This window comes from Oryctolagus cuniculus, chromosome 2 (assembly GCF_964237555.1).
Source record: "Oryctolagus cuniculus chromosome 2, mOryCun1.1, whole genome shotgun sequence".
Classification (NCBI taxonomy): domain Eukaryota; kingdom Metazoa; phylum Chordata; class Mammalia; order Lagomorpha; family Leporidae; genus Oryctolagus; species Oryctolagus cuniculus.
In genome coordinates, this window is record NC_091433.1 from 68,018,702 (window position 1) to 68,162,880 (window position 144,179).

The window sequence follows — 144,179 nt, forward strand, 5'->3', positions numbered from 1 at the left end:
GTGGCCTTCTGGGGAGTGATGAAAGACCCCCCCTCCTTTCTCTCCCTCTTCCTCTCTGTAACTCTGCCTTTCAAATAAATAAATAAATCTTTAAAAAAAAGGGCAGTACAGAATGTATGACCTTGGGCAGAGTCTGGGAGGGGGATGCAGCTGCCCTAAGTCAGGCTGGAAGAAAACAGCCAGATACATCAACAGATTCTTGAAGACCAAGCGCAAACCACTGAGATAGCTTAGATGCCTGGGGGCCTCAGGCAGAAGGAGAATTTGTATTCACCCACTAGCCACGCTCCAGTTTTCTACTGCGTGCACCTGGAAAGACTGGGACTAGGCAGAAAACCCTCCAGTTGACAGTCTTGGCGTAAGCCATGTTCCTAGAGAGGAGCAGAAGCCAAAGTCGCTTACCCTTGGGGGAGAGGCTGGGAAATAGTCAGGTGCTAGATCCTGCCCTGGGTATGAAACCAAGGGCTGTGAGCATTGAGAGAGGCAGGAGATGCCCTCCTGTCCAAGGCTCTGGGATGCTTCGCAGCCAGGAAAAGCAGGAGCTGAGAGAAAAGACACACACAGATAGGTCCTTGGCTACCAGCTGCCTCGCAACACCTGCAATACCAGAAAACAGGAGAAGAGCTGTGGCTGAGCTGGCCGGACCAGGCCTGCTCATGTAACATGGTTCCCCACACACACCCATGCCTCTCCACACAGAGGGTAGCCCTCCAAACTTCCCTGCAGGAAGTCTCAGACGAGGAGTTGCAAGCTTGTTTTTTTTGTTTTGCTTTTCTGCTCCTACAGTTCAAGCAGACATCCTAACTGTAGTGCTGAGAGTGATTCCGTAAATGGGTTGGGAGAGGAGTTGAAAAGCCAGCCCTAGGGTGGGCGTTTGGTCCAGCAGTTAAGACTCTGCTTCAGCCGGTGCCGCGGCTCACTAGGCTAATCCTCCGCCTTGCAGCGCCAGCACACCGGGTTCTAGTCCCGGTCGGGGCGTCGGATTCTGTCCCGGTTGCCCCTCTTCCAGGCCAGCTCTCTGCTGTGGCCAGGGAGTACAGTGGAGGATGGCCCAAGTGCTTGGGCCCTGCACCCCATGGGAGACCAGGAGAAGCACCTGGCTCCTGCCATCAGATCAGCGCGGTGCACCGGCTATAGTGCGCCGGCCGTGGCGGCCATTGGAGGGTGAACCAACGGCAAAGGAAGACCTTTCTCTCTGTCTCTCTCTCTCACTGTCCACTCTGCCTGTCAAAAAAAAAAAAAAAAAAAAAGACTCTGCTTCAGCTGCCTGCATCACATTTTGGAGTGCCCGGGTTTGAGTTCGGGCTCTGCTTCTGATCTGCTTCCTGCTAATGTGTATCCTGGGAGGCAGCAGGTGACAGCTCAGGTTGTTGGGTCCCTGCTACCCATGTGCCAGACCTGAACTGAATTCCTGGTCCCAAGATTTGCCCAGGGCATTTGGTGAGTGAGCCGGTGGAAGGGAGATACTATGTCTCTCTCCCTCCCCGCCCCAAAACTAAATAATTTTAAAAAGAAAAGCCAGCCTCAAAATACATGAGATACTCTGTCTGTTTTCTTCATGGTGCCAGAGCACATGGGACAAAATAAAATACATGTGATGGTCTTAAAATGTTTATATGTTTAATGTCTCCCCTACTACATTCATGTCTATGTCCCTTTCCTGCCTTGTTCTCTGGGCTTTGTTTGTGGAATTCTTTGGAGTACCCTCTACATAGTTGACACTCAGTAAACATTATTGAATAAATGAACAGACTCCTTGAGAGAGGGATACCAATAAAAACAAAAATAATTGCCCTTCCCATGGAAAACTCCTTAGAGAAGCAGACACAGTGTTTGTGTTCCACTCCATGAGATGCCTAGGAGGAAAGTACAAGAAGGGAACTGAAGTGCTGTGTGCTCTAGTTAATTTGCTTGAAAAGCAGTGATTTTGATCATGGAACTATTAAGATGTATATGAAAGCCACCACCCCTGCCCACCCAACAAAAACGAAGCAAAGAAAGAAAGAAGAAAATACATAAAACATTCCCAGTCTATGTGCAGGTAGGAGACACGTGTGAACAGCAGATCACTACCCTAGAAGTGCAGGCCATCAGCTAGAGCCATGTTTGGAAGTGCCCGACCGCCTGCAGCAACCGCTTTGCTAAGCTCTCTCAAGTCTCTGACGCAAATCCCTGGACCCTGCGCCAGCTCGCTTTCAGACTGATTCATTGGCAACAGAGAGGAAGGGAAAAAATCCAAGGTCTTAGGGTGCATTTCTTTCATTCTCTTTCTACAGCTAAAAGGAGGCTAGAAGCCTGAGAAAGGATTCCAAGTAGCTGAAGAACAGCCAGAAAGGGAGATTAGCAAGGAACATTCTGAGAGCTGAGGGATTTTTCTTGAGTTTAGCATGAGAAGAATTCCGTGCATTGTCTGTGCATTCTGATGGCATTGCTCACCACTTCCCGTTTCCTCTACCATGCAGGGACTGAAGTGGAGCTGAGCACAAACAGGCAGCTCCGGGTGCCAGAGCAGCAGCCAAGTCCCAGCGCCCATCTCCGACTGTTCAGGTGGAACCAAAAGGAGGCCTGTTTGCCCTCCTCTGACTACCCAGGGAGAGCTGCAAATCTCGTTGCCACTGGGACACCTGGGCTTGGCATGGAGACCTGTTCCTTCCAAGTGATTAACTTGTCAGCTTGCCAGGTTTCAAGGGCAAGCAGTTATGAACAACAAACAAATGATAAAATTGTTCTCAGTGTCTTGGTAGCTATCAACGTTCTGCTTTGGTTTTCTCTGTTTAATGAGAATTCTCCCTTATGACCTTCCCTCACTCCATTGTGTAATTTTATCCAGTTAATGACCTTTTGACCTATATGAACTTCGAGGATATTCATGAAGGAAGGGGAGGGTCATGAAAAGAAAGTCCCTTACACTCATCTCCCTTTACCCTGGGGATAGCTCCTTGCGAGCACGCTGGTTTTTGAAATGCATTTTCTGACATGTTTCCATTTCCTATTGGTCTTGGTGCCTGAGCACCCCAGTCATGGAAGTCGTGGGTTTCCGTGCTTCATGGGCAATGCAGTTCAGGACCCCAAATATGGCACACTAGTGTTCTGATACTTAAAGTGAGGGCAGCTGAGGAGGGGCAAATAAAAGGCGATCTTTCCCAGCACTTCTCTTACCTGCCTAAAGACAGGTCCTCCAAAAGCAACTCACTTCTCAGGAATCCCCTCCCCAGGACTCTGATCACTGGGGAAGGTTGAACTCATCACAAGAGAGGACACCCAGACTGGTTTGGTCACAGGCTGTCACCTATGCTTGGGAGGGCACATTATCTTTCCCCCAGATCACTTATTCCCCCCTAAGCTTCCTGTGTCTCCTTCTTCTGTCCCCTCTGAAGAAGATACGCAAGCTTCCACTTTTCATTCCAGGGACACCCCTGTGCCACCTTTACTCCTGGGGACCTACCTCCTGACAGTTTGTTTCAGGGACTATCGTCCTGAATATTCAGAGGTTAGAAGGAAAGTCTCCCCTCCCTCGCTAGGGAAATGGGGCTTCTTGCTTGTAGCTATATGCTTTGACCATCAAATTTGATTTCTCTTACTGTCTATAGCAAGACCAAGACAGGACGACCAAAGGCTAAACTTTGGAGAGAGGAAGAGAATGAGAAAGGACGAGCAAAAGCAAGAGAGAAAGACAGGAAGAAAGAGAAGCGAGTGTCATGGACGTCTCATGCATATAAAGCGCCTGGCCTAGATGTCTGAGAAGGCACCGTTTTTGCCATGAGAGCAGGGAGGAGTGACCCTTTGTCCCTTGAGGGTGTGGTCAGGAGATGCAAGCTGTTGTACATCAGGAGGAGGTGGAAAGGGTGGGCGAGTAACAGAACTGCTGTGTCCGTTCCCTTGGTGTGGGGAGGCTGTGAGCTGGGAAACTGAGCATTAAAGGAAGTGAGCATTTACTAAAGGAAAGATCTAATTTTATTTTATTAAAATTTGTTTTATTTATTCCGAAGTCAGAGAGAGCAGTAGAGACTGAGACAAAGAAACAGACAGAAAGAGATCTCCCATCCACTGGTTCACTCCCCAAATGCTGATAAAAGGTAGGGCTGGGCCAGGCTGAGGCCAGGAGCTGGGAACTCAATCCTGATCCCTCCCACATGTGTGACAGGAACCCGACTACTTGAGCCATCACCTTCTGCCTCCTAGCGTGCACATTAGCAGGCAGCTATTGTCAGGAGCAGAATTGGGGCATGACTCCAGGCACTGAATAAAAGATTTAAAATGAACAGAAGTTGAGATGAGCTAGATCTTGATTCACATTTGCGCCCCACACCCCAACACCAGCAGGTTGACTTGCAGGAGCAAGATGTGTCAATGGTAGGGAAATTGAGGGGCTACCTTTTATTTACACATCTGACTCGTGTGTGAGTGATTTCACTACCCAGTCATAGAGTTAAACAGTGTTGGGGCTGGCACCGCGGCTCACTTGGCTAATCCTCTGCCTGTGGTGCAGGCACCCCGGGTTCTAGTCCCAGTCAGGGCACCGGATTCTGTCCCAGTTGCTCCTCTTCCAGGCCAGCTCTCTGCTGTGGCCTGGGAGTGCAGTGGAGGATTGCCCAGGTCCTTGGGCCCTGCACCCGCATGGGAGACCAGGAGGAAGTGCCTGGCTCCGGGCTTCGGATCGGCGTAGTGGCCACTTGTGGGATGAACCAACGGAAAAAGGAAGACCTTTCTCTCTGTCTCTCTCTCTCTCACTGTCTAACTCTGCCTGTCAAACAAACAAACAAACAAAACTTAGTGTTGATCAGTTCAAACTCAGAAACTAAGAATAGAAAAAAAAGGCAATTTCATTCACAATCTTGGGACTTGCAATTCAGGAGACACAGATTCAGATGGCTCTGAACCAATGTTGCAAAGAAGCAGGGAAGGTGGGAGCTTAATGCATGGTTTTGTTTTATTATTAAACATTAAACATTCTTTTGTGGGCGAACTTCCATTGAAGCTAAGAGCAGAGGCTACATGATAGAGACTGTGTAATGGGCCAAAGAAAAGCATGCATATATTTAGTTAAACTGTCCCTAGGAGTTTGATTGCCTCTTGCCATACATCTTGAATCTCTGAATTCAGTGTGATTGATCATCTGTTCCAGATGACTGCAGTCAAGGGGAAAAGTGTCTAAAGTTCACATTCCAGGCAGCAGCTGGAGTCATGCATACTTTGTGATTCCCTAGTGGTCTCCTGATCCATTTGGAAAATTCCCTCAATGTTCTTTCATAATAACTCTTTCCTTTTATTTGCACATTTCCCCCCTTGTGATCATGATCTTTTTGAAGAGAGTCATCAATGCCCAGTCTTTGCATTGTGTGTGATAGATCTGGTTCTTGGTGTTAGGAGAGCTTAGGCAACATCTGGATATTCTCTATTGGAGGATACTCACTAAGATTGATTAACAGTCTTGGCTCATTGTGTGATCACTCTCTTAGCAGCAAAGTGGTTAAACCATGAGTTATACAACGTGTCAGGACTTTACAGGAAATACAGACAAGGAGAAGAGCAACTGACAATAACAATGTCATTGACAAGAATTCTAACCAGCTGGAACCTAATCCAAGGCAGCTCTCTAATAGGTTTCTTAAACCAGGTGTTAGACTTTTCACCGGCTAATGCTCCACGCAGCTCTGAAGTCTTCATCTTGATCCATTTCTCCTTCAAAGGCCCAATGCTTCCAAAGCACCTGAGGTTTTTCCAAAGTGATCTTCAGTCACATTCCAGAGAGAGATGTAATACCATCCCCCTAAACTGGCTCAAAGCCTGCTGCAAGTGCAACACCTGTGCAGATGGGCCAAGAAGTGTCCAGAGGTCACCCATGCCTTAATTTCCATGCAAAGATCACCTCCCAGAAGGCGTGCCAGCCTCTTTTCTGTAACACGCCATGGATGTGGAGTGTGTTCCCGACCTATGGCTCGAATGAGCTTCTGTCCACCTCTGCATGTAACAACAAAAGTGCCCCTTCTAAGTATTCATTCCTCACCCAAAATGAGACACCTGCTTTCTCTTGCTTGAGGTGTCAGGGCTCTGGCAATGGTTCTCCATGGTCTCCTTATTTACTACAAAGAAAATTTACTTTGTGTGATAACTAACTTCTGGTGGAGGTTTTGATTTCCACTCATCAGGAAGTGACTTCACTTTGGGTAGGTGACAGAGTCACTTAAGCATTAATTTGTTTCTTCATGTGGTCTTCCAATTCTGCTTTGAAAAGCTCTTTCCAGAATGTGTTCACCAAGATTTTTTCTTTTATTTTCACAGCAGCGACTGCCTGTTTTATTGATGAATCTGTTCTGAGGGCGACAAAGGCAGATTGGGAAACGACACGTTGATGACCAAGTCCCTTCTCAAAATGAACCTTTCTGTTTGTTCTTCTTGCCATTGCTGTAAGACACTGTGGTAGGAAACTTTTTAAAAAGAAAAGGCAAAGGATATTGGCAAATCAGTATCTCCCTCACCTATAAGCTCCACAGACTAACAGAACTTTTTATGTTGTGACGTCAGTCAAGTCCAGGTCAGTCCACCTTGTTGAGCTACGTTCAGCCACAATCTGAAATGACTTGCTTGCGAAAAGCACTGTGTCTGCTTCTGGGTTCTCTCTTGAGAGCCCCAGGCTTATGTTAACCAGTAGAAGAATCCCTATTCAATTTGGAACTGACTTCTTTGTTGTAACTTGAAGACTGTTAATAAAGGCTACATAGTATCTAAGGAAGAACAGGGCACTCAAAAGGATATTGACATACTGTGAAGGAAACTGGGCCAACAGTCTAAAACAACAGCTCCTGCACTTGGGAAAGCATATTAACCCATGGAGAAGAAAGCAGGTGAAACTGTCTTCACTTGGACAGGCAAAGAAGATAAAACACCTGTCAGTCTTCTCAAATAAATTTTATTTTCTTAATAAAAAAGCATGTTTATATTAATATTGCTGCGTGAATGCAAAAGTTATTATCCTTCAGTGTACAGATAGATAATTGTGGATACACTATGGACTCCCAGTCTCTTTGCTTGGCCTTAGTGGCACACTCACCTCACTCCCCACCCTTACAGGTAGGGAGACATTTCTAACAATTTTTAAGAATGTTGATTTATGTATTTGAAAGGTAGGGTGGCAGAGAGAGAGAGAGAGAATCTTCCATCTGCTGGTTCCCATCCCAAATGCCCATAGCACTCAGCACTTGACTAGGCCAAAGCCAAGAACCTGGAGCCTTTTTCTCTTGTGGGTTGCAGGGGCCCAAGCACTTGGGCCATCATCTGCTGCTTCCCAGGACGCTCATGAGCAGGAAACTGGATCAGAAGCAGAGGAGCCAGGACTTGAACTGGTACTCCAGTAGGAGATGCAGGCATCGTGAGCAGTGAGTTAACCACTGCCTTACAATACCTACCCTATTTTATGAATTTTTGAAGACATTTTTGGAAAAATATTTCTAGCTATTTTTCCTACCTAAACATCTGTCCATTTATATTATTAAAATTAAGTTGCTATTAAATGCTTTATGAGGTGGAAAAATCCCTTTTATTTTTGCTGTCAGAAACTCTCTGATAAATAACTCTTAATTGCCTATCAAGATCTCAGCCAACCATTCTTATTTTCAATATAAAGAGTAGACCTGCTTTTCTACATATCCAATAGCTATTTTAATAGGTCTGGCACACGTTAGGAGAAACTTTGCTAATGACATTTAATATAGAGAAAATGGGAGACAGGTAGAGATAATCAGTTATGCATTTATAAAAGAGGGATTGACAAGGCAGAGTTGAACAGCGTTCTCAACTCTGTATTTTTACATGCGTCTAAGACACTTGACCCATGGACTATAGGCCACAGAATTAAAGCTGATCTGTTTCTTATGTTTGCTTGATACTTCCTAAGTACTCATGTTTCCAGTTTAGTTTTATTTTTAAAATCTTAGTGCTCACATGCAAATTTCATTTGTGAGCTGAGTTGAATCCAAATCTGTCACTTCAATAAACCCAGAAATACAGCATATGCAAGCCAGAGATAAATGTGGAGAACAAAATACAAAACACCGGCAGTTAAAATCACACAGCAGCAAGCATCCAGAGAGCAGCAGAAAAGATGACATGAACGAATTAACTTGTAAGGGAGGAATTTGAACAAGGGCCCCAAATTCAATTACTAGCAAAGGACAATTAAATAATAAGAATAAATAAATAGGGCAGGGGTGGGAATGGGGAGAACACAGGAAAGGAAATACTGAGAATGGATGGATGGTGAGTAAGGTCATGGAAGCTAGTCACGGCTTCACTTATCAAGTCATTCATTGAACAAATGATTATTCAGAACAAAATTTTGGGAAAAATTGTGTGGGACAAGAAATCCAAGAAACAGAAGGGAAGAAAAGAATAAACTGCTTCCCATCATGAATTACAAACTCTTCAGATTGGGAAAATGACTCTAGAGATAGTCTGATTTGATTTGTTTATTGCACACATGATATTGTCGATAAAAAGCTGTGCTCTTCCAGGCATATGTAGGTAAGAGAGATGAGGTTAAAAAACAGAGGAGACTTGGCAGGAAAGGCTGAGAACCAGCAGATGGAGCTAGGCCTGCACCAGGAACATGCAGGCACACCATGGGGCTTGTCTCAGTGAGGGGCTGGGAGGACTCTCAGGGCACAGGCTCCCAGAAGTCGGAGCCAGCACCCTTCCAGAGCCTAGAAGACAAACAGCTTAACGTTCAGGTGTAACACACTGACGTCACTCCGCTGTGTTTCCATAGACAAAGGAAAAATGCGCCCTGTAGATCTGTTCAACCAGCAGGAAAACCAGCTGCCATTTTTAACCCCTGCAAGAGAGCTCAAATCTCAAGGCCGCTGCAGGACGGAACGAGGAAAAGGGGAGGACACAGGAGCAGTATGGGAAGCCGAAGCCGTAGAGGCAAGCTTCGAGGGTCTAATTGTTTTCATCGCTGATTAACTTAGTCACCTAGTTACGAAACGGAATTTTACTTTGTCAGTACTTAGATTTCGGGACCTGAATTTTTTAAAAAAATTTATCTTGTTGCCCCATCTAGCGTTGCGTCTTGGAATGACAGGCTGCTTGAGCTCTCATAACCCAGAGGCACTGTGGATTACCTAAGTGGAAACAGAATGTGGAACGCGGGACCATTAGGCTCTCCTGTTGCATAACGTGAGAAGAGTTCCAGACAGAAGATTATGCATTCCTGGCACCAAATGAATATGGTATGTGGTTTTCAAGGAGACTGCTAAATCCGGGGCACAGTGGCAATTATGATCCAATTATGACTTGGAAGTTCAGCTATAGGATACAACTCTATCTCCCAGTACAAAGAGCATGAAGTTAGCCAAGAATAGAACCTCAGCAGGGTAGACTTAATGTCAGATTATTTGACGATTGCACCCTAAAATATAGAAGTGTATGTGCAATTCTAGCTGCAAGGAAGGTAGGAGGGAAGGAAAGAAAAAGGGAATGAAAGAAAGGAGAAATGAAGGAAAGAGGAGAGGGGGAAAAAGGAGAGAAAGGAAAGGAGGGAAGAGGAGAAGGAAGTTTCACACCTCTGCAAGCATATCTGGTGAGAATGAATGAATACGTTAAGTGAACTACTCTGTCAAAAGGTGATTTGATTATAGTTGGCATACTAATAAACTATTATACAGGAAAGTAAAATTTTTTTTTCTTTTTTTAATTTTTTTGACAGGCAGAATGGACAGTGAAAGAGAGAGACAGAGAGACAGGTCTTCCTTTTCCGTTGGTTCACCCCCCAAGTGGCCACCGTGGCTGGCGCGCTGTGGCTGGTGCACTGCGCTGATCTGAAGCAAGGAGCCAGGTGCCTCCTCCTGGTCTCCCATGCGGGTTCAGGGCCCAAGGACCTGGGCCATCCTCCACTGCACTCTCAGGCCACAGCAGAGAGCTGGACTGTAAGAGGAGCGACCAGGACAGAATCCGGCACCCCTACTGGGAATAGAACCCAGGATGCTGGCATCACAGGCAGAGGATTAACCTATTGAGCCGCAGCGCCGGCCAGGAAAGTAAAATTATCACTGGAGGTAACTAATAGTAATGATGATAATTAATTGACATTTACTATATGTCAGAAGTATACGTGGGCCGGTGTTGTGGCATAGTGGGCTAAGCTTCCACCTATGATACCAGAATCCCATATGAGTGCCAGTTCATATCCCAGCTGCTCCTCTTCTGATCCAGCTCTCTGCGATGGCCTAGGAAAGCGGTAGAAGATGGCCCAAGTCCTTGGGCCCATGCATCCACGTGGGAGACCAGGAAGAAGCGCCTGGCTCCTGGCTTCAAATCAATCCAGCTCCAGTCATTGTGGCAATTTGTAGAGTGAACCAACAGATGGAAGATATCTCTCTTTCTGTCTCTGTCTCTCCCTCTCTCTGTAACTCTACCTCTCAAATAAATAAATAAATAACTTTTAAAAGTATATGTACATTATTATATTTAGTCCTCACAACAGTTTTTTTTAAAGATTTATTTATTTGAAAGGCAGAGTTACATATAGGCAGAGGCAGAGAGGGAGGTCTTCCATCCAGTGGTTCACTCCCCAACTGGCCACAACAGCTGGAGCTGATCTGAACCAAAGCCAGGATCCAGGAGCTTCCTCTGGGTCTCCCATGCAGGTGCAGGCCATCTTCTGTTTTCCCAGGCCATAGCAAAGAGCTGGATAAGAAGTGGAGCAACCAGGATACAAACTGGCACCCATATGAGATGCCAGCACTGCTGGTGGTGGCGTTTCCTGCTACGCCATAGCGTTGGCCCCCACAATAGTTTTTTAAAATAGATATCACAATGACCATTTTTCAGATATAGAAACTGAGGCTTACAGAGCTTAGTGACCTTGCCCAAGGTTACACATAATCATTAAATAGCATAACTATTATGTGAACCCCAATCTTTCTGATGACAAAACTGTGCTTTCCACTGCTATACTGTAATGCTTTTTTCTAACAAAAATGCTTTAAATTCATGACCAAACATAAACCTAAAAGTTAAGCCCAGTTTTTACTTTTGTGACTCTTTTTCTGTTCCCTATCACTTTCACTAAAATAGTATTACAAGTATATCCAGAAATAACCATTCAGTGTTGAAAAAAGCACAGCACAGCTGAAATAAGTAAGACTTGTAACACTCCCAAACATGAAGCAAAGGAATAGAAATTTAATGTCATACGGCATTTCCAAATGGCATTTCCAAATGCCAAGATGCAGATCTCTCCATCTGAGAGGCTCATGCAATGAGCCATACATTACCAACCAGCTCATCGATCATGTTAGAACCCACAAAGACAGTCTCTTCTGCAGAAATGTTGACTCAGTGATTTAATTAGGCAACAGAAGATTTGCAGTCCTCCAGCACAGAAGAGAAGATTGTCAAGCCAGCTGGTTCCTTGGCTAATAGGTAATAATTTGATTAAGGACTCATGTGTGTTTTATTGACTCAGGTCTAACATTTGTTTGTTGCTCAGTTAAGCTTGATACCAGAACTCAAGATGGAAATGATAAAATTCACATCTGCCTCTTCTCAAACTTTACAAGCTGACTTTCTCCCTTACTTTAAGGATAAAGACCTCAGTAAATTCAAGTCAGCTTGGAAACAGAGGTTTATCTCTTTACTATTCCCAGAATTTTTACAGGGGATAATTGTACAAGGGATAATATCCAGGAATCTGCCTGGATAGAAGTTTGTGTAACCAGGAGGTAAAGGTATAGCCAGAGATATAATACAATGGCCGCCTTTCCAGGGGTGAGCTTGTTGGCCCAATGGTGTTACATGAGGCAAACACTTGGTCATCTGAAGCGGACTTCTTTTTTAAAAAAAATATTTATATAATCGTATAAGAAATCACATATGGAATGAACAATGTAGCCCATAATCAGTAATGTACATGCACAGTGGGCTATTGGAAACCTTGTGAAAATACAACTTCACTTTTGAATGTACTTCCCCATATGGAGTAAGGTGAAAGAGAACTTGTCTATAGCTTTCAGAATAAGGATTTGAGGAAAGGGGCCCATTGCAACTCAAAAACTGCCAATTGGTCTGAACTGGCTGGGAGAGGAGTAAAGAGAATTGAAAACCCAGGAGGTATGGGTGAGCATACTCATGCACATATCAAACTACTTCTTTTTATGCCTGTTGGAAACTGATACACTTCTCCAGAATTCATTCACTTAGCTACACGTAACTATAAATCAAGCAGGTTTTTAAAAATGCTTGTTGTTGTTTATTTAGAAGGCAGAGTGACAGAGAGGGAGATCTTCCATCCATTGATTCATTCCCTAAATGGTTACAAAAGCCAACGTTGGGCCAGGCCTAAACCACGAGCCAAGAACTCCATCTGGATCTCCCACATGGGTGGCAGGGACCCAAGTGCTTGACTCATCATTGGCTGCCTTCCCAGGTGCATCAGCTGGAAGCTAGATCAGAAGCAGAGCAGCCAGGGCTCAAACCAGCACTTCGATAAGGGATGTCAGTGTGGCAAGCAGTGGTTTAACTTTTTCAGAAAAAACACAGTGACTAAAAAGTAATGATATGAAAGTGTTTCCATATATATTTCAAGATCCTAGCAGGTGTTGGCAGTCTCTTTGCTGTAAGATATGGTAAGAATAAGATGTCTTGGTTCATTTTCTACATTTCCTGCCCTAGCCTGGGGATGATCAATTTCTCTCTTTTTATTTTTATTTTTATTTTTTTGACAGGCAGAGTGGACAGTGAGAGAGAGAGACAGAGAGAAAGGTCTTCCTTTGCCGTTGGTTCACCCTCCAATGGCCGCTGCGGCTGGCACGCTGCGGCCGGTGCACTGCGCTGATCAGATGGCAGAAGCCAGGTACTTCTCCTGGTCTCCCATGGGGTGCAGGGCCCAAGCACTTGGGCCATCCTCCACTGCACTCCCTGGCCACAGCAGAGAGCTGGCCTGGAAGAGGGGCAACTGGGACAGAATCCGGCGCCCTGACCGGGACTAGAACCCTGTGTGCCGGCGCCGCAAGGTGGAGGATTAGCCTAGTGAGCCACGGCGCCGGCCAATCAATTTCTCTTAAAAGTTTGATTTCTTTTAATGGAAAATTGTAAGTCAAAACCACAATCTGGGCACTGGCATTGGGGCATAGCAGGTTAAGCCACAACCTGCAACACCTGCATCGCATATGGGCATGGGTTCAAGTCCTGGCTGCTTCACTTCCAATCCAGCTCCCAGTTAATAGCCTGAGAAAGCAGTGGAAGATGGCCCAAGCACTTGTCCCCTTGCACCCATGTGAGAGTCTGTGATGAAGCTCCTGGCTTCTGGCTGTAATCTGGCCCAGCCCCAGCCACTGTGGCTATTTGGGAAGTGAACCAGCTGATGAAAGATCTCTCTCTGTGTCTCTCCTCCCACCCCCTCTCTGTGTAACTCTGCCTTTCAAATAAATAAAATAAACCCTAAAAATGTACAGTCTGATACTAAGAATTTTCATTATTTATGTTCCTAGACAGAATTTACACTAATGTTTCCAATCCAAGATGAGAATTATATATTTTTACTTGATTCTTTCATATTGTGTATATATCTTCTTTATTATGTAGTAAGCAGTTAGTTTTCAAGGATGGTGGAATTACAAAATCCAATAATTATCTAAATCTTGGCTACTGTTTTCCTGCCTTTGATAATTGTCATCTCCTCTTGAATTTGATTATAAGAATAATAAATCAAATCAACAGAATAAAGAACAAAACCATATGATCATCTTAATAGATGCTGAAAAAGTATTTGATAAGAATCAACCTCCCAGTATGATTTTTAAAATGGAAGAGGGGCTGAAAGCCCCCAACTGCATCAGCAGCATTCCCATGTGGATGCTGGTTTGAGTCCGGCTGCCCCACTTCCTATCCAGCTCCGTGCTAATGCACCTGGAAAAGCAGCGGAAGATGGCTGAGGTGCTTGGATCCCTGCACCACATGGGAGACCCAACTCCTGGCTCCTGGCTTCAGCCTGTCCCAGCCCTAGCCTTTGCAGCAGATGAAAGATTCCCCCCCTCCAATTTCTCTCTCTCTCCATAACTCTGCTTTCAAATAAATAAAAAAAAATCTTTAAAAACGAAGAGAGAAAATATTTGCAAGCTACTTATCCAACCAAGGATTGATATCCAGAGTATATCAGGACTCAAAAACTCATCAACAACAAAACCAATCCAGAGAAGAAATCAGCAAAGGACCTGAATAGACCATTCTCAAAAGAAGAAATACAGATGGCCAACAAATATATGATAAAATGCTCAATATTGGCTGGTGCCGCGGTTCAATAGGCTAATCCTCCACCTAGCGGCGCTGACACACCAGGTTCTAGTCCTGGTCAGGGCACCGGATTCTGTCCCAGTTGCCCCTCTTCCAGGCCAGCTCTCTGCTGTGGCCTGGGAAGGCAGTAGAGGATGGCCCAAGTGCTTGGGCCCTGCATCCCATGGGAGACCAGGATAAGCACCTGGCTCCTGCCTTCAGATCAGCGCGGTATGCCGGGCCAGCCGCAGCGGCCATTGGAGGGTGAACCAACGGCAAAGGAAGACCTTTCTCTCTGTCTCTCTCTCTCTTACTGTCCACTCTGCCTGTAAAAAAAAAAAAAAAAAAAAGAAAAGAAAAGAAAAGAAAATGCTCAATATTACCATCCATCAGGGAAATACAAATGAAAATCACAATGAACTATTGCCTCACCCCTGTTAGAACAGCTATTATTGAAAAGACAGGAAGTGAAAATGTGGAGAAAAGGTAACTCATGCACTCTTGGTGGGAATGTTAGTAGAGCCACTATGGAAAACAGTATGGATATTTCTTTAAAAACTAGACATAGAACTATCACATGATCCAGGAATCCCACCACTGGGTTTATATCCAAAAGACATGAGCTCATTGTATCAAAGACGTAGCTGCTCTATCATGTTTATTGCAACACTGTTCACAATAGCCAAGATATGGAATCAACCAAGGTGTCCATTCTTAGATAAAGGGTAAAGAAAATATGGTGCATATATATATATATATATATATATAATGGAATTATTCCATGATTTTAAAAAAATGAAATCCTGTCATCTGCAGCAAAATGGATGGAACTGGAGGACATCATATTAAATTAAATAAGCCAGACACAGAAAGGCATATACCACATGTTCTCCCTCATAAGTGGAAGCTACAAACAGGCTGAACACAGAGTGATGATTAGTAGAGGCTGGAAGGGGTAAAGGATAGAGGGAGTTTACATAACAGGAAACAAACCAGAGTCAGATAGAAGGAATAAGTTCCCAGTGTTACACAGAGAAGTGGAAAGCCTACAGTTCATAGTGGCATAGTATATATTGTATGAACAAATAGAAGAAAGAAGCTATAATCCTCCAATCATAAGGTAATATCAAGAGGGTAATATCATTGATTACCCTCTTCTGATCACTACACATTACATACATGTATTAAAATGTCACCCTGCAGTCCAATAATTTATGAAATTATTATTAATAGAAATTCATACAAAAGGCAAAAATTATAACTCATATTTTTAACATACTTTACAACTCCATTAAGATGCTGTTAGAGATCTTAGGATTTCAGGTCTATTTTCTTGGTTAATATTATACAAATGGGGAAGTTAGTTAATACTATGTAAATAGTCCCTTATAGGGACTGGCCCAGAAGCACTCCTTATATTTTCTACCTAATTTATTCTCATGAATTGTTTTCTATGCTGCTTAGGGCATCTAACATCCTACTCTCTGGAATTCTCCTCTACTTGTTAGGTCACTCAAATACCTTCCAACTCTGCACTCAAACTGATATGGCATCAGAGAGTCAATTGTAATAGTGTTTTGTGGTTCCCTTTAATGCTGTCTTGACTCAATTTTGAGACCCTGGTAAACGGATACTCAGTTCTTCTTACTGAGGAGATGATTAAGTCTACAACTCAACCACTTCCCTTCTAGGGCTATCACACTTCAGGTCACTGTACACTCACCCGAATCACTTGATGACCAGGTATAAAACCAGAAGGGACAGTCACTATGCTCCCAAGGTTTCTGGGATTATTCAAATTATCCAACCCACATGAAGCTCGCAAAATCTATCTAACCCCTCCTCCTCAATTTACCATACCTAAACTGCCCTGTAGCTCCAGTTTGCTCTTACCTTGTGGATCTTGTTACCTTGTCAACCTCATGTGGCCAGGTCAGCTAGCCTTCTCTCATCTGGAGATGTAAGTAACAAATAGTTCTGCCTTTCACCTGCCAGACACTCATTGTATTGTTGTCTGTATCAAAAGAATCTGTAAATCCTATAAAACAGTTGAATGCTTCCAGTAATGAATGTGTATTTACTATTGTCAAAAGTTTTTGCTGCTTTAATCCAGATGATTGTGTGATATTCTCTTTCATCTTGTCAGTGTGGTACATTGCATTGATTGATACGTGTTGAGCTCTCTTATTGCACTCCAAGAAGAAATTCCACTTGATTATGGTGAAGTCATCTTTTAATATGTTACTGAATTTGTTCTGATAATATTTTTACTGAATATATTTACATAAGGTATGTTACCCCTAGTTTTCTTTTTTTGTAATGAGTTTGACTTTGATGTTACAGAGATGCTAGCCTTATCCAGTGATTTGGAAGTATTTCTTCCTCCTCAATATTTTGGAAAACCCTGAGAAGGATTGGTGTTAATTCTTCAATAATTTGGAGGAATTTGTCAATGAATACTTTTGGTCTAAGGATTCTTTTTTTTCATTTTTGGAGTGTCTTTATTACTGATTTAATTTCCTTATTAGTTGTAGGTCTATTCATATTTTCTATTGCTTCATTATTCAGCCTGGGTAGGTTGTGTGTTTATGGCAACTTGACTACTTCATCCAGGTTGTCCAATTTACCGGCATATGATTGTTTATAATCTCATAATCCTTTTCATTTTTATGAACTCAGTAAATAATGTCCCTGTTTCCCTGGTTTTAATAACTTCAGTTATCTCTTTTCTTAGTCGTTCTAGCTAAGGGTCTATCAATTTTGTTGATGTTTTAAAAACAACCTTTGGTTTCACTGATTTTCTCTGTTGTTTTCTTACACTGTTTCATTTATCTTCACTCTAATCTTTAGCGTTTCCTCCTTTTTGCTTCCTTATTCCTTGGGGTTTAGTTTACTCTTCCTTTTTTCAGTCCCAAGGTATAAACCTAGGTTGTTGATTTGAGGTTTATTTCTTCTTCCTTAATATAATTATTTAAAGCTATAGATTCACCTTTGACCTCTGTCATTTAAAAGTATTTTGTTTAATTATCCACATAATTGTGTATTCTTTAGTTTTTCTTCTGTTGCTTATTTATAGTTCTTTTCTATTGTGATTAGGAAAGACACTTTGTATGTTTACAATCTTCTTGAGTTTATTAACACTTGTTTGTGGCTTACCCTACTGTCTAACTCAGAAAACATTCCTGTACACTTGAGAAAAATATATTCTTTTTTATTCTGAGTGTTCTGTATATTAGGTCCAATTGGATCAGAGTACTGTTCAAATCTATTAATTCCTTATTGGTCTTGTAGTTGATTTTTCTATCCATTATACAAAGTGAGTATTAAAATCTCCAATTATTATCATGTAACTGTCTAACTCCTTTCAATCTGTCAACATTTGTTTCACGTGTTTTAGAGCTCTCATGTTTAGTACATGTACTCAACTATTTACAATTGGTGTACTGACACTTTTATCAACATATACTATCCTTCTTTGCCTCTTGTAGTAATTTTTGACTTAAAGTCAATTTAGAATGGTATTAGTATAGCCATCCCAACTTCCTTCTTGTTACCATTTACATGCAATATATATTTTTTATTCTTTCACTGTGTATTTGTTTCTCTAGATCTAAAGTGAATCAGCAATTGGATCATTCTCTGTCACTCATTCTACCAATCTATCCCTTTTCTTTGGGTAATTGGATGCATCTTTATTTAAAGTAAGTACTGATAAGAAATGATATTACTTTTGTCATTGTGCTATTTACTTTCTGTATGTCTTTAAAATTTGTATCCCTCATTTCTTCTATTATTGCACTCTTTTGTGTTTAGTTGTAACACATTTTATCCCTTTCCATTTCCGTTTGTGCATATGTTATAGGTAATTTCTTTGTGACTATCATGGAAATTACATGTAACATTTTGAAGACATATCGATTAAATTTGAATTAGTACAAATTTAACTCTAATTGTATATAAAACTGAACTCCTATGTGTTTAAATTCTTACCACTTTGTATTTTTGATATCCCAAATTACATCTTTGTATGTTGTGTACTCACTAGCATACATTATAATTATTTTAGTGCATTTTTATTTTAAATTTCAGAGAAAAATGTGAAGTTACAAACCAAAAGTACAATAGTACTGGTTTTAATATATATGTGTGTATTTTAAATATTTATTTGTTTATTTTTACGTGAAAAGCAGAGGGGCGGAGATAGATGGAGATCTCTTGGTTCATTCCCCTAATGCCTTCAAAGGCTGGGACTGGGCTGGACCAAAATCAGGAGCCAGGATTTCAATCTGGATCTCCCACGTGGGTAGTAGGGAACCAACTAATTGAGCCATCCATCACCTGCTGCCTCTCAGAGTGTGCATCCACAGGAAGCTGGAATTAGGAGAGGAGCTTGAATTCAGGCACTCTAGTATGGAATGCAGGCACACTGAGCTGTATATTAACTGCTAAGCCAAATGCCCACTCATAGCTTTTATATTTAACCACACATTTATGTTCATTGGAGATCTCTGTAGTGCTCTTTAATTTCAATCTGAAGGACTCCCTTTAGCAATTTTTTCCAGACTAGGTCTAGCCTTCAAGATTTGTGCTGACACCTCCACTAGGCATTTCACTGAGGATGTCTTGGATATATTGAGTCATTTCTCAGTTGCTGCTTTCAAGATTCTTTGTCTTTGCCTTTAATTTTTCTTGCAAAGTTTCACAATATTGGTTTCTTTGTGTTTATTATAGTTGAAATTTATTGCACTTCCTGGATTTGTAGATTTAGTTATTTCATCTAATTTGAGACATTTGAATCAATATTTCTTTAAATAGCCTCTCTCTCTCTCTCTCTCTCTCTCTCTCTCTCCTGGAGTTCCCATAATATATATATTGATCTGCTTGATGGTGTTGTATAAGGTCCTTAGGCTCTGTTCACTTTTCTTTGTTCTTTTCTCTTTGCTTTTCAGCTTTCCAAATTTTATAGTCTTAACTTCACTGTTTCTTTCTTCTGCCCATTTAAATAAGCTGTTAAACTACTCTAGTGAATTTTTCAATTCAACTCTTGTATTTTTCAGCTTCATAATTTCTGTTTGATTGTTTTAAACAAGCTAATATTCCCCTTTTGTTCACTTAGTGTTCTCATGATTTCCTTTAGGTATTTGCGTTTTCCTTTAGGTAACTGAGCATATATAAGGCAAGTATTTTAATTCTTTGTTTACTAAGTCAAATTTATAAACCCTAAATGTCAGTTTCTGTAAATATGCATTATTCCTTTGAATGGGCCATTTTTCCAGTTTCCTTGTATGGTTATGATTTTTTTTAATTGGGCGTTTGAAAAAATGTCTATTGCCCATTGTCCCAGTCTCTGTAAGCAAGGTCTATACTGGAACGGTTCTTCACTTAATTGATGGGGCTTGTTTTGAATCTTTTCACCAGCCTGAGAACAAGGCTTAGGATTCTCTTAGACTTTTCCTAAAAACGTTTCTAGTCTAAATTTGTATGTGGCTTTCTCAGTTTCCCCAGATGCATGGCTGCTTTTGAATATCTTAACTTTCCACAGTATATCATTACAGCTTCTCTCCAGGGTCTTAGATGTTCAAGTGTCCTTACCCATAATCTCTTGCCTCCAATATCTGGGTCTTCAGTCCCCCTGTACCTTTCACAACCTATCGCTGTTGCTCCTCCTATAACCCAGGACCCAAGTTACATGAACCAGAGACCAATCCTTAAGGCAGGCAAGAGAAAGAATAGAACATTGCAAATAAACTCTACTTCTCAACCTCCAGTTCAAAGAATTTAACTAAACCTGGGCTGTTCCTTCTTCCAGACCAAGATCATGTTGAATCAAGGAGGGAATGGGACAGGGACAAACAAAAATGACATGAAATTTTCTATTATTTAAGGTAATTTTTAAGTGATAGCATCTAAAATTTTTATTTGTTTATTTTCACTTTATTTGAAATACAGAGATAGAGATAGAGATAATAGAGATAGATAGAGGTGAAGAGAAAGGGGGGGGCATTATGATACTGCAGGTTAAGTGGCCACTTGGGATGCCAGCATCTCATATCAGAATGTGGATACAAGTGTCATGTGCTCCACTTCTGATCCAGCATCCTGCTAATGTATCTGAGAAGGCAGAGGAAGATGGTCCAAGTACTTGGGCCCCTGCCACTCATGTTGGAAACCAGAATGGAGTTCCTGGTTCCTGACTTCAACTTAGCCCAGACCTGGGGTGTGAACCAATGAATGGAATGTCACTTTCTCTTCCTCTCTCCCCCTTTCTCTCCACCACTCTGTCTTTCAAATAAATGAATATGTAAATAAATCTTAAGAGAGAGGAAGAGACAGAACGAGACAGAGAGACAGACAAAGATCTTCCATCTGCTGATTCACTCCTCAAATGCCTGCAATAGCCAGGGCTGGGCCAGGACAAAGGCAGGATACTGTAAGTTAATCTGGGTCTCCCGTTTGGGTGGCAGGAGCAACCAAATAGTTGAAGAATCATCTGTTGTCTCCTGGTGCACATTAGCAGGAAGCTGGATTAGAAGTGGAAGAGCTGGGACTCAAGCCAGGCACCCTGATATGGATGTGAGCATTTTAAGTAGTGACTATTAAGTATATATATATTGGCACTGTATCCAATGCCAATCCTCAGGTGAATTTTTATTCATTAAATGTTTACTTAGTTATTGGAGAGTCTTTTCCATTCCAATGGTCTGTTTTTATGTAAATATCATACTTGTTTGATTATTTTAGGTTTGTGATATATTTTGAAGTCAGGAAGTGTACCTTGGACTTTATTCTTCTTGCTTAATACTGCTTTGACTATTTGGAATATTCTATGGCTCCATATAGATGGTAAGACTTTATTTAACCTCTGTAAAAAAATACCATTGGAATTTTGATTGGGGTTAGATTGAATCTGAGGATAATTTTGTGTCACATGAATATTTTAAAATATTAATTCTTTCAATCTATGAACCTATCATTTGTTTCAATTTATTTTTACCTGCTTTCATCAGTGTTTTATATTTTTCAATGTACAAGTGTTTCACCTCTTTAGTTAAGTTCATTCTCAAGTATTTTATTCTTTTTGGCACTATTGTCTTTACCATAGCCAAGAAATGGAAGCAACCTACATGTCCATTAATGGTTGTATGGACAAAGCAAATGTGTTATATACACACAATGGAATATTGGTCAACCTTATAATAAAAATAAAGATAATTCCACCATTTGTGACAGCATGGGTGAACCTGAAGGACATTATGCTGAATGAAATAAGCCATCTATGGAAGGACAGATGACACCATTTCTATGATGAATCTAGAGCAGTCAAACTCATGGAAGCAGAGAGTGGAATGGTGGTTATCAGGGACTGAGAGAAGTCCCTAGACTAGAGAAGTATTGTTCAAAGGATGGAAAGTTGGGGTTATAGAAGATGAATACATCCTAAAGGTCTACTCCATGGCATAGTGTCTATAGTTAACAGTATGTATTTTATATTTGAAGATGTGTTAAGAGGGTAGATTTTATGTTAAATGTTACTATAAACAAAAGGAGTAAAGAAGGTGGGAGAAATCTTTTGGAGGTGATGAATAGATGTATGGCATAGGTTGTTGCAATGATTTCATGAGTATATACTTGCCTTCAGGCACTTCAGGTGATAAATGTTAAATCCATATACCTTTTCATAAGTCAATCATATTTTAACAAGGTGGTTTTTAAAAAAGAAAAAAGTCAAGCTCATTTCATGAAAGAAAAAAGATATCACTACTTTTCAATTACTTTGTAAAATTACAAAAACATAATAAAAATTAAAATTCATATCAAATCACAAGCTCTGTGTGGCAAACATTGGCTTCATTTGCAGACAGGGAAGTTCAAGGTCAATCCTGTCCAGTTGGTATGAGTGAGGATAGGGGAAGGACATAGTGTTACTTCCTTTCTTGTTAAAGTTCTTGCTGCCTTCTTGAACTAGCTGAAGTTCTGTGAGTAGAAATAGAAGTGACACTGCCAAGAGGAAATGTATCTTTAGAGAAGGGGTTCAAAAAGAAAATAAATTTTAAACTATATAGAGATCAAGACCATGCCCTTTCTGAATGGTGACTGGGAAGGGGGAACCATGGACACAGTTCACAATGACTGATGTTCTGGGGAAATTTTAGTTGTTGATATAGGTCTTTAATACACTCATCACATTAAATAGACATGAGAATTAAGAGGAAACTTACAATTTGTGGAAAATGTAATTAATGGCTAATTTTGGTGACAAAGTTTTGAAATCGGTGTCAGGTATTGTGGTACAGCAAGTTAAGCCACCACTTGGGACATCTGCATGCCATATCTGAGTGCCTGAGTTCAAGTCCCAGCTACACTGCTTCCGATCCAGTGTCCTATGAATGCATACCCTGGGAGGCAGCAGATGATAGCTCAAATACTAAAGTCCTTGCTATCCACATGGGATAACTGGATGGAGTTTCTGGTTCCTGAGTTTGGCTGGCCCAACCCTAGCTTTTGCAGGCATTTAGAGAACCACCAGTGGATGGAGATGCTGCTCACTTACCCACTCACTGTTGTCTTCACTCCCTATAGCCTTGCCTTTTTTTTAAGATTTAGCAATTAGGGTTACACAGAGAGAGAAGGAGAGGGAGAGGGAGAGGGAGAGGAAGAGAGAGAGAGAGAGAGAGAGAGGTCTTCCATCCGCTGGTTCACTCCCCAGTTGGCCCCAATGGCCGGAGCTGTACAGATCCGAAGCCAGGAGCCAGGAGCTTCTTCTGGGTCTCCCATGTGGGTTCAGGGGCCCAGGAACTTGGGACATCTTCTACTGCTTTCCCAGGCCATAGCAAAGAGCTGGATGGGAAGTGGAGCAGCTGGGACTTGAACCACCACCCATATGAGATGCCAGCACTGCAGGTAGTGGCTTTACCTGCTATGCCACAGTGTCAGCCCCATGCATTGCCTTTTAGATAAACAATTTTTTTATTTGAAATCCATGCGGTGGAAGAATCTCCCAAAACACACTGAAAATGCATATTACAAAAAAAAAACTGTGAAGGAATTTCAAAAAGTTTTTCATCAAAATAATTTTTTATTCCTATCCCCATCCCCCCACCCCCCCGAACTTCTGAAGTACCTTAATGTTAATGATGAAAAGGAATAGCCTCACTTTGCCTTCCTGCTAACACAGAGATATGTGGACTGGTTCAGCCAATCTCCTTGTGTCCATTAATGTTTTACTGCTGAGATTTTTTATGTACCAATTTGAATTAAACCTATACATGATATTGACTCCTTTAAATACCAAGTAGCTCATCAACTATTGAATGGATATTCATAAACTTAATTGCTCCTAAGCAATTAGTTCTGTCTTTATTTGGTCCCCACGAATGGAGGAAAGTGTAAGTGTATTGTTTGAGATTAACCTGCCTTTTCACACAGAAACACTGAGAGGAAAGTGTATGTTTGCTTCACAATTTCTATATACAGGAGTCCTACAAAAGGTTTATGGCACAAATGGAATTAAAAGATAGAGTGACAGAAGCTAAGATATGGAATCAACCCAGTTGTTCATCAACTGATGACCAGATAGAGAAATTATGGTATACACACACACACACACACACACATATGTAATGGAGCATTATTCAGACGTAAAAAAGAATGAAATCCTGTCTTTTGCAACAAAATGGATGCAACTAGAAACCATTATACTTAGTGAAATAAGCCAGTCCACCAAAGACAGATGTCTTCCCTGATCTGTGATAACTAATAGAGCACCAAAAATTATAATGTATAGAGTGAAATTGACATTTTGAGATTAAATGATTGTTTACAGCCCTTGTCTCTATTGTTGAGGAACAGAGATTTTTTTAATCTTACTACTTGTTGAACTTTTTGCTTAGTATAGGGTTAATCTTATGAGTATAAAGTAAATTGAAAATAGACATTTGTAAAAACTAAGGGAATAAGAGAGGAAAGAGGAGGAAGGGTGGGAGCATGGGTGGGAGGGAGGTTAGGGTGGGAAGTATCACTATGTTCCTAAATCCATATATATGAAATTTGTTCACCTAAAATAAAATTTAAAAAATTAAAGACCACATAGAAGAATAAAAAAGTGAGAAAAAGTGTGAATTCTCCATGAATTTTTTGAACTGTCTTTGTACTTATGAAAATGGTAAATTAGTATTTTCATCTGCTTATCACTTAGTCTTTGTAACTTGCTATTTTTTCAAGTCATTCTTCCAGGCTATTTGTATACATTATCTTATTAAATTCTCTTAAAAATGAACCCCCTCCAGTTGAAGGAGGAAAAACAGTAGAGATTGTATAAACTTTATACATTTAAGGGACTTTGGCTTACTGAATTTTATAGATCTGCTTGGAATAATCTGCCCCCCCCCCAAATTTTTATTTTATTTAAAGCAACAATATTTGCTTATTCTTCTAGAACTCTGGCAGGACTTATTGAGGACAGCTCAACTTCTTTCTGCGTAACATCAGCTAGGGTGATCCAACTGGCTCACCAATATGGCTTACTCATGTGGCTGGCAAGTTGATTCTTAGTGCTGAGTTGTAGCTGTTAGCCAGAACTTGAATTCTCTACACAGCCTTTGTACAGGCTTGGTCAGGTCTCTCATAGCACAGCAACTGAGTTCCAAAAAGAAACATCCCAGAAGCCAAGAGAGCAAATCCCAATGTGTAAGTGCTTATAAAACCTTGATGATCATAGCTGGTAATTAAAACTTGCTTCATGCTTGTTAACATTCCATTGGAAAACAACAACAACAAAATCCCATTGGCCAAAGCTAGTCATGTGGCCAACCCCAGAGTCAAGGTGGAGGAAGTACCCTGAAAGGGCTGCATACTAAAGAACTCTGGCTCATCAGAGACCAAAGTCCTATCTACCACAGAAGGTAACTGTAACACTAGTTCCATATTCAAAGATCTCACTTGGATGAAACCTTTTGAATAGTAGCTATATCTCATTGTATATCCCAATGGGTAGCAGACAATCCAGGATAACTGCGTATGGTATTATTTTACAGGTGTCACAACAAAAAAAATCAGAAAAGTCTGACATATGAGCCCAGTGACTATAGGGTGTCAGTGACAGGGCACTGTGCCCCGTGACACAAATTTATTTCTTGCTGTCAGTTTTGCCATCACTTCAGGCTGGTGACATGTGTCAGTTGTGCTGGGCTGTTTAATTACCTGCTTGCATAAAGAAGCATTAGGGTAACTTGTGGTATACTTATAGACAAATACTCTTTTAGGTTTCGTTTTCCTCATTTCTCAAACAAGGAACTTCCTTGTTTGAGATTAGTTTCGTTCTACAGTTCTTAGCAATTTTGGTTTTGCTCTTTAATGATATTGTTATAACATTATGTAACATTACATCAGCAATGAAAAAACCTGAATTTATTTCTTATAAACATATTTCTTTAACTGCTTGGGGTCATCAAAGCTAGCTGAGAACTAAACAGTAGGTTAATCCGAAGCGTCTCCAGGCATTCTTGTTAGTTCCCTAACTGCGGGAAGTTGTTAGGACTCTCATTAGCTTTGCCTACTGCCAGCTCTTTCTCTAGTGTGATCTAGAAGTGAATTTCTGCCTTGCTTATCTTACACAGCTGCAAAGATAAAGCAGTAGAAGAGAAGAGAAAGGCGTCACCAATGACGAGTGTTCTTCAGTCCTTCTGAGCACACAGGGCTCAAAGCTCACCCGTTCTCGGTTAAATGAAGCGTCCCTTTACCTAGAGATCCAGCTCCACCCACACCCTAAATCTTTGACCCTTTCACTGAAATCCAGGGGACTGTGTGGGGGCAGGGTCAGTTTTAGGAAGTGATTTAAAACACCTCATTGAAGTTGTGGTTCCCCGTTCCCCTTTTCTGCTTGGAAGACACCCAACATAAAAGCTTTTTTAAATTTTTTTTTTCAACTTTAGTTTCACTTTCGAGACTGCAGTCAACTTGCCACACAAACTTAACTGATGAAAGCTCCTGGACTGGGACTCATGGAAAAAGGAACAGCCGGCAGTCGTCAAGCAGTGAAGGTACACATTTTAACTTATGGGGCAGAATCTCTCTTGCTTAGTCATATTACTGCATACTTTGGTTTTAGCAGCCTTTTCTCTTTCTGGATATGTGCATGAAATCTAGTCCTAATTACTCAACAAGGAAAATGGAAGAAAAGGGGAATAGTATAGGTGTGGGAAAATGTATCATAACTCAGAATACAGGTAATAATCATATCTAATTAACATGATAAATATTTTATGCAGTAAAGTTAAAGATATTTGACACTGTAGAATTCTGTGAAAGCACATTAGGGAAGGTATGGAAATCATTTTGCACAGTCTTTATGAAAACAAAAATTACATCTTTGCTATAGATTTAAAACCTTGGGATCTTAAAGAATTACATCCCCTTTTCTTAGTTTGGAAAGTTGGAGAGGAGGTAGGAGCTGGCATTTTATGATAATGTGTTTGAAAAGGACAGAAAAGTTCTAGGAGTTCCTAGGAATAAGCAAATAGCTTTCTTTTACCCAATTGAACAAAACAGAGGAAGAGGTGGGAGGATCAGAAATTAGCATCAGTAATTGTGGTATACTCACGTGAACGTGGAGTCAGCTCAATGGTATTCAGCGTTTAGTAATCGAGTTCCCAGCTTTATGATGCGATTACAGGTGATATGTGTCTGCATAGAAGCACCTGTGTATTAACCTAGCAAAAATATAGCAAAGGTTACAGCCAAACTGTTCCAACCACACTGTACCATGGTCCAGCCTCTATATCCTAACAATGATGCCATATGATCTCCCATGTGGAAAAAGAAATGTAATTCTATGTATGCACCCTCCAAAAAATCCTTTCCAAAGTTCCAGCTTCATTTCTTTTTTGCTTTCTTTGCTTCTGTTAGGTATCATTCAACAGTAACTTATTCACTTTGATTTCATTCTTTAATTGTACCTTTATTTATTTATTAAAAAACATCCTAGAATAACTTCATACAGGACATATGGTTATAAATTTACTGAATTTTTGCATATTTTAAAATATGTTTTCCCTTTCAGGGTTGGGGAACCCTTTTTCTGCCAAGGGCCATTTGGATATTTATAATATCATTCATAGGCCATACAAAATGATCAACTTAAAAATTAGCCTGCCAGGCATTCTGGTAGGGCTGAAAAGCCCATGAGAGCATTTGAGACATGGAAGGCCAAGACACTGTGGCTAAAAATGTCCTACAGGAAAGAACTCTGTGGGTGAGACCCCAGTGGAAATAAGGGGCCACCAAAGAAGGAATGTACTTTTCTCTGAAGGGAGGAGAGAACTTCCACTTTGCTTATGGCTTTGTCTAGCTTCCATGGCCTAGGCAGCTCATGTCAAGAGCCTCTGGTGATCACTGATGTCAAACATAAGAATGTTAGTTGTTAAATTAACTACAGGAGTCACTGTGCACTAACTCCCCATGCAGGACCTTGATCCTCAAAGGGTTGTAATATGAGACTAAATAGTAAAACTTGATCTGAAAGAATAACTTCATTTTAGTGTAGTAAGTGGAGGATGTTCTTATGTCTCATAAGAGATAATTAAGTTTAAGTGCTCACAAAAGATGTATCATTCTTGGCTTCTTCTTTATGTTCCTAATGTTGTATTTATGAGATGCATACAAATAAAGTTTAAAAATTAGCCTGCTATAGATTTCTTGAATTTAGAGTCCCACTTACAGTTGCCTTGGCAGGGTCAGACCAAGTAATTCCAAGGATCCTAAATGCCCACCCCTATTTTAGTTGTTCAGCTGGATATGAAATTTTAGTTTCAAAAACAATTTAAGTTTTTAGAAGAAATTTGTTTATGTATTTGAAAAGCAGAGAGCAAGAGAGTGAGAGCAAGAATGAAAGAAATCTCCTATCCATTCATTCACTTCCCAAATGCCTGCAACAGCTGGAATTGGGACAGTTTGAAGCTAGGAGCCAATGGATCTCCCATGTGGGTGGCAGGGAACCAAATACCAGAGCCATCACCTACTACCTCCCTGGGTGCACAACAGCAAGAAGCTGGAATTGGGAGCAGAGCCAGGACTCCAAACTAGGCACTCTGATATGAAATGCAGGCATCCCAAGAGTGATCTTAATCTCCAGGACAAACACCTGCTTTGTCACTAAGAGTTTTGGACGTATATATCTATTGTCTTCTAATGGTTTATAATATTGATGAAAACTTTTGTATCAAACATTACCTTTTCCCTTTGGAAATAATTGATGGCATGTTCCCCTTAGACAGGTTTAAGATGTATTTTATTTTGGTTATGGTGTCTGAAATTTCCTAAGAATCTCTCTATGTATTTTCCTTTTCAATCATCCTGCTAAGCCCTTGGTGAGGCTTTCTCATTGATGAAATATGTCTTCTAGTCATGCAGGGACACACTTCATAAATGGATTAGCCCTATTCAGTCATTCTGATCTCTATCCACAGCCCTTCCACAGAGGCAAATGTCACTTAATCAAATAGAATATTACATTGGAAAGACTGTGCCTATAAGCTGATATGTAGAGGTAGTAAGTCCTTAGGGGACTGGCAAGAACAAATTGAGAGAACTCTAGGTTGACTTTTAAAGATACCTGAAAGTAAAACTAGCTTAATTATCATACCAGAGAGTACCACACTGGAAACACATCTCACCAAAATAAGCATGACTATGCATATGGGGACAAAAGTGGTTTTTCTTAAGCTAATCAAATGCCAACAGAAAACTATTTTTTCAATATTTGTTTATTTATTCAGAACCAATCATATATAAATTATGGAATTATTGTACTGATAAAGAAGAGTACCAATGACATTAAATGTTGCTCTATGCCAGACACTATAAAGCTATACTTGACTGACTCTCTTTGATTCTTGTGGCAGCCTATAGAGCAGCTCATCTATTTTAAAGATGAAGAAGGAAGGCTAAGACATAGACCAAGTTGCCCAGGGCTGGAAAGCAGAGGCAGCTGGATAGGGTGCAGGCAGTGGAATTCCAGGCTCTCTTAACTGTTGAGTTTTTCTACGTCACCCTGATTCTATAGTGACTATTTACTTATATAAGCATAAAATTATAAAATATTTTTATAATGTAAATTTAGAGGTTTTAAAGTGTTTTTAGGCTTTCCAAATTAATCTACATGAAGCACCTCATATTTAATCTTAATTTTGGGACAAGATGCTAACATTTCACATCTTTTTATTTTTATTTTTTTGACAGGCAGAGTGGACAGTGAGAGAAAGAGACAGAGAGAAAGGTCTTCCTTTGCCGTTGGTTCACCCTCCAATGGCCGCCGCGGCCGGCGCGCTGTGGCTGGCGCACTGCGCTGATCCGATGGCAGGAGCCACGTACTTCTCCTGGTCTCCCATGGGGTGCAGGGCGCAAGGACCATCCTCCACTGCCTTCCCGGGCCACAGCAGAGAGCTGGCCTGGAAGAGGGGCAACCGGGACAGAATCTGGCACCCCGACCGGGACTAGAACCTGGTGTGCCGGTGCCACAAGGTGGAGGATTAGCCTAGTAAGCCACAGCGCCGGCCACATTTCACATCTTAACAATACTTTGGTATTGTCATAGCTGGCAGGTTTGAGAAATGTCAGGATGAAGGAAGTGTGGGGAACACACTAGGGCATGTATTTCCTGTGTTGCAAGGCAGGGCATCAAGAGATTTTTGTCTAGAGTTGGCTGATCAAAAGATTGAGTTTTAGGGATTTTTAAAAAAATTTTTATTTAACGCCAGCGCCGCGGCAAAGGAAGACCTTTCTCTCTGTCTCTCTCTCTCTCTCACTGTCCACTCTGCCTGTCCAAAAATTTTTTTTTATTTATGTATTTTTACCTAGAAGCCTTTTATTTAAGATATACAAACTTTATGCATTTCATCAAAATTTAGGAACATAGTGATCATAAATATGACAATATATTAAATAAACCAAATAAAAACAAAAGTTGGCAAGAAAATGAGGGAATGGTATAATTCAGTTCCTTATCTTTGTGGAGAGAAGGAAATGCTTACAGTTAGTAAATGAAGAAGTAGAAAGGCAAACATAGTATTATGTTTATGGAGTTGACCATGAGATTTTAAAATAGAAGCTCTCAAGAGAGGCCACCTTGGCACACTGCACCTGAGGTGGAGGATGAGAAAGTTTTTCATTGTTTATCTTTCCATGCTATTTAAGTTATCTCCATTTGATGTATTATTTGTATATCATATGCTTATATAGCATAAAAGTTATGAGTAAAAAATCATTCATAATCACATTTTAGTTATATATTTTCCAAGGAATTTGTCAGTGTAGAGGAAAGTTTGTGCTATTAATGTTGTCCATTACTTTTTGATGTTTCTTTTAGGAGGCAGAATCATGAGCCAGAGTGTGCCTTATCACATCTCCTCTCTTTGGGGACTGTTGTCCCTTTGGATGCTGTGTACCTCCTCCGGCAATAAATGCACGGTGAGACAGGAAGTAGCCGACTGCAGCCATCTGAAGTTGACTCAAATACCTGATGACCTGCCCACCAACATAACAGTGTTAAATCTTACCCACAACCAGATCAAAAGATTGCCACCTGCCAATTTTACAAGGTATAGCCGGCTTACTGTCTTGGACGGAGGATTTAACACCATCTCAAAGCTGGAGCCAGAATTGTGCCAAAGCCTTCCTTTGCTGAAGGTTTTGAACCTCCAACACAATGAGCTTTCTCAGCTTTCAGATAAAACCTTTGTTTTCTGCATGAATTTGACTGAACTCCATTTAATGTCCAATTCAATCCAGAAAATTCAAAATAATCCCTTTAAAAACCAGAAGGTAAGATGAAAACTTTGTTTCCTTATAAGAAATGAAAAATATGTGATCCAATGTTAAATCTTCAAGTCACCTATTCATTCTTAGACTTAATATTTAATTATCAAGGTAAGTGTAGGAAATCCAGTCTACCCCACTTGGAGCTGGGGACTCACATACAAACAGTACTGTTAAGATTGAAAATACTTTCAAATGCAAATGTTAGTCTTAAGTCAGTTTTAAGCTTAATTTTAAATATGTCTACCTCTCCTACTTTCTCTCATTAGTAACAGAATCTAGACAAGAGGTCAAGTCATGATCAGAGAAGAATCAGAATATCCCATAAGAATTAAAAAAAAATCCTGTTTCTATGTTACTGATTTAGTATGTGAAATAACAGAAAATGTTCACTCCAAATTGTGGCTTAAAGCTAAACAAATACATTCTCTTCCTTGCAGAAATCTCAAAGTACCACTTTCCAAATAACTACCACCTTTCTCCTTTCAACTCTTTGCTTGGAGTTTAAATCTGTGAAAAATGCACATTGTTGTCTCTAAATCTAAGACAATTACTAAGTGCTCTTCTTAGACCAAAGTCATTTTTTTTTTTAATTTATTTGACAGAGTTAGAGAGAGAGACAGAGAGAAAGGTCTTCCTTCCGTTGGTTCACTTCCCTAATGGCTGCTACGGCCAGTGTGCTGCGCTGATCTGAAGCCAGGAACCGGGTGCTTCCTCCTGGTTTCCCATGCGGGTGCAGGGGCCCAAGCACTTGGGTCATCTTCCACTGCCTTCCTGGGCCACAGCAGAGAGCTGGACTGGAAGAGCAACTGGGACTAGAACCCGGCACCCATATGGGATGCCGGCACCACAGGTGGAGGATTAACCAAGTGAGCCACGGCACCGGCCCCAGACCAAAGTCATTTTCTTTTTTTTTTTTTTTTTTAACTTTTATTTAATGAATATAAATTTCCAAAGTATAGCTTATGTATTACAATGGCTCCCCCCCCATAACTTCCCTCCCACCTGCAACACTCCCCTTTCCCACTCCCTCTCCCATTCCATTCATATCAAGATTCATTTTCAATTCTCTTTATATACAGAAGATCAGTTTAGTATATATAAAGTAAAGATTTCAACAGTTTGCACCCACACAGAAACACAAAGTGAAGAATACTGTTTGAGTACTAGTGATAGCATTAAATCACAATGTACAGCACATTAAGGACAGAGATCCTACATGAGGAGTAAGTGCACAGTGACTCCTGTTGTTCACTTAACAAATTGACACTCTTGTTTATGGCATCAGTAATCACCCCAGGTTCTTGTCAGGAGTTGACAAGGCTATGGAAGCCTTTTGAGTTCACTGACTCTGATCATATTTAGAAAATTAATTGTATCGAAATGGAAGTTCTCTCCTCCCTTCAGAGAAAGGTACCTCCTTCTTTGATGACCTGTTCTTTCCACTGGGATCTCACTCATGGAGAACTTTCATTTAGGTTTTTTTTTTTTTTTTTTTTTTTTTTTTCCCCAGAGTGTCTTGGCTTTCCATGCCTGAAATACTCTCATGGGCCTTTCAGCTGGATCCACATGCCTTAAGGGCTGATTCTGAGGCCAGAGTGCTGTTTAGGACATCTGCCATTCTATGAGTCTGCTGTGTATCTCGCTTCCCATATTGGATCGGGCATTTTTTTCATGTGTCTGTTGGCCATGGATAATTGTTCCTACAAAAGTGTCAATTCGTATCCTTTGCCTATTACTTGACTTGATTTTTTGTTTTGTTATTGTTGGGTTTCTTGAGCTCCTTCTACATTCCTAATATTAATCCTTTATTATATTCATAGATTGCAGATATTTTCTCTGGTTCTCTCTGTATTCCCTTTGTTAATTGTTTCCTTTGCTGTACAGAAACTTCTTAGATTGGTCTAATCCCATTTGTCTGTTTTTGCTTTTATTGTCTATGGTTTTGGGCTCTTAAGCAATGTAATGAAGGCATTTTTCTTTGTTATTTTCTCAAAAATCTGCTAAAATGTGGATCTGCATTTTATCCAAAATTCAGTTTTTGTGTTAGGTGTGAGATGGGAATTGGAATAGACAATTTTCTTTTATTATTATAATTATTTTTATGAGCCTACCTAATTGATCATGTTCCATTTGTTGAAAAGATTGTCATTTCCCCAGCTACTTTAGCAGTGACTTTACTAAGTCAAGTGCTTCTATATTTGCTGGTTTATTTCTAGACTCTATTGCATTACATTGATCTATTTGTTTACCCTTGCACCAATAATGCTTTGCTAAATACATTTAATTAGTTATGACATCTCATAATATAAACCCTTTAGCTATGTTTTTTTTTTTAAGATTCTTTACTTTTACTCTTTTGTGGTTTCATAAAAAATTTAGATCTACTTGTTAATATAAAATATAATTTGCTGAGAATTTGATTGAGATTATGTTTTGGGAAAGTCCAATCTATAAATGCATTATATTTCCCATTCATTTCAGTATACTTTAATTTCTCTCAGTAATATTTTATAGTTATCTGTACAGAGGACTTGCATACTTTTCATTAGATTTATTCCTATATCTGACTTTTTATGGTTCTGTAAATGGTATTCTTTAAAATTTCATTTTCTAAATGTCAATTATTAGTATACAAGAAAACAATTCATTTAGGTATATTGATTCACCTTGTATCCAGGGAACTTGCTAAATTCACTTATTAATTCTATTAGATTTTGTGAGTTGTTTTGTAGTTTTTATAACACAACCATGCTTCTATGAATAATTACAGTTTTATTCTACATTTCTGCTGCATATACTTTTACTTTCTATTACTTGATTTGTTGCAATAGATAGGACCTCTAATACAGAATTGCATTAAAGCATATTTTTTGCTCTGTAGGTCTGATATTTGCCTTTTAAAAAGTTATAAATGCTATCAAGTAAATTCCTTTCAGTTCCTGAGTTTCCTGAGTTAGTACTGTTGTTCCACATGCCTTTCTGTGTGGAATTTTGGTTTTATTTTGTGTTTTTTTTTTTTTTTTTAAATCATGAAAAGTAATTGTATCAAATAATTTACAAGTTCTGTTGCAATCATGGAATTTTTTTCCTTAATATGTTAACATGGTAAATTCAGTTAATGTGTTTCAATTGTTAATCCACCTCTGCATTTGTAGAATAAACCCTACTTGGTGTTGATATGTTATTCTTTTCATAAGGAATTGTATTGCATGTGTGAATATTTTCTTTAAGATGTTTCTATCTGCATTCAAAAGGAGGTCATTTTACCCTGTCTTAATGTTTTTTGTCAGGTTTTGGTTGAATAGTTATGATAGTATCATGGAATGGGTTGGAAATTATTCTCTGTTTCTCTTTGGTCGGGTTTGTATATGTGTTGTGTGTGTGTGTGTGTGTGTGTATCTGTCTGTCTAAAAGTGCTTGCCTATAAATTTATTTGAACCAAAAGATTTCTTTGAGTGGAAAGACTTTTAATGAATATTCAGTTTCCTTAAAAGATCTTGAACTATGCAGGTTTCCTATTTCATTTTGTGTCCATTTTGATAATATCTGTTTTTTTATTATTTATTTTTTTATTTAATAAATGAGAATTTACAAAGTGCAACTTTTGTATTGTTGTGCCCCTGCAACCTCCCTCCCTCCCATGGCCCTCCCCTCTCCCACTCTCTCTCCCATCCCACCCTTCATCGAGTTTCATTTTCAATTACCTTCATATACAGAAGATCAACTTAGTATACACTAAGCAAGGATTTCAACAGGCTGCACTCACACAACCGCACAAGGTATAGGGCATTGTTCGACTAGTAGTGTTGTTTTTAAGTTTCATAGTAAAACACATTAAGGACAGAGATACTATGTGGGGAGCCTGTACTCAGTGACTCCCGTTGTTGATTTAACAATTGGCACTCTTATTTATGACATCAGCAATCACCCGAGACTCTTGCTATGAGCTGTCTAGGCTATGGAAGCCCCTTGAGTTCACCGACTCTGAACTTGTTTAGTCAAGGCCATATCACAGTGGGGGTTCCTTCCTCCCTTCAGAGAAAGGCGCCTCCTTCCTTGATGGCCTGTTCCTTCTGCTGGAGTTTTGTTCATCAGGATCTTTCATTTAGATTGTTTTTTTGCCACCGTGTCATGGCTTCCCATGCCTGTGAGACTCTCATGGACCTTTTAGCCAGATCCGAATGTCCCAAGGGTTGATTCTGAGGCAGGAGTGCTGCCATTCTATGAGTCTGCTGTGTGTCCTGCTTCCCCCGCAGGATCATTCTCTCCCTTTTAATTCCATCCTTCATTGTTTGCTTACACTGGTCTTGTTTGTGAAATCTCTTCGACACTTACCCTATCTTTTTGATCGGTTGTGTATTTATATTTATCACTTTACCAAGTGCGCTGGCATTGGTACCTGCCTCCTTGGTAAGATTGAGCTGAAATCCCCTGGCACATTTCTAGTTCCACCATTGGAGGTAAGTCCGAGTGAGCATGTGCCAACCTATATATCTCCTCCCTCTCTTACTCCCACTCCTATGTTTAACAGAGATCACAAAGTCATTTTCAAGTCACTCTTTTTTTCACTTTATGGCCTTATAAAAAGTTGAGCATTGCTCATCCTCAGATGCACACATATGCTGGGAAACATGAAAGTGACTTGTCCAGCAGTTGTTTTAAGTCTCTTCTTGCACCCTCTTAGATTCTGAAATAGATGAAATGTCCTAGCCACAAAGACCTCAAATAAGGTTAAAATGATGATTGGCAAAATGTTGTTTTTCCTTAATATTCTGGGCTAGCCATGATCTAAAATTTATAGAACTATGAAACAATATAAAAACATTTAATATAGAGTAATGGATGGAAAAGTTCTACTCATGGTTTTTAAGGAAATATTTTTATTTTCTATTATTTATTTTCAAGGCTAATGCATGTCACTGGACGTTTGGCAAGCCACATGGACATTCCTTGCATCATGAATAAGTACTTATTTAAAATAAGCATAAATTAGGCCGGCGCCGCGGCTCACTAGGCTAATCCTCTGCCTAGCGGCGCCGGCACACTGGGTTCTAGTCCCGGTCGGGGCACCGGATTCTGTCCTGGTTGCCCGTCTTCCAGGCCAGCTCTCTGCTGTGGCCAGGGAGTGCAGTGGAGGATGGCCCAGGTGCTTGGGCCCTGCACCCCATGGGAGACCAGGAAAAGCACCTGGCTCCTGGCTCCTGCCATCGGATCAGCACGGTGCGCCGGCCGCAGCGCGCTGGCCGCGGCGGCCATTGGAGGGTGAACCAACGGCAAAGGAAGACCTTTCTCTCTGTCTCTCTCTCTCACTGTCCACTCTGCCTGTCAAGAAAAAAAAAAAAGCATAAAATTTTAAAAGTTTCTTTATCAGAAATAAGTGAGCTTAAACCCTTTTATGTAGGTAAGAGAAATAAAGTGACTCTTGAAATAAGAAGCTACATCAACAGTGGTGTTTTTATTCACAACAAAGTTTATTTAATATTCCTAATATCAGTTTTCTGCAGAATAATAGTGAAGTGACGATGTGCTGTTATATATTGTTAAGATTCACTTAGAGGAACTGTATTTGATGACAAGACTCTAACATATATATTGTATATTCCTTTTTCTTCTCAGAATTTAATCAAATTAGATCTGTCTCATAATGGTTTAAAATCTACAAAACTGGGGACTCAGCTCCAGCTGCAAAATCTCCAAGAGCTTCTACTATCAAAAAACAAAATTCAGGCACTGAAAAGTGAAGAGCTTGCTTTCCTCGGCAATTCTTCTCTAAAAAAATTAGAGTTGTCATCAAATCTAATTAAAGAGGTAAGAAGCAAAGTAAAATTATTTTGTATTCTATCTTTCAGCTTGGGTAGTCCCTAAATATGTCATATAGATAAGAATCTAAAGGTTCCTATAGAAGAGAGTAAGCTTTTGTATATCCCAGAAATCCTTCACATTTACTGCCTTGGGGTATTGGTGCCACTCACAAAAAAAGTTTTGGTAACAATTAGGGATGGGACTCTGCTGTCAATCAGCAGTATGTTAAAATTGCTATGATGTAGTAGAACAGGTCTTTGACCTAGGGGAACTTACTTGTTTCAGTTTCTTCATTGAAAAATTGGAAATAGTACCCTCTGTCTCATAAAATCTCTGAAAGAATCAAAATGATATAGTGGTAAGATGACAGATTTTAGAACTGGGTTAGCTGGTTTCCTCTCTGGTCTTAATCTGTGTAACCAGATAAGTTATTCAAGTTCTCTTTGCCCCAGTCTCCATGTTTTCAACCTGGTATAATAATACCACTACTTCATAGAACACTGGGGCAAACAATTTAGCACTGTGTCTGGCATACAACAACTAACTGCTCAATAAATAACTAGCTCAATGCTATTATACAAACTTTCCTGTAATGGGGTATGCCAAATTAACCTGCTTCTCTTGGATCTATGATCTTCAATTTAACCATTTTCATGTCCAAGTATATCTGTCTTCTGCACACATTTTATTCCTTTACAGGCTATAAGAATGTTGGAAAAACTAAACATGGCTTTTTATTTTTATTTAGATATATTCATCCATTCATTCATTCATTTGTTGATTTGAAAGGCAGAGCAAAAGAGAGCAGGAGGGAGAGACACAGAAAGATCTGCCATCCTTTGGTTCATACCCCAAATAGTTGCATTAGCTAGATCTGAGCCAGGCTGAAGCCAGAAGCCAGAAACTCCATCCTGGTATCCCACATGAGTGGCAGGGGCCAAGTACTTGGACTGTCATCCATTACCTTCCCAGGTGCATTTGCAGGGAGCTAGATTGGAAGTGGAGCAGCCAGAAGGTGAGCCAGCACTTCATATAGGATGCCAATGTTGCAAAGGACAGCTTAAACCACAGTGCCAAATGGCTTGCCCTGAAACACAGCTTTTTAAAGATTGATTTAAAAATGGACCAAGTGCAACATTTACCTGAAATAATTATTGTTTTGTGCAAGCTACTTATTTTAGTTTTTTAAACAGCATTTCCCCCAATTAGAATATTTATAGTACTATTATAAGACCTAAAAATATAATGAGAGACAATAAAAATCACTCAAAAGTAATCAGAATGAGTCACTGCTAGCATTTGGGCATATGTATCCATAATTCTTCTGCAAACAATGACAAGAAAAACAACAAAAACTAAAGTCAGGCATTTAACTATGCCAAGCACTGTGACAAATTCTTTCTTTTATGTTTTAGGTAGAGAGCATCTTTGTCAATGTATTGCTATCATTTTACACGAGAGTAAGTTGAGAGGAGGAAGGGTGAAGTAACAGGTGGCCTACTGGTGACAGCTGGGCTGCTGGCAGCCCTGCACCAGAGCCCTTGCTCTCAGCAGCATGCTACATGGCCTTTCCAGGGGGATGGTGTCTCCTGCTTTTTAGAATTAGCATTAACATCATATGAACATCTTCCATGTCACGAAGAATCACTCACTTAATTTTAGTGATTGCAATATAGTACAGCACAAGGTTTATCATAATTTAATGAGTCCCTGCTTTGCATTTTAAAACTAATTTTACTTACAATAAAGCACAATTTCCTCCACATCTGTCTCTCTTGTTTTCCTTTAGCCCTATCATCTCACAGCAACACATTAGAGATCAGCTTTGCTTCCTGGATAGGTTTAACTGCCAGGAGCTGGCTACTCCCTCTCTGGGTTCCTTGTTCCCCACTCCTTTTCTTTTGTCCCAGCACCGAATCCCAGATCAGCCAAGGGCTGGGGACAGAGTGGAAGTGAGTTGGAGACACTAGTGAAATAAAGTCAGGAAAAAACCTAGGTGGAAAGACATAAAGGACAGCAGGAACTCAGTCTCAGAAGGGAAAGTGTGTGCTTCTATTCATTAAAAGCCATCATTCATTCCTTCCACCACATTCACTGAAAATAAGAGGTCAACAAGACAGAACTAGAATCTGCCCCAGTGATGACACCACAAACAATAGTTATGAATTTATGAATCATAATTCTATTCAGTGTGATGATGTAAGAGCACCAGGAGACCTAACCCAGATTGGGAGGTCAGGGAAGGCCCCAGAAGAAGTGGCATCCATGCTGAAATGTGAATGCTGAGTACAAGTGAGTCAGCGGCCAGGAGAGGTTGAGGCTGGAGCAGGAGGCAAGTGTCCCAGGCACAGAAAAGAGAGAAGTGGAGAGAAATACCCTGCCCTGGCACTGTGGTGAAATGGGAAGGAGACTGAATAAAAACCCTGCTTGGGATGCCTGCATCCCATATTGGAGAGCTTGTTCCCAATTCCAACTTCTGGCTAATGGGCATCGTTGGATGCAGCAGGTGACGCCTCAAGAACTTGGGTCCCTGTCACCTACATGAGAGACCCAGATCATACTTCAGGCTCTTGCCTTCAGCCTGGCCCAGCCCTGGCTGCTTTGGGCACTTGAGGAGTGAACCAGCAGCTCTCTCTCTCTGTCTCTAAGCCTTTCAGATAAAATGAAAATAAATAAATAAAATTTAAAAAAAATCATTGTATTTAAGCTTTCCAAAGGTCACACAGAGTCTATATTCTATTTTGGTTATTAACTACTTTCCCCCCCTTACCTTTAGTTTTCTCCAGGGTGTTTCCATGCAATTGGACAATTATTTGGCCTCTTTCTGAACAATGCCCAACTTGGCCCAAGTCTCATAGAGAAGCTTTGTTTGGAGTTATCAAACACTAGCATTCAGAATCTGTCTCTGAGTAACAGCCAGCTGAACAGAATCAGCAATAGGACTTTGCTTGGACTGAAGCACACCAACCTCACCATGCTCGACCTTTCCCACAATAACTTGAATATGATCGATGATGATTCCTTTGTTTGGCTTCCACATCTCAAATATCTCTTCCTGGAGTATAATAACATAGTGCATTTGTCTAATCACTCATTTTATGGACTTTTCAATGTGAGACACCTTAATTTGAAACGATCTTTTCCTAAACAAAGTGTGTCCCTCACTTCACTTCCCAAGATTGATGATTTTTCCTTTCAGTGGCTAAGATGCTTGGAGTACCTTAACATGGAAGATAATGATATTCCAAGCATAAAAAGAAATATGTTCACAGGATTGATAAACTTGAGATACTTAAGTCTATCCAACTCCTTCACAAATTTGAGAACTTTAAAAAATGAAACATTTTCATCACTAGCTCATTCCCCCTTACTCATACTCAACCTGACCAAAAATAAAATCTCAAAAATAGAGAGTGATGCGTTCTCCTGGTTGGGCTCCCTAGAGGTGCTTGACATTGGAATTAATGAAATTGGGCAAGAACTCACAGGACAGGAATGGAGAGGTCTAGAAAATATTTTTGAAATCTACCTTTCCTACAACAAATACCTACAACTCACTAGCAACTCCTTTGCCCTGGTCCCAAGCCTTCAAAGACTGATGCTCCGAAGGGTGGCTCTTAAAAATGTGGATATCTCCCCTTCACCTTTCCACCCTCTTCATGACTTGACCATTCTGGATTTAAGCAACAACAACCTAGCCAACATAAATGAAGAAATGCTAGAGGGCCTTGAAAAGCTAGAAGTTTTGGATTTGCAGCACAACAATTTGGCACGACTCTGGAAACAAGCAAACCCCGGTGGTCCTGTCCATTTCCTCAAGGGTCTTTCCCACCTTCACACCCTTAACTTAGAGTCTAATGGCTTGGATGAGATCCCAGAAGGAGTTTTCAAGAATTTATTTCAACTAAAAAGCATCAACTTAGCCTTGAATAATTTAAATGTACTTCCACAATCTGTCTTTGATGACCAGGTATCTCTGAAGTCATTGAACCTTCAAAAGAATCTCATAACATCAGTTGAAAAGAAAGTTTTTGGGCCAGTTTTCAAGAATCTGAGTAATTTAGATATGAGCTTTAACCCATTTGACTGTACATGTGAAAGTATTGCCTGGTTTGTTAATTGGATTAATAAGACACGTACCAACATCTCTGAGTTATCAAGTCATTACCTCTGCAATACTCCACCTCAGTATCATGGGTTCTCAGTGAGGCTTTTTGATACATCATCCTGCAAAGACAGTGCACCCTTTGAACTCCTTTTCATGATCAATACCAGTTTCCTGTTATTGTTTATCTTTATTGTGCTGCTCATCCATTTTGAGGGCTGGAGGATATCTTTTTATTGGAATGTTTCAGTACATCGAATTCTCGGTTTCAAAGAAATAGATGGCCAGCCAGAGCAGTTTGAATACACAGCATATATAATTCATGCATACAAAGATAGGGACTGGGTCTGGGAACACTTTTCCTCAATGGAGGAAGAAGATCCATCTATCAAATTTTGTCTAGAAGAAAGGGACTTTCAGGCAGGTGTCCTTGGACTTGAAGCCATTGTCAATAGCATCAAAAGGAGCAGGAAAATTATTTTTGTTATAACACAGCATCTTCTAAAGGACCCATTATGCAAAAGGTAGGTTAATGTGAAATTTTAAGAATGTATGTGCTTTTTAAAGATTTTATTTATTTATTTGAGAGGTAGAATTACAGAGAGAGGGAGAGACAGAGAAGAAAGGCCTTCCATCTGCTGGTTCACTCCCCAGATGGCCGCAACAGCCAATGCTGAGCTGATCCAAAGCCATGAGTCAGGACCTTATACTGGGTCTCCCACATGGGTGCGGGGGCCCAAGCACTTGGGCCATATTCTACTGCTTTCCCAGGCCACAGCAGAGAGCTGGATCAGAAAAGGAGCAGTTGACAGCCATATGGGATGTTGGTGCCACAGGCAGAGGCTTAGCCTACTATGCCACAGCACCAGCTCCAGAATGTATGTGGCTTTCAGTTGGACTTTCAGTATTACTAACATCATTAGTCATAACTGAAAAATACTTTTAAGTAATATTGAGGAAAATACATAACCTGAATTTTTAGTGAGGGATTAAATTTTTAGAAGGTTGAACTTTTAGTTGTTAAAAAAACACTGTTTATTACATAACTTCATTTAACATGTTTTTTTTTTTTTTAACTTAGATTCAAGGTACACCATGCAGTTCAGCAAGCTATCGAACAAAACTTGGATTCAATTATATTGATTTTTCTAGAGAATATTCCAGATTATAAACTGAACCACGCACTCTGTTTACGAAGAGGAATGTTTAAATCTCGTTGCATTTTCTATTGGCCAGTTCATAAAGAACGGATAGAGGCTTTTCATCATAAATTGCAAGTAGCACTTGGATCTAGAAATTCACTACATTAAATGAGAAAAGAAATAACTTTCGCAATTTAGAAAGTTCCATGGAAAACTTAAGTTTCACTTGAAAATAATATAATCTGTAGATGACAATAGGTGACGGGATTCTATCATAATTACATCTCATCTATGGAAATGTATCTCTGTAGACACACTTTCAGGAGTCTTGTTGATGGATTAATTGACCCATAGTAAACATATTAGTGTATAAGAACATTTTCTACTAATGAATATATAAATGGTCAGAGAGTCTTGTGATAAATGAGTTTCAGAGTATTCTTCATTGAAAAAAAAGTTAGAAAAAAGAAAGAAAGAAAAGTTAGTGTTATGTAAGGGTTCATGATAATCGTTTTTGGATGCAGTTACAATTGAATGAAAGGTACTTGTTTTAATGGGTATGATGTTACTTAAATTATAAAAGAATGAAATACAAAGGTGACTCAAAAAGTTCATGGAAAAGGAAATAAAAATACTGTACAGGTTCCACAAATCTTTTGAAGATCCTTTTGTTTATATTTACATTTTTAAAAGCTTAATTACAATAGTTTTTCAACTGAAAAGGGTTGTATTTTAGTAGTGCCTGTCCAGTGTTAATTCTATTAAATGCTTAAATAGCTTTTTAATATACACACTGTAGGGCAGAAAAAAAATTGCAATACATTTTGATTCATTAATGAAGTAAATATTTTAATAAATACTTGTGTTATTATGATATTTAAGTTTCTTCTACAGGGGGTAGAAACAATTCTTTTACTTAAAAGAAAGATTTGCTTCCTGAAGGTTATCAGTAGAATGGCTTTCTGGAAACAAGAATCTTCCTTCCCTGATCACTGACTTGGGAGGTGGAATTGACCACATCATTTGGTCCCACTGAGATTCTTTTACTCCAGATCTATGTTGTTAGTGACCAGGATTATGGTATAATAGATTCATGTGTAATATATTATTGTGCCATAAAAGAGTATGCTATGTGAAGTTAACCCTTATTTAGGAAGACAATTATTTTGTTTTTGGAGTCTAACTATTGAAAACAAACAGGACTAGCTTTTTGAATGTAGAGTTAATTTCTATACTTGCAGTACTCATTTGCATAGTTTAGGGGGCATTTGAGGTGTTACATTATTTTGAAACTTGATTTAAATGAATTTTTATTCTCAGGGTTAAGTGCATACAACCCTGAGATAAGTAACATTCACTGTCGTGCTGATTCTGAAAAAGTGAATGTGAATACATGGGGGACTCATTGTCACTTTCACATTGTTTGCCATCCTTACATCTGAGACATTTATGTTCACAGCATTTTAGGTAAGATTTACTTTTTAACTGTGAAATGTAACTGTAAAATTCATAACTACTTCGTTCTTGATACGACTTGCGTGTTGTTTATCAATGTTCTCAAGTTTTCATTAAAATTTGTTAAAATAACCTAACTATTGTTAATCAAAATATCATCAGAGTGTAAAATAAAAGGTAGAAAATAACTTCGTTTTATTCTCATGTTTATTTTCTTGTGCAATAGCTGATCAAATGGCCACAATTTATACTGAGTCCAAATATAATTTTTAGGGCTGGTGCCTGCGGCGCCAGCACTCCTGGTTCTAGTCCCAGTTAGGGTGCTGGCTTCTGTCCCAGTTGCTCCTCTTCCTGTCCAGCTCTCTGCTGTGGCCCGGGAAGGCAGTGGAGGATGGCCCAAGTGCTTGGGCCCTGCACCCGCATGGGAGACCAGGAGGAAGCACCTGGCACCTGGCTTTGGATCCGCTCAGTGCACCAGCTGCAGCGCACCGGCCGTAGTGGCCATTTGAAGGGTGAACCAACAGAAAAGGAAGACCTTTCTCTCTGTCTCTCTCTCTCTCTCACTGTCTAACTCTGCCTTTCAAAAAAAATCAATAAATCAATCAATAAAAAATAAAACAAATATAAACAAATATAATTTTTAAAGAGTTGGTTAATATGTTAAGAGATTACGATTCACTAGGAATGACTTTTTTAAATGAATACAAGTAACATTAATAATAGGTGCAAATGCTGACTTGTTGTTGACCTTCATAGGAAACAACATCCTGAACTTTTGTAGGCTGTCCTTTATAATTGTTCTCAGGAGGAGTTCTCTCCCCTTGGGTGCAAGACAAGAGGATTGCAGAAAAGGATGTTTGTCTGATGTCCTATTTAATTTCCACAAGCAACTTGCCAACTTTGAGTACTCTCAGGGTGCCATCACGGAATCTGTTCACTCCAGCTCCTTCCTGTTTTTTGCCTTGCAAAACAAAGCCCAATTGAATCAGTACTGAGTTTAAAATAGATCTCAGTATTTATATTGGACCTAAAATGATATCTTTTAGGTTGTAGTAAAAAGTAGATGCGAATCATTTTGTTAATAAGGAAGGGTGTTTTCAATGCCATTTTTTAATAACCTCAAACTACTCAAACATGTACCTTGGATTATTTGTAAAAGGAACTCAACAGTAAGTGATGGTCAACATTAGAATATGTAAAGATGCTTCAAAATCCAGGACTTAAAAAGTATCTCTTGCCCTCTACAGAGAAGAAAGCAGATTAGTGGTTGTCTGGGCCTAGGGGTCGAAGAGGAGTGACCCCAAAAAGGTAGAAGAGATATTTTTAGGGTGATGAAAAAATTCTGCCTCTAGGCCATCCTAAGAAATCTCTTCACATTTTTGCCTATAGAGTCAACATGAAAATGGAGTGAGTGTGGCTAAAAACTAATTGTAGATCTCTTACTTCTGTACATACGAGCTTTACTTGCTAATGGCTAAGGGTGTATCTTGTGAAACTATGCTGGCCCAAATTCCAAGGAACTGAGAATTCCAAGGAATTGAGAAAGGACACAACCCAAGTGTTCTGCCTAAGTTGACAGAAATGTGCCCTGTACCTGTTATCTTACAACCATACCTTGGGTTTGTTATTGTTCCTGGGTTAGTTATTGTTAACTGTTATCTTACAACCATACTTTGGGTTTTTTATTGTTCACTGCATACCAGGTTCAGTTTGAAATTGTGAGCCTTAGTGGACAGAATACTATAAAAAGCTGTGTAACTCGCTGTTGGGGGCCGCACTCTGGTAAGGAGTGTCGGTCCTGATCGGTTGCCTTGCCTCTCATTTTCAATAAAGTTCATGTGACTGTCACTGGTTTTTGTAATATTCTATTTTAGCTGAGTGCACACAACATGCCCACCTGAGACCTCACACTTTGTTCTTCATTGCCTTCTCTACCACCTTTATATCCTTTTTCTAAGCTCCAACTAAACAACACTGCTGCTGCCACACTACTCCATAGCCAATATCTCAGCGGCACCTTCTACCTCTTGCTTCAGGCACTGGATGCAGCTGCTCTTGACTTCAGGATGAGCCAGAATGTGAGGAAGTGAATCAATGGGAAAGGAAAGGAGGGGCCATGAAAATACTATAGTAGTAGAAGGCATATCTTCAGAGCTTTGTTCTGTTTTTTTTTTTTTTTTGTTTTAGGTAGGATGAGATAGTGGAAGATAGTGGAACCATTTGGGAAAAGGGTGAGGTTCTGAACACATATTGAAATGAACAAAGTTCAAATTACAAAGGGTAACATGTAAGGTCCTTCACCACTGTGCCAGGTTTATCTCCCTAGCTTGATTTTTTTGAAACCACCCTCCCATGCTTAGTACCACCCTGATGTGGTTGGAGTGAGACTCCCAAAATTTCATGTGTTGTGGCAGTGGACATAGGAAGCAAATAGACACATTGGATTTTGTGGGAATACACTCTTACCATCAGGAAATTTCATATCCATTGGTTTTGCTTCTCGGAGAGAAAATAGACAACAGGGACTCAGGCTGCTCCGGGACCTCCTCTGATCTCCCCCAGCTCTGCAGTACCTATTCCAAATACAAGCTAGTGCTGCATGAAGCAACAGCACTGACCTGCTTAATCCTTAGCTTGAATTCTACGGTTTTTCATGAACTTGCTCTGTTTTTCCTATAATTCAAGTCCAGTCTTTCCCTCATAGGTATGCATAGTGCCTGAAACACAGTACTTTGGCACAAAACATTTGCTGTTTGTGAGTAAAGGATTAAGTGGATGAACACACTCTAAGTGCAGTCATTCAGGAGGATTTGCAGTTCTGAAGCAGGCAGGCATACAGGTTAAATTGATTAGCTTTGTGAGCTGGAAGACCACGCCTTCACCACACCCCTGTGTGACCTCCTGCCCCTACCTGGCCACACCTGAGTGCTCACTGGCCAATCAGGTTAACTAACCACTCCCCTTTGGAAGTGGATTAAAAGCCTGGGGCAGGGTGTGTCTGCCCCTTTCCTGCATTTCCCTTGCCCTGGCCTCTTGCCAGGATGGGGCTGTCTGTAGCCCTGCACCTCCAGGGCCCATGGCCTTTGGGCCACTCTCCCTAGGCTTCCTGGCCTACCTGCCCTAGGCTTCCTGGCCTAGATGCTCTTCTACGTGGCTGGTTCCTGGTGCTCGGTATGAACCCAGATTTACCCCTCTCTCTTACATAAAGCTCTCACTCTCCTCTGCATCTTTCACACTAAATAAAAGCTTAAAATGTACCATGCTGACTTGTTCATTCATGCCGGTATTTAGAATTCTTCTCTAAATATTAGGCAAGAACCCACTCAGACTTACTAATATTGGGGATTTATTAATAAGTGTATGGTGGGGCCGGCGCCATGGTTCACTTGGCTAATCCTCCACCTGCGGCGTCAGCACCCTGGGTTCTCGTCCCGGTCGGTGCACCGGATTCTGTCCTGGTTGCTCCTCTTCCAGTCCAGCTCTCTGCTGTGACCTGGGAAGGCAGTGGAGGATGGCCCAAGTGCTTGGGCCCTGCACCCGCATGGGAGACGAGGAGAAGCACCTGGCTCCTGGCTTCGGATTGGCGCAGTGGCAGCCGAAGTGGACAGTAGGGGAGTGAACCAATGGAAGGAAACCTTTTTCTCTGTCTCTCTCTCTCATTGTCTATAACTCTCTCTGCCTCTCTCTCTCACTGTCTAAATCTGCCTGACCAAAAAAAAAAAAAAAAAAAAAAAAGCATATGGTGATATTGTATGGCACCCCAAATACCGATAACATATGTGGCACCCCAAATGGGACTTCTGGGAGAATTCTAAGGGGCCACATTCCGATATATTTTAAAGGGGTTAAATTCCGATATCAGTTCCACAAATGTGTCTCCTTGCCTTTTTGCAATTCCATCTCTGGGTACATTCTATGAGATTCTCTTTTCCTTGCTGTTCTTTCACCTTTCCTTGCCTAGATTTTGCAGTTTTCAGGAGTACAGCAGGTATCAGCTTCTCCAATGAGCCTTTCTTTGTTTAAATTTTATTTATTTATTTGAGAGATAGAATTACAGACAGAGGGGGAGACAGAGAGAGAGAAGTCTTCCATCTGCTGGTTCACTCCACGAATGGTGGAAATGGACTGAGCTGAGCTGATCCAAAGCCAGGAGCAGGAGCTTCTTCTGGGTTTCCCCTGCAGGTGCAGGGGTCCAAGGACTTGAGCCATCTTCTGCTGCTTTCCTAGGCCATAGGAGAGAGCTGCATAGGAAGAGGAGCAGCTGGAACACAAACTGGTACCCATATCAGATGCTGGTGCCACAGGTGGAGGCTTAGCCCACTATGCCACGACACTGGCCCCTGCACAAGCCCCTGCCTGATGAGTCTTTCTAAGTACATCTCCTCCTTAGGGTAGTGTGTTAGGCCCTTCCTCTGTGCCAAGGACTCTTGCCTGGAAACGGTTTCATCTCCTTGATGAAAGGAATGAGTGCCTAAAAGGCATCTGAAGAGGATATGACCTTAAAGTCTACCACACGGGTATATACAAACCTTGGGAAGGATGCGGGGAGAGATAAAGAGAAAGGTCTTCACCCCCTGGTCCAATCTCCAATTGGCTGTAATGCTAGGGCTGCAACAGGCCAAAGCCTCAAGACCAGAATTCCATCAGGGTCTCCCACATGGTCGCAGGGGCCCAAGCACTTGGGCCATCTTCTGCTACTTTCCCAGGTACATTAGCAGGGAACCGGATCAGAGTCTCCGCTGAGACTCAAGCCGATTCTCTGATGGTATGCTGATGGCATAACCTCTTGCACCGTAATGTCTGCCCTTCTTGGGCATTTCTAGTTGTTCTTCTAAAATACATCCTGCCGCGGCTAGACACAATGATTTACCGTATTGACTTTCCTTTAATTATCCTGAGAGTGGCAGACCTTCACGGCACATCACCTGAGGCTCCTGCTATGAGAATAGCATGCTGCTTGTAATTAACAGAGAAGCCTGGTAGCATGTAACATCTGTCTGAAAGACTGTTGATGGATGAACAACGGCATAAAAGACCTAGCATTTTGCTATGAATTGCTTATCAAGTTTGTAATTATAGATCATTTTCAAAGCAAAGAGCTCTAAACAAAAGGATCAATCCTCCCCGCCTCGGCCCTCCTTCCTGAGGCAGGCTGGCTGGAATGCTGTGTCCACCACCATAATCCACAGTGATACTTCTCCCACCTTCCCCTCCCTGTCACGAGTCCTATCATTCTGCCTACAGATTTGAAATAATTGTTATTATTTTAATTATTTGTCAGCTTTTTAGAACAAATAGATCCACTGATGACTTTCATAGGGGTACCAGCAAGATACTATGATCATGAGTCCTCAAATTAATTAATATCCTAACAATGTATTCATTTCCTAGGACTGCCATAATAAAGTGCCAACAACTGGATGACTTTAAAATAACAGAAATTCATTTACTCATTGTTCTGGAAACCAAAAGTCCTGAATTAGGTGTCCGTAGGGTCATATTCCCTCTGAAACATATCTTGATGGGAGTAGGAACAGGAATGACTGGACTAGACATTTCAGTAGACAAGGCAAATAAAATTGAAGGCTTATTTCTCAGTCTCAAAGAAAACATAAATGACCTAACACAGCAACTATCTCACTCCAGGATCAGGCGGATTCACTGGCAGCAGTAGTTCTCCAGAACAGCTGGAGACTAGACGTCCCCACAGGCAAGAGAGGTGGACTTTGCCTCTTTTGGGGTGAAGAATATTGCTTTTATACCAATAAATCAGGTATGGTAAGAGATGGGATCGAATGCATAAAAAGACATGCTAACAAAATGTATTCACGGCCAGCGCCATGGTGCAGCAGGTTAAAGCCCTGGCCTGAAGTGCCGGCATCGAATATGTGCGCCGGTTCTAGTCCCAGCTGCTCCTCTTCCAACCCAGCTCTCTGCTCTGGCCTGGGAAAGCAGTGGAAGATAGCCCAAGTCCTTGGGCCCCTGCACCTACGTGGGGGACCCAGAAGAAGCTCCAGGCTCCTGACTTTGGATTGGCACATCTCAGGCTGTTGTGGCCTTCTGGGGAATGAACCAGCAGATGGAAGACCTCTTTCTCTGTCTCTACCTCTCTCTGTAACTCTTTCAAATAAATAAAACAAAAACAAATGTATTCACAAGATAACTCTGCCTCATTTTGGCCGTCGTTTCCAATGGGGGCAATGTCTCTAGTATCTCCTTTTGTCCTCATAATCATAGCGCTCCTATTTCTGCCATGTATAATTAACTTACTCCAAAGGTTCTTGCAGGAACAAATAACTGCTGTTTCTCAAGCCATCTCACAGAAGCAACTACTCTCCTTCAATCAATTCAATCAACCTAATCTTGAGTATAAACACTACCACACCTCAAGTCCTGGCTCCATGTTTATGCCGGGTATTAGCAGGAAGTAGCCAGAGAAATAGGCACCCCTTCTCCTTATCTATACTCAGAGTCAGGATTGATGGAACAATGCCTCAGACATTCTCACCCACTGCCCAAAAGATAGATAAACATTGGAATTTATTCCTTGCCCTTGAATCTCAATTGGTTCTCAAATTCTATTGCCTTTATAACCTCACCCCCACATTCTTTCACAGGTTCCCAAGGCCCGCCATAGCCATCTGAAAGAACAGTTCCATGAATTCCCCTCCACCTGCTACCCCACCCCCACCCCAACCCCAACCCATCTAATATATATAAAGGCCGGCCCCTGGTGGTTGGGCCTTCTTCCATGTGTTCCATCAATGTGCACAAAGCCTGCAGTTGGTCACCCACTTCTACAAATTTATTTCCTCTGAATAAATTCAGTCTAGCTGTAGATTCATACACTGCCTCCTCTCTATTCTGCACCTCTTTTCCTAATATTTTTGGTGTCCCCTGTGAGGAGGCACCAATTCTGGGCCTCTTTTCCTAATAACATATAGGGGAGAATTCTTCCCTACCTCTTCCTAGCTTCTGGTAGGAACCATCAATCTATGGTGCTCCTTGGTTTGCAGCTGTCATCACTCCAATCTCTGTCTCTGTGTTCCATGGCATTTTCCCCAAGTGTCTGTCCAAACTCACCTCTTAAAGTACATCAGTCATACTGGGTTAGAGTCCATCTGACAGACCTCATCTTAACTTGACTACAGCAGTAAAGGCCTATAAGTTCACATTCACACAAACTGGGAGTTAGGACTTAACCATATCATTTTAAAGGACACAAATCAAATCATAACAGATAGGATCCATGCCACCAGATCTCAGGGATAGAGAGAATCCTTTCAAGGACAGGACCTGTAAGAGCATGTGGCTTTTCCATAGATTTATTGACAGCACCCACAGATGTAAAGAAAAGCTTGATCAAAAAGGGAAGAGGCTAGTGATGGATGCAGAGAAAAATCTAAAGTCAGAGACAAAAGTCAGCTGGGTGATGGCACTGGTAGGGCTGCTCCTCCAAGGAGGGTGATTTTCCTATGCTTAACATCTCTTCTGTGTGAACCATAGGACTCATTGCCTGCCCTTGTTTTGATTCCATGCTCAGTGAACAATCACTCAAATTAACTTGCTCTTCAGAGGAATTCCTCTTGTAAGGCAAGAGCAGGGGACGCAACACTCTGCATCAATGTTTTATGAGTCAGGTTGACGGGCTCAATCCGAGAGGCTGCTCCGCTGTGAAGGTGCTGGGCCGATCAGATCTCTGGGCCTGAAAAATCAGGAATCCAAGGATGTGGCAGCAAAGAAGGGCTGCCTCTCCAGAACTGGGGGAGATGCACCGGGCTGTGCTGTGCAGTGGCCTCCTTTACAGCCTGGCCTTTGAACTTACGTCACATACGTTCAGAATCGATCCAGTGTCTGGCAGCTGCAACACTGGAAGCACACACTCTAGAAATAGTGAGAATGATCTCAAATATTATGCATTTCATTGCTCTGTGAATCCAAATCAAGATGCTTCTCAAACAAACATAACAAGTCTGTAGAAAGCTGCAAACTTGAATGAGCGCTGCGTGAGGGAGTGCAGCGTTCTCAGGGACCTTCTTCCCTTCTGAAGCCACCTGCAAGTTCCTGAGAAAGGAACCAAGAGGACACGAGAAATGCAGATGGCTCCATGAGAATGTGAGAAACGCTGCCTCAGCATGAGCCTGTGTCTGATGTCCTTGCACCGTGACAGAGTAGGCACACATCCCTGGCCCGGCGCTGAGGCCTCTGCTTCTGGTTCTCATTCTGCTCTGGGACGGGTCTGTGACTTCCTCCCCTCTCCCCTCATTTTGACTCCTCACTGTGTGCAGGTGCTTCACATGGTGACACCTGCATGCTGCTGCTTCCCTGAACATCCGAAGCCCTTCCTTATCTGGACTTTATTATTATCTGGGCCCCATTTCTTCTTTGTCTTAGGCACACAAAGGCTCTGGGTTCCCCAAGCTACTGCAGCCCGTGAGGAAGGCCACCAACTGGTCTTGTTTACTGGCGCCCTGGCCTGACATTTAGCATACAACACCCAGCTGCCTACTCCATGCTCTGGAAGACAATGTCTTCTACTTTCAGTGCTTCACACAGTCCTGGAGTAGAAAAGTGCCAGGTGCATGATTGTTAGTGGTAGATGGACGATAGACGCTTAGAAGAGGGATCATGATAGGATGTGGTATCACAAGTGGAAGACTGGTGGGGTGTCTGCAAAAGGCACAAAGTGTGACATCCCCATGGAAATTTGCCAAGGCTCAGAATGAAATGACTGAAGTATACAATAGTGAATGTCCATTTATTGGGTCATCTCCTTTCCATGCCTCAGATTAGAAAATATATCTCCTGAGATCAAAACAAAATCCCTCCTCTGCACATTAATGGTTAGACTCAGTATTAAACTTAACCTTGCTGAAAACTCCCCCCACATGCTTGCAGATACCCACACTCAAACTCTATCTTTCACATACTCGTATATGTCCTCAGATCAAGCAAATGCAATTCATCTCGCCTAATACAAACTCTTAACTTTTCTGTTTTTGAGTTTGCAGTTTGTGTCCAGTCAGCCTGATTACAGTCTGAGTTCTCATTTTGGTTACACAATTCCTGGGTTCACTCCCTTAGCTGCTAACACACAATGTTGTACATAGGTTGTCCCAGTTCAACTCTCCGAGCCCAATTTCACTTCCAAGTTCTTGAGTGAAGCACTTGTGTTCCCATGTCTTCCTTAATACCCACTTCTGACTTTTAACAATGGGATAGGGGGTGAGGGAATGAGGGTAGAGGATTGAGGGGGAGTGGGCCCTGCTGTTTCAAGCCCATCTTCCTGAAGACACTTTTTTTTTAACCCACCTTCCCCTACATCTGTGAGCTGACTGTGCCCTTGTGCTCATGAACTGTTCATTTTGGAGCCAGGATTATGTTCAACTTCCTCACTCTCAGCCCTAAGCTCGGTGAATCTGGAGAAGCTCTAGGAATGATGGAGAAATTGGAGGCTGTTCCTTTAAGACACGAATCCGGGAGGTAAGCTGGTGTATTTATCCAAGACGCATCCCTGAGCTACAGTCTGGGGCCCAATTAGCAGTGCGCTAAGCAGGGGTTTTGTTTAGCTTAGCAACCGCCGGAGTGATCCTGAGCCGTCGGGTGTCTCCAGTCCTGCCAAGGCCGCGATCTCCACCCAGGGTCTGCAGCAGCAACGCACTGCCTCCCTAGGCTCCCGGACCCCCAGCCCTCGGGGGTCTGCCGGCACTGGAGCAGAGAAGGTACCGCTCCCGCAGCTGGGGTCGGCGGCACGGGGACCACAGGCTCAGCACTCCTCGGGCCGACCACGCCGTCGAGGAGGCTCAGCCCGAAGCCGTGCGGAGCCGAGCGCCGGGCTGGGGAGAGCATCAGAGGCCTGCCGGGCTCCGCGGTGTGCAGAGACCCTGAGATCTTGGGCCGCCACATCCGGATCCCGGCGGGCGGTGGTGCATGGAGCCCGGCGGCCTAGCTCCGCTTGGTCTTGAGAGTCGGGCAGCATCGAGGACAGTCTTTGTAACGGCCAGGCATGAAGATGGCTGTGTTGGACCTTGGGTCTTTCTTTGCCAAAATCTTCAAGACCTCGACGGCGCCCCCCGCCGTGCCCTCGCCGGTCGCCTCCACCGGGCACTCCGGGGGCGCTGCCGCCGCGGGGTCTGCTGGCTCCGCCTCTGGGACCTCGCTGGGCGCCGTCCAGACGCCGACCCTCTTCCCGGCCCTCGTTCCAGACGCCCCAGCGGTGTCGCGGGGGGCGCCGGCCCAGCTGCACGCTCCGCTGTCAGTATCCTATCCCAGGGTGTTGACTGCGAGCCGCGCGACAGAGGCGGTAGGAACCCCCTTGTCATTGCCCGGTAGCCCCAGAGCGGCCAAAGTCCAGCCCCTGCCCTTACCCGTGCCCCCCACTCCCTCCGGCGGCGGCTGCGGCGTCGCAAGCTCCGCCACCCACCTCGCAGCCCCAGCGCGGCCGCTCTCGGGCCCCGGAGGGGTCTGGACCGCGCTGCCATCGGTCGCGGGCGCAGGGAGCAGCAGCTGTGGGGTCGCGAGCCCAGGGCACTCTCGGCGGCCCCCGGCTCCCAGCGATCGCCAGCCCAACATCGGGATGGCCCCTGGGCCCGGCCCCAAAACCCTGTTCTTCACCCTGCCGGACATCGGCGAGGAGTGGGCCTCGGACGGCGACTCGGAGGACAGCTGCTCCTGCTCGGAGGACGGCCCAGATGGGTGAGTAGCAGCGAGGGCCAGGCCTGCCTGTTTGTTTGTGTGGCCAGGACCCGCAGCCCTCCGCCTTCCCTGTAACCGCATTTGGGGTAACTGCCGCCGACTCCTCGGGGCACCCTCCTTGCACTCTCGCAGTAATTGTATTCCTCGGCTTTCTGATCTTTGAAAAGGCACGACGTACACGCTTGTGCTCATTTCTCAAAGGCAACCTTGGCCATTTACCAGGCGAGGGGAAGGCAGATGCAATCGTATTTCTCCTCGACCCGCAGCAACGGAGCTTTAGCGAGTCTGATTCTTCAAGGACTCGCAAAACAGCCGCCCCATCCCTGTCTTGGCGGCAGAGTGGAGCAGGTGCGCAGGGTGCCCCCCACACGCGTGGGCGGCAATGAGACTGTGCTTCCCCACTTTCCAAGGATCAGCCCCAAGCGGGATGGGTTTCCTGTGTGTGTCCCGCGTCACCTGACACACATGGAACCTGTAATGCTCAGGACGCCACAGGTTATTTACCCTGGAGTCCCTGCGTTCTTCCCGTCGGCCCCGAGTTACTACAGTAACGCTGGCTGACTCGAGGGACCAATTTCAGAGGGAATTGGGGACCACGCTCTCCTCTGACTCCAACCCCCAAACCTTCCCAACACCAACATGAATTTTTAATTTTAATGAACGGAGCATTTTAAAAAGAACTTATTTTATTTGAGAGAAAGAGATAGAAAATCTTCCATCTGCTGCTTCACTCCCTGAATGCTGGGCCAGGACAAAGTCAGGAATCCAGAACTCCATCCGGATCTCCCAGGTGGGGCAGGGGCCCAAGCACTTGAGCCCTCACCTCTGCTTCCCAGGCGCATTAGCAGGGAGTGGAACAGCAAGCAGACTAGCCTGGATTCATAACCCACACGAGGAAGTGGGAGGCAGGCATCTTAAGAGTTGTGTGATTTTCATCCCTCTCAATGTCACAAAAGAGTCAAGGCAGAGCAGAGGAGCCAATTCCTTGGAATCTAGTGAGAGAAGCAGTCAGACCTAACAGCCCTGCCATTTTCATTCCCCACACCCCAAATCCTGCCTGAAAAACCCTGGCATTAAGACTGATTCTAACTCGTTCACAATTTAAATAATTACAGCTTCACAAAATTGCAGCCATTCCTGTCAATGCTAAAGTAACCAGTTAAGGGGTCTGCATTGTGGTAAAACTGCTACCTGAGATACCAGCATCTCATATGGGAGCCAGTTCCTGTCCCGGCTGCTCCACATCTGATCCAGCTCCCTGCTAATGTCCTTGGGCCCCTGCACCCATGTGGAGAACTAGTTGAAGCGCCTGGCTCTTGGCTTGTCCTGGCCCAGTGATGGCCTTTGCAGCCATTTGAGGAGTGCACTAACAGATGGAAGGCCTCTCTGTCTCTCCCTCTCTCTCTGTAACTCTTTCAGAATAAATAAATAAATCTTTTAAAAAGTAATATAAGGCCGGCAATGTGGCTCACTTGGCTAATCCTCTACCTGCAGCGCAGGCACCCCAGGTTCTAGTCCTGGTTGGCGCACCGGGTACTAGTTCCGGTTGCTCCTCTTCCAGTTCAGCTCTCTGCTGTGGCCTGGGAGGGCAGTGGAGGATGGCCCAAGTGCTTGGCTCCTTGTACCCACATGGGAGACTGGGAGGAAGTACCGACTCCTGGCTTTGGATTGGCGCAGCACTGGCCATAGCGGCCATTAGGAGAGTGAACCAATGGAAGGAAGACCTTTCTGTCTCTCTCTTACTGTCTATAACTCTCTCTCTTTCTCTCACTGTCTAACTCTGCCTGGCAAAAATAATAATAATATAAAATAAACTAAGCAGATAAATAATGTTGTTCCCTTTCACTGAAAGCATTCTTTCGAAATAATGTTTATCAAGTTTTTTTCCTTAGGAAAATTAGGTGCATTTGAAAACTAGATAGAAAAGAATGCCTAAGGAAGTAGGCAAGTAGGCTTTTGTTATTGGCAACCGGTCCTCAACATTGACGCCATTAATGTTTGATGAGCAAACAGATCTACACACTGACCTTCGGCTCTGCTCTTGGTGCTTTTAGCAAACAGATGCCGGAATAAGCCGCAGGAGCAGTCAACACCAGTATTAGTCTCGGTTCTTAAACATGTTATCCCACGCTTATATTGGCTCAACATTGGTAAAAGATAATTGTTAAATAGCAATGTAGTTGGTATTATTTACAGAATGCATTAGCAAATGCATACAGTTTTACTGAGAGTGAAAAATCCGACTTTTAGATAATTGCAGTTCCAAATACGGTGCATTGAGATGCTCTTTCAGGAAACCTTGTGATTATGTGTGCTTCCACTCTCTGGAGCAGTAGGAGAAGGCTTGGACAGAGCATACCCTTGTTGTTTTTAGTGACAACATATTTCCTTTTTCTCATAATGGCCCATTCTTTTCCTAACCATTGAAATGTAGAAAGGGGCAAAGGGGGAAGAAGAAAAAGATCAAGCTGATTTTTCCTACAGTTCTATGGACCTAGTGCACCTTGAAGTGTATTTTTTGCCTCCTGGATTTTTGTAATGGCTATTTATGACTTTGAATAACCCAACACCACAGAACTGCAAACTTAAATGATCTATCATCTCTTCTGACAGCAGATAACTATTGCTGTACACCAGCTTGGTTAATATTAAAATCTTATATGTTATTTTCAAAAGCCTGGGAACATGGGAGGGGGGGAGAAATGGAGAGAGAGGGAGAGAGGGAGAGAGGGAGAGAAGGAGAGAGGGAGAGGGGAGAGAGAGAGAGAGAGAGAGAGAGAGATTCTGGGCCTGTTGGCTAAGATCAAGTGGGAAAGAGAAAGAGAGAGAATGAGACTGAATGTAGTAGTAGGAAAAATGATTAAAGAAAATGTGAATACATGTAAAACAAATGTAAACATATCCTTGAGAAACACAGATACAGTTTTAAGAGTAGTTCAGCCTACTTAAAAAGGAAAATCCTAATATAAAATTTACATATATTTTTAAAACAATCCACATGTTTTACATTTGACCTGATGCTATATTTGACTTTTATTAAAAATAAAAATACTGAAATGAATTTGAGTGGGAAAATATGCAAGCTCATTTATTTCAGACTCCCTTCTTGCCAACCCATCCCCCCAGGAGTGATGCATGAGTTTTGCTCTCTGAGCCACAGATTCAATGAAGACTTGCCCTTTTCATCCTGCAAGATGTAGCAACTGCTACATCTGAGCCACAGGTGGACAATGTTGTTTTCTTTCTGAACTTCACTGTCTTACCCCCTCCCTTACCCAGATATGTGATCCAACACTTTATCTGCACCTTCACTTATGCATTTTAATTATACAGTATACTTTATTTACACTGTTTTCCAGTCTCATTCAACTCTCTTCAGTGCCTTTTTTGCACTTCTGGTTGAAGCCATGCAATAATCACCTTGTAAAGGTATTATTCTTTATTCTGCAAATAGAATTCCTCGGAGTAGATAGGTAGGAAGGTACATAGATAACTAATTGCTGCATAGGAATGATGTCAGATTGGAAACTTCATATGATCAGTAACTATTTATATCTTATGTAAGTTATCACCATCAGCATACCTGAATTCCTTTTTTGAGTGATAGAGGTTCCACTGTTAAAGTTATGTTAGTGTGGACATATAGGACTTGTAAACATGGCTGGTAATAAAATGATATGGGGGAACCAGCATTGCAGTACAGCAAGTTAAGCCACCACCTCTAACACCCACATCCCATATTAGAGCCGACCTAGCTCCCTTCTAATGTGCCTGGGAAAGCAGAGGAAGATGATGCAAGTACTTGAGCCACTGCCACCCATGTGGGAGACCTGGAAGGAGTTCCTGACTCCTGGCTTTAGTCTGGCCCTGCCCTGGCCTGTGCTGCTATTTGGGGAGTAAATCAGCAGACAGAAGATTTCTTTCTGTCTTTGTTTCTCCTTCTCTTTCTGTCACTCTGCCTTTCAAATAAATAAAAATAATTCTTTAAAACAAAAAAAAAACAAGCAAAAATAAGGTGATTTGAGAAGATTCATATCTCAATTTTGATCTGCCACTGAGGCAGCCTAATGTTGGGTGACACCTGTGGACCCAGACTTCAGTTTCAAATCGTTGGCTAGCTGAGTAATTTTGCAAGTCATTCATCCTTCCCAAGCTGTAATGTTTCCTCCTTGATAAAATGAAAATGATAATCATACTTTCCACTCAAGGTGTTCCAAATATTAACTGAAATAATATTAAGGGCCTCATACACAGAGAGAAATGATGGGAGAAAGAAAAGTTTTCTTTTTTTAAAAAAAGATGTTTACATACAATTTCCATGCTTCTGAGTTCAAAATCTGGTCATTCTGATAGTTCAGTGTTACTACAAGTAAACAGGACAGGTATTTGAAAAGGGAATATTGCTATTCCAGATTTTTCTGTCTCTTTATAAAATTATATACATATATAACTATATATCCACATTTGTATATACAGATATCAATAATTATCTATATATGTGCATATATGGACACAGTATATATAGACAGATATGCTTTTCAACTAAGTAAGATTAGAAAGTAAATAAAAACTAAATATGTCTAAGGCCACAAAAATAGCAAGAAACTCTCATCTTCAAACGAAATAATCAATTATAGATAGCTGTACACACACATACATATACATATACGTATACATATGCATATGCATACACATACACACACACACATAAATGAAGGATTGTGAGTCTTTGCTGGTGGCATCTCAGAAACTTTTTATTTTCTCTCAGTACTTTTTCTCTAATGGCAGCTCAGGCCCTCAACTTGCCGTTTGCCATATGTGCTGGCTGTCCTACACCTTGAACCATGTCTTTTTCACTGTATAAATGTAGTAGGAGGACACCTGTCATGCCCACATGCTTGACCTCAGCTCTTGGGGAGGGAAGCAGCCCCAGGAGTTCATCAAACATAGAGCAAGGTTGCTCCTTTTCTATAGCTGACCAGAGAGAGCTTGGAATCCCGAGGAAGACAGTCTGTTATCTGGCCAGGACCTGATGGTGTGTTCTAAGAGGAAGCTCTGTACTTGGAAGGATTGAAATGTAATGAGATGAGTCTCTTATGAGAATATCGATGTGAGGTGGGGGAGTCAGTAGGCAACCCTGTCACAGAGTTGTTGATTTTAAGTGAGATGGTTCAGGTAAGGCGCTCAGCAGAGGGCTGGGATAAAATATAAGGACCTCATGAATATTTGGTAATCTTATTAATGGTTGAAACTGAAGCTACTCAGAAACTGTGAAGAACAGAGGCCATGAGATACAGGGCACCCCAAATAATCCAAAGCTCAAAAGCATTAGCCAGAAAGGAACCTTGGACATAGGATAAGATGTCAAAGAAGTGACACAGAGGCGCTGAACCACTAGAGTAATCATGGCATCACACTGAGTGCTGTGAACTCGACCAGGAAGAGGGCAAGACGGTGGCCTGTTCCCCGCTGCCCCCAATGCTGAATCAGCTTCACATTTTCCATGTTCCAATTCTCAAGAGCCTACAATTTCAGTTTCGGCTTTATGTTCCTCTTTGGGAAGCATTTCTTAGGCTCCTGTGTCATCTAGACTGTTTTTGATATTCCTATTTTAATAATCGCCACAAAATGAAACTCATTATTATCACCTTTCTAGTTTATGCTGCTCATTACTAGGGCAACTTTAGTAAGCCTGCTTCTTGTAACCAAAAAGGATATATTGATTCACTTTCCCTTCCTAATTAGCATCTTCCAAGTTTCCCTTTCTCTGTTGGATAGATATAACCTACCCATTTCTTCATATTCTTTACTCTGTGGGGATGTAATGATTAATTTTGTGCAATAACTGGGCTAAGGATGCTGCGATAGCTGGTGAACTATTGTTTCTGAGGTTAGCATTTGTGTCAGTACACTGAGTAAAAAGATCCAGTCTCAGCAACATACGCAGGCATCATCCAATCCATTACAGGCTCAAATCGAACAAAAAGGCAGAGGAAGGGCGAATCCTGTCTCTTCCTGCACTAGTACATGCACCTCTCCTGCTTTTGACATTGAAACCTGGTTCTCTGGCCTTTGGACTCCAAGACATTCCACCAGCAGCTCCCACCCTACTCCAGGATTCTCAGGGAGGTTCACCAAGGTTCCACCATCAACACCCCCCCATTCTCAGGCTTCCAGCCTCAGACTGAGTCACCCCACTGGCTCTCCTGGATCTGCAGCTGGCAGAGGGCAGGAAGTAGTTCTTTTCAGCCCCCATAACCACACAAGCCAGTTCCCATAATAAATCCCCTCATATATACACATGCACATACATCATGTGTCACTGAATAATGGGAATATTCCTGATCAATGCATTATGGCATAGTTTGTCACTGAGTGAACCTCTTAGAGTACACTTACACAAAACTAGATGGTATAGACCCCTCACTCAAGAGATGAGGAAAACAACAGATATGTGAGGCTGCTGCCAGCCTAATATGACATGCAGTTTTACAGTAAATGTTTTTTATGAGTACATACTGAAATAATTACAGAAAGTATAGCATAGTAAATATATAAACCTGTAACAGTCTCTCCAATCATTTCCAAGTATTATACACCATAGATAATTGTATGTGTTATACTTTTCGATGACTGGTAGCACAGTAGGAGGTTTGTTTGCACCAGTGTCTTCAGAAATATGTGAGTAATCCCTTGTGCTTTACGTGGCCACATTACAAGGGTTGCAGAGCTACAAGATGATAGGAGTTTTTCAACTCCATGTTATGTGGCCAGTCGTTGACCAAAACTGTTGCCATATGGTGCCTGACTGTGTATCCTGTTGGTTCTGTTTGTCTGAAGAACCCTGTCCAACACAGGGGGAGATCAAGGGAGGCTTGCTCTTTACAAATGGGAAGTCAATGTATTATAATCCTATGGTGTTTTCAATAGTTCTTTGCTTCAGAGCCACTGAAGATGTCTATTGAAGGTCAGAGTAGAATTTTCTAACGGTAAGGTTGTTGTGCATGCCATTTATAAATGTGGTTGGGCCACTGATTTTGCAGGCATCAGCAGTTGTTTGTGTGATTCTGAGAATTTTTCCCTTCCTGCCGGGTGGAATGTGGTAGGGTTGATGGTGCTGATTGACAAGAGCCAGTTGTGCACATCTCTTTCCCACTCCACTCTTAGTGGTAATACATGGGTAGTTTGACCTTAGCTAAGGAGGGAGTATGTACAACTGCAAGCCAGCAAATACCTTAAGTTAGCAAATACCTTTAGTTCCTTTTAGAGAGCTGGATTACCAGCACATGGCTACTGACAAGTATAGGAGCCATGTTTATTTACAAAGCCAGCATGGGAATGATCCATTATTCAAAGGATCATTTTGACAAACACCTTTGCAATTGTTGAAAATGGTTCTGGCCGGCGCTGCGGCTCACTAGGCTAATCCTCCACCTTGTGGCGCCAGCACACCGGGTTCTAGTCCCGGTCAGGGTGCTGGATTCTGTCCCGGTTGCCCCTCTTCCAGGCCAGCTCTCTGCTGTGGCCAGGGAGTGCACTGGAGGATGGCCCAAGTGCTTGGGCCCTGCACCCGCATGGGAGACCAGGATAAGTACCTGGCTCCTGCCATCGGATCAGCGTGGTGCGCCGGCCGCAGCGCGCTGGCCGCGGCGGCCATTGGAGGGTGAACCAATGGCAAAGGAAGACCTTTCTGTCTGTCTGTCTGTCTCTCACTGTCCACTCTGCCTGTCAAAAAAAAAAAATGGTTCTGTTACATGAATCCTCAAGGGAGATGCTGAGAGCTTGGCGTTTCAGAAGTCACACAGCTGGAATGTGGGCCCCAGGTCTCTGCATAAGTGGTTCTCAATGCTTGATATTTTTGTGCTACGGCACCCATCAAATGGATGATGATGTTACATGTAACACAAAGTTTCGTGAGTAATTATTAACATAACAACTGTGGTTATGTATCCCATACTGTTCACAAAAGCAAGAATAAGGGAATGTGAGTGAAAAGAATAGATTGAAAATATTCTATTCTTAGGGATTCTGTTGATCAAATTATTGCTGGTTTTTTTTTTTCTTTTTTGGAGATCATACCTCACAACTGATATTGAGTTAATCACCATGACTTTAGATGATATGTGGGTAAGAAGAAATTGTGTTCCATAGAACTCAAATTTCAGTTTTCCATCTTTAAGAGCAGCCCAGGAGCAAGCAGCAGGTGCAGAGGTTAAGATGCTGCTTGGAACTCTCACATCCCATATCAGAGTGCCTGGTTTGAGTTCTGGCTCTGTTTCTGATTCCAGCTCCTTGCTAACACTTAACCTGGCAGGCAGCAGGTGATGAGAGACCCAGATTGAGTTCCAGGTTCTTATCTTTAGTCCAGTTCAGTCGGCTTTTGCAAGCATTTCCTGCTGATGAAATATATCTCTGTCTTCAAATAACATGAAAATTGTTTTAAAATAATATAAAGATTTAAGAGAATTAGGAAAAGTAACCCAGCTAAATATTATAAAAATACAGATCAGAAGACACATTTAAAAAAAAAAACTGGCCATAGAACATCATAGCGCACAGGATTTTTTTCTTCTTTTCAGTATTTTTCTCTTCCTTCGGGCCAAGAGCTGAGCTGTGCTCAATGAAAATCTAACTTTTCTATTCTAGAGATCATGATTTTTATGAATTCAAGGTCAATATTAAATTTAGTTTGTTTATGATTAAAATGTTTATCTTCACTACTAAATATGCTTCCTTTATTTGGTTCACACACTTTGCATTTACATTGTATGTGTGTGTGCATATGTGTGTGTGTATCATTGTTCCAAAAATACACTTCTAACCCTTATGATTGATATCCTTGTTGAAAGCCTCTGTTTTGCCCCACACTGACTTTGATGCTGTATGAAAACCTACTGTCCCATAAAGAATTAGTGAATTTTTGTTGCATTAAATAATTAGGAGAAAATACAGACTAATAAAGATTCCATAGAGAATATACCCTGGGATTGGATTAAGATGGCAGAGTAGGAAAGGAGCCTACTGCTCAAGTCTAGGAGAAGATAGCTTAGAAAAAGTGGGAAGAGTGCAGTCTTATGGAAGAGTTAGGGAGAAAACAGCAGAGGAAACTACACAAATTAGAGGAACACAGTGGACCTATGTAGAGGTCAAGGACATGCACAACTTAGTACTGCAGGTGCCGTGAGGCTCCGCACCAGCACTGGAGAGTGAGGTAAGACCAAACTGCAGCAGCACAAGCCACTGATGAAAAAGCTGCAGAGGAAAACCAGCTTGGAGCCCCAAGGGCAATAGTGTGCCCACCAAATTAGAGGAGAAAAAACAAAGCGGGGGCATGTTTTCTCTCTCCCTGATCACCCTGCAAAGACATCCTATAACAAACTGACAGAGAGCAGGTGTCATTTTGAACATAGGTAACAGTTGCAGCAGCTCATGTCCGTGCCCAGCAACCAGCCAAGCAGAGACTCCTGGGTCTGGTAGAGAGAACAGACAGGGAATTGGGTGCTCATGACTTGGGAGGCTTGTGTGCTGGGACTGTGAAAACACTGAAGTTGTTGGGAGGACTTAGGGTGTGGATGGGACATAGGGCAGTCACTGTGGAGGCTCCACACAATCAGGGCTCCCTGGTTACCTGGCAAGAGACATTGCTGGAGAATCTGAGCTTACCCTGAGGCCCACACAGATCCTTTGTGTGGTCCTTGTGGCAGAGCAGAAAGATAATATGTACTCATTGGGGCTATGGCCCAGGTACTGGTCTCTTCTGAGGAGAGGAATTCAGCTGACTCTATGCCAACAGACAAGAAGTAACCTCCCTTCTGATAAAAAAAGAGAGAGAGAGATTTATAAACCTGGGTGTGTCACCTCAGAACCCTTGACCCTGGAGCACTGAACAGAGTTCACAACAAGTCTCTAGATAATCCCTGAAGGCAGATACTCCACTAATCCACTCAGACCTCAGACACAGTTCAAAGATAAAAGTTGCCACAGCAAAAAAAAAAAAAAACAAAAAAAAAAACAAAAACAAAAACAAAAACAAAACAAAACCAAACAAAAGAAGAAACCAACGAGTATCTCCACAAATGCCAAATAACAAATGTACTAATTCAAAAAACTAGAGTAAGGATGACAACATGACACCCCCAAAAGAACACACCACTTCAATACTAGATTGTGAAGACATTGAGATTGAAAAAATACCAGAAATGGAATTCAAAAAATTTATCATAGGATTACTTAGAAGTAATCAGAAGCAAATGCACGAACTAATGAAATCTATTCATGACATGAAAGAAAATTTCTCCCACAAAATTGAGATCCTAAAGAGAAATCAAAATTAAGTCTTAGAAATGAAGAATTCAATAGAACAAATAGAAAATGCAGTGGAAAGCCTTAACAACAGAATTGGTGAAGCATAGAAAGAATATCTGACTTAGAAGACAAAGCACAGGAATTTATACAGTCAGACAAAACACAAGAAGAAGAAATTGGAAAACTAAAAAAACACTGTTGGGAATCTAAAGGGTACTATCAAATGACCCAGCATGGGTTCTAGGAGTTCCTGAAGGTATGGAAAGAGAGAAATGATTAGAAGGCCTTATTAGTAAAATAATATCAGAAAATTTCCCCAACTTTTAATGGTTTTTCCAAAACCATTAAAAGAGACAAAGAAGGACACTGTGTAATGATTAAGGAATCAATTCAACAGAAAGACATAAAAATTATAAACATATATGCATCTAATTACAGGGCACCTGGCTATTTAAAAGAAATGTTAAGGTACCTAAAGGGAGATATACACTCAAATACAATAGTAATGGGGGATTTAAATACCCCACTTTCAGCAATGGACAGATCAACCAGACAGAAAATCAGTAAGGAAACAGCAGAGTTAATCGACACTATAAACCAAATGGACCTAACAGATATCTACAGAACTTTTCATCCTACAGTTGCAGAATACACGTTCTTCTCACCAGTGCATGGAAACATCTCTAGGATTGACCATATGCTAGGCCATAAAACAAGTCTCAGAAAATTTAAAAAAAATCAAAATCAATGACTTGAACAGCACTTGTCTTGACTGTCAGGAACATTTTTTTTCCATAATGGAAAATGGGACTGGGAATGGGAGAGGGAGGAGGATGTGGGGTGGGAGTGGGAGTGGGAGGGCAGGTATGGTGGGAAGAATCACTATATTCCTAAAGTTGAACTTATGAAATTTATACTCATTAAATAAAAGGTTTCTTTGGGGAAAAAAGAACCAGGAACAGGCCCAGCTGGGTGTCTAGCTGCCCACAGCAATACTGCATGCCAAAGGCTTATGTGACATCAGACAAAAAAGTCAAGAGACCAGCAGAAACATCGCCTTGCTCCCTTTTGTCTATGATTTTTTGTCTTCTTGAAAAATTATCTATCAAATCATATAAATAAGATCAAATGTCTGATAATAATAATAGATAGAATTAAAAAGGAGATAATGTTCCAACATGGGAAGTAGTCCACACAGCAGACTCATAGAATGACAACTGCTTTAAATAGCACTCTGACCTCAGAGTCAGCTCTTAAGGCATTCTGCTCTCACTGAAAAGCCCATGAGAGTTGTTTTTTTCCCATGAGGAAAGCCAAGACACTGTGGCCAAAAAATGTCCTACATGAAGGATCTCTGTGAGAGAGACCCCAGTGGAAAGAAGGGCCATCAAAGAAGGATCTACTTTTCTCTGAAGGGAGGAGAGAACTTCTACTTCACTTATGGCCTTGTCTAAAAACTGACAGAGATTGTGGATTCAAGAGGCTCCCATAGCCTTGGCAGTTCATGTTGAGAGCCTCGGGTGATCACTGATGTCATGCATGAGTGTTAATTGTTAAATTAACAACAGGAGTTGCTGTGCACTAATTTCCCATGCAGTACCTCTGTCCTCAGTGAGTTGATAATGAAAATTAACTGTAAAACTTGTTCTCAAAGTTTTTTGTGTGTGCATGCATGTGCAAATTGTTGAAATCTTAGTATAGAGTTGGTCTGCTGTGTATAAAGTTAATTAAAAATGAAATCTTAATGGAGGATGGGACTGGGAATGGGAGATGGAAGAGGAGGTGGGGTGGGAGGACAGGTGTGGTGGGAAGAGTCACTATATTCCTAAAGGTGTACTTATGAAATTTGTACTCATTAAATAAAAGGTTTCTTTGGGAAAAAAGATTTTATTGGAAGGTGAATGGTGATTTATGAGATACTTTATACAATATTTCTCTACAAAAATCCCTTTAGTTCTACTTCCAGCAGTGGTGGGCTACACTGTTTCAGATTTGCCACTAGATGAGATCTAGAAAAGCTGAACGATAATTTTTTAAACATCCAGGAATTAAGATGAACTGGAAATAGAGCAACGTCACAGGAACTGGCAACCAGTTTTACATATCTCAGTTCCTGATTGGATTAAGGTGACCTCAGACTGTTGGAGCCCCTAGCTTAGTATACTATAAGAAGCAAATGTAATCTTCCCTGAAGCTAAGCTGCAAGCAACAGGTATATGTTATTTGCCAGACACTCTTTAAATACAGTCCTGTATTGCCTAGTAACAGGGATGCATTCTGAGACATGCATCCTTAGACAGTTTTGTCATTGTGTGTACATCACAGAGTATGCTGATACAGACCTAGTGGGTACTGCCCACCACACACCTAGGACACATGATATAGTCTCTTGCCCATGGGCTGAAGACTTGTAGAGCAAACAATATTGTAGGCAATTGTAACACAGTGTACTTTTGTATCTAAATGTGTAATTATACAGAAAAGTCACAGTAAAAATGTGGTATTAATGATAAAAACTGGTAAACCTGCGTAGGGCACTATATAGTCAGCTTTTCATCATGATAATGAAACACCGCAAAGAAGCTGCATGTGAAGGAAACAGGCTCATTTGGCTCGGGATTTTGAAGGTTCACAGTGCAAGGAAGGTCAGGTGGGCCCCTTGGGTTTGGCTGTCTAGTAAGGCAGGAAGATGGCAATGGTGGAACATTTACAGACGGATCACATCTTGAACTATGAAGCATACACACACACACACACACACACACACACACAGAGAGAGAGAGAGAGAAAGAGAGACAGACAGACTGGGCCCAAAGTGGCTTCTATAACTCCCCAGTGACCTAAGGCCCTCTGCTAGTTTGTGCTCTATTAGTACCATTAATTTATGACTTTGAGGATTAATTTCCTATTAAGACCACAGCAGGCACTGCCTGGGAGTGGAGTTTGCAGTACTGGAAGTTGATGTAGGTGATGCAGTGAGTGGTGAATGTGAAGATCACGGATGAGTCTGCACACTTCATAGTCACTGAACGTGTAGGCTATGCTACATTTATAAAAATATTTTTCTTTCTTGAATAATAAATTAACCTTAGCTTACTATAAATGTTTTACTTTTTTGTAATAACACAGGTTAAAACACATATTATACAGCTGTACAAACATTATCTTTAGATCTTTATTCTACTTTTTCCCTATTTTTAAAATTTTAATTTTTTTTTTGCTTTTCAAACTTTCCCGTTAAAAACTAAGACATAAGCACACACATTAGCCTGCACTTCTACACGGCCAGGATCATCAGTATCACTGTCTTCTGCCTGCACATCCAGTCCTACTGGAAGGTCTTCAGAAGCAAACAGGAGTGGAGCTGTGAGCTCTTTTGACCACAAAGCCTCCTTCTGGACACCGTCTGATGGGTCTGTTTGAAGCTCTTAAGGAGGTGTCGCTCTTTTTAGAAATAGGCCCATGTCATTGTTGGTTTTTCCATTATAGATTTGCCTGTGAGCAGGTAATATACCATATATGTTTCTTTCTATTAAAAACTTTATGGAGGTGGGATCCATGTTTTGCAAGTTTCTAAGGAGCTTGTTGAAGTTTGCAGAAGCTTCTGTTAAACTATTGCCTGCAAGTGTTCTTGGAAGATCTTCTCCTGTAGTTTCCTTTTTACTTTTGCTGCTTCTTCAGTTATGCATTCCCTAGGAGACAGGAGTTTTTCAGCTCCAGTATAACCTTATGGGACCACTGCCGTTGTTGTCCATCTAAATGTTATTGTGCAACACCTGACTATTTAAGGCTATTGAAATGTTAGCAATGAAGGCATGGAAGAAGTGTTGGTATGTGCAAATATTCTCAATAAAAGGATATTGCAAGCTTTATAATATCAAACCAAAGCAAGAAACATTAGTACAAATAAAAGAGCTATTTCATAGAGATAAAATAAAAGGTCAATCAATGAGAAAATGTAAGATGTCTTAACTTAGGTATTAATAACATACTTTTAAAAATATATGAAGATGAAACTGTTTGATAAATTTGGAATAGTTTTGTCTGCTTTTGAGGTTCCTCTACAGATGCAATAAAAAGTTGTTCTCAGATGTTATGTCCATCTGATTGTGGCAGCCAAGATTGAATGGGATAACATAGGGATTACAAAGTAGGGGGAAGAACAGCATTTTTGCAACTCAAATTAAACTTGTATAACAGTGAAAAACTTATGTCACTCCAAAAATCTAATCTAAAATGTGAGATTACAAAATATGTATATCAACAATTGACAGAATTAAAAGAACAAATCCAAAATAGTAGTGAGGACTTTTTTAATTGATACTTACAAATTGTATATATTTATGGGATATTATGTGGTTTTTAAGTCTTTATTTAGTTATTTGAAATGGAAACCAACAGATAGAGGAGGAGAGGCAGAGATAGACATGTCTTCCATCCACTGGTTCATTCTACAAATAGATGTAATAGGTCTGGGCTAGGCTGAAGCCAGGAGCCAGGAATGCCATCCTGATTCCCACATGGGTGGCAGGGGTCAAAATACCTGGGCCATCTTCCTCTGTCTTCTCAGGCATAGTAGCAGGAAGCTGGATTGCAAGTGGAGTAGCTGGGGTTCCTGGTGCTCTGATATGGGATGTTGGTGCTGCAACTGTGGGTTAACCAGCCTGTGCCACAGTGCTGACTTCCCATGTAATGTTTTCACACTTGCATGCATTGTGGAATAGTCAGATCAGGATAAAGTTATCTGTCTCTTCAAACTGATCATTTCTGTTTGATAAAAACATTCAAAATTATTTATGATCATTTTTTAATAAAAGCATATAGTACATTATTGTTATTTGTAGTCACCAAACTCTACAGTGAACACCAGAACTTCTTTGTCCTATCAAACCAGAACTTAGCACCCAATAATCAATGCAGTGGGAGAGTCTAACAGTACCTTTCACAATAATTATGTATAATATTTTAGTCAGGTTCGTCCACTAAAAATACCATCATTACCTTAGAAGAATTCAAACAACACAGTCATTATTTAAATAGATATCAAATTTATTAAAAATTGCAGTAAATTAGTGTATTAACAGAGGCAAAGATAGACAAATAGACCCTTGGGTTATTATAAAAGTCAGGGCCAGACTTACTTGTACAGGGATGTTTGTTTCAAAGCTGGTATTACAGATATTAATGAAAAAATATTTGTCACGAGCTGGGTATTTGTGTGTGTCCCCAAACTCATATGTTAAAGGCCTACCCACAGTGTGCTGGTTATTTGGAAGCAGGACCTTTGGAAGGTAATTAGGTTTAGGTTTGGTCATGGAGGTGAGGCTCTCATGATGGATTATGCTTTTGTAAGAAGAGGAACACAGAGGTGTTTCAGCAGGCGATGACCCGAATATCTTTCCATATTTACACAAGATGTCATGTGAGCACAGAGCTTCTGCAAGCCAGAATGAGGTCCCTCACCAAGAATCAAACCAGGCAGCCCACAGGCCTCAGCCTTCCCAGCCTCAATGTCTATAGTTTAAACCAGTCTCTGATGTTTTTGTTGTGGCTGCTGAATTGACTAAAACAATGGCCCTTGCAATTAATGGTGCATAGTCAATTGTACATTAAGAAAATTGAGTGACATTGACCACCTTTGTCACACTACAAACACACACACACACACACACACACACACAATTTCAAGTGAATTATAGATCTAAATAAGAAAGATAAAACAATAAAGCTTCTACAAGAAAACAGGATACAATCTTCATGCCCTGGGAAAGTTCTCTTAACCAACAAGACCAAAAAATTACTAACCAGACAACAAAGGATTTATGGTTTATACTCCGTTAAAACTAAGAACCTCTGTTAACCAAGAGAGACCATTTACTGGAAGGATTTAAATTACCACAAGCAGGCTTTGTGAGGCCAGCTGGCCCAGTAATTGTAATTAATTGTTGGAAATAAAGTCCTTTAGAAATTTGGTTTTGATTCAAGTTTAGCTTCTGTTCTGGCTTCATCTATTATCTCCATAAAAAATATCAGAGTCAAAAACCTAAATAGTCCCAGACTGTGCTTTCAAAACACGGATACATGTATCATTTCCACAGGAGAAACTTATTAATATTATCATTTGACAAACTATCTTGATACAAAGGTATTTTTCAGTTGATGCTGATTTTACTAAAGGGCAAATCTTTATAATGAATTATTAGATATTTCTATAAATTAAGACACTGTTGTTGAAAAATTCCTTTCAAAATCAGGAAGTAGGAGTGGGTGTTTGGTATAGAAGTAAAGAGGCAACTTGATGCCTGCATCCCGTATTGTAGTGCCTGAGTTCCAGACCCAGCTCTGCTTGTGATTCCAGCTTCCTGCAAATGCATACCTTCAGAGGCAGCAGGTGATGGCCCAAATATCTGAGTCCCCACCACCCATACGGGAAACCCAGATTGAGATCTGGGCTCCTGGCTTTGACTTGTTCAGAATGTATGAGAAATGAACCAGTGGATGGAATCTCTCTCTCTCTCAAATAAAAAGAAAATAAACAGAATTTTTAAAGAATCAAGTACTGAATTTGACTCTAAGACGCAGTTGATTATAAAGCATTATTATTTTACATTCACTATAAAGCAAAATGTCGCCTGTTAAGCTATCGTGTAACACTTCCTTATCATTTAGATTCTAGTTTTATTACTACAGTAGATATCTGAGATTTAATCAGACTCTAAAAATCACTTCTGTGCTGATACAAATTGAATATAGATGCTAAACAAATTTCTGAACATTATTAACATTCAAAGACTGTTTCTTAAGAATCCCTCTTCTGCTGGGCAATTGGTATTTTCTGTGCTGTTGGAGCACAGGTGAGGCAGCATTTTAACAAGAATCCATTTAGATAAAAGAGCTATGGGTGGAGGGCTTTAAGCTAGCTAGAGTGAGTCTAACTTGACACTGTGCATAAAGACATCTGATTCAATACTTTCCATACCTGCCCCCAGGACTGCTAAAGGTGAAACAGGTGCTCACGCAATGTCTGTAGACTTTCTTCCAGGTCACTGAATGAGGAAATTTTAAGAAATTGTGGTGAATGTACATAGCAAAATTCACTACTTGAATCATTTTTAAGTGTATGGTTTAGGGCATTACATACATTTGTAACACTGCACAGTCATTACCATCCACCTTCAGAATATTTTCAGATTCTCTGACCCATTGCCAGTAAATCCCCAGTCCTCCCTCCCTCCAGCTCCTGGCAACCAGTGTCTCACTTTCCATCTCTGTGAATCTGACTACTCCAGGTACCTTGTATGCGTGAGATCATACAATATCTGCCTTTTTGTGTCTGGCTTATTTTGTTTTACATGGTGTTGTTAAGATTCATCCATGATGTAGCATGAATTGGACTTTCACTCCTTTTTGACTGAGTAGCAGCATTCCATTACAGGTTCATACCACATTTTGTTTTCCCATTTATCTGTCAATGGACACTTGAGTTTTCATCTTTTGACTATTATGATTAAAACTACCATGAGCACTGGTGTAAAAGTATCTCAGAGTTCCTGCTTTCTGTTCTTTAAATAGTCAGAAGTAGAAGTAATGGGTAATGGTAATTTGATTTACCATTTTGAGGAACCACCAACCATCGAATTTTTCCATAGTAGCTGAAGCATTTTACATTCCCACCAGCAGTGCAGCAGTGTACAAGGGTTCTAGTTTATCTGCATCCTACATCTCTATCTTATGCCTTTTTCCATTTTTTTCTTTTGAATAATAGCCACTGTAATGAATGGGGGGGGGTTCAATCTTTGCTTTTTTATGCTCAGCAGAATGCAATTCTGGTTGCATTTAATGATGGACACTACCCAACATCCAAGATCAAATGTGAGAGACGCTATTCTTAATTCTTACATCTGTGACTACTTATGCTGGAATCTTCGTGGGTCTGAAATGGAAACAAAACTGTATGTGGAATATTTTTGTGCCCAACCCTGTGCTAAGTGCTGCAGTGGGCATGGGGAAGGTAGGGAACTTGTGTGGCTGCCAAGTTCTCCTTTCAGTTTTACTCACTGGGCTGCGGTGGCACTGAGAAAAGAGGAAGCTCTTCTCTCTTCTCATGTCTGCTTGGGTCACCCTTTGGCTTCCTGGGTACCTTGTGCTGTCACTGAATCAGACGGGAGTTCTGCTGCCTTGCATTTGGAAAGAGAGTCTGCTGGTGTCCTCACCATCAGGAAAGAGGGTTATACTGAGGATGATGGTGAAACACTGCAGGAGAAAGCCCGGCTTAGAGGTTTTGTGCTGGTGTTTGCAGAAATCTGGTCCCCCAGAGTGGAGGCCTTGCCTCCCTCCTCTGCACCATGAAGACTGTGGTTAGTTCCTCCACTTCTTCGTACTTTGATTAAAGCCGATTATGTGCTCAGCTGGGGTTACAAGGCTAAGTACGACGTGATTCCTGCCTCAAATATTTGTGGGGCATTGGCGTGTGGATGAGAATGGGATAGAGGATAGACTTGTCAAACAGATGGAGTAGAACAGTGGTTCCCAGAGTGGCATCCTGGGCCTCAGAGCCAGACAGCACTTGGGATTCTGAGAAATACAATTGCTCACCCCAGACCTGCTGCATCCAAAACTCTCAAGGCAGCAACCCACACTAACAAGTGCTCAGCAGATTCTGACACGGGTGGTAAAATGTGAGGACCACTAAACTGAATTGTAATCTGACAAGCAAAAATACATTATGAATGGAAAATAGTGAGTACTACTACTTTGCCTTCTAAGCTTAGACTTTTTACTGTAGACCTAGTCCTAAAAAGTACATGGAAATGAATTTTATAAAAAATAATGAATAAATTTCAATGTTTGGCACCAAGATAAATTTATCCTTTAATTCTGCTTTCCCAAAAACTTTTTGAAGTGCCCTTGTATAGAACTTGTACCAACTCCCAACTGCAGTAATCTGAAATTCCGTTTGTCTATTCATCATAATTTAGTAAGGTTTTGAAGTTAGGAGATATTTATGGAGACCCTGTATAGTAATGTTCTATAAACAGAGATCATACAGCCAATTCTCATTATTTCTAGTGGTTATGTTCTATAAGCCTGTGGCAAACACGGAAATAGTGAATGTTGAACCACTGCTTCTCTGTGGAAAACACAGGGCTAGGTTCCCATCAGTCATTCGTCTCAACATTTTTACCAGTTTATTAATACAGAATCTTGCCTAATGTGTGTATTTCTATTTAAAGACACTTAATATATATTGCTGGCACATTAGCATTGAACTCAAGATCAAGAACACCATAACTTGCATCTGAACAACACTTATCTAACACATGACTTTGACCTTCCTAAAGCACTTCTCAGCCTTCTTGCACTTTGAAACACTACACAGCTGCTCAGCACAATGCTTGGGAAACATTTTCAACAGAGGAAAAACAACAAAAGGCACAGAATGCAAAACACTGGACACTGAATAAACTTTTTTTTTAAAAAGATTTTATTTATTTATTTGAAAGGCAGAGTCACAGAGGCAGAGAGAGAGAGAGAGAGAGAGAGAGAGAGGTCTTCCATCCACTGCTTCAGGTTCATTCCCCAGATGGTCCCAATGGCTGGAGCTGTGCCCATCCAAAGCCAGGCGTTTCCTCCATGTCTGCTATGCAGGTGCAGGGGCCCAAGGACTTCGGCCATCTTCTGCTGTCCCAGGCCACAGCAGAGAGCTGGATCGGAAGTGGAGCAGCCAGGACTCAAACCGGCGCCCATACGGGATACTGACACTGTAGACGGTGGCTTTACCCGTTATGCCACAGTGCCAGCCCAACACTGAATAAACTTCTAAATACACACACACACACACACAGCTCAGAGTATGCACTTTGGGCAACTCAAATTTTTCATCATTCTGCACATGTCCAAGAATGAGCATAAGTAAATACATAGTGAGCCTGATAAAAAAAATTCAGCATGTAGGCAAACTCAAAAATATTGAACCGAGAATCATAAGAGTCAACTGTATGTTAATATTTCAGTTACATAAAATGAAATAGGTCTTTAGAGTTAGCAGTACTATTACAAGAATATATCAAATAAGTTATTGAAAAATATATTTTCAAAAAATGTATTTCAGAAAATCTGATCATATTAAGGCTGCAATTTGGAAAATTGAATTCTTTTTTTAATTTATTTTTTATTTAGTAAATATAAATTTTCAAAGTACAGTTAATGAATTACAATGGCTTCCCCCCCATAATTTCCCTCCCACTCACAGCCCTCCCATCTCCCGCTCCTTCTCCCATTCCATTCACATCAAGATTCATTTTCAATTATCTTTATTTACAGAAGATTGATTCAGTACATATTAAGTAAAGATTTCATCAGTTTGCACCCACACAGAAACACAAAGTGTAAAATACTGTTTCAGTGCTAGTTATAGCATTACTTCACACTGGACAACACACTAAGGACAGATCACACATGAGAAGTAAGTACACAGTGACTCCTGTTGTTGACTTAACAATTTGACACTCTTGTTTATGGTGTCAGTAATCTCCCTAGGCTCTAGTCATGAGTTTCCAAGGCTATGGAAGCCTTTTGAGTTCACTGACTTCAATCTTATTCCAACAGGGTCATAGTCAAAGTGGAAGTTCTCTCCTCCCTTCAGAGAAAGGTAACTCTTTCTTTGATGGCCCCATTCTTTCCACTCTTGCAGAGATCTTCCATTTAGGTCTTCCTTTTTTTTCCAGGGTGTCTTGGTTTTCCATGCCTAAAATATTCTCATGGGCTCTTCAGCCAGATCCGAAGGCCTTAAGGGCTGATTCTGAGGCCAGAGTGCTATTTAGGACATCTGCCATTCTATGATTCTGCTGTGTATCCCGCTTTCCATGTTGGATTGTTCTCTCCCTTTTTGATTCTATCAGCTATTATTAGACACTAGTCTTGTTTGTGTGATCCCTTTGACTCTTAGACCTATCAGTGTGATCAATTGTGAACTGAAATTGATCACTTGGACTAGTGAAATGGCATTGGTACATGCCACCTTGATGGGATTGTATTGGGATCCCCTGGCACATTTCTAACTCCACCCTTTGGGGCAAGTCCAATTGAGTATGTCCCAAATTGTATGTCTCCTCCCTCTCTTATTCCCACTCTTATATTTAACAGGGATCAATTTTCAGTTAAAATTTAAACACCTCAGGATAATTGTGTGTAAGTCACAGAGTTCAACCAATAGTACTAGAACAAAACAAAGAGAAAATACTAAAATGGATAAAGTATTACATTGTACATCAACAGTCAGGACAAGAACTGATCAAGTCACTGTTTCTCATAGTGTCCATTTCACTTCAATAGGTTTCCCCTTTGGTGCTCAGTTGTCGCCGATCAGGGAGAACATATGATATTTGTCCCTTTGGTACTAGCTTAATTCACTCAGCATGATGTTTTCCAGATTCCTCCATTTTGTTGCAAATGACTGGATTTCGTTGTTTTTGACTGCTGTATAGTATTCTATAGAGTACATGTCCCATAATTTCTTTTTTTTTAACTTTTATTTAATGAATATAAATTTCCAAAGTACAGAATATTGATTACAATGGCTTCCCCCCCATAACGTCCCTCCCACTGCAACCCTCCCCTTTCCCACTCCCTCTCCCCTTCCATTCACATCAAGATTCATTTTTGATTCTCTTTATATACAGAAGATCAGTTTAGCATACATTAAGTAAAGATTTCAACAGTTTGCTCTCACACAGAAACATAAAGTGAAAAATACTGTTTGAGTACTAGTTATAGCATTAAATCTCAATGTACAGCACACTAAGGACAAAGATCCTACATGAGGAGTAAATGCACAGTGACTCCTGTTGTTGACTTAACAAATTAACACTCTTGTTTATGGCATCAGTAATCACCCTAGGCTCTTGTCATGAGCTGCCAAGGCTATGGAAGCCCCCTGAGTTCACCGACTCTGATCATACTTAGCCAAGGCATGGTCAAAGTGGAAGTTCTCTCCTCCCTTCAGAGAAAGGTACCTCCTTCTTTGATGACCCGTTCTTTCCACTGGGATCTCACTCACGGAGATCTTTCATTTAGGGTTTTTTTTTTTTTTTTTTTTTGCCAGAGTGTCTTGGCTTTCCATGCCTGAAATACTCTCATGGGCTTTTCAGCCAGATCCACATGCCTTAAGGGCTGATTCTTAGGCCAGAGTGCTGTTTAGGACATCTGCCATTCTATGGGTCTGCTGTGTATCTCACTTCCCTCTAGTACCATTGGTTGAACTGTGTAATTAACACACAATTATTCTTAGGTGTTTAAATTTAATTTCATTCTTCATAGGTTGTATTTGGGTAATTGTTTTTCATTTTGAAAGAATAATGAGGCTGGCGCTGCAGCTCACTAGGCTAATCCTCCGCCTTGCGGTGCCGGCACACCGGGTTCTAGTCCCGGTCGGGGTGCCGGATCTGTCCCGGTTGCCCCTCTTCCAGGCCGGCTCTCTGCTGTGGCCAGGGAGTACAGTGGAGGATGGCCCAAGTACTTGGGCCCTGAAGCCCATGGGAGACCAGGATAAGTACCTGGCTCCTGCCATCAGATCAGTATGGTGCGCCAGCCGCAGTGCGCTGGCTGTGGTGGCCATTGGAGGGTGAACCAATGGCAAAGGAAGACCTTTCTCTCTGTCTCTCTCTCTCACTGTCCACTCTGCCTGTCAAAAAAAAAAAAAAAGACTAATGAATTCTTTATAAAAGTATTTGCTTCCATTTTTTTTACATTCTATTTATAAACATATAGTAAAATAAATATTAGAAATCAGAAGAAATATTAGTATTAAATAATATAATTGACCTCATATATCCAGTGTACCAGGGTACTTCAAACAATTCATGGAAAATGCATACTATGAAGAAACTATGCCTGGATTTCAAAATATTTTGCATCAAAATAAACTCATCACTTAATTCTATTTTTTCCATGAACTGTTTGAAGTACCCTCACATTGAATTAAAACATAGGGAACTTTCTGTTTCACTGGCTCAAAATAGTGTAACATTGACAATTTCATATGATCCTGTCTAATAATTATCATTCTTCAGAGATTTCAGCACTTACTTTAAAAATCTGGGTTATCATGGCTTAGGTGTTTTATTTTGAATGGTAAACTAATTCCTTATCTTTCTATAATTTTAAAAAAGCTTATAAACCTTATATGTTATCTAGGACATTTTTATACTCTTCATATTAAAATATCTAGTAATTTTTCACCTGCTATCTTTTTTTGGATACATTTCAGAAATTAAAAATCTCCTTTATATTCTTTGGAAACCTAAGGAGCTTTAGCTTCTTCACATCCTTTGTAAAGACATCAGGGGTTAGCCCTGCATGGACTAAAGTATGGTGTTGAAATCAGCCATGCAGCTGACAGCTAAGTCAGAATGCTGGCTTTGCCATTCACCAACTTCTCTACAACTTCGTGTTCTAATCTGCAGAAGGATACTAACAGTAGTGCTTCCTTTAAAGAATGATTGTGAAGCTTAAATACACCAACATATGAGTATATTAAGTGCCTAAACCAGGGCTGGACATGTGGTACACATTCCAAGAAATGTTAGTAACTATTGTTACAAAATGTATTTGATATATATAAAATAGACCTATAGTGAAAGGAAGCAGCAACAACAGAATATTATTCAGACTTCAAAGAATGAAACCTGGCCATGTGTGCCAAAGTGGGTGGACTGGAGGACATAACGTTAATTCAAATAAGGCAGAGAGAGAAACACAAATAACACATGTTCTTCATATCTGGAATGGTGATTACTATAGGCTGGGAGGGTCAGGAGGGGATAGAATTTGGATTTTGGACAATGGGAGCCAAATTGGAGGTAGAGTGAAGGAATGAGTCTCTAGTATTTCACAGTAGAGTAGAAAGACCATAGTTCACAGTAACTATTATATATTTAATGAGGAGAGAGAAGAAAGGACTCCAATCACAAAGTGATGTCAGAGTGAGGGAAATATTGATTGCCCTGATTTGATCAGTTCACACTGGATACATGCATTGAAATGTGTCACCCTTACCCATAAGTATGGACAATTATTAATAAAAAATTCAAAAAAGCAAATTGGACTTGATATGAATCTTACAGGTAAACTGTTACAGTCAGGCTGGACTGATTGAAATAAATAGGTTTACAGGGGCCAGCGCTGTGGTTCACTTGGTTAATCCTCCGCCTGCAGCGCTGGCATCCCATATGGGCGCCAGGTTTTAGTCCCGGTTGTTCCTCTTCCAGGCCAGCTCTCTGCTGTGGCCCGGGAGTGCAGTGGAGGATGGCCTGAGTGCTTGGGCGTGTGGACCCTCATGGGACATCAGGAAGAAGCGCCTGGCTCCTGGCTTCATATCAGCGCAGCGCTGGCCGTAGCGGCCATTTGGGGAGTGAACCAACGGAAGGAAGACCTTTCTCTCTGTCTCTCTCTCTTATTGTCTATAACTCTACAAGTCAAATAAAAAAAAGAAATAAACAGGTTTACCTGTGATATCTCAATATTTCTGGCTCTTGGTTTTCTTTTCTCAAATGAGCAGTCACTTTTCAGGGTAGTTGTGAGGGTAAGAAGCAAGGTGTGTGGGTCTCACTTCATTTGCCTGCTGAGTGAAGCACTCCATCCGGTGACTAATCTTGGAAGTTCTCTGTTGTGGGTGCCAGATATTGTTCACTGCAAGAAGAGAAATCCAGTAAATGCTAAGTCTTGAAAAAAAAAAAAAAAAAAAAAAAAAAAAAAAAAAAAGACGTGCTATTAAAATCCGTCTCCAGGAAGGTTTTTAGTGATAAAAGGGGAGAAATGGTGACACCCAGTGACCATCTGACAATATTGCATGCAAACATTTCCATCCCGAAGTGAATTATGTCATCGTATCTGGCTTTTCCTAGCCATTTTTTTTTTTACATAAAAAAGAAAGTGTCTAGTATTATTTAATATCAGATTCTCCTTATATTTTTAAAAAGTTTTTAAAATGTATTTGAAAGGCAGAGTTACATATATATATATATAGAGAGAGAGAGAGAGAGAGAGAGATCATAACTTCCAGCCAGAAACACAATCTTCCTCTGGTTCACTCCCCAGATGACCACAATGGCCAGGCCTCCCTGTGGGTGTAGAGCCCAAGGATTTGGGCCATCTTCCACTGCTTACACAGGCGCTTCAGCAGGGAGCTGGATAGGAAGCAGAGAGCCAAGACTTGAACCAGCACCCATATGGGATGCCAGCATTGCACGCGGCAGCTTTATTCATCTCCCCACACAGCTGGCCCCAGGTTTCCCTTATTTTAATTTTCTGTAATCATTTAAAAATAATAACCTTGGGGCTGGCATTGTGATATAATGGGTTCAGCTGCCATTTGCAAAGCCAGCATTATACATGGGTCCTTGTTTGAGTGCCTGGTACTTCACTTCCAATCCAGCTCCCTGCTAATGGCCTTGGTAAACAGCAGATGGCCAAAATCTTCGGACCTCTGACACCTACTTGGGAGACCCAGACTGGCTTCTGCCTGGCCCAGTGCTGGCCATTGTGGCCATCTGGGGAGTGAACCAGCAAATGGAAGATTTCTGTCTCTCCCTCTCTGCAACTCTTACTTTCAAAATAAATAACATTGTTTTAAAATCCTTATAACATTCAGTACTTAAGTAAATTATTTTTGTTTTATTTTCAATTATATACTAATTCCATATTTTTATATAATTTTATGTAAACTGTTTACCTAATACTTTCTAAAATTTTTATAATCCTACTATAAACTAATAAAACATGATATTATTTCATTTATCTTCTCTGAATGTAGCTATTGACTTGTAAGATAAATGTGTAAAGGTGGTTAATGGAAGCATTTTAAAAATACTTTTCATTTGAAAAGAGTTTTAGATTTACCTCTTGTATTATTAACATCTTATATAATTATTAGTATTTTATATTACTATGGTACCTTTGTCATAATTGATGAACCAACATTGATACATTTCTATTAACTGGCTGTTTCTTTCTAACCTGGCCAGAGTGTCAGGGTTCTGCAAGAGGGTGTGTGTGTGTGTATGTGAGAGAGAGAGGGAGAGAGATTTGACATTTATTTAAGAGACAGGGACACAGGGTCTGAAAGAGAAAGAGAGGGCTCCCATTGGCTGGCTCAGTCCCCCAAAGCCCCTAATTGCCTGGATTGTCCCGGGGTAGAAGCTGGGAGCCAGATACACAATCCAGGTCTCTCACATCGGTGCCAGGAACTCAGACTAGAAACATCCTGGCTGCCTCCCAGGGTCTACACTGGTGGGAAGGTGGACTCGGGAGCCAGAGCTGGGAGTGGAACCCAGGTACTCTGACGCGGGACCCAGGTTTGTAGACCTGTGTCCCAGCCACCAGGCCAAAAGCCTTGCTTCTTTTAAGGAACTGGCTTACATGATTGTGGAGGCTCGGTAACTCCAACATCTGCAGAGAGGGCGGGCAGGCTGGAGACCTCAGGGGGCCGCGCACGGCTGAGGACGCACCAAAGAGACACAGGAAACTACCTGACAGAGGCCGCAAGACCTAGTGCGGGCGGAACTCCTTGCTGCGAAGGGGAGGGTGAGCGGCAGTCCCTGGAGGCCTTGGACTGCTGGAACGCGGCACACGCCCACGGCGCTCCAGGCCCCCGCATCCACGCGCGCCTTCACGGCCAGTTTCCACGGCTAGGGGCCCTCGTTCCCGTGGCAGGGCAGGCTCCTCTGCGTACGCGGCGGCGAGACCGCCTCAGTCTCCCTTGCTTTGATGGCAGACCCAGTTCGGACGCGCGCTGCTCCTGGGGTTCGCAGCCTGTCTCTCCATAGGGGCCTGCGCTCTGCGTTTATCAGTGGCGAGGCTCTCCTCAACACCTCATCTCCAGACCCCCGTCCGCCACACCTCACCGAGGCAGCGCACCTGCATGCCTGGCCGCAGCTCCCGGAAGGGGCGAGTGAGACCATCGCTCCTGTGCAGCTGGTTTGTAGGAGACCCGTGCCCTCCACGTATAGATTCATGTATTTATTTCTAACACCACGGCATGATAGATGTTTTGTGCCTGAGGTTTGGGACGTTTGGGCCTCTGTCAGGTTGTTTCCTGTGTCTTCGGTGCGTCCTCAGCCGTGCGCGGCTGCTGATTTTCTTGCAATAAGCTCCAGGTGTATCTGGTATTCTCCCAGTCCCAGCCCCAAGTCAGCAGGGAGGGTGGGAAGGTCAGGCCCGGGGTCCGGGGCCAGCGGTCGCTGCGCTCCGCAGTGTGGCCTCGGGTGGGCAGAAGAGGCCGTGGCGCGCTTTTCCGGAGGTCGAGGCCCCAGGCCGGCCCCGAAGGACGGAGGGGCAGGATTGGGAGCAAGGGGGCGACTCCGCCGCGGAGGAGGAGGAGGAAAGGGCGTGTGCGCAGAGCTAGGGAGGCGTTGCCCCGCTGGGGCTGCGCCGGAATCCGGCCTTAGCTCGGCCGAAGGATCTGGAGAGGAGCCCCGCGAGCAGACCCGGCGGGGAGCGCCCCGGGCCGCGCCGCGCCGCGCCAGGCTCGCGGCTCCTGGGCGCGGCTGCGCTGCGTGTGCGGGGCTAGCGCGGCTGAACGCGCAGGGCTGGGCCGGCGGGGAGCCCAGGCCCCGGGCGCGCGGGGGCGCCCGGCCGCCCGCCGCCTGCGTGGGGCCTGCGCGGGCTGCCACCTTCTGGCGGCACCTGGAGTTCCGAGCTCGGGGCCGGACCCCGGCCTGGGGCTGATTGTGATTGGGTAAGTCTCCATCTGGGAAGGGAAGTGGAAGGATTTCCCCTGTGGTGTGCTGTTCGTGTGCGGTGTGCGTGATTTTTCCCTGCCCGCAGAGCCGGGTCCATTCATGAAATCCCAGCGTGCTGACATCATCATCATCCCCTCCCCGGGGAAGCCGAGCGGCAGTTGTCGCGCGTCCGAGGTGACTTCTCCGTCCACCCCAGGAGCCCTGCGTGCTGCTAGGACTGGTCAGGCTGAAATCTGGGCATTCTGAGTGTCTCATGTTGCAAGGAGCAGCTTCGTGATGGCCACCGCCGAGTGACCTGGCCTCTCTGAGCCTCACGTCCAGAAAATCACCCTGCGTTTTAACCCGTTCAGAATACAGCGCTCATCTCGGTGCTTCCAGATCAGACTGCAGCGTCTTGAAAGCTCTGAATTTCTGGGTGCAAGGTGGCAAGGAAAAAGTTAAAAAAAAAATTCAGTGCAAAAGTAAAAATAGATCCCTGAATCATTAAGTGGGCTGGAATGGAGTGATTCTTGGAGACTGGGGCACAGCCTTATCGGAGTGCACCAGCAAGTATTGTACTTGTGAACCGCGGCTCTGTTTCCAAAGAAGTAACTCTAAGTATGCCGCGCGGGACATTTTATCGCCCCTAAAATTTAAGCAGTATAGACAGGAACCAGCGCAAAATTGTTACACATCTCTGTTATGTAATATATGCTTGATGGGCATTCGATTTCATTCAAGTTTTCAAATATGGGAGATCACATGTAGGTTTGCATGCTTGCTTGCTTATTTATATATTTATTTATTTATTTATGACAGGCAGAGTGGACAGTGAGAGAGAGACAGAGAGAAAGGTCTTCCTTTTCCGTTGGTTCACCCTCCAATGGCCGCTGCGGCTGGCGCACGAAGCTGATCCGAAGCCAGGAGCCAGGTGCCTCTCCTGGTCTCCCATGTGGGTGCAGGGCCCAAGGACTTGAGCCATCCTCCACTGCACTATCGGGCCATAGCAGAGAGCTGGCCTGGAAGAGGGGCAACCGGGACAGAATCCGGCGCCCCGACAGGGACTAGAACCCAGTGTGCCGGCGCCGCAGGCGGGGGATTAGCCTATTGAGCCGCGGTGCCGGCCAGGTTTGCATGCTTTTTAAAAAAATATTATTTATTTATTTGAAAGAGAAAGGGAGGAGGGCGAGACAGATCTTCCATCTGCTTGGTTCATTCTCCAAATGGCTGCAACAGCCAGGGTTGGGCCAGGCAGAAGCCAGGAGCCCGGAGCTTCTTCCGGGTCTCCCACTTGGGTGCAAGGACCCAAGCACTTGGGCCATCTTCCACTGCTTTCACAGGCCATAGCAGCTGGATTGGAAAAGGAGCAAACGGGACTAGAACTAGCACCCATATGGTATGTCAATAGTGTTGACCAAAACATGGCATCTCTTGTGTGGAAAGTATTTTAAATGCTACATATAAAATGAATATGGTGTAAAGATCACAATAAAAAGTTTGAGTGCCAAAAGAGATCTATGTAATATAAAATGCTATTTGGGGGCTGGGACTGTGGCATAGCAGGTTAACACCCTGGCCTGAAGTGCTGGCATCCCATATGGGTGCCAGTTCGAGACCCGGCTGCTCCACTTCTGATCCAGCTCTCTGCTATGGCCTGGGAAAGTAGTAGAAGATGGTGCAAGGCCTTGGGCACCTGTACCTGCATGGGAGACCTGGAAGAAGTTCCTGGCTCCTGGCTTCGGATCGGCGCAGCTCTGGCCGTTGCAGCCAATTGGGGAGTTAACCAGCGGATGGAAGAACACTCTCTATCACTCTCTCTCTCTCTCTTTCTGCCTCTCCTCTCTCTGTGTAACTCTGACTTTCGAATTAATAAATAAATCTTTGAAAAAAATAAAAATAAAATGCTATTTTGACCACAAAGAAACCATAAGAATACAGCATTTTTGTAGCATAGAATATGGTATTTGTAGCAGTGAGTTGATAAACTGGTTTCTTTAGCACTGGTTATATAAATGCTTGACATGTTTTATCTATTTTAAGTCTCTTACCCACACTTCTACCCCCTATAAAAAACCCTGCTAATACAGTAATATATGGTTTATATATACTTATTTACATATTATATGTAGTAATGTATGTTTCATTTCTATGGAATACATAATTCCCATAAAAGAGAAGAAGGTGCTTGCTGTTACATGTTAGGAAGATATTTTGAGTAGAGGGAAGCAAATGTTTTAAGAGGTTCATTGAAAGGACATTTTAATGATTAACATGAACTGTGCTGTGCCGGTTAGGTTTAATTTTATTCAAAAATTAAGCATTTTTTCTGTTTTAGTTACCCATTAAATTCTCATGCTTTCAAACTCTCCAAAGCTCAAAACAAAAGGGATTGAAGGTAGATGTTTGTCGGACTTCTTAGTGATCAACAGAATTTGATATTTTTCACAATGAGTATGGGATCAGTGGTGAATGACTGGAGGCTGATTGGGTTGTGCAGGCGTAAAGGGCCCTGGTCAGGGGAAGAGTGGAACATGAACCCCAGCCCGTGTTCCACTTGCCTGGCTTTGTGCTTTGACGTGAGCTGCATCTGACCTACTGTCAGCAGTGTGGGACAGCTTGACCAGTTCTGGCTACGTCACACGAGCTGCTGTTGTTTCCAGTTCCCAGTAAGGTACGTGTGGGTGAATGGCAGCCCTCTTTGAGTCCTAGACCTGCTTCTTGAAGATGGTGTGTGTGTGTGTGTGTGTGTGTGGCAGGAAAAGAGGAACTACTTCATACAGAAGGATATTTAAAAAGTCTTCATGAGTAATTCTATACAGTGACATTTAGGAAACTTCATGTTCTGTTTTTCAGAAGAGGACTGTCAGAAGGCGCTACAAAGCACAGTTTTCCTGCGAAAGGCAAAGATCCTTTACCTTCGCATTTTACAAGGAATGTGCAGAAAGCCATTGATAAATACACCTGGTAAGAATGGATGCTTGTGATTGTCCCTGACAAATGTGAGAACCAAAGTCAGTGATTGGCCATGCATTTCTTAAAGTAAGATGCAGTTTTATTTTTAAGCTGGTGAAACATGAGACCCTGCAGAAAAATATTTTAGAATTAACGTGCTGTGAAAAGAACAAGCGTATAAGCATTTAATGAAAGAATGAATTGGGCAGCGAGAGGTAAGGTCACTGACTGGTGCAAGCTCTTCCCAGTGAACTCTGTTTCTGTTGCTTGTGTCCCTTCCTGCAGCACGTCCCCCTTGTCACTGTCATCCAGCGGAAGGCGCACGCCCACAGAGGCCCACAACCCCTGGTCTGGCTCTGCCACACACAGCTCAGCCACCGACTTGTCCACGGAGAGGAGCTCAGTGTGTTCTTGGAGAGATGATGTATGTCTCAGAATATTTTACATAATCCTAGGATTGTAATTTATAGAGTCGCTTTCTTATGTTCAAAAATCCTTCTACCAAGTATAAAAGTGTTATCTATTATATACAAACACATAAAAAAGCATTTACATGCTACATGTAACAATATTAAAATGCCAAAAGATGGAGGAAAAAAATCACTCATACCATCATAACCCAAAAATGAGCCCCCCCAACCACACCCAGTATTATACATGACTTCTTTTTTATTATTTTTATTTTTTATTTATTTTTTATTTTTTTGACAGGCAGAGTGGACAGAGAGACAGAGAGAAAGGTCTTCCTTTGCCGTTGGTTCACCCTCCAGTGGCCGCCACGGCCAGCTTACTGTGGCCGGCGATGGCAGGAGCCAGGTACTTATCCTGGTCTCACATGGGGTGCAGGGCCCAAGTACTTGGGCCATCCTCCACTGCACTCCCTGGCCACAGCAGAGAGATGGCCTGGAAGAGGGGCAACTGGGACAGAATCTGGCGCCCCGACCGGGACTAGAACCTGGTGTGCCGGCGCCGCAAGGCAGAGGATTAGCCTAGTGAGCCGCAGCGCCAGCCTGTATATGACTTCTTATATGGCAGCAATGGAATTCAGGACAGACTCTGACAATTAGGAGTGCAGCAGAAAAATTGTGGAAAAGTGAAACACTGAAGCATCACCATGATAAAGAATTCTCTGCCCTCACCCCAACAAAATTCTAAGTTAGTCATTCTTTTTCACCCTACTTGTGTCCTTGTGGGAGTAGGATTCTTAGCTGGGTGAGCTTTTAGTCTTCACCTAGGGCTTTTGGTAAGAAATCTGCTGACTTTGCATCTTCTGTCTTCCTGTCTTCTCCAGTTCCCTTGAGAATCCTGGGAGAGCCCTTTAGACTGGAGCCCCCGCTACAGTGCCTGGGGTGTTGCGCTTTCCCTCCTTGCTCATGGCCTGTTTTCCTTTGCTTTCTTTAAAAACAGTTCTCTGTTCCTCACAGCACATCTGGCTCTGCTCCCTTGAATAGTTACACAACAGGAGTGGTAGCAAGAAGGGCTGGGGGGGGGGGGGGGTGGAGTATTGGAAGCGAGTCAGCCTGGAGTTGCCCAGAGAACTTTTTCAAACAACACATGACTCCCTTACTGTGATCAGTCGCCTCCTACTCCCCACTTCTGTGCCCCTTCCCTGTTGTACCCCCTCACCTCCTCTCTCAACACAGCTGTGTCCTTGGGAAGAAGGCTGAGAGCTGTTCCTTCATGCCTTCCACATTCTGGGATTCTTTTAGTACAGATTTCCATGGAATGACTAGGGAGATTCTTAGAACTTCTATTTATAGAATTTAGAATATGCCAGATCTTCCAAGTTCTTTTCATTTTAATTTAAAAATTTCACTCTTTAATGAGAAACTCTTGCAAAAGCAACAAAATGCAAAAGAGAGGAATTGAAGTGAGCTCTTCCCTATACACTAGCTGCCCAGTTCCCTCCTAGGAGTCAGATTGTTTTCCCTCATTTACACTGTAAATGAAATAATTCAACTCCCCTATAATCTGGGAGTCTAGTTTATTATCAGTTTCAGAGAAGAACTAACATAGAAAATAGTGAATAGCATTCTACGAAAACCAAACATGAATCGGCCATTTCCGGTCAGGTATGGTTGACTTTGTTGCTTTGAGTGGAGGTTTAGATTTCAAATTCACATACTCCTAGAAGAAAACATGGCCGAGGCTCAACCTGCGTGGGGTTGGTTCTTCCGTTACTGTAATGTTTATGTTCTCATTATTGGCCGTGGGAGCTGTGGGATTGTTACCTTCCAACAGAGACCATTCTGGAAAGAGTTTTCTCAGCTACAATTCACTGCAGCCACAGTACAAGAAAATCTTTTAGGGCCAAACAGAAAAATTTAATACACAATAACCACACCTCTTGGGATGAGACAATCAAGGGCTTTAATTTTTTTCTGTTTCTTTTATAAAAGGCTAGTAGCTCTTTCAACCAAAGTGGCTTTCTTTTTCATGGTGCTATCATAAAAAAAGTAGCTTTTACAGTTTTGCAGGTATGCTTAAGTACCTCAGGTTCGATTAAGTAAGGTGCACACAAGTCTGTGAATGTATCTGCTTGTATGTGTGTGGGTGTAGATATACAGGTGTATGTATGTCTGTGTATCTATATTCTTGTTTGTGTCAGTGTGCATACCTATACCTGTCCGTAAATGCAAAATCTCAGAACTCATTGCTCATTTGTTATAAATTATCCCTATTTAATAGTTTAAAAATCTGGGGTTCAGAATAATATGTAATTTATCAGAAAATTAAAAAATTGGAGCACTGGTATGCTTGACTGCAAATCCTATATTCTTTTACCATGGTATACTTCCTCCTCTATAAGAGGTTATTTCGAAATTCTAAATATCAATGAGTGTGAAGCCAATAGCATATTTCTGCAACTTTCAGTGTTGTAACTAATGTGCATTTCTGTTTTAGGAATTTGACAAAGCAAATGCACAGAAAGTGCAACAGTTATTTTGGGAGGTCGAGGAGATGCTGTTTGAAGGGAAAGTGACTCTTCAGACCCAGAACCTGCTGGCTGAATGCAGCGAGTGGGCACAAAGGTCCCTCCATCTGAGGTAGGGATATCATTCATGGAAATTCTCTGGGATGGTGTGTGAACTACCCACCTCTGATCTGAGCTTAATACAGTCAACAGAGTTTGACTGAAAGTACTTGCTCAGTCAAACCAAAACACAGTCCTTTGTGGGGAGCAACTCAGACTAGACTAAGTTACTGGAATTAAGACTTATTCTATGCATCTGCTCTCCCACAATATGGCGCTGAGAAGGGAGAAACAGCTTCTACACAGCTGCCTCCAGTTCAACCAATAAACTGTAGGACCTGCTCCTGATTGGAGGAGGACAGTGTACTTGGCGTGTGGGTAGCAGAGTTGGGATTGGTGGAAGAGGACTATAAAGGAGGAGAGAGACAACATGCATTGGGAACATCTGAAGGAACACCTGTGCAGCCTCCGAGAGAGCCGGCCGGCGGTGTGCCGCTCCCCTGCGGAAGTGGGGAAAGTGGCCAGGGGGAACCGCCCTTCCACGGAGGTGGAAGGGACGGTAGCCAACCCGGGAAGAACCAGCAGCAAACCCGGGGAGGGCCGAGCAGACAAAAGAACAACGCAGGGTCCTGTGTCGTTCCTCCACGAAGAGGGGGAGCGACATAATGGTGCCGTGACTCGGATATGAAGCCTAGGCAGGGTTTAGTGTCGTTCCTCCACGAAGAGGGGGAGCGACAGTCCTTTATGCAAAATCACATCCTTCGTTACATTGTCTAAGAAAATAGTGAGACATCCCAATACTCAAGTGTCTTTAATTTCTGAGATGCAAAGCTAGCTCATCCTCAGAAAGACATGACATATGTAGCAAATTTAGGAATAGCAGGAATGACCTCTGACCTCTACCTTCACTTGAATGTGGGCATTGAATGAATCCTTAGAATGTGTAAAGGCTGCAATGGGTGGGCAAAGTGCATGCTGAACACCTGGATGGGTGACTCTGTCTCATCCCCATCCTCAGCCATCTCTCATCTTTCTATAGAAGGTGGAGAGAATGGATGGAGGATGAGCGAACGTTTACTTCCTTCGGTCACTCAACCACCGTCCCTAGGGGAAAGTCTATCTCAGTGTCTCAAGTTCCTCTGTGTCATATTTGGGCAGAATAAACTAGAACACCCATGCAAATGTTGATGGATTTCCTGGTCACCCAACATAGGCAACTACTTTGACTAAGTTCTTGCCCATGCAGTCCTTCTTCAGCCCCTTGCCTTCAAGGGTGTAAGATATCTGCTGAGTACTAACTGAGGGTGCCTTTTTTCCTGGCAATAGGGCCCTTACCAAAATGTCAGGAGTGCGCACTTGTTCCTCTTATGTTATCTTACATAGTGAAGATAAAAATGGAGGAGGGAAGGTGGCAAATGAAATGAAGACAGGGAACATAAGCCAAGTATCCACTATGTGCATATTTATTAACATATATAGAGGGTGTCTGTGTGGACACTACCTTACGTGCCCCTGAGTCTAACACACATTATCTCTAAGCCATTATCAGTCCTGTAAGGAAACTGTAATTCTGTTTTGCAAGTGAAAAACGAACAGGTGAAATCATTGGTTTGGGAACCTGAGGAGACCTTTGCCTCCAGACCTCTAGTCAGTGGTTAACAAGGGCTATCTGGCTCTCTCGAAGCCTGGGCTTGTGTTGGGACACTGTGAGGCAACTCCTGTACCCATGCACAACTTACATCACACATATGCCTTCAAAAGCATTATGATGTTCTGCTTTTAAAGTTGCAAAGCATCTCTCCCTTGGCTGAACAAATATCTACAGTTTTTTTGTGTCTGTTAATTTTTTTCTCTAATTAAAAAAACTTGGTAGCTTCTTAATTGTTTTTCCTTGCAGAGTATTAGGAAGACAGCTCATCTTGCCAACTGATGAAGGGTTCCAACATTTCCAGGGCAGCGTGCCCTGCTGGCCAGTCCACAAACCCTTGCCTGATGTCTGTGAGCACAACAGCAACATCAAAGAGTATGTTCATATTTGTTTATTTAAAAAAAAGTTGTAAATTGTCTTCTAGTTATGCTTTTTGTGCATAAGTTTATCTCATCCATGTGCCATGACTCCACCAACTATGGAGTTTGGATTTTAATGAAAGACAGGTATAGAGAATATTTTTGCATAAGATGCCTCTGATTCTAAATTGGTGTGTATATCCATGTCTCTGTGTGTTTAAGTAAGTATGTGGAATACACACACGTGTGCATGCAGGAGTGCGTTTTACCTTTTGTTCCAGAGGCACTGTGACAGGTGGACTAGATGTAGAGTCAGACACTGTCGTGTTGTGATGTTTTTTTCAACCTCAACGCAGTAGCAGAAAAAGCAAATAAGGCTTTATCCTGTTTCCTTTTGCTAGCAGGTTTTAGAAAATCATTTCATGCCATTCACAAGTAGTTGGAAGGTTGGAAGTGTGTCGTGACATTGTTCCCTTGAAGCAGAAGGGATTCACTCAGAATATTGTAGGCTTTAAGAAGCCTTAAAATTTTTAATGATGTCTGTATCAAAATATTTTTAAGGATATAAGTTTTTCTGAGCACTCTATGAGTACTTAATGCTTTTATGTTCTGGATTCTGTGCTCTCTAGGTAGTATGAAGACCCCCACGATTATGCAGGCATTGCCTTGAGGATGTTTGACAAACTTCCATGTAGACTCCATTGTTTTCCTATAGGTTGTACATCTCGGGCTCTCAAATCATCCCTGTAGCACTCCCCGCCTCTGCCCCGCTGGGCCCTGATGGCACAGAGATTGATGACCGAAGGGCATGCTCATCCCAGGAAGAAGAGGTTTATGATGTGGATGGGAAGATTGAAGAGTATTTCGCTTTTGACAGAAAAGAAGAGTAAATGGATTTTCTTTTACATCAACTGTGTAACATAATACTATTTTAGTTGACATGCATTTTTATTATATGCTCATTTAGTGTTTTGTGTGTCTTTTCCTTAAAATATTCCTGTTCTTTGGAGAGTAATATACTGCCCAAAGCTTTTAGATTCCAGCAGGAAGTGTGAGTACTAGAGTGCTGCTTTCTACTCTTCCTGACAGTGTGGCACAGATGGAAAAGAAGAGTTCTCTTCAGTGTGCCATGAAACCGACAAGGATGGCAGTGACCCTGCCAGGGGTCTCCTGGGTCCCTATATCTGGTTGCCCAAAAAGACAAATGGAAAATTCCAGACTCTGCATTAACTGTGTATTGTATCCTTAAATGGAAGCTGCAGATATTGTGTAGTAAGAATTTGCCTTGTTTTTGAAAATTGTGCTATAGTAAGTCTGGAAATGTTAATTCACAAGGATTGAAATCCTCCCAAGATCTTTTCTGACTATAATGGTATGGGATCACAAATCAATAGCAGGAGGAAACCTGGGAAATTCACATATGTGATGAAATTAAACACACTCCTGAACAATCAGTGAGTCAAAGAGGAAGTCAAAAAATATCTTGAGACAAATGAAAATGGAATCAAAACATGTCAAAACTTATGGGACACAGCCACAGCAGATCTAAGAAGGAAATTGATAGCAGTAAATGCCTACATTAAAAAAAGAATAATCTCAAAGAACTTAAATTGACACTTGAAGGAAGAAGAAAAAGCACAAATTAAGCCCAAAGCTAGTAGAAGGGAGGCAATAGTAGAGATCACAGCAAAAATACATGTCATATTCATTATGTATATAAATGCCCACAGATGATTGGATAGATATCTGGATACATGTTAAGTTTAACCATTGATACTTTCAGTAATTGGAATGGGTTTTTGTCCTTAGTGATGATGAATGTCTTGAACAAAACCCAGCTCACCATGGTCGGAAGCAACATAAACACGGACTACCTCCCATTTCTCCTCATGACTGTATCAAAGACGCTGTGGTGGCAGAAGTGTTTGATCACGTATGGACCAATATGATAGAAATATTGGAAGATATGATCAGGAAAAACTGGGAGACTACACTCACAGGTACTTAGTGTAGAATTTGGCCTGATGAATAAAAAAAGTTACCCCTGTTCCTCAGCTTTGTACTCCCTCCCTCTGCTGTGCCCTAGGTGATCCATGAACATGACCAGAGTGAAGAGTAGGCTTCCATACTTTTGATTGCAAGAGATCTTTAATCACATCAAACAGGATAGTATTATTTTTTCAGTTGTAAAAGTAATTCATATACATTCTGAGGAAAAATACAGAAATAACACAAGAAAGAGTTAGAAGTCATATATTTTTATTGTGTTAAAAAATATTACCTAACCAATCTCTAATAATGGGATATTTTTGGTTGCTCATGACCTTATTTGTAAAGTGAAATATAAATATAAATAATTTAGTGATCACTTCATTTACCTTCATTTCAACATATAGGATGTTTTCTAAGCTATTTAAAATTCAACAGAAAAAACCATAACAATATCTGTGGTAGACACTGAAAACTAGTGTGTAACCAATTTGTACAGCAAGGCAATCATCATGTTAATTTAAATTTTTTATAGCCAGAAAGATTAGTTGGGCTTTTATCAACATTGAGAACCTGTATTGATCCACTGTATAATGTCTGTTTCTCTACACATCACTGACGTGACGGTCATGCCAGCTGTCTGCTGTCCGTGGCAGTATTCTTTTACCACTGGCCGCAGTATGAGTTTATGGTAACTCGGGAATAAATATTCTCTTTCAAGAGTGAATTTTAAGGATTTCGTGTAAGATAATCTGTTATTTCTTACCATATTGCTTTTTCTGTGAACACAGAAGGAAAAAAACCAAAAGAAAAGTCGAAAGTAGCTGGAAATCGATCTCCACATACACTCACTGCCCGTGGTGGCACCGATGTGTCGAGTGTTCCCCTATCCAGAAGTTCCGACACTCGCAGCCTAACCCTGCCTTCCCAGCTTCCCCCGCCCCAGGTAGATGCTGTTATACAAGTCTGTCTTTTTTCTTTCCAGCTTTGCGTCTTTGCCTCAGCTTGTTAAGAGTGCTAGTCTATTCAATTCTGTGTTCATAATATTGGGTTTGTTTGTCAGTAAGACCAAAATGGAATGTGATTATTTCATGACATTAAAAAATACAATTATTACGGTACAAGAAAATTTAAAATTTAATCTTTTAATTCTATTTTCCATGAATCTTTTGAAGTATACATATACACGCACGTATGTACACATCAGAAAAGGCAATATAGTTGGTATAAAGAATTTGAGATTTATGTAAAGATTGAAAGTTTGTAGCCTGACCACCATCTATTAGCTCTGTGATCTCAAATTAGTCCCTTTCTCTCAAAACCTCAATTTCATTCTCCATGGATTTATCACATAGGAAGCAGTGAGAAGGAAAGAGTTAAGATTGTACAGTGTGTGGAATAGGGTAGGCACTCAGTAAGTGCCTAAAGTAAGTAAGTAGTAAAAGTAAGCTTTTATTATAACAAGATGCTAATTATATATAATATTTGTAATTAGATGTGCTTTAGCTCATAAGTGCTGTGGAATTCAGAAGAAAAATATCAGACCTTTCATACAATAAAGATTAAGACATCAACTAAAATCTTACCTAAATCATAGGTAAGATTTGTTAAGTGGAAAGAAAAGGGTGAGATTAAAAAATGCACTTAATGTAAGAGCAAATACAGTGTTTATTCATAAGCTTGAAAGGGCAGGTCTGAATAGGTTCTGTGGTTCAGAGAACAGTGCATTAAGTAGACTCTAATTGGCTTGTTATACTATCTAGTGTAAGGTCTTTACAATAAACCATCTGTGTCTTTTCTGTTCCAAAGAAACTTGGGTGATTGCTACCCACTTATTTTGTGGTATTTTATACAGCTCTGTTGAATCCAATATAATATTCCCATTCTGCTAAATATGAGGTATGAATCTCAGAAACCTGAGATTTATATTTATAAAATATATTCTTTTCATTGAATTTTTCTCACAGCCAATTTGAGGGTGCCATTTGTTTCCTGCTGCTTCCAACAGGCACGGGTAATTAGAATGGTAGTGGGTTTTTAAAATTTTTTTAGATTAAATATTAAAAGTATTAAGAATTACTCAGATTAAATATTAAAATATTAACAATTAAAATATTTTCTCAGATTCATCGCTTCTCCAACAATTTGTACAGTGATTTGAATGGTGTGATGACAATTCAAGCAAAACCACTTCAGCAAAGACCTGCTTATTTGGCAGACAGAACCCAGTACGTAGATGACTCACCCAGCCTCTTCCCCTGGCTGGAAATAATGGTGCACTAGAGATCATCAAGACCCCATGGAAAATTGGCCTGGCTGATCCTCTGCCTACGGTGCCAGCACACCGGGTTCTAGTCCTGGGTGGGGCGCCGGATTCTGTCCTGGTCACTCCTCTTCCAGTCCAGCTCTCTGCTGTAGGCTGGGAAGGCAGTGGAGGATGGCCCAAGTGCTTGGGCCCTACACCTGCATGGGAGACCAGGAGGAAGCACCTGGCTCCTGGCTTTGGATCGGTGCAGTGCGCTGGCCGTAGTGGCCATTTGGGGGGTAAACCAACGGAAAGGGAAGACCTTTTTCTCTAATCTCTCTCTCTCTCTAACTCTGCTTGTCAAAAAAAAAAAAAAAAAAAAGACTCTATGGAAAATTAAGAATACAATTATAAGATTGTAACAGCCAGCGTGCAAAAGCAGTTGATTTTAATCTCAACTGGAAAGCAATGACTATTGTGTAAGAGTTTGAGAGAGATGAGAACAAGGAAAGGGAGCTGTGAACCTTTAATCTTGTTGGATTTCCTGTTTGATTACAAAGAGAAATGGAGATCTTTTTTTCTTACAGAAATGGACATTGAATGATAGTCTATGTCCAATCAACAAGTGGCTTAGGGGTATATTCTGTTTACTGGGCACTGTCTAGATAGTACCTAGCAAAGCACAGCTAGAAGGGTTCCCTGTTCTGCACAGCATCAACATTTGAGTAACTGCATGAACTCCTCTCCCCAGGAATGAACAAGAGGACAAAGCATCAGGTGTGGGGACCAGTGCTGTTTCCTCTTCACGGCATCGGCCGGGACGCATGGCAGATACTCGTGGATTACAGACTTCTGCAAAGAAACCACCAGTGCATAGGAGGCTGCCTTCTCTTACTGCAGATTCACAGAGAATAAAAACCCCCAATGTGTCCAGTGATGGAGTCCTCAGGGGAACAAAGCTGTAAGTCTTGTTGGTCTTGTGGTGTACTGTGGGTCACATGGGACAGGGACATTTGTAGTTAGGGTTGATGCATTATTCTATATGAAGCATCCTCTGTCGGACTTTATGTGGATGCTTTCTAATGAGTTCCTTTGAGTATCTAACATTAATTCCATTCCAGTAGTGTACTTAACCATATGCAAGAATAAGAGTCAGACAGTGTACCTGTATACAGTACAGGCAACCAGTGAAAGGAAACTCTGAGAGTGGAATTATCTTGGGTTGATTTCAGTAGACTCATTTGTAAAACTAATAATAATTTTACATTACAAAATTAAGGCTTGTTTATAGAGAGATTTACATAAAATACTATATATAAAATACTATGAAGCTAAAAGTACAACCAATGTACATATTAACTTTTATTTACCTATTTAAATTTTTTTATTTATTCATTTGAAAGGCAGAGTTTCAGAGAGAAAGAGAAAGAGATGGAGAAAGAGGGGCTGGGGTCTTCCATCTGCTGGTTCATTCCTGGCCAGGGCTGCGTCAGGCAGAAGCCAGGAACCTGGAACTCCATCCAGGTCTCCCATGTGGGTGACAGGGGTCCATTCACTTGGACCATCTTCCACTGCTCTCCCAGGTGTATTAGCAAGGAACTGGATTGGAAGTGGAGCAGCCGGGACTCAAATCAACACTCATATAGGATGTTGGTGTTGCATGCACTGGTTTAACCAGCTATGCTACAACACTGGCTTCTTATTTATTGTTAAGGTTTTTTTTCCTGTCATTCTATGTAGGGATTTCAGAAGATTTGACCTTAAGGATTAACCTGAAATCAGTGCCTATTAGAAAAGTATTTGTCTCCTTTATTGTATAATTTAGAAGGAGCTTTCCAGGGAGTTTCCTCAAATGTTAGGCAATACTTAGGTTAATAATAATAGGTAGTTTATTGATTGCTTTCTTCATTACCAACACCTGGTAAATGAATTACATTTGTTATCTTATTTTGTTCCCTACCCTGAACTTTCGAGTTGGTGCTCATCCCAAATCTAAGATGAGGAAGCAGAGGGTGAAAGGAGTAGAACAGCAGCAAGGGGCAGAGCTGGGGGCACCCACAGGGCTCTCTGGCTTTGGAGTGCACCCTAACTCTCTGCCGCTGGAAGGGAGGGAGCTATTGGAGGGCCTGAGTGTAGGACCCTTGAAGGAGCTGTAGGAGTGAGCAGCTGCGAACACTCAACCAGTGATCTGGACTTTGTCAAGATGCGTCCTGGCACCACTTTTAGCTTCTTGAAAGGGCAGTTTTTTTCCCCTGTTATTTGAGACTGATGTGAGCTGTTGAAGTTGTTCCCGTCAATTCTTTGAAGATAGCCCTCGTTCTTCTGTTTTCATGGCCACCTCACATCCTCCTCCACCCCACGCTGGTGTCACAAGTACATGGCTGATTGATTCTTCCTTCCAGCCTGCCTGGGCTCCCTGATCAAACTTCCATCAAAACGCATTTCTATTTCCTATTGAAATAAATTGAGAAACCTCAAGTGTTACAGTCCCTCCATGTTTTGTCCCACAACCTTAGTAGACCAGTGTTTTCAGCTTTTTTGTTCATAATTGCCTCGCTAAAAAGCTCTTTCTCAGTTGCTCCCAGACCCATTGAATTTAAATACTGTAGATGCAATGCATATCTATATGTAGAGCTATCCTTTATATACACAAGTGCATTCTTTTTTGTCCCCACAGGGCCAAAGATACTTTTTTTTTTAATTTTCAAGGTAATATAAGTTCACTTAGAGCATTAGGATAATACCAAAAATATAAGTAGAAATCAAAGCTCTCCTGTTTGCCTCTCACATAGAAATACAGAAATGATGCTTGTTAATAAATTTCTTATTATTTTTGCTTAGGGTTGTATTTTTTTCCTTTGTTTCCATTGTATTTTCCCCAACACTAGCATTGTCTTGCCATCATATAATGTAATAATTTTTCCATACACTTTTTTTCACTTAACATTATATCATTCATAATTTCCATACTGTCAAATGTTTTTGAAAGCATGGTTTTAGTGACACCAAAATAATCACATTGGTATATGATTCTCATTAAGTATTGCCCTATTATTGAAAAATTTTCATTTTTTCTATATTTTCATATATTGTGAACATCATTTTATATCAGTTTAAGTAAGAATATTTTCAATTCTTTCTTAGTGATACAGTTAGAGAGGGAAAGCTACTAGTCAAAAGTTATGGATACCTTTATGGTTCTTGAAGTATTTTGCCAAAATGCTTCCGAGATTGGCTGTACCTATTTATAGCCCTACTGGCGATAAAAGAAGACTGTCTCCCCTCAGCCTCTAAACATTGTGTACTACCTGTACTATTTTAAAACATTACAGTTTTACAGGTAAAGTATTATCATATGATAACTGTCAACTTTTTTAATAATAAATATATAAAATAATAAATAAATCCAAATCTGGTTTTTTTTGTTTTTTTTTTTTTGACAGGCAGAGTTAGACAGTGAGAGAGAGAGACAGAGAGAAAGGTCTTCCTTTTTCCGTTGGTTCACCCCCCAAGTGGCTGCTACTGCTGGCGTACTGCAGCCAGCACATTGCACCGATCCGAAGCCAGGAGCCAGGTGCTTCCTCCTGGTCTCCCATGTGGGTGCAGAGCCCAGGGACCTGGGCCATCCTCCACTGTACTCCTGGGCCACAGCAGAGAGCTGGACTGGAAGAGGAGCAACCAGGACAGAATACGGTGCCCCCGACTGGGACAGAACCTGGTGTGCCAGCGCTGCAGGCAGAGGATTAGCCTAGTGAGCTGCAGTCCTGGCCCAAATCTGTTTTTAGAATATCTACTATTATGTAAAAACCAGATTTTTTTGATATTAATGTCTAGTAGGGATAGTCTCCTACCAATATTCTTCTTTCATTAAATTTTTTTAACTTTTGTTTAATGAATATAGATTTCCAAAGTACAGCTTATGGATTACATTGGCATCCCCCCACCCAATGACTTCCCTCCCACCCACAACCCTCCCCTTTCCCGCTCTCTCTCCCCTTCCATTCTTATCAAGATTCATTTTCAATTATCTTTATATACAGAAGATCAGTTTAGTATACATTAAGTAAAGATTTCAACAGTTTGCACCCACATAGAAACACAAAGTGAAAAATACTGTTTGAGTACTCATTATAGCATTCAATCACAATGTACAGCATATTAAGGGCAGAGATCCTACATGAGGAGTAAGTGCACAGTGACTCCTGTTGTTGATTTTACAAATTGACACTCCTAATTATGGCATCAGTAATCTCCCTATGCTCCAGTCATGAGTTTCCAAGGCTATGGAAGCCTTTTGAGTTCACCAACTCTTATCTTATTTAGACAAGGTCATAGTCAAGTGGAAGTTCTCTCCTCCCTTCAGAGAAAGGTACCTCTTTCTTTGATGACCTGTTTTTTCCACTGGGATCTCACTCACGGAGATCTTTCATTTAGGTTTTTTTTTTTTTTTTTTTTTTTTTGCCAGAGTGTCTTGGCTTTCCATGCCTGAAATACTCTCATGGGCTTTTCAGCCAGATTGGAATGCCTTAAGGGCTGATTCTGAGGCCAGAGTGCTGTTTAGGAATCTGCCATTCTATGAGTCTGCTGAGTATCTCGCTTCCCATGTTGGATCACTCTCCCCTTTTTTTATTCTATCAGTTAGTATCAGCAGGCACTAGACTTGTTTATGTGCTCCCTTTGACTCTTAGTCCTTTCATTATGATCAATTGTGAATTAAATTTTGTTTTGACAAATACACTTCACAGGTTTTTTTTTTTTTTTACATACATATATATTTTAAAAGCAAAGTTACACAGTGAGTCAGAGAGAGGGAGAGAGAGAGATAGAGATCTTCCATTCACTGGTTTACTCCCCAAATGGCCTCTATGGCCAGAGCTGGCCTGGTTCAAAGTCAGGAGCCAGGAGCTTCTTCTGGGTCTGCCAAATGGGTGCAGGTGTCTAAGCACTTGGGCCATCTTCTGCTGCTCTCCTAGGGGCATTAGTAGGGAGCTGGATTGGAAGTGGAACAGCTGGACTTGAACTGGCACCTATATGGGATGCCTGCAGTGCAGGTGGTGGCTTTATCCACTATGCCACAGCACCAGCCCAGTTCACAAAACTAAGTTCACAATATTTAGTTTTCTTATCAAAGAACATTTTTTGCTTCCATGTTCAAATGTCTGTTTTTGTGACCTTAAATACATTTTGTAGTCTTCTTCATCTGGGTCCTGCATGTTTATAATTAATTTTATCCTTGGTGCACTGCACTACTCCCTAGGTTGGTCCTCTGCTTACATTCAGGACTGTATACTGTAGCACTGTGTTAAATGCTGTCTTGCATTGTTCTGTAATTACTTCAAGTGTTTTCATCCTGTTTTCAATAATTGTCAGCTCCCTAAGGGAAGGAGATACATCTGCAATTCCTTCTGTATTCTGCACAGTTCCTAGCTCAGCCAGAGATTCCGGAAATCCAAACTGACAGTCCTTTGAAACCGGGACAGGAGCTGGAGCCCTGCCTCCCCTGTGTCATCCTGAAACTCAGCTTGCTGTACTTGAGCTTCTCTTTGGAAGGCAGATTGTGAGGAAGAGCTCAGGCCAGAAGCTTCAGGGTAGGCTCACCTTTGTCTCTGCACCTCGGTGTTCAGCTATGTGTTGTTGTGTTTACAGGCAGACGGGCATAGACCATGTGTCTGCTCCTCCAGTTCAGACCTCCCGGAACAGGTTACCTCCGATAGGCTCAGAAACCAGGGAGCAGAGCACAGCGGTTCCTGGATCCCGCCCTGTTTCTGTAAGACAGATCTCATTATATTTCAGTGCACCGTTTCAATGGGCTGCTGGGAAAGAAATAAGTAAAAATAAAGCTGGCATGACCTAGTGAAATCAATAACGTGGCACAATGATCTGATGAGCTGTGTTCCCAAATGCCTGTGTAATCTGTCTCTGGAAAATAAGTGGTTTGTGAGAATTTACAGAGGGCGAAAGGGTTAATCCATTCTTGCGTGAAGTAGAAGCAGGGCTTGAGCTAGATCAGCAAGTCCAGTCGTCAAGGAAATATCTGAGGGTCAGGATGGTGTAGCAATGAGAAGGACATGAAGGTTAGATTAAGAGATAGGTAGACAGATCCGTGTCTGGATCATGCCACACAAATTATAGGATTTGGTTCAAGTTACCTTAATCTCCCTGAATATGAGTGATTTCTGCTCTAAAAGGAGAATAACAACTCCTAAGTCAATGAATTGTTACAAAGATTAAATGAATTCCTACATGTTAAACAACGCCTGGCATTGATGAGGAGCCCAGTGGGGTATGGCCCTGGTCGTTCTGATGAGATCTGGTGTTTACAGTTAACTTGTGCTGTTTCTTGCAGTGCAGAGGCAGTGTCTTCTTCACTCGAGCTCATCTCAGCCATGCGGTTGCAAAAGGTCTGGGGAAGGTTCCCGGCTGGGAGCACGTGTAGCCAGGTTCCCCAGATTGCCAGCGACCCCTTGCTGCATCCTGATATACATATCATGTGTCTATTTTATGCAGCACTGAGGGAACCCTATTGTAGGAACATAAAGGCCTAGAGAGAGAAAAACCACTGAGGCAAGGTTTTCTTTTGCCTTCCTCCCGTGTCCTTGAGCACAGCTATAGAATTCATTCCCAGGAGGCAAGAGTTGCACAGCTTTAATGTTTAACCTTAGAATGAAATAATGAAAAAAAGAAAAGACCACGTGAAAAAGTCTGATGCTTCCTGCACAAATGCAAAATTACACTTCTATTGTAACTTAATAGTAAGAATTTTATGTGGTCAAAGCTTTTTGATTCCTACTTCTCTGCTATGGTACTACTGCTTGTTTATCAAGTAATAATGCAATTATATAATTAAAATATATTTAGAGTGATTCCTAGACCTTACACTTAGCAATATCTAGATAAAAGTTTTCAGAGCAGTAAGTGAATGAGCAGATGAGTGAGTAATGGAAGCACGTATGGACTTTCTTTCATCGTGTTAAGGATTTCATTTCTTTTAAGCAAGAACATGTTATCCTTCATTTAGTACAGGGGACGGCACATACACAGCCGCGTGTTAAGTGCGATGCCTGACAGCATGGAGAGATCGCCCCTTCGAGAAAGAACGGTGACCCTGGAACAGCTTTCGAGGCCCAGCACCACTCATACGTTCCGGGTAGGTTCTCTGCTCACCATAACCGTGATTTTAAAAAAAACGTTTGATCAAATAAAACTAATCCTTCATCTGCTTTTCCTCCTAGCCATTGGATACGCCTCGAAAAGGTTCATTGACACCGATGGAATTTGCCCGACACACATGGACAGGTCAAAGTATTTTGACAGGTCAGCTTTTCCTACCTTTGAAGAAAATTATGTAATTTGTGAGAGTTCAGCTTTCAGGAAGTGAAATTGAAGATTATCTACACTGTTATCTACATGTTTGACTATGTAGTGGGGAGAAGCAAGTGTTTGTGGTTTCTGGTCTGACCTCAGAAAACTCTGTCCAGATCACACCTGCAGAGACAAGCACTTTGCTGCATTAGTTTCTAAAGGAGAAGATACTCAAACGCTCTCAGCTGGGGTGGGGGTGCTCCCTCTCATAGAAATAAAAAAGGCAGACACTGTTTTAGAAGACCTAACTGTCTCTGTTCTCTGCTATAGAGTTTTCATGCTTTTCTTCTAAATGAAACCCTAATCTAGGATTCTCTCTGAAGCTCTAATGATAAAAATGCTTGAGTAAATTAATACAGGTTTGTGCTATTGTTTAATAGCATAAAGTTTTATAGATAAATTCATATTCTCAACCTAGTATGCTGTTTAATGAATGAAGATTTAGTTTGAATACAAGCCAGTGATGTTTCAATTTCTGAAACTGTTGCCAATTCTTACATTATAATTTTAAAAGATTTGATTATTTATTTATTTATTTGGAAGGCAGAGAGAAAAAATAAGAGAGGGAGATCTTTGATCTGCTGGTTCACTCCCCAGATGACCACAATAGCTAGAGCTGGGCCGCACCAAGGAGCAAGGAATTTTTTCCCACAGGAGTGGTAGGGGTCAGAGTATTTGGGCCATCATCTGCTGCCTTCCCAGGTGCATTAGCAGGGAGCTAGATTGGAAGTGAAAGAACTCGGACTTGAATGGCATCTCACTATGGGATGCTGGTATGACAAGCAGTGGCTTAACCTGCCAAACAGCAACACTGGCCCCCCTGCAAAAATTTGTTTCCGGAGAGGTTGCATTGAATCTTCAATCTTCATAAGGCATGCTTCTCTGGAATCTGATGTTGGGTTTCCGTGCTAGCTCTACCTCCCCCATGCTGTGAATCTTAGGAATATCCCAACGTCTCTGGACCTCAGTTTCTTCTTTTGAAATTTTTTACTTATAGTTGGAGAGGGGTGGGGGAGACAGAGAAAGAGAGAGATGGGGGCTAGAGAGGGAGAAAGAATGAAGCGGGGGGGGGGGTCTTCCATCTGTTGGTTCACTCTGCAACTGGCCACAACAGCCAGAGATAGGCCAGTTGAAAGCCAGGAGCCAGGAGCTTCTCCTGGGCCTCCCACATGAGTGCAGGGGCCCAAGCACTTGGGCCATCCTCCACTGCTTTCCTTGGTGCGTAAGCAGGGAGCTGGATTGGAAGTGGAGCTGCTGGGACTTGAACTGGTGCTCCTGTGGGATGCCGGCACTGCAGGTGGTGGTTTTACTTGCTATGCCACAGAGCCAGCCCCAGTTTCTTCTTTTATAATTGACTGGGTGGATAAAATAATTGTTGGATAAGCAATGAAAGACACCTGCTGGATGCCTGGCATATATTGCTCAAAAATTACAAATCATTTATCTTACGTGAAACACCTAGGATAAATTAATATTTTAAGGGAAAATTTTAGTGCATTATAATTCTGAAAACAAATTAAGTAAAGTGTTGTGTAACACAGATTAATCATTGTGTATATCAGCCCTTCTATAGTTCTATAGTGTAATGAATATATAAAGGGCTTCTATATATAAATATATATGTAAGTATATATATATATATTTTAAAGAGCTTCTTTAGCCCTTTAAAATTTCCTGTTATGCTAATATCTCTAGGCTGCTGTGCCTTTTTGTTGCTTGTTTTCCCTGTATGTTCCTGGTAGTGTTAGCTGTCATTGTCAATGACAATGGTACTTTTTCAAAGGGCAACTGTGCCACATTATCAGGTATCACATTTTTTTTTAAATTTTTTGACAGGCAGAGTGGACAGTGAGAGAGAGAGACAGAGAGAAAGGTCTTCCTTTTGCCGTTGGTTCACCCTCCAATGGCTGCCGCGGCCGGTGCACTATGGCCGGCGCACCGCGCTGATCCAATGGCAGGAGCCAGGTGCTTCTCCTGGTCTCCCATGGGGTGCAGGGCCCAAGTACTTGGGCCATCCTCCAGTGCACTCCCTGGCCACAGCAGAGAGCTGGCCTGGAAGAGAGGCAACTGGGACAGAATCCGGCGCCCCGACCGGGACTAGAACCCGGTGTGCCGGCGCCACAAGGCGGAGGATTAGCCTAGTGAGCCGCGGCGCTGGCCACAGGTATCACATTTATCATAATTGTAGATGTCTGGGAAGAAAATAGGCACCCAACTTTCTTTATTAGTCAACAATAGTGTTCCAAAAAATACTTACTGTGTATTAAGTTCTTTGCTAAAGGTCAGGATTCACAAAGCAAGGATGTTTTGATCTGTGCTCATGGAACAAGATGGGAAGGGCTGTGAAGAGTTGGGGCGGGGGGCGGCACTGTGGCACAGCAGGTAAAGCCCCCATCTTCAGTGCCGCCATCCCATATGGGTGCTGGTTTGAGTCCCAGCTGCTCCGCTTCAGATCCAGCTCTCTGCTATGGCCTGGGAAAACAGTAGAAGATGGCCCAAGGCCTTGAGCCCTTGCATCTGTATGGGAGACCCAGAAGAAGCACCTGGCTTCGGATTGGCACAGCTCCGGACATTGCAGCCAACTGGGGAGTGAACCAGCAGATGGAAGACCTCTCTCCGCCTCTCCTTCTCTCTCTGTGTAATTCTGACTTTCAAATAAATGTTTAAAAAACAAACAAAAAAGAATTGCAGGCAGGACCACCACGCTCGATGTTCAGAGAGGCTTCAAGGGGGTTAGGAGCCAGAACTGGGCTGTGAATTTGTGTTATATTTGCCTTCTTTAATCTTTCACCAGATACCAGGGCAGTATATTCTCTTAGCAGTAACTGGGACACAGCTGTCATTATTGGTAGTCAGAGGCCTTTTCCATTTCTAGTGACGTGACCAGGGATAGATAAGGGAGATGCCCTTGCATTTCTAAGGATATATTTCCTTTTTCTCTAACAAATAGGCACACGGCCTCCTTGCTGCCTTTATTTCCAGGTCAAATGCAGCAGAACTCTTCACTTAGCAGCTTTTCATTTGTTCTGTGCTAGACAAAAAAATACGGAAGAAGCTGGGTGGGTGAGTGGGTGCCCACACTCATAGAGGGACGGCGCTCTGTAGGTTGAGGGCATTTCTCCTGCCCCGTGAAGTAGTGGAGCTGCCAGAGCGCCCTTAACTCTCTAGGCCCCAGAGACCCAGGTCTGCCTCGAAGTTCCTGCAAACCCACTGGTTCTGGGAGAGTGGCCAGCACCCAAGCCTGTGTAGCAGGGGGGCACCCTTCCTTTTTCTTGCGACCCTAATATAGGATGTTTTCAGGACTATGACTAGGTCTAGTTAGTGCAAGAATGAAAGTAAAACATTTTGTTCCTTTCCAAAAGTGCCATCCGTATGTTATGTACGAAGTACTCCTTCTAGGAGGTTGAGTTTTTAATGTTTTAGTAGGAATTCATTTTGGGTTGGTGTTTTAGGTTCACAGTATCTGCCGAAATCTTTTCAAAGGACAACTTTGACTTCAAGAAAGAGATTCCAAGTGGCGTCCTGATGTGACTTTCCCAGTCCTACAGCCCTGACTGGAGCATGCAAAGGCTCAGCACTCCATTCATCATGTGAACAATGGAAGAACCAGTGTTATGCTGTGTATCTGTCTGACTGTCTGAGAATGTGCAAGAAATATAAATAAACCACTTTAACTTTGCATTGTAGAGAATAAAAGACTCACTGACCTTTTTCACTGGATGCATTCCTAAGGCTCTTTAAACTTTGTTCAGATGACCCTCATGTGTGTTTCAATGCCATCATTTTATCAGTCACACACACACAATTAGTCAAGTGTCTGTGTCCACACTTTATATTATATTCATAGATTATTATATGAGTATATTTTCTAGAAATATGCCATTTTATAATATACCTTGCCTTATCTCATTCCATAAATAATTCCCCCCAAATACTAGTCACTATAGGTACTACTCCTTCCCTAACAAACAGTAAAGCCATATTTGAGACAATCTGTCACTTTGATAAGGTGCAGACTGTTTCAGGAGTTATGCGGACACTTTACTCATGAAAACCTCTTTGAGAAATGTTTGTGGCTAATTCTTCCAGGCAAATTTTGTTTTACTAGCTTTTGTTTTCAACTTTATGCAACTAATTTTAAAGTACCCCACATTTGTTTTTTTGTAGCTGAATATAAAGAGTTAAAATTTAAAAATTATGTTAGTATCAGTTCTTAGATCCATTTTGGTATTCTGATACCTCAAATCAGCGTTTTTCTCTTTTTTATAAGATATATTTTATTAACTGAATTTTCACCAATCCAAAATAAAATTTTATGCCTATATATCACATAGCTGTATAGTGCATTATTTTCAGATGTATTTCTGATTTCAGGGAAGGGATTGTTGCCTTCTTACAGAAGTTTGGAAATTGAAAAGTATGTTGAGACTGAATTTAATGCTGTCCTTTATCACAGTGAGAAAACAGAATTGAGCCCAGAGCCTCGTCTCCATGGTCCTTCATCTTCTCCACCTTCCACACCATGGGGCAGGCCAAGAAGAAGAAACAAGTGTCCACTCATCTTTTGGATGCCCTTAGCTCCTAACTTAGGGAAAATTCCTGATGTTCAGCCTCCACACAAATCAGACCAAGGCATTTTGAGAATTTTCTAAATTATTCCTGAACATCAGCTTTGGAAACTTAAAAAAAAAAAAAAGAGTCTTCATTTAGCAGTTGTTAAACTTGAAGACTTTCTCGTCCTACAAGTAGCCTGATCTGAGCTGCCTGGTTAGGTGCTCTCTGGTCCATCATTACAGCTATCAGAGCTGTCTGACGGGCTCTTGCTCTTTCAGAGCTATTTAGGGATTTTACATGAATTTCTAGGAACCATCCAGCTTCTTCCTTACTCTGCATAAGCTTCTCAGAGGGAGAATGGCTGGAATGCTACCTAAATGGACATGAAGGTAGTGTATTCAAGATAAATTATTTTTCTTAGAGAACCCCTGAATATATTTTATGGTACCTTTACCTTCTTTGGCCTCAGAGGTTTACAAATAAGAATATGTAAAATATTAGTTTGGTTAAAAAAATGCTTTCATAAATAGAACCAGGCACAGTGATCTTGACTATTCTCCAAGTACTTTTATTGGAAGATAAAACACCAGTCAGAGATTACTTAAGAAACTGGTTCTGTCAATGGTGTCAACAGTGAACTTCTTTTCTCATAGCAATTAATTTTTTACACTCATGCTAAAGATAATATTTTGTTTATTAGTTAAAGGAGATTTAGAGATTAATGAATAATGCTTATGCAAGATGGTGGTTTTTCAACCAACTAGGTAATAATTAGGGAAGTGTTTTCACAATAAACCACCTTGCTTGATAAAGGAGCCTTATCTTAGAGTTCTCTTTTAAAAATCAAGGAAGAAAAATTGAACTACTTCTGAGATCAATTTTTAAATTCAGGTTACTGACTACATTAATTAAAATGTCAATTTTTCTGAAACCAAAGAGTAAATGAAGAAATTTAAAAATAGTCTAAGAAAATATAAAATGCCATAAAATTTCTGGATTTTACAAGTTTAATATAAAAAGTATATTCATGTTGTCTTGATCTAGAATGGAATTTCTAAACCAATCGAGAAGTACATTTTTGTAATATAAACCATTTGTGTACTCTATTTTTAATGTTCTTATGATTATGAATAATAATCAAGAGTTTTTAATTCTTTAATAATTATAAAGGTGTTGAAGAAGTTTTCAAATATTCATTATATTTGCAAAAGCATCTGCAGATTCCCAATTTTTATATAGTTCGTGCAAATCTCTACTTTGCAGTTTTTAATACCCAAGTATTCATTCATTTATTTCAAAGTACATAGCAAACTTTTCCCAGTGACTGAAAATGTACATCCATATACATTTTTAATGGCTTTACCTCCTTCAATGTAATCTTTGCTTCAGAAGATGAAATTCCTTTGTGGTAATCATCATGAATTATTACATTTAATCAGATTTCTTTCTGTAGGACTTTGAACCATTGGGCTGAGTAAGACAAAATCTTTTCCCTAAATGAACTCAGATTGCAGTGGAAGAGACATACTATAAACAAATAAATACAAATGTAAGATAAGGCCAATAAGTGCTAGGAAGAACAAAACCAGGCAAGATGACAGTGGAAAAAACAAACTTTAGCTAGAGCAGTGAGAAAGTCTATATTACAAGGTAATATTTTAGCAAAGACCTAAACAAGATGAGAGAAGAAGCCATGTAGATACCTGGGAAAAGGAAGTCTAGGTAGAGGACAAAATGCACACACCTAAAACAAGGGTAAACGTGCAATGTTTGAGGACAGCAAAGGGGTCCAAGGAACATGTAATGCAATTAGCAGGAGACGGCACAATAGGACATGAAATTGGTGAGGTAACAGAAGCTGAGAGATTAAAATCCTTTTTTGTTCTATAAGAAATTGTAAGTACAGTCATTCCTCTGTATCTAATGGGATTTGTTACACCAAGTGGCTACCAAAATTTTAGGATGCTCAAGTCTATTGCATAAAATGGTATAATATTACCCACACACATTCTCCTTTATATTTGAAATAACCTTTAGATTACTTATAATACCCTATACCATATAAATACTATGTAAATATTTGTTATACTGTATTGTTTAGGCAATAATGATTAAAAAGTCTGTACATACTCAGTACAGATGCAATTTTTCCCCTAATAATTTCAATCCACAGTTGGTGTAAGCCACAGATGCAGAATCCAGAGGTGCATAATCTGAAGTCACAAGCTACTTGAGTTTTGAGGGTAGAGTGATATAATTTAACAACAGATAATCATGTTTCAGATTAAGTGATAGTGACAGGTTAAGAATAAATGTTAGGGTAGGCCAATGAGAAGTCACAGAACTTTGGATATGCTTGAAATTTGGGCCCATGATATTTGATGTTGGATTAGATGTGAAGTGTAGCTACAAAAAAAAAAAAAAATCAACAATGATCCCAAAGCTTTTGGCTTGACACTTAGAGCATAATGTTAACATTTACCAAAACTGGAAAGCTTGCAAGTTTGAGAACATGTTGGGACATATCTGCATCAAGATGTTGAGGTACTTGTATATCTCTCTCTAGGGTTTGGAGAGGAGGTATAGACTGAGGCTATAAGTTTGAAAATTGTCAGCATATACAGTAGATGGTATTTAAGTACTACTATGAGGTAACCAAGAGAGTGAATTAAGAGAATTGGGGAAATAATTGTGAATCTTGGACATTTTAATATCTAGAGTTCTCAAATGTGAAGAAAAATTAGCAATGCAGACCAGGAAAGAATAGCTGGTGAGGGAGAATAAAAATAAGAAGAATGTGAATCCTCCAAGTCAAATGGAAAGGAAAAGGTGTTTAAGGGAAATGATGGGAACTCATATATGCCGAATTCTTTGATAAGTCAATTTACATAAGATCTGAGAATTGACTTAAAGATTTGGTTATGTGGAAGTTACTGGTGACCTTGACAAAAATCTGTTGGTCAGATGGAAAAGGCAAGTTCCTGCTTGCAGTAGGTTTAGGAATGAAGAAGACAGCAATTGAAAACATTAGTCATCGGCAAGTCTTACAAGGTATTTTTCTGTAAACCAGATAAAGTAATGGATCTAGAGGGAGATACAGATCTATGAGTGGATTTTGGGTGGGATAAATTGCAAATTACACAGGGGGAGAAGGGAAACTAATAATATTAGAAAGAGGAAAATTATCTGGAATAATGTCCTTTAGAGGTCTCAAGGAGATGGGATAATTTGAAACAGGACACCAATCTTGGATAATTTACAAATACCTATACTTTTTACAAATGTTTTAATTACCTGTTTTTATAGTATTGAAAATAGAAAAAGAGTTTTACCCCAAATTCACATATCCTTCTATTAAGCAGTGCTCTGAGGTCTCCTTTGTAGAAGTTTCAAGTTTGAGGAGAGGTTATTGTGGGAGAAATGTGGTAAAAGCAACCACAGGCACAGAGGCCTCTAGTCACACAAACACAACTGGATCCATGAGAGCATATACTGATGAAGACGAGGGAGGGATGAAAATAGAAGAGGAAGAATGGAACTACAACGGCACCTGGTAAGACACTCTATTCTACTGAAGACAACTTACGACTAGATTTAGTCATTGTAAGCAAAGTAATCTGGAGTCTGAAAACAATTTTTCCCTGTACTTGAGTCTTTTTCTTAGTTTCATTGTATATGTGTGTGTGTTCCCTAGTGAGGTTTAGCTTGATAGATGTCTTCTTTATTCAAAGGTTAACATATATTTAGGGTTAAAATATTATAACACTAGCATAAAGTCAGTAAGTGTTTGTTAAAATATTATAAACACATTATATTGTCCAAAAGTATTATGTTAAGATAGAATTTTATAAAAAAAGTTTGTGGCATAATCCTTTAGTTAATAACTTAAAAATACTAAAAATGCTTAAGATGCTAAGAAAGGAGATAAATGAAAACATTAAATAATATATTTGATCTCAGAGTAAGAATTGGAAACAAAACATAGAACAAGATGGGACAAACAGAACAAAAGATAAAATACATTAAGTAAAATGGACCAAATAATCTTATTAAGGAACTAAGATAATCAGAACAAATTTTAAAAAACCCCCCCAAAAATGCTGATTATATGAGAATGCCCTTAATTTAAGTACAGAAAAACAATGAATGAAAAAGGATAGACAAAAGATACACATTCAAATTCTAAGTTGAAGAAAGGGTGTTTCTGCCAGCAATAGACCAAGAAGATTTACAAGCAGAAGTATTTCCAGAGATAAAGTAGCTTATTTCATAATGATAAAATAGATAATTCATACATAAAAATGTGTGACAATGCTAAATCTCCATGTATTCATAGCACAGATTCAATTATATGAAGCAAAACTGACAAGGTAAAGGAGAATTGTATAATCAAAAATTAAAAGGAAGATTTGAATACCTTTTTCATAAAGATGGAATAATACCACATACTGCAAGGGATACAAGTACCACATTTGGCATAACTGACTCAAGTAGAATGCTGCATCTTGAAAGTGAAGAATATACACTTTACAAGTACAGATGGAATATTTACTAAAACATCATACATTGATACATGAAGCAAGTCTCTACATATTTCAAAGGATTAAAATCACTCAGTATGTTCTTCAGTTAGGTAGAATTAAACTACAGGTTAAGCATCCCTAATCCAAAAATCCAAAATCTGAAATGCTCCAATAGCTAAAACATTTTGAGGATCCACATGATGCCACAGGTGGAAAATTTCACACTGACCCCACATGACAAGTCATAATATACACTAAAATACCATATAAATTGCTGTCAGACTATGTAGTGATATGAAATATAAATGGATTATAATCCTAGATTTGTATTTTATCCCTGTTTTACCTCATTATATATACATATATATGAAAATATTCCAAAATCTGGAAAAAATGCAAAATCTGAAACAATTCTGCTCCCTTGGATTTTTGTTTAAGGGATGTTTAATCATAGAAATAGAAAGATGAACAGAAAGTCCACAAATGTATGAAAATTGAGAAATAAAAAACAATCTAATTCTAAAGTTTCTGTGCACTAAAGAAGAAATTACAATAAGAATTATGAAATATTTCAGGTATAATGTGTCTGGAGTCTTGGAAGAAATATTTCAGGTATAATGATAATAAAAATACGACACCTCAAAATCTATAGGTAGACAAATGTCATAACAGCATTACTGACAATAGCCGAAAGCTAGAAACAACACAAATACCATGAAAAGATGAATGGCTTAAACACAATATGGTATGTATGTACAAGGCAATAGTACTTAGACTTAAAAAGAGATGAAATTCCAACATATGACACAACATGGACAACTTTGAAAATATGTAAACTGAAATAAACTACAAAAAGACAACTATTGCATGATGTCACTTATGTAAGAATCTAGAGTAGTCAATTTCCTAGAGACAGAAAGTAGAGGTTATAAGAATGGAGGAAAACAGAGAGAAGACAAATTGCAAAGTGGATTCAAAAAAAGCAGGACATCTGAAATAAGGATAACAGCAAAACACAGTAAAATAAAAAATATATGCACACCAGAGGGGGACAAAATCAACAACGCCAAAAGTTGTTTTATTGGAAAATATTTATCCACATAGATATGTATGCAATCAATTAAAAACTATAAATGTTTTAGCTATTATTGTCTATGGAATGGGAGATAGCAAAGGGCACGGACGTGCTTACAGGCATTTAGAGAAGTGACTCTCTTGCCTAGGACCAACAGCATCTTGATAGGACACTAGGAAAAATTAATCATGCAGTGGGCCTGTGTTCTAAGTTCTTTGTATGTTTTAATTTACCCTCGCACTGCCACGTGGTAAGTATATTATGAACCCTATCTGACAGATAAGGAAATTGAGGCACAAGGAGATTAGTTACCAAAGGTCACACAGTTAAGATGTGGATTTGAACCAAGGCGTGATGGCTCCAAGTTCCCTCTTAATCTTTCCGACCATTATACTGTAGTGTCTACCCATAAATATTTTCAGGAGACAGTCTACATATCTCAGTAATTTGTTCTCATAGAGGAGTTGCGAAGATTAATGAAATTAAGCTAGAAAGAACATTTTAGAAATGGATTTTCCCTGTGATGGAGAGTAACTTGTCCAAAGTAAGTCTGTGTGCCCCAAGTGGAATAATTCTGAGTTACTAGGCAACCTACTGTTGTCTTATTGCATAAGGTTAAAATGAACTGGAATGATGCTCATTGTGCTCTACTTACATAATCAGACTTTATACCTATTCTCCCAGTACAGGCTGTTGTTCTCTGTGCACGGGGAGGCAGCCTGTCGGGTTTTCCCCACTCGACAATAAACTTTTTCCCTTAAAGGAAAATCAGATTTTATAAGCCATAAAGTTAATTGTAGTGTTTTTGTTTTTGTTGCTGAATGTCTAAGAAATTCTACAAAAAAAATTGTAAAGGCACTGTGAGATGATGTGGAGTTGAATAATTACTCCACATCCTTTATAACCTGCATAACCTTTTGCACTGAAGTCAAACTGTGTGTGTATATAAGAAATAATTGCTGGAAATATTAATCATGTACAAAGTAACCTATAATGACACTGTTCAGTGCATTTTTATATTTTTAGTATGTGCAAGTCAAACTGTGTGTGTATATAAGAAATAATTGTTCGCTGGAAATATTAATCATGTACAAAGTAACCTATAATGACACTGTTCAGTGCATTTTTATATTTTTAGTATGTGCCACTTTTTGCAAATATTCTCAAAGAAGGCTGATAATAAAATGTGTTTCTGTATCACCTAAAAAATGATTTATCAAATTGACAGCAAGAAAAAAGGATAGATGGTGCAACATAGCAATATCAGGAACCAAAACAGGCATGTGGTGACAGATTCTACAGACGTTAAAATAGATTATCAGTACACCATGAATAATTTTATTTGATAATTTTGATAAAGTGCTAAAATTTTCTGAAAAATATAACTTATTACCAAAGGAGAATAGAAAAGTATGCAATGATTTAGAAGACTTAACTCTATTAAATCTTCCCACACAGAATTTCATGTCCTAATGATGTTACTGGCTAATCCTTCCAAATATTTAAGAAAAAATTATCATCAATAACACTAATATATAGAAACTCTTCAAGTTAGTAGTTATTTTGCATGGTTACCATAACCATGATTTGAAATCTGATAAGAATGTTACAAAAATAAAGCAAGTTACAAGCTAACCTCATCCCTGAACATAGATGATAAAAGTCCTATACACAATAATAGCAAATCAAATCAGACATATAGGAAATGCACAACACATACCATCCAAATCAATTCCAAAAATACAAGTTTGGTCAATAATTAATGCAACAAGTAAAGTAGAAGAAACAACCATGTGATTTTCTCAATAAATGGAGAAAAATCTTTGAAAAAATATCCATTCATACTAAAAATTCCGAGTAAAGTAGAGATAAGAGAACAGCTGTCTTTTTTTTTTTTTTTTGACAGGCAGAGTGGACAGTGAGAGAGAGAGACAGAGAGAAGAGAACAACTATCTTTTAGTAACAGTATTATAGAGAAAACATACCCCTACAACAAACCTCACACTAGTGTAAAATATTGAACTATTCCACATGAGATGAAGAAGTATCAGCTGCCACCACTGTTATTCATCATTATACAGGTATCTCCTCCAGCCCGAGAGGGCAAGATTGAATTATTAGTCTTCAGAATTGGGAATTTTGCCTTGCAGTTAGGACACATCCCATATCAGAATTCCTGGGTTTCATACACAGCTCTGGCTCTTGACTTCAGCTTTCCACAAATGTAGACCCTGAGAGGCAGCAGTAATAGCTCAAGTAATTGGATTCCTTCCACTCATATGAGAGACCTGGATTGTGTTGCCAACTCTTTGCGTCCAGATTTAGGGTTTGGGGACATGGAAGTGAACCAGTGAACAGGAGATTTAGCACATTTATTCATTCTCTCTCTCTCTCTCCCCCACCTTGCTTCCTGTCCCCCTATTCTACTTCTTAAAAAATCTAGGAAGAAAAAAGTTTGATTTTCCCCACCAAAAACAGATTTTCAAAGACATATTATAGAAAATCCTAAATAATCTACAAATGCAATTTAAAATAATGTGATCATAGTCAGATCCATGAAAACAAGATCAATATAGTCATTTTCAAGGCCCTATACTAGCATGAATTAGATAAATATTATAAAAATACAATTTATAATAGCCTCAAAAAATCAAGTACCTATGAATCGACTTACTGAAAATGTGTGTATCATATTTCTCCAGGGAAGCAGAATTAAGAGGAGGTAGAGAGACAGACAGATAGGGAGATAGATGATAAACAGATAGGTGATAGATACGGAGAGAGAGGGAGAGATTTCTTTTAAGGAAAATTCTGACATCTAGGGCACACTGGAAGGCTGGAGATTGAGGAAGAAGCTGACATCGCAGCATGGAGGCTGAGGTCCACAGGGAGGGAAGCTGGAATTTATAGGGTTGCTATCTTGAGGACAAATTATTTCTTCTTCAGGAAACTTGCCTTTGCTCTTGAGGCCTTCAACTAGACAAGGCCTGCTCACTTTATGGAGGGCGATCTGATTTCCACAAAGTCTGCTGATTAAACGTTAATCACCTCTAAATTTCAAAGTAGGTAGTCAAACACCTGGGAACTATAATGGAGTTGACACATAAAATTATCCATTACAGTGGACAAGACTTACTCACAGAAAGCCATAAGATGTTTCTGGGGGAATTAAAGAAGATCCAAATAATGAGTTGATATTTCACATTCATGGATTAAAAGACTCAGTATTATAAAAATGATCATTTTCTCCAAATTGATTTCTGTATTTAGTTCAACCACAATCAAAATCTCTTCAGGGAATTTGTGTGTGTATGTGTGTGTGTGCACACGTGCTAATACTATCCTAAAATTTATATGGAAATAATAAGAGCTCAAAATATCAAGATAGCCTTGTAGGGTTTGAAAAATAAGTTACATAGCTTAGTCTATGAAATACATAATTATAATAATTAAAATAATCTGTTGTTGGCACAAGGCTGGGCAAACAGAGCAATAAAACAGAAAAGATCACAGGTATGTAAACAGTCACCTGATTTGTGACAAGCTGTCATGGCAATGCATTGATAAAAGGATGATTTTTCCATTAAATTTTAATGAATCAATTGGATATTCATATTGCTTCTGAAAAATGGATGCTGCACTGTACCACCCTACCACACACACACAAATATACTACAGCTGGTCCATGGATCTAAATATGAAAGATAAGATTATAAAGCTTCTAGAAGTTAACATAAAGATAACCCCTTTGTTGTAGGCAAAGATTTTCTAAACCATATATAGAAACTGTTAACCATAATCTAAAATATCAATAAAATGGATTTCATTAAAATTTAAAACTTTATATTCATCCAGAGATAACCTTAAGAGAGTGATAGGGAAACAGATATTTGTACTATATTTTGACAAAAGATTAATAGTCAATTATATAATTTTTATATAATTATTGATTAAATATAACTTTAATATTGCTAAAATATATACAATCCCAATGTTAAACATGGGCAAGCAATTTAGTAGACATTTTCAAGATGGCTTATAATCTTATAAAAAGATGCTCACCATCATGTCATTAGTAAAATGAATATTAAAACCTCAGTGCAATACTACTATACAACATAGTGAATGTCTTCAAAAAGATAACACCAGAAGTTAAGAAATATATGGAGCAAGTCAAACTATTTTAGATTGCTGATGAGTATGTAAACTGCTACAACTTTGGAAAACTGGCAATAATTATTAAGGCTAAAGATATGTACACCGTATGACCTAGCAATTCCACTCTTAGGTATATATTCAGCAGAAATAGGTGTATATGTATATGTATATCAAAAGACATCAACAAGGGACCATTAAAGTGTTTTTTTTTTTTTTTTTTTATCTTTTATTTAATGAATATAAATTTCCAAAGTACGTCTCATGGGTTACAATGGCTTTCCCCCCCATACCGTCCCTCCCACCCACCACCCTCCCCTTTCCCACTCCCTCTCCCCTTCCATTCACATCAAGATTCATTTTCGATTATCTTAGTATACAGAAGATCAGCTTAGTATACCTTAAGTAAGGATTTCAACAGTTTGTTCCCACACAGAAACATAAAGTGAAAAATAATAGATGATTTTTTTTAAATGATGATGAAATCAGATCAGACCTATTGTCATGTTTAATCCCAGTGAGAGTCAAGTTGGGAATTGATAGTTTCTTTTCTTTTTTTTTTTTTTTAACAGAAGATCAGTTTAGTGTACATTAAGTAAAGATTTCAACAGTTTGCACCCCCATAGAAACACAAAGTGAAATATACTGTTTGAGTACTCGTTATAGCATTAAGCCTCAGTGTACAGCACATTAAGGACAGAGATCCTACATGAGGAGTAAGTGCACAGTGACTCCTGTTGTTGACTTTACAAATTGACACTCCTGTTTATGGCATCAGTAATCTCCCTATGCACCAGTCATGAGTTTCCAAGGCTATGGAAGCCCCTTGAGTTCTCCGACTCTTATCTTGTTTAGACAAGGTCATAGTCAAAGTGGAGGTTCTCTCCTCCCTTCAGAGAAAGGCACCTCCCTCTTTGAAGACCTGTTCTTTCCACTGGGATCTCACTCACAGAGATCTTTTTGCCAGAGTGTCTTGGCTTTCCATGCCTGAAATACTCTCATGGGCTTTTCAGCCAGAGGGGACCATTAAAGTTATTCATAACATGAGAAAATTGGAAATAACTGAAACACCCACTGGTAGTAAAATGAATAATAAATTGTGATATATTCAAACAAAATGGAGCAGCATACATCTATGAAAAAGGGAAAATACAACATGCAGTAATATAGATTCATCTCACAGACATGACATTGAGTTTGAGAAGCAGATACAAGCAGTATATGCTATAAGGCTGCATGGTTAGCATGTGATCTGAGTGATAGCTACATGGAAGTGATGATGTTTGTCCATCAAATTGTACAGTTAAGTACTGTGTACTTTATTTGGACTTGGTATCTGTGATTCAAAATTTGATGACAAAGTTAAGTAAACAGATAAGATAGTTCCCATCAGGAACTTATTTTTTATAATTTAAATTACATATCTTTTTTATATTTACTGCAAGTGATGGAAAATTTAGAACATAAAAGTCTTAGCATTTCCAAAACTTTTCTTGAAGTTTATAACATAATCTGTCCCCTGGCCATACTCTGAAAAGCACTGGTTTTCAGCAGGGGCCAACCTCAAAGAGGATGGGAGGGGCTCCCTTTTCCATAGAATAGATATTCTGGAGGGAAAGAAAGGAGATACCTTCTCCACTTGGGTTAGTGTGGTGAAGCTGACAAGCTACAGATATTATGCCCAGATTGCCTTCACTTTGGTAATGCAGTTGCTCATTCCAAAAGCACCTTCACGTTTATTTCATGGTGAACATTCTAAAGTACCACACTGCGTACTTTGTTGCCCGTACCACACTGCGTACTTTGTTGTCCCTTTTCCTAAATATCTTCTGGACTCCTTAAAGACAAAATATATTAGCCTGGCAGTCTAGGTCTCCTTACTCTTGCACGACCCAGCCTCGACACAGTCTCTTACACTGTTCTCCGCAGGAGATCCTGTGCTTCGAGCAGGACCCCTCACTGCCTCTGGAAGCCTTCATACCCTTCCCTGTTCAGCAGCATTTTGTAGTCGTGCCATACTTGCTGCTCCTGTCTCCACTTCTTCAGGGCAGAGGTTATAGCCTTTGCTCTGTCCACAGAGATTAGCAGAGTCAGATGCAAATGGTAATCCTAGTAACATAGACCTTGTCTTGGTCACAAATATTAGAGCGTTAGATAGAGACAAACAATAATGCTGGTTACAGTCCTTGTCTTGTTCACGGAGATGATCAGAGTCAGATACAGACAAATCATTCACTTTTATAGCTGCAATTGACCTTCCAGCTCAGTCTCAACCCCTTAGAGAGGAAACTAAAGCCCACGGGACACACTTAAAAATATTAAATAAATATGTTAATTTTTTTAGAAAGGCTTAAAGTGATTAAACAATATAGAGGAGAGTAAAACAAAAAGTCTAAATTTCCATTCTCCAATCCCAATCTATAGAGTTGACGAGTATTTTTTTCCCCAGATTTTAGCGTACATGTACAGAAACTTTTTTTTTTTTTTTTTGACAGGCAGAGTGGACAGTGAGAGAGAGAGACAGAGAGAAAGGTCTTCCTTTGCCGTTGGTTCACCCTCCAATGGCTGCTGCGGCTGGTGCGCTGCGGCCAGCGCACCGCGCTGATCCGATGGCAAGAGCCAGGTACTTCTCCTGGTCTCCCATGGGGTGCAGGGCCCAAGCACTTGGGCCATCCTCCAGTGCACTCCCTGGCCACAGCAGAGAGCTGGCCTGGAAGAGGGGCAACTGGGACAGAATCCTGCGCCCCAACCAGGACCAGAACCCTGTGTGCTGGCGCCGCAAGGCGGAGGATTAGCCTAGTGAGCCAACCGACTTTTTCTTCTAAAAATGACATCACGTTCTGTACTCTCTTCAACAACTTTTTTTCCCCCACTTAATGCTTTATTAATCTCTCTCATGTCAATTCCACAGAGACGACTTCGAAAAAACTCAACTAGAGAGAAGTCTCGGGCATGTTTTTCCTCTACATTAACCAGGCCTCAAAGATGGCTGTTGGCTACCTGCACAGTAGCTGCAAGTAAGCAAACCCAATTAAGCTAAGCGGGAATCAGGGCGTTCCCAAGGCTATGTCCCTAAGACTGCTCTGAGGCATCGGCACAGTGGTTTAAAGTCTTGGTCTGCAGTGTCGGCATCCCATAGGGGCACCGGTTCAAGTCCTGGATGCTCCACTTCCAATCCAGCTCTCTGCTATGGCCTGGGAAAGCAGTGGAGGATGGCCCAAGTCCTTGGGCCCCTGTACCGGCGTGGGAGACCCAGAAGAAGCTCCTGGCTCCTGGCTTCAGATCCATGCATCTCCCGCCATTCTCTCTCTCTCTGTCTTTGCAGGCTGCTCTGCAGGATTTAGCTGCAGCAGCCAGGCCACAGCCCGCCCCGTCGGGGGCCGGTGCCAGGACGCACCACAACCTGGCAGGTTGCGCAATGAGCTGTGAGGTTAGAGAATTCCAAGGCAGCTACCTCTTTATTTCAGTTTTACAGCCTACCGCTCACGCTAGTCTAACCTCTCACCCCTACCCGGGCCTAGCAGTGGGGTCCCCCTAAGCCAAAACTCAGCCCACCCTGGCTGGCCGCAGGCAGTCTTAACTTCCTCTCCACTCCGAAGCTGCCCTACATGTAAACCTTCCTTTCCCCCCGTTTCGCCCCAAGCGTCTTCACACAGTTCAAAACAGGAGCCCAGAAACCGTGTTCCGGTCTTCGGTCTTCGGCTTTCGGCCGGCGCCCCTCGGAGGCCGGCGAGCATCACCGAGTCTTGGCCGCTCTCTCAACCCCCAAGGCGGCGCTTTCTCCCCAGGCGGCGGAGCCTGGAAACCTCTGCCCTGGGGCCGGGGAGGGGCAGGGGCGATGCCGTGGGCGTGCGGCCAGCTCTGCTTCCTCCTCCTGGGCACGCAGACACCCCACCCCCGGCCGCCATTCCTGCCTCCAGGCCTCCTCCCGGGACCCGCGCACTTGAACTTGGAGCCGGACTTCGCCGGCAGCTCCGCCCTGGCCGTGGCCCCCGCGGTCCCCGAGCCGCCGGCCGCGAGCGCCCTGAGGGAGGATGTGGCTCTGGCTGGGGCTCGTCGGGCAGAAGCTGCTGTTCTGGGGCGCGGCGAGCGCCGTGTCCCTAGCCGGCGCCTCGCTGTTCCTGAACCTCCTGCAGATGGTGGCGAGCTACGCGCGGAAATGGCAGCAGATGAGGCCCATCCCCACCATCGGCCGCCCCTACCCCTTGGTGGGACACGCGCTGTATATGAAACCGAGCGGGAAAGGTAAGGCTGCGGGGTTGCGCGCGAGCGCTCGCGGCACATGCAGCTGGAGCGCATCCCGGAGCCACGCCCGGGGGTCCGAGCGGCTCCTCCCCGCGCGCCTTCGCTGTGGCCCCGACCCCGGAGCCTGAGGCCCGGACTGCCAGATGAGAGGAATCCCGGTTGTATCCAGTGTTCCCTTGCCCACCTGTTAGAGTTGCTAGTGCCACCCCCCAGCACTGCCACTTCATCCCGCAATACACATGTTCTGTGTCTAACGTAGAATGAAGTATTTCCAAACGTCTGCTCTCTTTTCTCTTTTTTGCCCTCTTACTAGTTGCTCAGAACTCTCACTATGGAAAACAAGAGACTGGAGCTTTGCATGCCCCCTCTCGACCCTCCTCCTGCATCACAAGTCTGGGCCGCTACTTCCATTCCTTCTTGACCTTCATATTTCTGAGGAGGTGACATGATCGCAGGCGTTTGCATGGCAAATTTCCCAAGTCTTGTTTATTGAAGGGTGAATTAAGTTAGAAGGTTCTCAAAAGCACCTGGCGTTTGCAGTCTTCCATCAGCAAGTGTGAGTTAAGCCTTAGCACTTCATTTTCATGAGTGTGTACGTTGGGACACCCAGAGTTGAAAAGATTGTCCCTAAAGCTCATGTGTTAAAATCTGGGGCCGGTGCCATGGCGCAGGTTAATCCTCCATCTGTGGTGCAGGCATCCCAAATGGGCGCTGGTTCTAGTCCCAGCTGTTCCTCTTCCAGTCCATTTCTCTGCTATGGCCTGGGAAAGCAGTAGAAGATGGCCCAAGTCCTTGGGCCCCTGCAACCTCGTGGGAGATCAGGAAGAAGCTCCTGGCTCCTGGCTTCAGATCTGCGCAGCTCTGGCCATTGCGGCCATTTGGGGAGTGAACCAATGGAAGGAAGACCTCTCTCTCTGTCTCTTCTCACTGTCTGTAACCCTACCTCTCAAATAAATAAATAAATTCTTTAAAAAAATCAATCCCATTCCTCTGCAGGTTAGTTGTTAACATTTTTACAGGCTGGGCATTAACTGCAAAGCTTAACAGACAGTTTCACTTTCACTTCTGTTTCCCCAAATAAAAACAACACTGTCATTCCAACTTCATGGGAACTCTCATGAGAGAATCTTTACCAGAATATTGGACTTACTTTCTGGCAGAAGAAATTCAAGTAAAATGTTTTGCCAACCAAATATCAACATGACTAATTTTACAAGCACTTCAACAACACATATATGGAGATGAAAATCACATTGGTAAAAATCAGCTTGATTCTCACTAAAAGAAGAACCAACTTCCTCTTCCGAGATTTATGACATTAAAAAAACTGTGTAGAAATATAAGCCCCCCTCTACCCCTTAAAACTGACGTCCTTAAGAAGTCTCATGGGCAGGGCATTGTGGCATAGCACATCGCCTGCTGTGATGCCAGCATCCCATATGGGCCCTGGTTTGAGTCCTGACTGCTCCACCTCCTATCCAGCTCCTTGCTGATGTGCCTGGAACGGGAGTAGAGGATGCCCCAAGTACTTGGGCCCCTGCACCCACATAGGATACCTGGGTGAAGCTCCTGGCTCCTTGTGTTGGCCTGCCCCAGCCCTGGCTGTTGTAGCCATTTGAGGGGTAAATCAGTGTATTGAAGATCAATTGATCTCTCTCTCTCTGTAATTCTGCCTTTTAAACAAATAAATCTTTCAAAAAGGAAATCATACAATATTTTTATGGGCATCCCAAGAATTAAAATTTCTAGTAAGACTTGTTTCAAAACAAACTGTGAACTGATTGGACTATTTAAAGTAATTCTCTTTGGAGTTACTTTCTCAAAGAGAATGACAATATACTACTATTTATAAAGTGACTTTTCATTCCATCAATAAGTACTGGATTTTGGCACCAGGAGAACAGTTGCTCATTTTCTAGCTTTGTAACCAAGTTGTTTGAGCAGTTGTTTAGCGCTGTTAGAGGTATTTCTGTCTTTATTTGTTAAGGTGGTTATATATTAAAGTTATTTTAAAGGTTAAGTTTAATGCATGCAAAGTGTTCAGATCACTTTGTTAGAATAAGTTCTTTGTCAATCAAGCATTTACTCAGGGTTGAGGGCTCTGCTTTGCGCTCAGCATTCAGCTCAGCCAAGCTGAGGGTGCTGAGAACATTCTAAGATGTAATCTCTGATCTCAGTTACACTGTTTCTTTCTTAAGAGGCAATCTTTTCAGTGGCTATGTCCCAATTCTGACCTCAGGAATCTCGAGTATGCTGTTGGCTACCAGCTGGCCTCTGAACTCTAGCCTCAGTGTCTGTTTTGTTCATGTCTGCCTGCCCCAGCGATTGGGCCTGGTAACTTAAACCGAAGATTCAGACTTCCCTGGCCCGAAGGCAGGCACATCAGAATGGAGCAGGACATTTGGACGGTGGTGATTTGACCCAGCCTTCTTTACAGCAACTTTGATAGCTCTTGAGGCACTGTCGCAAGGTACTGGTTATGGTGGTATGCTTGGTGTCCTGATACAGAGTCAGATTCCACCATTCACTAGCTCTGTGGTATCAGGCAACAATGAAAAGGAATGCACATTTTGGTACATCAAATCTTAAAAGTAATTATTCCCTAATAACTAACATTCATTATGTTGTACTTACTTGCTATGAAAAATATTATTTTGAAATCATTTTAGGCCTACAGAAAAGTTGCAAAACTAGTACAGAGTTCACATCTGTCCTCTACCCAGCTTACTGTAATGATACCATATTATATAATTTGTCTGTTTTTCAAAATGAGGAAATACACATTTGCACGATACTATTAGCAACATTTTTTTTCTTCTTGAATTGAAAATTAATTTTTTTCTTCCAGAATTTTTCCAGCAGTTAATTCAGTACACAGAAGAATATCGACACCTGCCACTGCTGAAACTCTGGCTTGGGCCACTACCAATTGTGGCTCTTTATAATGCAGAAAATGTGGAGGTGGGTATGTGGTAAATAAGACCAGTATTGCACTGTATATCTGGCAGTAGGAGAATCTCATCAGAATAAATATAAGAAATGTGTTCTTGTATTTCATTTAGTACAAAGAGCATCTCATTAAATATTTTAGGCTTTTAAAAATATTTATTTTCTTTATTTGAAAGGCAGAGTAATAGAGAGAGAGGGGGAGAGATAAAGAAAGAGAGAGAGTGAGAGAGAGATCCTCCTTCTGCTGATTCACTCCCCAAATGACTGCAATGGCTGGGGCTGGGCCAGGCTGAATCCGGGAGTCAGGAGCTCCATCTGTGTCTCCCACGTGAGTGGCAGGGACCCAGGCACTTAGGGCATCTTTAGTTGCTTTCTCATGCACAGCATCATGGAGCTGGAGTGGAAGCAGAGCAGCCAGGACTGATGCTCTGATATGGGATGTATGGGATACCAGCATAGCGTAGCAGGAGGTGGCTTAACCTGCTGTGTTGTAGCATAGGCCTCATACTTGAGGCTTTGTATGTACCATCCATTGTCTCTCAGGTGAACACTGGGGAGACCAACATTACTAAATTATCTATGCACATGCTTTATCAGGTAACAAAATATTTGTTCTCTTTTAGAGTTTGCAGAAAGATATATATTTTTTCCAAGTGGCCCTTGAATATGCAGGTAGGGATGTGTCCATAGCAGGACACTTGTGCAAAAAGCCTGGGGAGCATCCTGTGCCCATCCTCGATGCTCATCATTTCTCCTACCTGACTTTGAGTCCAGGTGGTCCAATCACACTCGTGCCTTCCGATGTGACTTGAATGCTGGAGATAGCCAAATGTGTATTTCTAGCTCCAGGCTTTGACCCAAGCTTCACAAGTGCTTTCAGATCATGACAACTTGAATGCCTCAAACTCATGTACCTGAAAATGAACCCAAATGTCCATCTCCTCAGGTGTAGTCCTCCTGCAGACTCACCTGCTGCCCGTCCCCTCCTCCCCACTCAGTAAGTGAGTCCTCTTGGTTTCTAGTTCATAGCAGGAACTGGAGAATTACCTTGGGCATTTTTCTTTCCCCCAACTCTGTTTAGTCCCCTAAATTGAATGAGTTATACTCTAATTGAATTTCATTGAGGCACAGGAACGAAAGTGAATGAGAGAGGAAATAAAAGTTACGAATATTGCCTTAAAAGCAGTTGTGTTCTAGCCAGGTATTCCTGAAATTAAACTTGCTCTGATGTCTATATATGTTTCAAATATTTTTTTCTCTCTTCCAAAGGTAATTTTAAATAGTTCAAAGCAAATTAACAAATCCTCTATGTACCAGTTCCTAGAGCCATGGCTTGGCCTAGGACTCCTTACAAGGTATGTCAGTGTACATGTAAAAAGCAGTCTGATAGAAACAGTTGCTTCTATGTGTAACTTGTTACTTCAGAATGTGACACAAAGACGGTTTTCAGCAGCAATGCAGTACTGTTAGGAAGCAGAAGGGAGGCTGGTGGGCAAGGTTCTGCTAACTGACGGACAGGCTTCCTGGGTGGGCAGTCATCTCCAGCCATGCTGTGACTATCACAAGGTGCCAAGGAGAACTAGTGGGTCCCGATGCATGAATGGAGTAAAGCAAATGAGTGTCTGGAGCAGGAGAATCTAGAGAAGCCAATCAAAAAGGCAGTCAGCCCCAGAAAAGTACATGGAGCACAGTGACCTCAATCCTTGAATGGCGTCTGAGGAACTGTGACCATGACGTCATCCTCTGAGGGAGGGCCAAGCAAGAGAAAAACAACGCTTCTGTGGGGACTTTGGAGAGTTGGATCACAGTAAGGTCAGGGAAGGATCGTGGACATGTGGACATCTGAGGACTAAGGGACTGATACAGTGGCAAAGACATTATTTTTAGAAACTTGGAGCTTAGAAATTATGAAAAATTCTTAAATTTTTCAATTTTATGAATACCACTTTAAATATTATTATTATGGAACAATACCCACGATATTCATATTTTATAATAATATATGAAAATTATATAACCATCTTTGTCATGATGACCGAAGCATTTGAAGATCTATAGATTAAACTGCTTCAGAATTTTGTTGATTTGGCTATGTTCATGCTTTATCTGTTTCGGATGTCACTCTCTTTGATTTGTAACCATATATTGCATTTCTAGTACTGGATACAAATGGCGCTCCAGGAGAAAAATGTTAACACCCACTTTCCATTTTACAATTCTGGAAGATTTCTTAGATATCATGAATGAACAAGCAAATATATTGGTTCATAAACTTGAAAAACACGTTGACCAAGAAGCATTTAACTGCTTTTTTTACATCACTCTTTGTGCCTTAGATATAATCTGTGGTAAGTCTCACGGGTTTGTTTACAAAGTTATGGTGGAATGGCCCAAATAGAAAATAGCATTCCACTGGGAAGACAAGAAGGGGTTGGAAAGGACACTGGAATCCTCGGGATGGTGCTGCTGACTCAGCCTCCTGAGAAGCAGCAGCCACTCCCAGGGAATAAAGAAAAGAACAGGGAGGAGGAGAAGCAGGAGGTACGAGAAAAGAGCAATGGGGAAAGAACAATTCTGAACTATATAAGAACAGAACAAGACTTGCAAAATAAAGACAAGATGTATGCATGAATTCAATGTTTGCTTCTCACTCATCTTTTATAGAAACAGCAATGGGCAAGAATATTGGTGCTCAGAGTAATGAAGATTCTGAGTATGTCCGTGCTGTCTATAGGTAAACACAGTCCTTTTAATTATTTTTAAATTATTAGTGATTGAGGCTTAACACATCGCTAATAACTTTGCTGTTTTGTATCTCTTGTTATTTCAAAATTTTTGTTATTTCAAAATTTTGTTATTTCAAAAATTTAACTTGGTCTACCACTGTTGCTTAGTAGGTTAAACAGCTGCTTGAAATGTCAACATCTCACCTTACTGTGCAAGTTGGAGACTGGCTACTTTGCCTTCAATCCAGATCCCTGTTAAAGTGCTTGGGAAGGCAGTGGAAGATTGAATAAGGAGTTAGGCCCCCTACTGCCCACGTGGGAGAACAGGATGGAGTTCCTGACTCCTGGCTTTGGCCTGCTCAGCCCCAGCTGTTGTGGGCATTTAGGGAGTGAACTGGTGGGTGGAAGAGTCTCTCTTTCTCTTCTCTCTCCCCCTTTCTGTCTGTCACTCTGCCTTTCAAATCAATCAATAAGTAAATCTTAAAGAATAATAAATAAAAAGTAATAAAAATTTACCTCATTGTTTATTTATTTATTTTATTTTTTTGACAGGCAGAGTTAGAGAGAGAGAGAGAGAGAGAGAGAGAGAGAGAAAGAGAAAGGTCTTCCTTCCATTGGTTCACTCCCCAAATGGCCGCTACAGCCAGCGCTGCACCAATCCGAAGCCAGGAGCCAGGTGCTTCTCCTGGTCTCCCATGTGGGTGCAGGGCCCAAGCACTTGGGTCATCCTCCACTGCCTTCCTGGGCCACAGCAGAGAGCTGGACTGGAAGAGGAACAACTGGAACAGAACCAGCGCCCCAACCAGGACTAGAATCCAGTGTGCTGGCGTCGCAGGCGGAGGATTAGCCTAGTGAGCTGTGGTGCCGGCCACCTCATTGTTTAAGCACGTATAAGGGAGCTTCAAAACTTCGTGGAAAACTGGAATTAAAAGATAATGCTAGGGGCCAGTGCTGTGATGCAGTGGGTTAAACCTCTGCCTGCAGTGTCAGTATCCCATATGAGCACTGGTTTGGGTGCTGGTTGCTCTACTTCTGATCCAGCTTCCTGCTAATGTGCCTGGAAAAACACTGGATGAAGGCCCAAATCTGTGGGCTTCTGCTTCCCACTTGGGATACCCAGGTGAAGCTCCTGACTCTGGCTTCTGTCTGGCCCAGCCTCAGCCAGTGTGGCCATTTGGGGAGTGAACCAGCAAATGGAAGATCTTTCTTTACCTCTCTCTCTCTATTACTCTGCCTTTAAAATGCAAAAATACGTTTTAAATATAAAAAGATAATGCAAATTTTCCATGAACTCTTTGAAATTTCTTCATATTTTAACAGTAAAGAAGTGGTTATACAAATTATGGCATATCCAGATTATGCAGTAATTTAAAATGATTATTTTAATATAATTGAGGTTCCATTATGATGTGATGTGATACTTAGTGACAACAGAAATATAAAAATTTTTGGTAGTTATGATAATCACTATAGTATAAAGATTCATAGAAAAGAAAACTTAAATACTATACCAAAATGTTAGTTGTGGTTTTCATTATTTTGTGTATGTGCTTTTCTTACTGTGTTTTGTTTTGGTTTTAATCTTATATATTCTTTTCTGAATAGGCATTCTTTTTAAACTGGAATTATCATTTTTACATTAAAATTGCTTGCAATTCTTCAGCTATTAAGAGACAGGACCAAGATTTGATTTGATGTATCCTAAGTCCATTGCACATTTAATTGCTTCTTTAGAAAAGGTTTATTTATTTATTTGAAAGACAGAGTTACAGAGAGAAAGGGAGAGGCGCATTGAGAGAGAGATAGGAAAAAAGAGAGAGAGAGAGAGAGAGATCTTCCATCCACTGTTTCACTCCCCCCAGTGGCTGTAACAGCCAGCTCTGGGCCAGGTTGAAGCCAGGAGCCAGGAGCTTCATCTAGGTCTCCCACATGGGTACAGGGTCCCAAACACTTGGGTCAACCTCTGTTGCTTTCTCAGGCACGTTAGCAGGGAGTTGTATTGGAAAAGGAGCAGCCAGGAATTGAACAGGTGCCCATTTGGGAAGTGGGTGCTGCAGGTAGAGGCCTAACTCAGTGTGCCACAGCGCTAGCCCCAACATTTCATTTTAACAAACATTTTTTGAGAATGTATCATCTGCCAGCCCTTGCACAGGCACTGATTGGCTTTATGGTGGTACATGAAAAAGTACAGCATGGGGGACAGGCATAAACTTATGAATTACTGTAATTATTGTAAAACAATAAACCTGGTGTTGGAGAGGGAAGCAAGCACACATCCTCTGAGAGGAACTCCAAGCTGGTCCTGAAGGGACAACCATGCTATGGTCTTTCTGCTCTGTCACTGGAGACAAAGCAGGTGTTGGGGGCAGCACGTGCTAAACGTGATTTTAATGTGCACTTCTTATAGAAGAGGGCAGTCAATTTTTGTTTTATTCCAGGGGAGTGATCAAATAAATAAATAGACTTCAAAATGAGGTAGATATCATATTAGCCTTTGATACAAAAACCCCAGCTAGCCTTGGGATATTGGGAACTCTCCTGAAAAAACAGAAGTAGAGACCAGAAACTATTTGGTAGAGCTGATTTACAGAAGATTCTTCATTCCTCTAAAGAACTTCTAAAGTTTTATTTTATTTACTTGAATGGTAGAGTTACAAAGAGAGGGAGAGACAGAGATAGAAAGAGATGTTCCATTCCCTATTTCACTCCCCAAATGGCCACAGCATACAGGGTTGGGCCAGGCCAAAGCCAGGAGCCAGAAACTCCATCCTGGTCTCCCATGTGGGTGGCAGAGGCCCAAGTACTCATCTTCTGTTACTTTTCCAGGCACATTATCAAGGTGCTGGATTGGAAATGGAGCAGCCATGACTCAAACTGGCAGTCAATGGGATGCCGGCTTCTCAAATGCTGGCTTAACACATTGTGTTTTTTTTGTTTTTGTTTTTGTATTTTTTTGTTTGTTTTGTTTTTTATCTTTAGGAGATGTGTAATATCCCAAGTCTTTGTTGCTGATCGTAGAATGTGGAGCTCTTAGCACTCTCTAGGACTAGTCATCATAATTCCCACCATTATTAGTTTCATCGAAGCCAGACTGCAAACATGTGCCTAAGAAACAAATATTTCCAACGGAATCACTGGTGCTGCCTTTGCCTTCTTTGTAGGATGAGTGACGTGATATTCCGAAGAATGAAAATGCCGTGGCTTTGGCTTGACCTTTGGTACCTTATGTTTAAAGAGGGATGGGAACACAAAAGGTGCCTTAAGATCCTACATAGGTTTACCAACAATGTAAGTTCTTGATGGTTTTTATTGTGGTAAGGCAAACATAACATAAAACTCCCCATTATAACCATGTTATAACTCAGTAGCATTCGGTGCATTCACAATGCTGTACAATCACTGCAACTATCCATTTCTAGAACTTTTTGGAAGTTTGTGATTTTTGTGTTTTATATATATACCAATGTAGAGCCATTTGTCTGTGCTTCATGAAATAAAAGTTGAACTAAATGATCATGGAAATGACTGGTCAGCATAATTGCCTTTAAATTATGTACTCAGCAAATACTAATTAAGCACGTGCTAAGTGCCAAATAATATACAATTGTTGGAAATATAATAAGGAGTAAAACTTGTGTGTTCCCTACCCTAAAGGAAGATGGCTTAGTAGCAGAGGGTATCTACAAACAAATAATTGCAAAGTGTGCTTTGATCTATTTTAGTAGCAGAGGTTATCCATAGTAAGTAATTGCTAAGTATGATAAGGGATATTAATATATATTAATACATAGGATGCTGTGCTAAAGGAATAAAGAGACAAAGATCTATGTATGAGTCTACTGGAAAATTTTGGATTAGACAGTGGTTTTGTTTTTCTTTTCTTTTCTTTTTTTTTTTTTATTTGACAGGTAGAGTTATAGACAGTGAGAGAGAGACAGAGAGAAAGGTCTTCCTTCCATTGATTCACTCCCCAAATGGCCATTACAGCCGGTGCTGCACCGATCTGAAGCCAGGAACCAGGTGCTTCTTCCTGGTCTCCTATGCACGTGCAGGGCCCCAAGCACTCGGCCATCCTCCACTGCCCTCCCCGGCCACAGCAGAGAGCTGGACTGGAAGAGGAGCAACTGTCTCTAGAACCGGTGCCCATATGGGATGCCAGTGCCGCAGGCGGAGGATTAACCAAGTGAGCCACGGTGTCGGCCCCAGACAGTGGTTTTCAAAGGCAAAGGACTTTAAAGCTGTGACTTGAACTTGGAAAAGATTAACAAGTAGATGCTACTATTTTATTTCCAATTCAAAAATAATAAGGAAATAGAAATCTTGTGAATATAAGATATCAATCTTTGTGTTTAAAGATATGCTTATCACAAAGAAAGATTTCTTAGAAAATATACACCAAATTATAATTTAAATGTACTGAAAAAAGAAGCTATTTTTTTGTTTGCCATAAATTTTGGTTAAAGATATTGAAATCACTTCCTAAACTTGAGTTAAGCTCTACCACAAACAAATTAGATGGCTAATAATTCTATAGGTGCTAGATGAATGAGGTGCTGGCTTGAGTTCTCACAGTGGATTATATAGTAATCACCTGGTAGTAGAAAAAAAGCCAGTAGGTCCTACTTTACAATTCTATTTCCCTTAAATCGCATGCATTAATATCAATGCTTACTGAGATTCAGACTAAAAAGACAATATTACTCATTTAATAAATCTTGAAAATTACATTCACAACTGAGCACTTGACACCTGGAATTTCATAATGAATAAAAGAAGGAATGTTGTTTTGTCCTCAAAGAGCTTAGAATATATTCATGCCAGTCACTAGAAGCAGCTTATGTTAAATATAACCAGATTAAGTTTATGGGCTTTGATTCTTTTATTCATCCATTCTTAAAATGCCAGGAAGGACTCTAGAGGCTGAAAATACATCATTGAACAAAGACAGATTCATTGCCACATGGCTGGAAGTGTTAGAGGAGAAGGACACTAAATAATATGTCGGGGGAACATGAAAGAGGGTTTGGAAGATAGAGAATGTTGGGGACTAAGGTAGCAACGATCAGGAAACCTGATTCTGACAATGTGACAATGGCTGAGAACTGAAAGTGGAGAGGGAGTAAAGCAGGCAGGCATCTGAGGAAAAAGCATTGCAGACAGGATGAGCAAGCACCAGAGTGAACTGACCAGGTCAACGCACCGTTTCTTTTCTCTAGTGCAAAATGAAATTAAGAGTGATAAGTGATTAGTCTATTATATAATGATTGCATTCTCTCTGCCACTTGCTTGAAATCTCCAGGGCATTAGTTAGCAGACTATGATGCCATCCCCTTGTCGCAAAGATAACAAAAATAACACTTGAAAATGAGGGATTTGACCAACATGAAGTTTAAAAGTTTCACTAAATAATGCTGTAAATGTTAACAGGAGACTTTACTCTGTTTTCAGAAGAGACTAAGTTGTTGTTGGGATGGAAACAGAAGGACAAGTTTAGAAAAATATAAGTTAAACTAAGCATATTTCCATGGACAAAATGTGCTAGGAGGCTTTCTCAAAGGGCAAACAGAAGCATGGCTGGCATTTAAATCTTACAGGTCATCGCAGAGCGGGTCAGTGAGATGAAGACAGATGAAGAACACAGAGATGCTGACAGCAACTGTGCCCCCTCCACCATGAAGCGCAAGGCTTTTCTTGACTTGCTTTTGACTGTGACTGATGAAAAAGGGAACAAGCTCAGTCATGAAGATATTCGAGAAGAAGTCGACACCTTCATGTTTGAGGTATTTTATCACTGTCTTAGTATTTTCAGATATCATTAACAACTTCTAGTTGGTTTTAATAAATTGGTCAAATGTTAAAGTAGTTTAATATAGCTAAAGAATATTCATGTATTATCATTGGAAAGTACAAAATTTAAGAACTTCATTAAGTACCAGTCAACTTCCTTCTTCAGAAAATGATTTGACCAATGATTAATATTTTTTTAAGAAAACCCAAGGTTAGTCAGACTTTTTCCCAGCAAGAGAGCAACCAGAAATTGCTCTCAGTTCTTTTTATTTCTCCTGCTTCCTCTTAACCTCCCAATCCTACAAGTCCATTTTTACGACCTCCTTTGTAAAGTTCTAACAAGTGAGCCCTTAGTGCCATGAGCTGGGTTAGCGAAACATAATAACAGCCCTCCTATAAAGACTTTAACAGGGTTGTGATTCTAAAGGGATTTCTGGTCTCTAATTTTAAAGAAAAAGTGCATTTTACAATTATAGTTTTAAATATTATATTAAGTATTACAAAGAGTGGCGTTCTCTATGTGTGGAATGCAAAATGAAGATAACAAAAATGGGTTTTGAAATATGCATATACTAATATCCCCCAAGGAAAGTGAAAGGTGTCAAGTTTTCAATGGCTCATTGCATGCTAATCTTTGTGTTGGCTGCTGCTACTGAAGCCACCTAGATAGAATGCAAATGTGAATGCATTCTTATTTTTTTCAAAAGAATTCTGTACTTATTTGAAAATCAGAGGGGAGAGAGAGAAGGAGAGAGAGAAAGAGAGAATCTCTTCCATCTACTGGTTTACTTCCCATATGGCTGCAACAGCTTGTGCTGTACTGGGCCAAGACCAAGAATCAGGTGCTTCATCTGGGTCACCCATGTGGGTGGCAGGGGCCCAAACACTTGGGCCATCTTCTGCTGCTTTTCTCAGGCCACTAGCAGGGAGGTGGATCAAAAGTAGAGCAGGCGGGACACAAACTGGCACCCATATGAGATACCCACATTGCAGGTGGAAGCTTTGCCTGCTATGCCACAATGGCAGTCTTTCAGGCATTCTTTTTTAAAAAAATATTTTACTTGGAAAGTAATGATTGTATATGTTTATGGGATACATATATACATTGTGGAATGACTAAATCAGATTGAAATGCCTATATCACCTCACATGCTTACATCTGTGGTGACCATTGAAAATTCATTCTTTCAGCAATTTTGAAGTATGCATAATTATTTGTCACCAAGCTATGCAGCAGAACACCAGAACTTATTACTACTATCTAAATGGAACACTTTTCTTTAAAGATCTATGAGAGAGAGAGATAGAGTGAGAGAGAGAAGCAGTGACATGACAGTGGCATGAAAACAGACACATACACCAATGGAACAGAGTAGAGAGCCCAGAAACAAGTCCACAGCTTCATAGCCAACTGATTTTTGACAAAGATGCCAACAACAAAGAGGAGAAAGACAGTCTCTGCAATAAATGCTGCCGGGAAAATGCTGGATATCTACACACAGAATAAAGACATTTTCTCTCATCCCATATACAAGAATCAAGTCAAAATAGATTAATGACTTATATGTAAGACCTGGCACTGTAAACCTATTGGAAGAAGCTGGCACCACAGCTCACTAGGCTAATCCTCCACCTGCAGCGCCGGCACACTGGGTTCTAGTCCCGGTCAAGGCGCCAGATTCTGTCCCGGTTGCCCCTCTTCCAGGCCAGCTCTCTGCTATGGCCCAGGAGTGCAGTGGAGGATGGCCCAAGTGCTTGGGCCCTGCACCTGCATGGGAGACCAGGAGAAGCACCTGGCTCCTGGCTTCGGATCAGCATGATGTGCCGACCATGGCGGCCATTGGAGGGTGAACCAATGGCAAAGGAAGACCTTTCTCTCTCTCTCTCTCTCTCTCTCTCTCTCTCACTGTCCACTCTACCTGTCAAAAAAAAAAAAAAACTATTAGAAGAAAATAGGGGAAAACCTCAATGATAATGGTCTAGGCACTACTTTTTTGGATATGAACCCAAAAGCACAGGCAACGAAAGCAAAAAGAGACAAATAAGATTGTATTATCATTCTTTGTGGAGTAAGGTTGTCCAACACAGTAGAAGAAAGCTGTTACGATTCTGAAAAGCCTAGTTCTAGTTCTGGCTCTGTAGTAATTAGCCATATGAGATAATTCTGATCAATTCAAATCTGTCACAATTTCTTTTTGTGTTAAAGAGAAGAATGGAATAAATCATTTTAAACTTCTTTTTCAAGAGAGTACTTTATTGAAAAGAAATCTTAAGCAGAAAACGGAAATTTGAACATGCTAAAAAGTAGAGAGATGTTAAGTATGTATGCTCTGGAATCAAATCCTGGCTCTAGCATGTTCTAGAAGTATGACTTTGCTCACCTCACCTGGCCTTTCTGGCCTCAATATTTTTTTAAAGTCTATCTAATTTTTTTTAAAATTTATTTGCGAGAGAGAGAGAGAGAGAGAAATCATCTGGTAGTTCATTCTCTAAATGCCTGAAACAGACAGTTGGCCCAGACCAAAGCCAGGAGTCAGGAACTCCATCTGAGTCTCTCAGATGGGTGGCCAGGGACCCAAGCACTTGAGCCATCACCTGCTGCCTCCCAGGGTGGACAGTAGCAAGATTCTGGATCAGAAGCTGAGGCAGGTCTCAACTCCAGGCACTCCAATATGGGATGTGTGTGTCCTAAGGGACATCTAAACCCACTTTTCCACAACTCTCACCCATCAGTGTTTTTATTTTAATAGCACAAGCCTTATTTAATAGTCACAATGACTAGACTTTGAAAAGTGTACCAAGAACTGTGCCTGACACATAGAAAGCATACAACAGGTGCTAACGCATAGTATTTGATGTTGAAGTGAAAATACCTCACTTCTCCTCCCCGCTCATGGACACACACCAGCAAACACACACACATACTCAAGCACACTCATAGACACATGTACACATATGTGCACATGCACACATAGACATACACACGACTCCCACCAGTAATCTCTGACTTATGGAAACATTGAACTAATGATCTCCTATGTCCTTGGTCCTTGAAATTCTAGTTCTTTTCTTCTTTGCATTGAATAGGTGGTATCCCATGAGTTACTATAACACTGTGACCACCATGGGGTATGTGCAGCCCCAGACTCCTTCCATTTCATCGCCCAGGGCCCAGCCATTAGATACTAAAGTGCTTGTCCCTCTCCTCTTCCACCATGTGCTTCAATAAACTGTGCTTTATGTCTTGCTTCCTCTTGCTTGGGGATAGCAGAAAAATGAAAAAGTAAATTAAGTCCAGTAGATGTGTTTTTTTACAATTTGATTTGGCCTTCCACTCACAAACTCAGGAAAATATATTGAAAATTATTTAATGAAGGCAAGAGAGTATTTCCAAAAGTTGTGGCAAAATGGAATTAAAAGAAATGCATTTGGGTGCAGAAGTTTTTGAAATCCATGCATAGTTTTTTTCATAACATGCATTTATCACAAACATTTTGAAGACCCCTTGTGTCTTCAAAAAATATGTTGCTCCAAAAATAAATGTCTTTTAATTTCATTTTCTGAGTCTTTTGAGATACACTGATACTTTTCATGTAACTCAGTAAACAACTGAGTGAAATGGGTCAGATCTCGTCTGAGAGTTTCAGAATTTATAAAGGTACTGCCAGTAAAAGAAAATGCAGTGAGGCTACACTATCAGAGACTTGTAAAATACATACTTAAATAAATCACAGAGGAAGCTTCAAACAATCCAATTTCATAGCTGATTTATAAAACAAGAACCTCAGCTGTTTCTGTTCAGAGAATGAAATACTACAACAATCACATCGGGAAAAGTAGAAAAGTCAGATCATCATAGAAGACATAATTTCTCTCTCTTTTTATTCTAGAAGTCTTAGTCACAGAGCTCTGCTACAACTACTGATTTTCCCAGTACTTCTTTTGTCCCTAAAGGCCTCAGCATTTTGAAGGCGATCAGAGGCTAATGCTAAAAAATGGAATGGGTGGTGGCTAGGGATGCAGTGTAGTCAACATCAGGCTTAACCAGGCCACACCATAGTTGTCCAGGGGTACAGCCTGGGCTCTGCCTTGTCATGGGAATCAGTTCCTGTCTCTGCCTCCTACTACACTCTCTGGACCCGAGAAAGTGATGTAAAAACCTTTTAATACAATTTTTGCCTCAGTTTTTAATCTCTAAAATGTGAATATCAGTAATGAGCATTTCTTGGGAGTTATCCTGAAGATACGTTGAGTTAGTTTCGGCACAGTTCTTAGCATTTCGCCTAAAAAGGAGCAAGTATTGAATGAGGCTGTTGATCAGCTTCTGAATGTGGAGCATGTAAGTGTTACCCAGGACACATGGTTGCCTGTGGTGACCTCCGTCAACAGGAAAATCCTGCCTTTCAAGTGAGGGAAGGTAGAGAAGTACGGACCTGCCAGGTCAGCTCATGAGAGACATGTTTTCTCATTAAAAAGGTCTAACGCCTCATTTCCTTGGAATGCCCCCTCTCAGAACAGCCCACCGCTTCCCTCTGGGTGGGCGACACCGTGAGGCAGGGAAATGGCATCTCCAAGCACAAACCTCCACTCTAGAGAGACTGCTTTGCTTGCTTGTTTGCTTCTCAGTGAGATGAGATCCTGTATGGAGTGACGTTCTGATGGTCTGAAGCCACATTGCAGCTGTCAAACCCAGAGACCTTCAGAACAGTGACTAAAGCCACTCCTAATGTTCTCAATGTAAGTCTGCTTTTAAAGCTACTCTTGTTTCCTTACATTTGTAGGGCCACGACACAACTGCAGCAGCAATAAACTGGTCCTTATACCTACTCGGTTCCCATCCGGAAGTCCAGAGAAAAGTGGACGATGAACTGGATGAAGTGTTTGGTATGTGTGGCCCCTCTGCGAGTTCGGTTGTGGGTGATCCACCTAAGAGAGGAGCGCTGTTTGCTCATTACGTGAGCAGGATGTGCAGGAGGATGTGTTCCTAAGGCACTGGCATGGGCAGGAGGGCTGATACCTTCCAGTTCCTGTCTCGGTTGCAGAACCTCCTCCGTTCACTCACAGTCATTCGGCAGTTGCCCGCCCTGTGCCTGCACTGCGAGAGATGCCAGAGATGCACAGAGAAATGTGATTGCCCTCCAAAGTCCCCTGTCTCATGGGCTCCACAACCCATGTGCATAAAGCATGGAGTCGTGGGCTGAGTGCTTGAGTGAAGTGAAGAAGGCACACAGGAATCAGGTGATGCTAAACACAGGGGTAAAGTAAAGTTGTTTCATACTGAACTGCCTGACTCCAAATGAGAGAGAAACTGTGTGAAGCTGGTAGGAGATAAAATTCTATTCTACAATGAGCAAAGGGCCTGAGGCTGAAGCCATGGGGCTATCCCAGGCTCTCAAACCTGCCTTTTCCCTCTGCTGTCCTTATCATCCTGAATTTTGTTTGCCTGATTGTTGCTCCAGGCTACGTGTACATGTTCAAAACAAGAAAAAGGGGCCGGTGGGAATGAAGGATGTGTGTGTATTACTTTCCTGCTGCTGTAACAAATTCCACAAACCAGGAGGCTTAAAAACACAGACATTTATTCTCTCAAAGTTCTTAATACGAAGCATCCAAAATCTGTATCACTGAGCCTTAATCAACTGATTGGTAAGGCTACACTCTTGGAAAAATTTATTCTTTGCATATGAAGAAATACTGACTGCTAGTCTTCCTTGGGTTATGGCCACATGATTAAAATCTCTGCCTCTGTTTCACATTGCCTTCTCGTCCATGTGTGTGCCTTTTTATTGTAAGGGCAGTTATTGTAGCATTCAGGGCCTATTTGGATAGTCCAGTGTCATCTCCCCATTTTAAGACTCTTGATTTAATCAAATTTGCAAAGATCTCCCCTGCTTTTTAATTCAAATAAGGTAACCTTTACATATTCCAAGGACTTTGACCTGATATTTTGGGAGGGCTGATTGTTCTGCCTACCACAAAGGGGCTACCCTCAGTTTTATCCTTTCTTTTTTTAAAAAAAATATTTATTCATTTATTTGAAAGGCGCAGTTACAGAGAAAGAGAGAGGGAGATACAGAGGGAAAGAGACACAGAGAATCTTCCATCTGCTGTTTCACTTTAACTCACCAAATGGCTGCAAGGGCCTGAAGCCATGAGCCAGGAGCTTCTTCTGGGTCTCCCACATGGGTGCAGGGGCCCAACGACTTGAGCCATCTTCTGCTGCTTTGTCAGGCTCGTTAACAGGAAGCTGGATTGGAAGTGGAGAAGCCGGGGCTTGAACTGGCATCACCAATGTCAAAGTGGTGACTTTACCCACAGCACCATAACGCCAGCCTGTTTTATCCTTTTTTTAAAAAAATCATTGGAAGGTTCCCAATCGTTGGAAGGTGAGAAAGAAACAATTTGGGTCATCCAGCCATCAGCGTGGTATCTGATGTCCTTTCATGGAGTAAAAAAAAATGGAGAAGGAAAAACAGCTGGAGAAGTAAGGCGTTTTAGAAAGAGGAACCAGATACACAGCCACACAGAATGGAGAGTTTGTGGCATGGAGGGTAATTGTGATGAATGAGGGGCAGCTGGAACTCAGGGCATGCGGTAGAACGCATTCAGGAGTGAGGGTGGAAATGCAGTTTTGTGTTCAGATTGTATTGGAATAGAGATTTCATTTCAAGAGGTGAGAATGCAGACAATCTAAGCTTGTTTCTATTCATGTAGTAGTGTAACATCTCTCGGATTGCCTCAGGGAGGTAAATTTGGTCTTGCAAAAGCTCACAAATTCTTTTGGAATAGGTTCACATTTTTTTTTTTGTATTCCCTGCAATTTCTAGCTCATTGCTCATTTCACAAGTGTTTTTTACTCTCACATAATCACCAGCACAAGATTTATTCCTGGAATCTGTTTAGCTGTTCCTCAGATTTTTCTCTGTATTGTGCCTCACTTTTTCTTTTATCCCAGTATTAGTTCTAAAATTTTTGAGCATATAATCTTTGGGTGCCAAATTGCAAGTATTGATTCCTTTTGCTATTTTATTTAAATGTATTTATTAGAGAGAGAAACAGAAAGATAGCATGCTCTCCATCCACTGGCTCATACCCCAAACTCCTGTAACAGTGGGGACTGGTCCAGCTGAACCGTTACCACTGCCTCAGATGGTCTAGGTTAGCAGGAAGCTGGAGTCAAACCCTGGCCACTCCATTATGGGATATGGACAACCTAACTGGCATCTTAACTGCTAGGCCAAATACCCGCTCCACGCAGTGATGTTCAGTACTTGCTGGGTGATTCTCACTACTGTCCAATTCCAAAACATTTTACCTTCAAAATAAAACAAAACACTGCACCATTAAGCATCATCCCTCACTCTCCTTTTCCTTAGCCCCTAGAAACCACTAATTTACTTTCCGCCTCTGTGGATTGGCCTCTACTGCGTCCTTATTGGAAATGGGGTCATGTATGGCCTTTTGTGTTTGGTTTCTGTGCGCTCAGCATACTGTCTCATTTCATTATGGTTGTGCATTATATTAGGAGTTCTGCTTTATCTGTGGGGATTTAACATTCATTGTGTTGATTCATATATTCTTCTTTGATGCCCCCTTCCTCCCAGCCCCGATAGTTCCTTCACTGTCATACATTTGCTTTGATCAGGGAAGTCCGATCGTCCTGCTACCTCAGAAGACCTGAAGAAACTTAAGTATCTGGAATGTGTTATTAAGGAGACCCTTCGCCTGTTCCCTTCTGTTCCCTTATTTGCCCGTAGCCTCAGTGACGACTGTGAAGTGGGTAAGTTTTCCACAGCAGGACTAGGAGGGCCAGTGGGTTTGTCTGCGGCGCCTGTCTCGCTCCAGTCTCACGGCATATTCACCACTTCTCGACAGCGGGTTTCAGAGTCGTCAAAGGCACGCAAGCAGTCATCGTTCCCTATGCATTGCACAGAGATCCAAAATACTTCCCCAATCCTGAGGAATTCCGGCCGGAGAGATTCTTTCCTGAAAACGCACAGGGACGCCATCCTTACGCATACGTGCCTTTTTCTGCGGGACCCAGGAACTGCATAGGTTTGTATTCTCCAGGCTGCACCTGCCCCTTCCGGCCCACAAGAGAGGGTTTCTCACTCTAATTTCTCAAGGGCATGGTGTACCATTGCCCCTGTGCAACAGTCTTACAGTCTGGTTTCCTTTCCCCTCCACTTTATTCTGGCATGCATTATAGTTTTAAAACATTACTGTCAGTGCTAGTGGTTCGGCGAATGCAGGTAAAGTCGCTTCCTGTTACTCCAGCGTCCTTTTTGAGTGCTGCTTTGAGCCCGGCTGCTCCACTTCAGATGAGCTCCCTGCTAATGGGCCTAGGCAAGCAGCAGAAGATGGCCCACATGCTTGGGCCCAGCGCCCACGTGGGAAACCCCTAAGAGCTCCTTGCGGCCATTTGGGGAGTGAACCAGGGGATGGTAGATTCTCTCTCTCTCTCTCTCTCTCTCCTCTCTCCTCTCTCCTCTCTCCTCTCTCCTCTCTCCTCTCTCCTCTCTCTAACTCTGCCTTTCAAATGAATAAAATAAAGCTTAAAAAAATTACTGTTAGTTTGCTAGGGCTGCCATAACAAATTAGCACAGACTGGGTATGTTATAAAGCAGAAATGTATGCTCTCACAGTTCTAGGGTCTGGAAGTCCAAGATCAAGGTGTTGGCAGAACTGGTGTCTTCTGAGGGCTCTCTCCTTGGCTTGCAGATATCATCAAAGGAAGAGATGATAACACCACAGGCACCCGGCAAGCACCACAGCTGCCTTCCCCTGTGGCTGCACTTGGTCTTGTCTGTGTGTGCCTGTATTCGAACTTCTCAAGTCAGATTCTATTAGGGCCCACCTTAATGACCTCATCTAAGTAAGGTGGATCGATTAGCCTGAATGATCTTTTTAAAAATTTATTCATTTACTTGAAAGGCAGAGCCAGAGAGAGAGAGAGAGAGAGAGAGAGAGGTCTTCCGTCTGCTGGTTCACTCCCCAAATAGCTGCAATGTCCGGAGCTGAGCCAATCCGAAGCCAGGAACCAGGAGCTTTTTCCAGGTCTCCCATAAGGGTGCAGGGGCCCAAGGACTTGGTCCATCTTCTACTTCTTTCCCAGGCCATAACGGAGAGCTGGATTGGAAGTGGAACAGCCAGGACTCAAACTGGCACCCATATAGGATGCTGGCACTGTAGGATGCTGGCACTGCAGGCAGTGGTTTTCCTGCTACACCACAGTGCCAGCCCCTTGAATGACCTTTTTAAAGATCCTATCCCTAACTATAGTCATAATCTGAAGTAGTGGGGTCCAGACTTTTACAACTGAATTTTGTGGGGGACACAATCCAGCCCGTAATCAATTTCATGATGGAGTCTAAAAATACTGTGGATTTTAGATGAAAGTATAATTTATTATAGTAGAAAATTCATTTATATTGTTATTTTTTTAAAAGATTTATTTGAAAGGCAGAGTTAGAGGGAGAGATAATCTTGTATCCACTGGTTCACTGCCCAAATGGCCCCAACAGGTGGTGCTAAAACTCCATTTAGGTTTCCCACATGGGTGGCAAGGGCCCAAGCACTTGAGCCATCTTTGGCTTTTTTCCCAGGCACATTATCAGGGAGCTGTATCAGAAGTGGAGCAGCCAGGACTCGAACCAGCACTCATATGGGATGCTGGCATCACAGGCAGTGGGTTACCCTGCGCCACAGGCCAGTCCTATATATGATTAGTTATGTTTAAACTGATTTTTGTCTTTGTTGCTTTTAAGACTTGTATTTTGCAAAACAAAGAATACTTACCTTATGTTAGCTGAAGTACCTAAGAGAAATGAATGCACACCACCGTGTATTATAAAAACTTGATTTTCTCCTTCTATCATTTATATAAATGCAGGCATGAGAAAAAGGGGCCAGATTTAAATGAGTGAATCAGAATCATGGTTGGTGACTCTCTTGCAAAATGAAGACTCAGTTTGGACACAATCTGAAGTAGTGCTTCTCCAGTCATCCTGACTGAGTCCAGGATGCTTCCAGGATACTGCTGAAATGCAGAGTCCCTGGTTGACCCCAGCTATTCAGGTGTACTGGGTGGGAACAGGAAAAGACACTAAAAACTTTCATTTTTGACTCCAAGTGATTTTGATTCTCCTTGCTTACTATGAAAATATAAAATTGCTAAAGGGCCTATTACTTCCTATCTGTTTAACATGTACCTGAAATTAAAGTAATGGTTTACATTAATTTGAAGGTCAAAAGTTTGCCATTATGGAAGAAAAAACAATTCTTTCCTGCATCCTGAGGAAGCTTTGGGTAGAATCCAACCAGAAAATGGAAGAACTTGGTCTGGCAGGAGAGTTGATTCTTCGTCCAACGAATGGCATCTGGATCAAGTTGAAGAGAAGAAATGCAGATAAAGCCTAACTATATTATTGGGCTGTTCCCTTATCATGGAAAAAGTCTTTCTGTAACTGAAACTTGGCATTACAATTTATAGAACAGAAGTTCTCTACTCCGAATCCCTATACCAAATTTTTCTTGTCACTACTGATCTTGGGGTCAGGTCCACCAAAGAGAGAGTCTTTGTATTTTAATCACCATCATAAATGCAGAGCTACCTGAATCAGTCAGTATCCAAATAAACATATACACGTTTCTCACCAGTGGGATTCACAGACCAATTCCATTTCAACCGATGGATCCAAAAGATAGACTTTAGTTGAAGTTTCAGGATTTTTAAAAGGTGTTTGTTGACTCATATTTACACATATATGTATGTATGTATCTACATAAAATATCATTTGAAAGGATGAGGAATTAAGTGGTTTGATTTAAGGAGATTAGTTATTTGAATTTTATCAGTGATTCAGCTATGGTAAGAAAAATTATTATAGTACTTTTCAGATTTTACACTTAGTGCAGATTATTTATAAATAACTTCCAGTTTTCCTTTTGACTGTGCCCATATGGCCTTTATTTCATTCATAGAATCACGGTTGTCTTTATATGTAATATATTATGGGAAGAAATTCCTTTTGGTAGCCTTCAGTCTCTCACTGTGCCTCAAAGGGTGGGTTAATGACTTTTGCAGCTGGATTGACCTTAGGAAACACCTGGCTTATTCTCCTGTATATTAGAAGGGAATGGAATCAACAGGCAGATAAGCTTCTGCCAGAGGTTGAGACAGGGTTGGAACTAGATAGAGATCTGTCCTTTATCATCCCCTCCCCTACTCTGATACAGTTTCTTCTACAGTATACTGGTGCTATGTGGAGCTCAGGTCCATGACTAGATGTACTGTGAGAACGTAAGATTTCTGCCTCTGATTCAATCATATTTGTTCTGAAATTCTTCCCCGTTTAAAGTCAAAAAGAAGTCATTCATCTATAGTTAGTAACCTAGAAATATCTCACTTGGTGTAGGGTTAGACTTCTAGTTAATTCAGTCCTCGCAAACATGACTCTCAAGCTGATGACTAACACCCATTCCCTGAATTTCCATTCCACCTCTACTCCTTCACTGATTTTTGAAGATTTCTTTTAAGAACTAATTTAGCAAGTTTCTTTCTCAACTTCTTGAAGGCAATAACAGAAACAGCAAATTGCTTGGAAGAATATCTGTTCTTCATAGGAATCAAAGGAAGAGATGCTAAAATCACAGCCATCTGGCAAGCGCTGCAGCCTGTGACATTTAGGGCAGGGCCAGAGCTCAGTCATTGCCAACAGCCACAGTGCCTGCTGATGAGAAGTCAAGGAAATGGGAGATACAATTGGAGAAGATGCCCATCAAATGCTGTTATCTAGAAAATGGATATATGCAGGAAGTCTCCCTCACAGATGATTTTGTATCATTAAAGTTTTAATTGTCATCAGTATTGTCATTGTCTCAATTTTGTCCACTTTCATTTAATCCATGTTTTTGAAAATTTGTAGTGAACCTACATTAGACATTGAATTACATTTAAAGTAAGACATTGCTTCATATTACCTTTTCATACAAGATTTTCATTTAGCCCCAGAGTAATTGGTTAATCATATTTTAATTGGTAATTCATTTAAAGCATGTCAGAATTGGAACTTATAAATTATGCCAAATTCTGTAATATCAAAATATGGGTGCTACAGCTCCCTGCTAATGCACTTGGGAAAACAGCAGAAGAGGGAGATCAGGATAGAATTCCTGGCCCGTCTTCAGTCAGGCCCGGCCTTGGTTCTTGTCATTTGGGGATTGGATCAGAGGATAGAATATCATTCTATCTTTCTTTCTCTCCTTCCTTCTCTCCTTCTATCCTACTCTCCCTCTCTCCCTCCCTCCCTCCCTCCCTTCTTTCTGCAAAAATG

The 144,179-nt window shown here is 41.3% G+C and overlaps 3 protein-coding genes and 1 long non-coding RNA gene across 12 annotated transcripts; 3 read left to right on the top strand and 1 right to left on the bottom strand.

The window, feature by feature from the left end:
* The first annotated feature begins 9,094 nt into the window (after nucleotides 1-9,094).
* On the top strand, nucleotides 9,095-45,432 carry TLR3 (toll like receptor 3). 5 transcript variants are annotated; one of them, XM_017350055.3, is made up of 10 exons: nucleotides 15,999-16,228; nucleotides 17,877-17,969; nucleotides 19,406-19,444; nucleotides 20,078-20,153; nucleotides 21,010-21,111; nucleotides 26,199-26,306; nucleotides 30,629-31,083; nucleotides 36,697-36,888; nucleotides 39,659-41,511; nucleotides 42,069-45,432. In XM_017350055.3, the coding sequence occupies exons 7-10, from the start codon at nucleotides 30,640-30,642 to the stop codon at nucleotides 42,295-42,297; spliced, it is 2,718 nt and encodes a 905-aa protein (XP_017205544.1). In that variant the 5' UTR covers nucleotides 15,999-16,228; nucleotides 17,877-17,969; nucleotides 19,406-19,444; nucleotides 20,078-20,153; nucleotides 21,010-21,111; nucleotides 26,199-26,306; nucleotides 30,629-30,639; the 3' UTR covers nucleotides 42,298-45,432.
* A 7,678-nt stretch (nucleotides 45,433-53,110) lies between these two features.
* Nucleotides 53,111-106,159, top strand: FAM149A (family with sequence similarity 149 member A). 4 transcript variants are annotated; one of them, XM_017338676.3, is made up of 14 exons: nucleotides 53,113-54,279; nucleotides 85,155-85,265; nucleotides 85,539-85,677; nucleotides 88,158-88,300; nucleotides 90,125-90,250; nucleotides 90,950-91,120; nucleotides 92,044-92,234; nucleotides 93,015-93,169; nucleotides 94,348-94,451; nucleotides 95,220-95,429; nucleotides 100,115-100,235; nucleotides 101,487-101,615; nucleotides 101,701-101,782; nucleotides 105,314-106,159. In XM_017338676.3, exons 1-14 carry the CDS (start codon nucleotides 53,591-53,593, stop codon nucleotides 105,322-105,324), a joined length of 2,382 nt encoding a protein of 793 aa, XP_017194165.1. In that variant the 5' UTR covers nucleotides 53,113-53,590; the 3' UTR covers nucleotides 105,325-106,159. The 4 variants fall into 4 exon arrangements, with proteins under 4 accessions (XP_069924523.1, XP_017194165.1, XP_008248986.1 ...); XM_008250764.4 differs by having other exon boundaries at nucleotides 53,114-54,279; nucleotides 105,283-106,159; XM_008250769.4 differs by lacking the exon at nucleotides 53,113-54,279 and adding an exon at nucleotides 82,169-82,318 and having other exon boundaries at nucleotides 105,283-106,159.
* LOC127487574 (uncharacterized) lies at nucleotides 74,886-82,049 on the bottom strand. Of its 2 annotated transcripts, none has more exons than XR_007914521.2 (3): nucleotides 81,111-82,049; nucleotides 79,090-79,272; nucleotides 74,886-77,266 (listed from the first exon to the last, which is right to left on the bottom strand). It is a non-coding gene; the product is annotated as an uncharacterized lncRNA (long non-coding RNA). The 2 variants fall into 2 exon arrangements; XR_007914517.2 differs by having other exon boundaries at nucleotides 81,001-82,049.
* Nucleotides 106,160-119,828: 13,669 nt separating the features above from the next.
* CYP4V2 (cytochrome P450 family 4 subfamily V member 2) lies at nucleotides 119,829-143,710 on the top strand. The gene is made up of 11 exons (XM_002709333.5): nucleotides 119,829-120,382; nucleotides 123,231-123,343; nucleotides 124,601-124,686; nucleotides 125,489-125,679; nucleotides 125,996-126,065; nucleotides 129,219-129,345; nucleotides 131,652-131,837; nucleotides 136,626-136,728; nucleotides 139,490-139,624; nucleotides 139,720-139,899; nucleotides 142,091-143,710. The coding sequence occupies exons 1-11, from the start codon at nucleotides 120,172-120,174 to the stop codon at nucleotides 142,261-142,263; spliced, it is 1,575 nt and encodes a 524-aa protein (XP_002709379.2). The 5' UTR covers nucleotides 119,829-120,171; the 3' UTR covers nucleotides 142,264-143,710.
* Nucleotides 143,711-144,179: the final 469 nt, after the last annotated feature.

Coding starts and splice junctions, on each gene's coding strand:
- TLR3 (XM_008273952.4), top strand. CDS start 30,640: ATGAGCCAGAGTGTGCCTTATCACATCTCCTCTCTTTGGGGACTGTTG. Junction 31,084..36,696: donor ATCCCTTTAAAAACCAGAAG/GTAAGATGAAAA, acceptor TTTTCTTCTCAG/AATTTAATCAAATTAGATCT. Junction 36,889..39,658: donor CATCAAATCTAATTAAAGAG/GTAAGAAGCAAA, acceptor CCTTACCTTTAG/TTTTCTCCAGGGTGTTTCCA.
- FAM149A (XM_008250764.4), top strand. CDS start 53,591: ATGAAGATGGCTGTGTTGGACCTTGGGTCTTTCTTTGCCAAAATCTTC. Junction 88,301..90,124: donor CAAAGGTCCCTCCATCTGAG/GTAGGGATATCA, acceptor TTTTCCTTGCAG/AGTATTAGGAAGACAGCTCA. Junction 94,452..95,219: donor TATTTGGCAGACAGAACCCA/GTACGTAGATGA, acceptor TCCTCTCCCCAG/GAATGAACAAGAGGACAAAG.
- CYP4V2 (XM_002709333.5), top strand. CDS start 120,172: ATGTGGCTCTGGCTGGGGCTCGTCGGGCAGAAGCTGCTGTTCTGGGGC. Junction 139,625..139,719: donor CAGTGACGACTGTGAAGTGG/GTAAGTTTTCCA, acceptor ACTTCTCGACAG/CGGGTTTCAGAGTCGTCAAA. Junction 139,900..142,090: donor GGGACCCAGGAACTGCATAG/GTTTGTATTCTC, acceptor ATTAATTTGAAG/GTCAAAAGTTTGCCATTATG.